The sequence below is a fragment of the Lytechinus pictus genome, chromosome 19 (assembly GCF_037042905.1).
Source record: "Lytechinus pictus isolate F3 Inbred chromosome 19, Lp3.0, whole genome shotgun sequence".
NCBI classification, from domain to species: domain Eukaryota; kingdom Metazoa; phylum Echinodermata; class Echinoidea; order Temnopleuroida; family Toxopneustidae; genus Lytechinus; species Lytechinus pictus.
In genome coordinates this window covers 4,687,328-4,789,232 of record NC_087263.1, presented here as the reverse complement: position 1 = coordinate 4,789,232, position 101,905 = coordinate 4,687,328, and the positions used below count along the sequence as shown (strand labels likewise).

At 37.4% G+C, this 101,905-nt stretch overlaps 5 protein-coding genes, 2 long non-coding RNA genes and 1 pseudogene across 7 annotated transcripts; 2 read left to right on the top strand and 6 right to left on the bottom strand.

Moving 5' to 3' along the window:
• The first annotated feature begins 4,875 nt into the window (after window positions 1-4,875).
• Window positions 4,876-10,945, top strand: LOC129283409 (uncharacterized; annotated as a pseudogene).
• Window positions 10,946-13,472: 2,527 nt separating this feature from the next.
• On the bottom strand, window positions 13,473-14,555 carry LOC129283056 (beta-1 adrenergic receptor-like). Its single transcript, XM_054918889.2, has one exon. It carries the CDS (start codon window positions 14,553-14,555, stop codon window positions 13,473-13,475), a length of 1,083 nt encoding a protein of 360 aa, XP_054774864.2.
• A 4,265-nt stretch (window positions 14,556-18,820) lies between these two features.
• LOC129282620 (beta-1 adrenergic receptor-like) lies at window positions 18,821-20,008 on the bottom strand. Its single transcript, XM_054918499.2, has one exon. It carries the CDS (start codon window positions 20,006-20,008, stop codon window positions 18,821-18,823), a length of 1,188 nt encoding a protein of 395 aa, XP_054774474.2.
• Window positions 20,009-29,565: 9,557 nt separating this feature from the next.
• LOC129282619 (uncharacterized) lies at window positions 29,566-30,642 on the bottom strand. Its single transcript, XM_054918498.2, has one exon. The coding sequence runs from the start codon at window positions 30,640-30,642 to the stop codon at window positions 29,566-29,568; it is 1,077 nt and encodes a 358-aa protein (XP_054774473.2).
• Window positions 30,643-36,681: 6,039 nt separating this feature from the next.
• LOC129282591 (trans-1,2-dihydrobenzene-1,2-diol dehydrogenase-like) lies at window positions 36,682-47,645 on the bottom strand. Its single transcript, XM_064113823.1, has 7 exons — window positions 47,412-47,645; window positions 46,586-46,749; window positions 43,635-43,770; window positions 42,069-42,182; window positions 41,381-41,505; window positions 40,029-40,209; window positions 36,682-37,657 (listed from the first exon to the last, which is right to left on the bottom strand). The coding sequence occupies exons 1-7, from the start codon at window positions 47,638-47,640 to the stop codon at window positions 37,530-37,532; spliced, it is 1,077 nt and encodes a 358-aa protein (XP_063969893.1). The 5' UTR covers window positions 47,641-47,645; the 3' UTR covers window positions 36,682-37,529.
• Window positions 47,646-49,633: 1,988 nt separating this feature from the next.
• Window positions 49,634-60,601, bottom strand: LOC135157656 (trans-1,2-dihydrobenzene-1,2-diol dehydrogenase-like). Its single transcript, XM_064114047.1, has 7 exons — window positions 60,583-60,601; window positions 58,787-58,950; window positions 57,578-57,713; window positions 56,543-56,656; window positions 53,758-53,882; window positions 53,185-53,365; window positions 49,634-52,213 (listed from the first exon to the last, which is right to left on the bottom strand). The coding sequence occupies exons 1-7, from the start codon at window positions 60,599-60,601 to the stop codon at window positions 52,089-52,091; spliced, it is 864 nt and encodes a 287-aa protein (XP_063970117.1). The 3' UTR covers window positions 49,634-52,088.
• Window positions 60,602-62,004: 1,403 nt separating this feature from the next.
• On the top strand, window positions 62,005-70,812 carry LOC135157619 (uncharacterized). Its single transcript, XR_010296614.1, has 3 exons — window positions 62,005-62,067; window positions 67,597-67,802; window positions 70,440-70,812. It is a non-coding gene; the product is annotated as an uncharacterized LOC135157619 (long non-coding RNA).
• A 4,465-nt stretch (window positions 70,813-75,277) lies between these two features.
• LOC135157643 (uncharacterized) lies at window positions 75,278-84,707 on the bottom strand. Its single transcript, XR_010296628.1, has 3 exons — window positions 84,579-84,707; window positions 78,184-78,393; window positions 75,278-76,157 (listed from the first exon to the last, which is right to left on the bottom strand). It is a non-coding gene; the product is annotated as an uncharacterized LOC135157643 (long non-coding RNA).
• Between the last annotated feature and the right edge of the window lie 17,198 nt (window positions 84,708-101,905).

The following is a 101,905-nucleotide window of genomic DNA, read 5'->3' as shown; positions in this document are numbered from 1 at the left end:
CCAAAAAAAAAAAAAAACGTCCCCAAAAAGAAAAAAAAAAGAAGGGAAAAAAGAGAGGAGCAAAGGAAAAGCGAAGGGAGGAAAGGGAAGAAAGGGGAAAAAAGGTAGCTTTGTGGGTTTTTCTCCTTATTCATTATTTTTTTCTCAAATTAAGAGAAACTCCTTCACTCTTGCTCTAAATTTATAGATATATATGAATTTTGCTTCTGCGCTGCGCGCGGTTAAATGACAATATTGCAGTTTTCCTTTGTTTCCCATCACCCTTCCTCTAACCCTGTTTTTCTCAGCTATATGTGTTTCTTGCCGGTTCAAGTTCAAATGTATACATTAGGGCATTAAATTGGAGTAAGGTTAGGCAGAAGTACACGAAGTTATTTTTTTTCTTCAAATTGTTCGCGCAACTTCTGTTCGGGTCGGCTCCGGGCGGGTAAAATATTTACATCCAGTTTCTGCCGTCCAGTGGCGTAGCTACGGGGGGGGGGGGGGGCCTGGGGGCACGTGCCCCCCCCCCCCTGAGATTTGGTGTGCCCCCCAGGTGCCCCCCTGAAAAAAATTGGCGGAGCAAAGAAAAGGAGAAAGAAGAAAAGAAAAAAGAGAAAGACAGAAGGAAAAAAGAAGAGGAAGACGAGTGAATAAAATAATGTTGGGGGAAGACTTGCAAAAAAAATCTTTCATGTTACTAAATAAAATTTTCGCTCGCGCTCGATGAGATTCATATCTTGCTCAATAGGCTAATATGGAGCTTAAAATATCAAGTTTTGAAGTCAATATACAAAACATATTTCAGCTCGGACATCGAGCTTTCATTTTTTTTTCATTTACAAATTTAATGCACTCTGTAAAATGTCCGTTAATATGGTCTACATATCAACATTTTAAGCTCACGCTGCGTGGTCGCATTATTCAAATTGCCAAGTTCCTATTGTCTTCGTGTAATCCATATAGGTGCCTGATAGTTCTCAAAATATCCATTTTCAGATGTGACTGTCAAAACGTAGGCCTATAAGTTAGCGCTGTACGCTCGCATTTTGATTGGTGAGTACTCTATATCAATTCTATATAGAGGCAAACAAAAAACCCAGGCCTTGTCAGTACATTTTATTTTAAAAATTCAGCTCGCGATTAATTGTTAAAAACGTATTTACCATTGTAATGCGTATTCATAATTACAAAATGCTTAAAATTTCTAGTTTTCAAGCCTTAAAAACAACAACTTCCACGCTGTCGTTACGCATATTAGATTAACAAATAAGAAAATAAAATTTTCATGAATTCCTAATAACTAAATTGGGTCTTTTCAGAATGGAACATCGACAAGCTTAGGAATAATAGGAAGATAGTCATCATTTTCATATGATGACAAAAATTTCCTTAGAATGTCCCGCTCGCATCATTCATTAAATGTGATCCACATCCACTTCACAATTTGCCTACACAGTACTTGAAATAGTGTTTAAATTAACCTTTTTCAGATCGTAATATCAATGTTTTCAGCTCGCTTGCATAATTTATCCTCATGATTAAAAAAATGTATTCAGAATACCCAAATTCTACGTCTAAACCTAAAACATGCGCACGCACATTTATTGAAATAGCCTGTATGTTCTTTATTTAAAATGTGCTTAAATTATCCAGTTTCAGATCAGAATATCAATAATTGTCTGCTCGCGCTTCACGCTCGCATTATCAATGATACCCAATTAACCATATATTCATGATTTACAAAATATGAATGAGTGTCCCGCTTCTAGGTCTAAAATCTTAATTTTTTCCGCTCACGCTTCGCGCTGGCGTCAATTACTTAGTTACATACCTATCCCATTTATGATTACAAAAAGTGCTTGGAATGTCATTTTTTAGGTCGGAATGTCAAAAAGTAAAGTTTTAGCTCGCGCTTCGCGCTCCCATTATTGAAATATGTACCGTATTCGTGGGTAGCTGTAAACAGTCCTTTACATGTCCCTTTCCGATCATGTTAGAACATTTATTAAAACATTTCTGCTCGCGCTTGGCGTTCACAGTAATTATCTAGTTACATACGCATCTTGTTCAGGATCACAAACATTGACCCAGATTTTCAAATTTTCAGGACAAAATACATGAAAGAAAAAAAAAATCGCTTGCGCTTCGCGCTCGCACTTTTTATATAGGGCTTATGAGATTATTTCATATTTATGTTGTTTTATAAGACTAAAGCTAGGAAGTGACTGATCGGGGAAAATATAGGTGAAGATAATTTCAGGACCCACCCCCTATTGGCGAAATTCGGATCCGCCCTTGTGACACATACACACACAGAAAAAAAATGTTGCCCCCTCTGAAAAAGCAAGGACCCCCCAGGAAAAAAATCCTAGCTACGCCACTGCTGCCGTCACCTCCATATTGGCAACTTCTCCCGCTTTTCAGCTCATTCCTAAACAACCATAATTTGGGGCAAACAGGTTCCTAATTTAAAAAGAGGAAGGTATAAAATTTGTGTCGTATTAAATAATAAAAGTACAATTTTTTAATCAAATTCTCTTAAACTTCATGTCATTTCCCTGCACATTCATCTCCTGTCCTATTTTGCGCCCTCAGTTTGAAATTTTGAATGACACTTAAGTTTCTTGATCATTCATAATGAAGCGCTTCAGGATAAGTCAAACTTTATACATCATCCCTTTTTATATAATTTCAATAAATCACATAAATTACAACTTTTTGCGCACTATTTTCCTTGTAATGAAGTTCAATAATCTTAGAATATCAATTGAATGAGAGCCGATGGGGTATTGGATATATCTGTATTTGATGAAATGTCCGCCCTTTGAAATTTCCGAGTTTCATTGCTCTGCGCGGGGAGGAATATCTTCCTCCCGGCATATACACTTCTTCTCCTCTGTTTTGCGAGTTAAAGATATGTACTGTCGCTAAATTGTTTGTGATCAAATTTGATTTTTTTTTTTCAAGGGAAGCATATTCAATATAACTAAGAGAATACCCTTTTCTCGGGACCCTTTTCTTTGCAAAAAAAATGATAAAACACTTTTGAAAACAAGGTTCAAAATCACAATATTGTCAACTGAATTGGAGCTGATATATAGGTACTAGATTAAGAGACGGCTCCTTTTCATTTTAATTTATGAAACACCGAAAGCTTCGCGCTTCGCGCGGGAGGCCTCCCTGTACCCCCCCCCCTAGGGAGCGCACTTCGCGCGCTCTGTAAGTGTTGGCACGCTTCGCGTGCATTTACCGCCCCCTCCAAAATGAAATCCTGACTACGTGGTTGGGATGTTCAGTGATACGGTACTTGAATACTCTTTCCAAGTCCAAGTTTTATGAATCAGATCTATAAACTTTCAAAGTTATGATGGTAATTAAACAAATACCCCGACTTGGCCAAAGTTCATTGACATTAAATGACCTTTGACCTTGATCATGTGACCTGAAAGTTGCATGTTCAGTGATACTTAATTACTCTAATGTCCAATTTTTATGGATAAGATCCATAAACTTTCAAAGTTATCATGGTAATTCAACAAATACTCCAAGCATTGCCAAGTTAATTCACCCTAAATGACATTTGACCTTGATCATGTGACTTTAAACTCAGGCAGGATATTTAGTGATATTTGATTACCCTTATGGCCAAGTTTCATGAACTAGGTCCATATATTTTTTACGTTATGATGACATTTCAAAAACTTAACCTTAAACTTAACAATCTTTCAGCTCGCGCTTCGCGCTTGCAATATTTGATTAGTGAGATACGTATGATGTTCATGATTTAAAACGAGTGAAAAAAGTGCTTCATGTGTTTGGATGCAATTCTAACAAAATCAGTAAGCGCTTGACGCACGCATTAGATGACTGGTGAGATATGTATGCTCTTCCTTAAAAATAGTCCTTAAAAATGTCCGTTTGGGGTCAATATATACAAAAAATTTAGCTTGCGCTTTGCGCTCGCATTGTTTGTTTAGTGACACGGGTATGTATCGTGATTAAAAAATTGCTTATAATGTCACTTTTTTAGGTCTGAATGTCAATTTTTTTTTGCTCGCGCTCGCATTATTTGATCAGTGAGATACATATCCCTTTCATGGCACAGTCCTTAAATGTATTATTATAGGTCAGTATACCTGGCAATTGAGCGTGCTTCGCGCAACCACTAAGTGACTCAAAATTTTGGCTGGTGCCCCCCATGCCATGACCCACAGCACGCCACTGGCTCCCACCCTGCCACTGTTGCACACCCCCCCCCCCCCCACGAACACCAGCCTGGAAATTCTAGTCAGTGCAATGAGCTTCTTCAGCATATCTGAAGGACAGAGGCCTAGACTAAACCAATATATTGACCTCTTATCGACATCACAATGCTATTGATCCTTCAACCATTTCCCTATTGAAGTAAGAGATATTACGTAAGGCATCGAACTAACTATAGATAACAATAGCAAACCAATATCCAAATATCGTGAAGAACCACGTATCTCTCTACCTGATACACTTCGCTTGAGTTGGTTAGTTGGGGGATATTGCCAGTGAGAGCAGAAGGCATCAAATTATGGCCTACTTTTAGCTGTGATCGAGCTGACTTTTTAAATCATACCTTCTGAAAAGTCATGCAGGCACGTATACAGATCGACCTACTTGTTTTATCGCAGAACGCGTACCAATGGAACAATTACATTAACAACATAATAATTATGTTCAAAGTCCAGATCAGGACTTTGAATAAAAGCAAGGCTTCTAATCAACGAAAACTTGATACCGGTGAAAAATAATGATATAAGGAACCACATATAACTGATACGTGCTCATCGAATCTTCCATGGTTCTCTGGCGAAAGAACCGGAGTTTTGAGTGCAGAGAAAAACTGTGAGAAGTTTATTTTCCTCAAGAAAATAGATGGACTGTACTGCTTGCCACTAGCAACAAGATTCCGATTAAAGAAGAAGTCGGGAGTTACTTCAGGAAGAAATATTGTATTTTAAATCTTCAAGCTTATTTGAGATCACAATTGTCCCAAATTATGGGTGACGTGAATGAAAATGATTTGGAAAAAGACAAGGAGCAGCTAAAGGTCTTCCTTTGGTGTAGCCCAAGAACTGTGTCAACTGCATTCACGAAATGTATCAGTTTCATCAAAGGAGTGGAGGTAATAAGTAGAAGAACTATAGGATATGGCAGTAGTATTAGTATAGTAGTAGAAGTAGTAAAAGTAGTAGGAGTAGTAGTATAGTAGTAGTAGTAGAAGAAGAACAAGAAGGAGAAGAGGAAGAGGAGGAGGAAGAAGTAGTAGTAGTAGTAGGGGAAGAAGAAGAAGAGGAGGAGGAGGAAGTAGTAGTAGTAGCAGGGGCGGCGGAACGAATTTTCAAAGTGGGGGTGGGGGCTGATCATGCAAAAAATCACAACCATATGGTCATTTTTCCGTTTTTGTACACGGTTTTGGAAAGAGTGGGAGGGGGGGGGGGGCTGAAGCCCCCCCCCCCCCGCGGTCCCTCCTGAATAGTAGAAGTAGTAGTGGTATACAAGTAGTAGTAGCAGCAGCAGCAGCAGCAGCAGAAGTAGTAGTAGTAGTAGTAGTAGTAGTACACTGTATTAGTATAGTAGTAGAAGTAGTAAAAGTAGTAGGAGTAGTAGTAGTAGGAGAAGAGAAAAAAAGGAGGATGAGGATTAGTAGTATAGTAGTAGTAGTAGTAGTAGAAGAAGAAGAGGAAGAGGAGGAGGAAGAAGAAGTAGTAGTAGTAGTAGTAGTAGTAGTAGTAGTAGTAGTACACTGTATTAGTATAGTGGTAGAAGTAGTAAAAGTAGTAGGAGTAGTAGTAGTAGGAGAAGAGAAAAAAAGGAGGATGAGAATTAGTAGTATAGTAGTAGTAGTAGTAGTAGTAGTAGTAGTAGTAGTAGTAGTAGTAGTAGTAGAAGAAGAAGAAGAAGAAGAAGAAGAAGAAGAAGAAGAAGAGGAAGAGGAAGAAGAAGAAGTAGTAGTAGTAGTAGTAGTAGTAGTAGTAGTAGTAGAAGCAGCAGCAGCAGCAGTAGTAGCAGCAGCAACAGCAGTAGTATTACCAATAACAGTAGTAGCAGCAGCAGCAGCAGTATTAGTAGTAGTAGTAGTAGTAGTACTCGATGTTGTAGTAGTAGTAGTAGTAGTAGTACAGTAGTAACAAAAGTTATAGGCATCATCCGACAAGTTGTCAGATCTGACATCTTTCCATGATTTTGATTGGCTGAGAGGCACTGTTCCTATGGTAACTGTCGGATAAAATGGGACTTGTCGGATAAAACGTCCGACAAGTCCTTTCATGAAACGCCCCCCAGGTAAGCCATTCGAATATCTCATCATATGGTTTGTTGGCTAAGATAAGCAGTAATTTAAGGGTACGTTTCTGGACTCTTTCGAGTTTATCAATGTCCACCAATAATCTAGGATGCCATGCAGGCACTATATTTACATACTCCAGATAAGGCATGGGTCTCAGGCTGTAGCAAATATGCAGAAGGAATATGCGCTTAGGGAGTAGAGAATGTGCATATACTGTGTGCCGGCAAGACAGTCAGAATGTCGACATCTAGGCGCGGGCGGCAGGTCTACTGTCAAGTGGATATCATGCGTGACCACCCCCCCCCCCCGGAAAAAGGTGAGAAGAGTATCTATTTCAAGATAAGGCACGTTACGTACGTAACGTCATAAGTGTGTTAAAAAACCCTGAGAAAAAAAGGTCTACAGGCCTAATCTTTTCTTACGTGATTGGGGTCTAATTGGGAGGTTACAGTCAGACCGCAGGTCCCTATGCTAATGAGCAAAAAGGCCAGATTCATCCAAATCATCTCGTGGCTGAATCCTCCTCCTTGCAAAATCTCGTGATTCGTGAGATTTTCTTTCTCTAAGAATTTACCTGTTTTAACCTCAAGTTAAATGAAATATTATTGCACCATCAGATAGAGTAAATGTTACTCTTTCCTATTGGACATTTATTTTGTATACAATATTTTGTTAAATAAGTAAATTTCTGGCCTGAAAATGTGCCTCAAAACTGAATTTTCTTCCTCTGTTTTCTTTTGCAAATTGTGCAAAACTTTTTATTTTGAGCCTCAATGATATTTATATCAACATAAAGCTGAACTTCTGTACTTTCTCACAATGCCACTCTTGATATGCGGCACCTTTTAATCGGGTCAAGATCACACTTTTCCCACCAAGGTACAAGACGAGATTTCTGAAATTTTGTACTTGCATGAAATCCAGAGTTCTGATTGGCTGGATAAGATTCACAGAACAACAGGCGCGGGGTATTTGAGGAGATTACCACATGGGAAGTGTGACCTTCCCACGAACCCAGGCACTGGAACCGTTGGAATTTGCCAGTGTGCGGTCTCTTTGACCAATCAGAGTGCAGTATTCTTGTTTTCAAGCTGCTTTATGTACTTGGCAAATGAAAAGTGTGATCTTGACCCGATTAAACCAATTCTTATTTTGAAACCTATATCATTTCAAAGCATACATATTCAGCTTTATCATGATATAAAAATCATTTGGGCTCAAACAAAAATAAAGTGTGAAAATAGCAGCTTTTGTCAGGTGAAAATATTTATTTTGTAGCATATTTTAGATCAAAATTTTAACCTATATTACAAAATCTTTGAATAAATCCAAACACATGACCTGAAAGAATTATTCTTCTTCTTTACAATGGTACCAAATTCATGAAATTCGATGCACAATTAGAGCAGCAATGACCGAATGAAAAGAGGTGTTTTGGTCCGCATCAAGCTCATTAAATATGCAAAACATCTCAAGTCATGAATATCACTTGGATGAAAGAAGCCACTTTCTTGGGACCTGCAGTCTGACTGGTTATGAAAACTAGTCTTCTAGAAAACTATGGCAACGTTTCAGACGAAAATGTCGATGAAACTCTCCCCTGGATACATCATCCATGGTTTGAGACAAAATATGACAGGTGAAACATTTTACTACCAATGTTCTCTTTTCTTATTCTTTACTATTAGGTATGGTCCGAACCATTTGTCTACTGTTTCTTGTCGACAAAGGAGGCCAAGTCGCATCTTGGCGTCGACCTCCCGATGGTGCTCGAGGGCAATGAGGAGGTCTTTGAGAAGACAACGGAGTTGATGAGAAGATGACTGCCAGTAACGTCGTCACTGAAAGAATCGTGTATGTAATTCTATAGATTTCAAGGGAGGATCTAGCATTTTTTTTTTCAAAAGAGGGGGCATGACCCAGAAAAAAAGGGGGATTACCCCCCCCCCCCCGTAGATCCACCACTGGAAGGGTTCAACATTTTTCCCAATCAGCTACGAAAAACCAATGAAGGCGTTCTTAACCATGTTAACGGATCGCATGGCAGTGGGAACGCAACATATGATAGGAAATCCCAAAATATTGCATATATGAGAACAATTACCTCACGCGATTAACACATTTCAGTCAGTATGACAATGGAGAGATTTTAGTCAATACGACTGATTTCCAATTATGTTTTGTTATGTTATGTCATTATGTTTTTACATTTAGGTTATTTGATGGAATGGAACTTCGGTGTTGATTTTCGTTTTTGCAACTCAACTTTCTTGCTATGACTGATCATGATTGGTTTTAGGAGATCCACTTGATTTGCAATTAGAAGTATAGTAAATTAAGAGGCTTTTATAGGAGGAAATTATAATTTGTTAACAAATTTTCGGCATTACTCCTATTTGTTTAAGATCAGTTTAAAAATTTGTTAACAAATTATAATTCCCTCCTTTAAAAGCCTCTTAATTTACTATCTATTGTCAACGGCGGACGGTATTTGAATATTAATGAGTCAGAAAGAAGAGGATCGAGGGTATTTGAATTCCCGTTCAACGTGGCTTAGCCGTGAACCAGAATAGCCTGGTGGTTGAGTCGCTGCCCGGAAAGCAGTAGATGGCAGGTTCGAATCCCACTGGTTCCAATTTTTTCTGACTTATGATCATATGATTTTCATTACAGATCGAGCATACTGATCTTATGATTTTCATTTACAGATCGAGCATACTGATCTTAAACAAATAGGAGTAATGCCGAAAATTTGTTAACAAATTAGAAGTATGTTTGTAACATCTCATGAGAGTGTGTTATTAACGTTTGTTGCCTTCATTATCAGGGAGAGGGGTTTGTAAAGAAATCAGTACAAGTATTGTCATCAGCAGTATTGTCATCAATATTATCACCACCATCATCATCATCATCACAATCATCATCATCGTTACCATCATCATCACCATCATCGTTACCATCATCACATCACGATATCATCATCATCATCATCATCACAATCACTACCGTCATCACCATCATCTCCATCATCATTACCATCATGCATCATCGTCGTCATCACCACCTGACCACCATCATCTCCAATATCACCATCATGCATCATCATCATCATCACCCACCATCAACATCATCGTCACTACCATCATCATCATTATCGCTACCACAATCATCATCATCGTCATCATACAGGTCTTCGCCGACAACTTCAGTACTGAATTTATCCTGATTTGCGGTCATTCCTGTTCCATTAACATACAACTATGATCAACTAGTACTATGGACATCGGAGTAAAATAGGTATTAACATGAATCTGAATCGTTTATATATTATGTTTTTTTTTTCCATCAGATACGCAAACGTAAAGCCGAGATTAGAAGCAGCAAAAGGTCGCTATGTGTTCGTCAAAGACATGTGTTTAGCCATGAACAAGAAGGTACATCAATACCTTCCCAGGGGATTCCGTCACACCTTCCTCATCAGAACACCCGAAAAAGCTCTCCAGTCCTTCCGGAATTCCTACTTCCACCACTTCAAAGCCCAGGGCCTTCTCCACGGCGAGGCAGCCGACGAGAGGACCTTCGATCTCCTGCGCGATTGTCCGCACATGGAAGAGAGCTACAACATCATCGACGTCTACGACTTCTGGAAGTACGTACGCGAGGAGATCGAGCCGAACCCCATCGTCATCGATGCCGACGATCTCCTGACGCATCCTAAAGAAATCATGACGAAGTACTGCGAGTTGGTCGGCCTCCCGTTTGACGAGTCTCTCCTGCACTGGGACTCGTCTCTCGACACCTTTAAGTCGTGGAAGCAATGCGGTGACGACCAGTTGCTTAACATGGTCGATTTCTATGGAAGGGCTATGAATAGCTCTTGCTTCATGCCACCAAACAAGCCTATGCCACGTGATAAAATGACACCTGACGTCATAAAAGGAATAGATAAGACAATGGCTTCTTTTCTTGAGATGTACGAGCATCGTATCAAGGTTTAAAATAAAAACACTTTAAAAGATGAATTTGAAAATTTGCGTAATTTTTTTTACACTCTAGTAAGACTGAAATACAGTAAATAAAATCATCATTCAAAAGGGCCCAGGACATGCAGGACGGGAGGAACTCGATTTTAAAAGTCATTTCCTGGCTTAACCCGACAATTGAATTAAGCAAGAAATATATTCTATTCCTGAACTATTTTCACAAATATTATCGGCTCTTTTAAATGGCAATTTTAATTTTTTTTAATTTTAACATTCAAATTTTGATATAAAATATATTTTGATTGAAAATTATTTTCATAAAAATAATCTTTATTGATTTAGAATCATTTTTATTGTAAGAAAACATAATGCCAATTTTAATATGTAATGTGTAGTACCATTCAATTAACCACTTAATTACGCATAACAATATTATTAAGCCACTATAGTTCCCATATATCTCGACTGGATTCGAGAAAAGTGATAATTTTATTCTCGTAAATTCACAACAGCCTATACACATTTAGTCTTTGTATACATAACTAATATAGAGTGAAATGTATAATTAATTATCAATTTAATGTACTCATAAACAAACTCAACGAAGCGCATACATGTATATGACAATGAATGAAATACAAATATATTTTAACAATTCAAACATATTGCACCAGTAATTTGTAGGTTGTAATTATATTCAAATACAGTGCATATATTGTGCCTGACATTATGTTCCACATTTTTTTGTTAGTACCTTGAATTGCAAATGTGTACGAAACAAAGGGTTTTGCTGTCAACAACGGAATACATTCATATGGTCATGATCCCGTATTTAAAAAATCCCGGACAAACAAAATTCCACAATTCTGCCATTTATGATCGCTTGATATGGAGCGTCGTGGCCCAGTGGATTAGTATCCGGACTTTGAAACAGAGGGTCGTGGGTTCAAATCCCAGCCGTGGCGTCATTTCCTTCAGCAAGGAATTCATCCACAGTGTGCTGCACTCGACCCAGATGAGGTAAATGGGTACCGGCAGGAAGTAATTCCTCAAAAAGCTGTGTGCACCGAACAGGTAGCCTAGCTTAGCCGGGTAATAATAGCAGGGCCCGCCGGGAGAACAGTTTTCGGAACTGAAGTGGCTACCCTGGGTAAATATACATTTATTATTATTATTATTACATGGGTAATGTGCGTTGGTTTACCAATGTTGTGGGTGTGGGTTTGACGTGCGAGCGTGCCTGTCATGTACGTGTTCACCATTCTTCAATGTCCAAAACGTTGACTTAAGTCATTTCCCCCTCCATCTTCGTTTGCTTCTGTCACGACAGCTTAGTACACTGTAAAACTCCGGTGTTGATTTAACACCAGCCCGGAATCTATATATGTCTACATCAGAGAAGTGTTAAACAACACCGGTATTGGTATCAGTCTAACACCAACACACCTTTTAGTATTAAAACAGCATCGGTTTGATTCCAAACTGGTGTTTTCAACACTTCTCTGGTGTGAACATATATAGATTCCGAGCTGGTGTTAAATCAACACCGGAGTTTTTGCAGTGTATGTGGTGAGTGGGTGTGGGTGGGTTAGTTTGCGTGTGCGTGTGTGGAGTTGCCGTGGCCGAGTGGTCTTAGGCGCCTGGCTACATGGAATGGAAAGCCCGGGGTTCGATCCCCGGCCACGGAACCTCTGCTCTTTTATCCTGCATTCAAATAAATGGAAATGCTTTACGCATTATTGGTTAGATAGGTTTGCACTTGTTTAAAAAAGTGCGTGTGGGCGGAAGGGGGGGGGGTGATGGGAGGCTGAGAATTGATAACAGAATATAGGCATGTGTAGAGGAGGGTAGGTTAGATATTGACAAGTGACTGAGGGGCCCCAGTGTGGCAGTGGTGTCCGTCGGTGGGGGAAAAGGGATGTTGAACTCGGGGTGGGGTGCGTGCGAGATTGTTAATCATTCGCACATCATCTTTGATTCATAAATACCAACCCACACGAACCTTACGTTCCTCAACTTCTAACCCATTACAAACTCCGGTTTCAAAGAAATCATGGGGGAACAGACCTTTTCTCCTACAGCAGGGCCAACCCTGTGGAATTATATTCCACAGGGTTTGAAATCCCGAACATCGGTGACCACCTTCGTGGACAACCTGAAGACGAACCTGTATATTGTATACATGTCAGATGGTATAACGGTGATTTATAACAGACACCCATTTATGTATTCATGGTTACAGCTTGAACCTGTGATATTTTTTGTCTTTGATCTGAAGCGCCTTGAGCATCTAACTAGGATGGAAAGTGCGCATATATATCACCATGTATTATTATTATTCATTATTATCTCTTCCTCCTAATCTTTGTCAAATCGAATGTAATGCACAGGAAATAAATTCTAGATCATCATTTGACATGCAAGAAGATCCCTTTTCACCTTCATGAATAACCAAAAGAGTGATTAATTACACTGGGCGTTTAAGGTTAAGAAAAGCATTAACATATACACAGTACTCTCATTAAAAACAATATATTTATCTCAGTCTAAAAAAAAATACTCAATCATGCTAGCAGATGAAGAAACTGTAACATTATTCAGTTTAAAGACGTTTGTATAAGCAAAGAAAAATAATCTTACATGAGATAAATTTTATATCAATGCAAACAAGATAAACTTAACAGTTTCCTCATAAGTGACAATCAATCTCAATGCGAAAGCCATCTCCCTCAATCTCCTTTTCAATCTTTTCGGAAATATGGCCTTACTACGTTTGAGAAATATCTTCACCGGATTAGTTTCTTGGGATCATTCTCTTCGTGAAATGCTGTTTGTAAAACATGTGAATTAGACAAGGCAAGGTGATGAATTCTCGGCCCCGCCTTTTTCTGGGACACCCGCTATATCAAAGGCAGTTTCGCAGTATAGGGAAAAAGAGCCGAAGATGCCGAATGTCCTATTTGAGCAGAGATGACTCACTTTCATTTGTTTTGTTACAAGAAGATCTAAAACTATGAAACATCCAATACCATGAATACCACGAACATGTCTAATACCTTTGAACGAGTCTACACGTACTGACGTACAGGTAAATTCTATAGACATTCTGAGTATTTCATCGTTTGCTTCGAGGGTAAATTTAAATGAGATATTATGTATCCGTCGTTTGTAGGATGTCACCGTGGAAGTTAAGTGGCTAAACTATGTTCCTTCGTAGATACTTCGGCCCGTTTCATCCCGGTCTTCTTAAATCCAAGGACTTCTAGAGACTTCTTCCTGAATGTCTTACTGGTAAAGAAATACACCGGACCATTCCACCAACAGTTGCAGAGCAACAGGGCGAGTGCCACGAAGTAAAGATAGTATGACTGTTCACCCTTCACCATCGTCAGGATTAGAGCGACAGCGTAGGGCAGACATGAGACGTAGAACAAGACAGAAATTGCGATCACTGTCTTCAGTCCTTTCAAACCTCGTCGACGTTGGACAGCATTCGCAACATTAGCTTCTGTGATCTTAAAGACGCTCTTTGAGCCTGAGCCACTCTTCTCTTGATCCCGATGGCTCCGACTTGAGACGATGTGAAGTCGATGTGAGGCACGGTACGCGATCGCCAGCAGACGCAAGTTGAGAACAGACAGCACAATTAGGGGGATGGCAATTGCTAGGACTATGATGCTCAGTCCTACTGTAGTTTCAACCCTTGAGATGATGTCTCCAACTCTATACTGGTCTCGGCACATCAATAAAAATATCGGCGTAAAGGGGAATCCCTCAATCGGTAATACAATAACGGTTAGACATATGACAAAGGCATTGGAAATGCAGACGACAACCTTAAACCGTTTGGTGGTGGCGATGCGCATGTACTTGAAGGGACGCGTCACGGCAACGTAACGCTGGACGTTGATCAGGCAGACGAGGTAAAGCGAATTCAGTGCGCAGAATGAGATGCAAAACGGCACATACCGGCAGACAGTATCGGAAATGTGATTTCGCATTGAGATGAAGTAGAGACCGTGGATCAGAGCTCCGACAGCACCTCCGCCGATGTCTGTATATGCCAGGATTTTGAACAGGAAACTTGTTATTTCATCAAAGCAGGATTTTCCTTTTTTGAGGACACAGACTATGAATGCGTTCGATATCAAGATTAAAATGGACATGGTCGAACAGAACATAACATGGACAAGGTCAAAGTCATAGTCCACCCTCGTGATAACCAAAACATCGGTTGACGTCTCTAGTTGACCAAAGCTTGTTTCTGCCATGCTGATGATGAATGCTTCAAAGCGTTGTAAAAATGACGAACTCTAACACAACGTTGCACGTTCCTATTATGAAGTATAATTCACTTCTTGTAATGGACAAAGCTTATAATGAGTTTTATCATTCAGAGGGAAAAGAATAGTTTTAAACAGCGACATGTGAGTGATACATGAGCATTCTGAATCATCATTCAGGTGTTATTTCGCTCTGAAATGTTAATGCTGAAAAACACTGAATGTAGACAATGGTCCGCATCAGGATTTGGATGACTATGTCTATCTCAAACAAAAAGCACTTAACAGTGCTGATGTAAGATCACAAAGCATTGAGTAGTCTAAGAGAGAAAGCCAGGGCTATCCGTATTCATGCATGGGAGCCAAAATCACAGGGTAACGCAAACGCAGGAAGTATTTGTATGACACTTCTATCTTCAAGAGAGGTACTCGGAAATGTAGTTGCTATAGCAACTAACTCCTCCTCTCATTAAGCATGTAATCAATGACGTCATTGGGGTGTTAAACTGTTTCATACTAGTTTATAGATCGACCAATGTCATTATGAGAGCGATGGAGAGATTCGCTCGAGATTTTTCGGGGGATCGCAAAGCATCTTTGTCATGTTGTACATTGGCGCATCAAGGTATAAATAATGAAATGCTAATTTTACAAAATCGTGACGGGTAACCTTTCTTTCAAAGGCACGTGTCACTCTAGTACCATCAGCGCCCACTTTTCAAAAGTGTTTTATCATGGAATGTTCTCACTGGCTTTCTTGGAATCTCAATTCGTATTATGGGGTCCGTTTAATAAGTAAAATCTCTATAAATTATTCCAATCAATCCCATTAATTGTGGTAATTTTGATTTATCCACCTTTGATGTCTTTTTTAATGTGCAATACGTGGCATGTGTGTGTGAGAGAGAGTGTGTGCTTGCGTGTGGGTGGGTGTGGGTGAAGAGGAGAGCCGCTGAGCATACTTCAATAAACCATCATTTGAATGAATGAAAGTAATATTGACAGTGGCGTAATAGAATGCAAGAGGATTGGCCACTAACCATGCTCGCAATTAAGCATTAATTTATTCTTGGAACAAGAACCCTCGAATTTCGCACCTGGTTGTATGATTTTTCTTTGTAAATCTATAGCAAAATAATGCCTCAACTTTAATGACCGAACAGAAATCAGATGTGCGACGTGCTATTTCGGTGTCTTTCAATATCAGCCATTAAACAGCGAAGCGAGATGTCCATGACACGACCATTAATCTTCGAAGAGTGGATAAACGAGTCGCAATAAATGTCCCTCTGCCGTGAATAATCTAATATATCTAAGACAGCCCATCAACGGATGAGAGCGGATGAAAATATACTTGTATACGAAACGAGCACATCCCATTATGCCATTAAAAGTTTCATAATCCCACTAGCTTTCCAATAAAGAGCCGTCATCTTCAATCACGACTATCATGCTTACCTTCCACTTTGCATCCTTGAAAGTTGTACAACTGAGGGCCGTTTCACACAAAGAATTAAATCTGACTATAAATCGTTCTTAGATTCCGAGTTGCGTGCAATGTAAAACTCATCACTGCATTGGTCAGATCTGGGGCCCGTTGCAGAAAGAGTTGCAATCAATCGCAACTCTAAAAATCATGCGCAACTTGATTTTCAACAGCGCGCATTTGGGACTTGCGATTGATTTTTTGACTTGCGTTTAAACGCAACTCTTTCTGCAACGGACCCAAGAGACACGATACGCGTTCGATACTATTCCCGCTCTCACTCAAAGGTTATACACGTTACAAGCAACATAACTGAAACACAAACTTATATTTCCTTTGTGAAACACCCATAGACGGATCATGAAAGAGAGGGGGAAATTAAGCGAAGATTTAATAAATCAAACTGATAAATGGCGTAATAAATGTGTAACAAAATATTACTGAAAAGGTTGTAGGATTATTTAGGACACAAAGGGGAGCAGCAATTGCGAGTTTTCGCAAAACTCTGGAACGCGACATTAGGGTCCAGTAACACAAAAGTTAACGATTAATCATAGACTCGATTTTTAAAATTGATTGTACATTATAGTCAACAGAATCAAACGTAGAAAACTACTCTACAATCATTACTTAGCTTTGTGTTACAGGCCCTACAGATCTGCTTTTCGATCGTGTGCAAAATTCTTTCGCGTGACACCCGCACCATGCTGCGAGATTAAATCCGGCTTTCATGCATGTACGACTGGTCATCAGCGTATGCCCCCTGAGCCGGCGGCGAGCCTCGACTATGACAGCTGGCTGGAGATATTCGAAATGCTTGGCCTACAATAGATTATGACATGGATAAGAAAGTGGTTTTTCAAACAAATCGAGTACATATTGAGTGAGGAAAAACTGACTGAATTAAGGCTTAGATATAGATCATTACAATCTGTCGAATCGATATTGCATCTAATGTGGATTATTAGTGGATCACTGGCAATTGATTCCATGGGTGAGATCACCTCTCCAGCCGAAACCATTTCGCATGCGTTGATATGTACACAGCATATGCAATAGGCCCATCCGCGTCTGAACACCATCCGAATTTGCGTTTTTTTTTTTCTTTTACCTGCTCCTTCTACACAAACAATATGCCTCTAGCACACAATGTTATGGGCATTATGTTTTACTTTCCCCCGAAATGGGTGATTAGGTTCAAATTTTCGGGGGGACCACTTCCATTGACGAGTGGATACCAGGCGCGACCATGGAGTTTCGACAAGCACCCTAAACAAGGGAAGCAAGTCTTTTCCAGATTATGAAAATGCATCCCTTAACAAGTATTTGGCTTGTGAAACCCTACAAGACTTGTATTGGAAATGTATCCCCATTTTCAGTATTTTAAACATCGTTTTTTACACCCTTATAACGTTACGTATAGGCCTATACGTAACGTACTTGCCCACTCTTTAGCCTTTTACGCGTGGTCGCGCCTGGTATCTACTCGTCAATGGAAGTGGGCTGTCGCTGTTACCATAATATTTTGCACACGAACCGCAGATTGATGTTTCCGTTGCAGATGCGAAAGCTAAACAAAATCCTCATGTCGCATTATTTGAATTGCGACGGCCCCAAAAGTCTCTTCCAAAATCAACCGTCGTAAATAAGCGTTCGCGTTCTCCAGCGAAAGGTCGGGAATATGTTAATGAGGACGAGGTACATACATGACACATCTGTCTTTTTGAAGTTCTGGTAAGAACAAAATCAAGGGGGAGAATAATTTTGGCTATTTCACGCTGAAGATGGCGATCGATTTTAACAATTCCAGAGTACCAACATGACCAAAGCCGATTGAAAACACAGTTGTGAGATCTATGGACAAAGTCCTTACATTTTCGTCATTCAAGTCTTTATATTTATGTTATATAACATAAACATTCTAGCATTAACTTTAAGCTGTGTCTATCGATTTAGGGTTTTGTTTTGTGCAATAACACCATCACAAAGCACAGAAAATAATTATGCAATGCTCATATAACCACAGTAAATTCAAGGAAATGATTGCTCCTATAAACACTTTCGTTAAATGTTTTGAATTTCACTTCGGATTTTGGACATGAAGATGGAAATTGGCATTAGGCCTACGGCAAACACTAAATACGGAGTCGATACCCATGATGCACGCATAAATGAATTAAGAAGTTTTAAGATTTCAAATCAAAATGTACATTGTTCCAAAAATGAATCCATACACGTTATTCATCCGTTATTTCTAAAGGAGGGGTAAATAAAAATGAGATTGACTACGAATTTAGATATAATCAATGTCGCCTACTTTTGTGAGTACATTGTGGATATATGTTACTAATTGATATAACAGGAGATATATTGCACTTTTGTCGGTTCATTAAAGTTTTGAAGCAAAAACACAACAAGACAAAAGGTGACATCTCTACATACCGGTGTTTACAATGCAAAGATGATAAACTCACATTAGCGAGTAAGCGAATGAAGTCAAATGATAAATATTTCGACATTCACAGTTAAAACAAAATAGGTATCAGATGAAATGAGGAAAAAAGAAGGCCACAATAGCAAGTTCGGATGTAGCCATATTAACGGTATTTATTAACAATAAATTCATGGTTCGTCTCTGATGGGCGAATGATGCAAACCAGTCACAAATGGAATTGGGGGTCACTATGCTATGCTTATAAATATAATTTTCCTTTCAACTCTCGGTGATCTTAGTCGATAGTCAAAGTGCAAACTGATGAATATGAATCTATCCAGTGGTTTCTATTTGATGAGAGGCTTGAGGCTGCAACTGAAATAAATGGGAAACGTGCGAGTGTCCGCTACCTTGGAAAGCTGTCATTGCCCTCGACTTCCTGCATGTCACGATCTCCAGTGCCTTCTTCCGGAAAGTCCGGCATGTTAAAAGGTAAATGGGTGCATTCCACCAAGCATTGCTAATCATGATCATGAGGGCCACCATCCACCCATACTCGCTCAGATATTGCCTAACATCCGGTGCCGTTGACGTTAGAACGGATATGACAACATAAGGTAGACAAGATACATAGAAGGACGCGGTCATTATAAATACCGTGAGGAATCCTCGAAGACCCTTCCGCTCATGTCGTCTCCCAATCCGGAGGTGATACTCCTGATGTGGGTATTTATTGTTCGAAGAACCACTGCCATCGGAGTGACTGCTCTTTGGGTTTCTTTGGACAGCCCGATGCTGGCTTTTCTCGCGGCGGCTGATACGACAGGCAGTGCAAAGGAGTCGATAATTCAGAAATGTTAGTAGACACAGAGGCAGTATGAAGGAAACTGATACGAATACCACAACAAGTACAAAGTTCCCAGATAAGATGGATTCGGATGGCCTGTGATGTAGGACATCCAACCTCTCAGTCTGTGCATTACACATCTCATCCAGGACATCCCAGAATGGAAAACCCTGTATTGGTAGAAAGACGCACGTGTTAAGCAAGACGTACGCCTTGACGGACAAGGCAGCGATGCGTACACGAGACACTGTCACGCTCCGAAGATAAAACAATGGACGCGTGACTGAAAGATAGCGACAGAAACTCACAAGGCAAACGACGTACAATGACTGCAAGAGCATGAAGTTGTTCACCAGAGGGGTCATTCTGCAGATAGCACGGGAGGTAGGGGTCACTTTTAGAAGGAGGACAGTAGCTGTGAGAAGCGATGCAACCGTACCTCCTAGGAGATCCGACAAAGCGAGTATCTGAAGCAGGAGAGCCATAACCTCATCAAAGAGACTTCGTCCTTTCTGAAGAACGAGTAAAACTAAGATGTTGCTCACAAAGACTAGAAACGCCATTGAGATTAAAATGGCGATGGCTGTAACATCCGTACCAGAATTAGCCACAATCCTGTCTTCAAAGGCGGTTCCGGCTGAAGCATTTGTTTTCTCCATCTTCTCCCTTTTCATACTAATTGCCACTGACAAGTATTATTTCCAAATGATTCACTTTTAACAAAAGGGGTACATTTTTGCTTTTTGTCTTGTCTTTTTAAAGAGAGCGACATTTTATGTCAAGTACTTCGTAATGGTTTACAGCAAAAACCTCTCAACATAATTAGGCAATCTAAGTACAGTGTAAAGCTAATACTACAGAATGAGCAATTAACGAATCAAACGCAAACGCAATGACGGGCATTTTTTTCTTCTTCCTAAAAGCTTCTCCATTAAGTCGCTTCGTGATACAAATCACAGCATCGCATATTAAAAAGGAAATTCAACTTAAGCTTTCAACACCACCAATAATTTGTGGGCTATATCAAGCGTGGTGATGTATATGACTCTTTTTGAAAAGAAATGAAGAAATATTATTCAGAATTCCCCTAAATAATTATTTACCAACTCATGCTGATCGTGGTATTGGTATTTATTTTCCATATCACAATAAAAAAAAAACATTAGAAGGTAAAATACATAATAAAATCAGTAGTATAGTGAAATGGTGTATAAACCCACTCAGCTTTGTTAATATAAAGCTATTCTTCCCTCATACAAGCATTCCACTCCTTGTAGTTAAACTCCACCATGCCCAGTTGTATTAACATTGAGAAACTCGAGAAAACAAGTTTGTAGACTTTCTAAGCCAATGAGCAATTTACAGATCATGTATTTTGATTATCATTTTGAATTTTCATGGTGGAGTTATCTCATGATATAGGTAATGAAGCGATAAACAATATTATTACTTTTATTGTATAACATAATAAATCACTTGACTGAGCCAAAATTACCAACTTTGGCAATAAGTCGAAAAATAAATAATATCACCTAGTTTGCGTGGAAACGGATTTCTGTAAAAGTCAACACAGTAAAATATAAAATGAGAAGTGGAGAATGAAACAAGTAAAATTTCAATCATGCAAAGATAATATTCCAGGCAACAGTGAGATTCAAAGCTAGTGTACACAGAGTATAAATTCCCGTGAAGTAAACATCGCAAAAAATAAAATAAATTGTCAAATCTTGCCTTGTCCCCATTTCAATTGATAAATGTGATACATAAATTTTGAACATTCAAGGACACTGCAATAAATTTACTCATAAGAATGGTTGACACGCGACCGATACCCGATTGTAAGTATAATGATTAACGATGATGGTAAAAGTCAAAGCTTTGTAAGCCCTAAATGAGGCAAAATTGAAACAGGAAAGATATAAAGATCAAACATGAACCGCTGAGCACAATATATATATATATATAATGAATGAAGACAACAATGGTAGGCGTGGCTTAAATCAAGGTTCCCCAGAGCTATCTGCCCTTTGGAAATATTGGCGATATATATATATATATATATATTTATATAAACTCCTCAAAAAAAGTTTGGAAATCTGACTTTAATCGATAATCCCTCCTCGGTTTTAGTAAATGTTAATGTCCGATTGATACCAATGAATAGATTTTGATTCTCTTAAAAATGATACCCTACATGATATGATTATTTTATTTTATTTTATTTATTTATTTCTGCGTGTCATGACAATGTACATATTGTGACCATCACAAAATTGATTACATTGAATTTTACATAATACTAATGTATAATTATGATGATTAACATAACATTAACATAACTGATTATAACAAGGTTGCAGACATGCAGTGGTATGACAAAATAAGCAGATGCTTGAGCTGTTGTCAGACCTTTGGATATATGAAATACATACATGATTATAAATCATAATATATTATGCTTTATAATATATACACAACAAAAAAAGTAAGTCCCCCCTTGAACAAACATCAATAATTTCCGAACCAATGCGAGTTTTTGATATATTTTTACATGAGCGTGTAGGAAATGTTATAAGCTACCATCTGAGTAAATGTTGTGGACATATTTTACGTCATGCTTCAGTGAGCACCGTCAGAAGGCAAAAATGTCACTTTTCGAAAGTCACAAGCCAAATATCATGACTTTGATTCCATTTTAATGGAACTGATTCCGCATTCTCATCATGAAAAATAGTCAGAAGGCTTGTAAAAAGTACTTTCTAAAAGACGATACAACTTGTTTGGCTAAATTTCACGGTTGAATGAACACAAGTCCAAATTTGCTGTAATTGAAGTTTTTACACATTTTTATCAACAAAAATGATAGAATATGATGACAATTATTTTTGGGAAGAGTATCTTCAACAATATTCATCATTTCACGATTCAATGAACATTTATTGAAAACAAAAAATACGATTTTCAAATATCATAGGCAAGTATTGTTTCATTTTGAGAACTGAAACTGATCTTTTATCAACTTTTTTGTTATGTTCATGACCAATTAACATGCTTCAATGATTCAAAGGCGCTTAATTAAACATTCACGCTTGAATGAACATGTGGAATGTGATTAGCTCTTTTTTACGTTATTGGAAAAAATGCAATTTGTAACTATGGATATCTGTCACAAACCTCCTTGCATGGTTCATTTGATTTGATTTTTATGAAAATCCCGATGTTTAATGCATCAGTGAGCACACGATATTCGAAAATTATGCAAATGAGGAGAAAGTTCAAGGCCTTGGCCCCACTCTGTGCCGTATCGAATTGTTATTTTGGTGTGCGCGCCTTTTGGATAGTGTTACTCTGAAGCCATGTGCGAAGTTTCATGAAATAACTGTCGGCAGAAGTAACAAAAACCGTCCATGAAACAAACCCTTATTTCATATTTGTTAAAATTTTGACTTCATCTCTCATAGACTTGTGTACATTATGGATGCATATGTTTAAGAATAAGTAACCCCTTATTCAATATGGTGGAACTTTTTTTCAAGGCTGTCTTTAGCAATGTCATTTGGCAGTAATGTTTATCAACCTATGGGCAGAATTCTGTGCAAAAATGAAATCGATTTGTTTATTTATGGATGAGTGAGCACGCATCAAAGTGGGAAAATTTGTATTTTCAATGTCACAGACTCATTTTAAAGGGTAACAAGGTGAATATTGGGGGCAAATTCGGTTTCAAATGTGACTTTAATTGCTGTTGTTTTTATCATCCATCATTTCTATCACCACACACTTTCCGAACTTCTAACATTTTCATGGTTGAGCGAGCACATTCAAAAACTTAGGAATGAATACTCTTTATACTGCATAAAAATGTATTCTTTTCCTAACAATTTCCCATGATGAGTTTAATTTATGGACAAATCAGGGGTGGATCCAGAAATGGGGGAGGGGCCTATCATCGAGGGAGCCACCAACATTTTCAAATGTTAATATGACCTAACAAGTTGTAGAGGATACTACCAAAACCCCCTATGATGATACGTCACAATACAGGGGCCGCGGAACGGTTTTCAAAGTATGGGGGAGGGACTTAGCCAAAAGTGGGGGGGGGGGGGCTGGCCATGCAAAAACACAATCGTGTGGCCATTTTTACATTTTTGTACATGCGTTTGGAAAAAAGTGGGGGGTCCCCAGCCCCCCCCCCCCCTACCCCGCTTCTGCGGCCCCTGCAATATTGTGCTCACTCAACCATGAACATACGATATCAAAATTGTGTGTGGAGTGGCTAAATGATGGATAGTAAAATGGCATTAACACCATAAAATTCACCTAACAATAACTTTTGCCCAACTTTGTATTTGCAAAATCTGAAAAACGACTCTTGTGACTTTAAAAAATGGTCATTTTTAATTCAATCTTTAATTACTCATGCATGACTCAACCGATCAATCTCATTTTTCCCTAGGAGTTTCTTAATGAGTGTAGAAAACCACCTACGAAATATCATATATCAAAATAATTCCGTTCAAAAGTTACAGCAATTTGATTTAGGGGGGACTTACTTTTTTTGTTGTGTATACATGAAGCATAATATATTATGCTTCACATGGATGTGCAGTGCCTTGAAATGTGGGGCAAGGTAAAAATTCAAAAGTTGCAAAATGACACAATATTGAAAGTCACTAGTTTCCCGTGGGGATGAGTGAGTTTCTCAGCGGTTTCTTTTGTTTTCGATTTTTTCATGCACCTTAACATCAACATTAACATGGAATCAACACGCCTCCGCACAAGCAAACACATAACAAACAAACATGCATGTGTATTTCAAACCACGACCCAAACCATGTTATCTCACAGGACCATTACTACATAAACCACAACAAAACATCAAAAATGAAGAAGCAGGGGCTTGATTTGATTGGATTTTCATCTCTATTGACACCACAGACAAAAAAAATCATGTGCGTTATTGACCCTTCATGACTATTTCTGCTGGTTTTGCAGCTTTTCAATTCAGACCTCATCCAATACTTTTGAATCCTGCTCTTGTCGTGATGGCATGGTCATAACAAGCATGGTATCATTTTAAAGATAATTACATGATCTTTTGAATGATATCAAATATGCATAGTGCAAAATTGCGAGTTGGGAAAAATTAATGGCTAAACTCAGATTTCCAAACTTTTTTGAGGGGTTTATATATGTGTATGAACAGGGGCGTCGATCCTGGGGGCAGGCAAGGGCGATCGCCCCCCCCCCCTCCCCCATTAAATATTGGGTAGGAGCAAATTTATCAATTATCGATTTACCCCCACTAATTTTGACAACTTGAACTTTTTAAAATATACACTGCAAATATATGTTTCAAAAACCATGAATAAACCATTAAACTTGGCATGAAAATATTAAAGATTCCAAATCATCAATTTTTCGGCGCGCTTTTCGGGCAAAATTCTAAATTTTGGACATATTTTTCATCCCCCCATAAGGATTACATGAACTTCGATGAGCTCAACATTACTAAGAATCTAGATACATGATATAGATTGTGCTATATGGATCGAGTACATACTTAATATCTTAAAATATTCACCAAGCGTGTTTTGATGTCAAGATACTGTAAGAAAATTATAGAACCACTTTCTCATCAAATTTGAGAAATATTTTACAGAAAAATGATATCGTACAGCCTTTGGATATACCTAGAGCATAGATACAAAATGATAATGCCTATTACCAATGGGGCAAGCCATGTCTGTTTACTTTAACATAAATGATTTGGGACAATGACATTTTCTTGTACTGCTCGTTATTGTCAATTGATTTACGAATTAGACCTTTTTCTTCCTGGTCACCCATAACAACATCTAGAGTGATGAAATCATACCTGTCAAGCTTTCTTTTTAGTCTTGACCTGACATCAAAACAAATATGCCTTCATTATGTATCTGTTTCATGCCATATGCACTCTATATTTCGTATATTTCGTATCATTCTTCGACAGCAGAAATCATGGCGAGTACGAGGTGCATGCGCCAAAAGTACGCGCGTGAACTCATTAAACTTTTCGTTTCCCCAAGGAATTGGTTACCATAATTATAGCAAGATTTGAAAGAATAGAAAATGATTAGGTACGACGCAGTAAGATACATTAAAACTCGGATTGCATGGGTAAAAGCCAAACTTGTATTAGTCACGAGATCCACTATCAACTTAAGTGTTGATTGACATAGGTTTTCTTACACGTTTACCAACTAGTGGCAAAATGAACACAACATAGGTATAAAAGGACCACATGAACGAGAAGACCCTTTCCCGGCCACTTTATTTTGAACACGGTTAATAAGTACTTTCCAGGTCAAACGTGAGTAATTACACTGCGTCAAACTTTAAGGTACAACGTAACAAGAACACTTCCTTCAACTTTACTGCCTGCTCTCTGAAGGTTTTGGAGAGGAACAGAAATATGAGGGCGTTCCACCAGGAGTTTCCTAAAAGCAACAAGGAAGATGCCATAAATAAGGGTGAGCTAATGGTGTCGTGGTGATCTGCTGATATTCCAATTAAGACGCAGGCGGGAACACAAGACGCATAGAACATTAATGTTATGGCGAGAAGGGTTCTAAGGCCCTTAAACCCAAGAATGGCTCGAACTTTCGCGTAAAGGTTACCCCTATTGCGCCTAGGATCGTTGTCAGAACTTCTGACGGAGAGGGCGTTGTGCTGTGCGTTGTGGGTGTTGCCTTGTCGATTGTCCTGCCCGAAGGATGACGAAGAAGACACTGCTCGATCCCTTACGTGTGTGTTTTTCTGTGCAACCTTGCAAGCAATAATCAATAGTTTGATATTTGTGATAGTAATAATGGCGAGTGGAATGGCCAATGACACAATAGCGAAGAAACCCCTTGTGTTGACCTCCCGGATGTCATATTCGGGATCGTGATCGTCTGGCTCTCTCGAAGATCTAAATTCGCACAAAATGTTCAATATTCCACTGGGTGATTCATTTCTAAACAACAGCAAAGGCACAACAAAAAAACACGAACAACAATATACTGTAAAGACGATTATGCGCATCCTCCTCATATTTATGTATCTTCGGTGAGCCAAAGGATACACTACAGATACGCATCTGTACAGGTTGATGATGCACATTAAATACAGGGACCTCAGAATCATGTAGAATGACATAAAAGGAATAACTTTGCAGATTATTATTGAGAATGGAAAGGTCTTGAGCGTGATACGAAGCACTTGGACAAGACAACACGCAAAGCCTCCGACCAGATCTGAGACCGCCAGAGTTTGGATAAGATATCGCATGATATCCTCAAAGCGTCGACAGTTTCGATGAAGCACTACTAGGACAAAAAGGTTGCAAACTAAAGCGAGTAGGGCTGTGAGGCTGAAGCATATACCAGCCACAATGTCCATGATCCTTGCTTCTCCATACACCCCAACATTTGGAAACGTGGCAGTCGTATTATTCATCTTGATGTAATGTAAATCACCATGTAAACGTTAAACTCGCCTGACATCATCCAAGCGTCGAAGTACTTGACACTAAACCAGTGAACAGAATTTTATTTTGAATCAAGAATACACTTTACTGTTCACTCCAGGACTGTTCAGTGTCTGTACCGTCACAATTTTGAATACATGCAAATCTAATTAAAAATGGATCTCCAGTTCTGTCTAAGCGATGCTCTCTGTACAACTTTAAAGAGAAATGCCAGTAGTTGCAGTAAACACTGATTTTATGAGAAAGTCCGTAAAACCAGGCTTAATTGTCAGTATATCATCGAGGATCTAGATCTGGTACAGTTACATAAACTGACCTTTGTGAAATCTTGAAATCTACGCTGAAAAATGTTCACACTGAAGATCACCAACACAGATAGGCACACGTGGGACAGTGTATTATTATTGCTGAAATAAAGACCCGACGGAAGTGACCGAATCCGCGCTTATTTTGCTTATTTCTCAGCAATTACACAATTTCTTCCAGAATCCTTTGGCACATATTTTTTATTCATACAAACAGACACTTGGGTGGTCATTATATTAGATTCTGTAAAAAGTCATTTTGAGATCGTTACCAAAACTGGAATTTATCTTTAAGCAATACATTTATGTTCTGTATAACGTGTATGTTTTACCAGCATATTGATTCAAGGAATTAAACCATTATATTGTATTTCCGAATAGGCAGTAACTCAAAGGGATAACCTAATGATCTTTGAATTATTTAATTGGCAATTAAAACAGTTGAATACAAACCTGCTGGTGGTTCGGACTTCTTCAGACGCACTTAATATTGACTCGTCATGGAACCCTTGAACCGCTTATGACGTCTTTAAATTTCTAGTAATACCACGATATTATATGGAGCCTTCTTTCTTTGAGTTTAGTTAAAACATTAACAAATATATCAAGGTTATGTACATTTATTGCAGAGAAGCTAATATTCATACTTTTGTTCACGTGAATGTAAAACACACACATAAAAATAAGATTGCAAATGATAAGTTTCCATTGCTGAAATCATTCTTTTCTGCGACGAAACGCATAAAAGCACCCCTTGTAAAATCAATTTTACAACTGAAAGGGCTATCCTGTGTAAATAAAACAGAAATAAATAAATAATAAACTAACTTCCAAAACTGTACATTGTATTGCAATATTGAATTCACAATAAAATAAGCCTATATACTTTGGAATTATTAGCATATCAATAACAGGTGCGTGAAATTTTTACATAAACTATTTTCGAAAGTCGATTGAAAGAACGTGTCCGTTTGTTGGAGTCATCCAAGTATTGAAGTTTAAAGTCATATATCACGATGTTAATGGGGAATTCCATCTTGCAAATATTATTGTAAATATAGCAGAAAATAATGAAAAAAAAATATTGGTAAAGGTTTGAGGAATCCGCCAAATATTTAAAAAAGTTATTAGAAGTTCATTTTTTTTTATTCAGGACTTCATATGCGAACAGATTTCCATGTATTGTGAAATAAAAAATAATCAATGGAATATCATTTTCTAAAAAAAATGGAAATGATTTTTATTGCACCTTCAGTATATCAACAGACAAATCATTTCACATCCGCTCCTGAGAGAAAAAAATATTTTAGTCATCATTGACCATTAATAAAAATCAAATCCATACATTTCATACATAACATATAGGGCTGCTCGTATATGATGTCGCAAATCAAAATCTTAAAATTGTAATAACTTTCTTAATCTTTGATTGATTTTCCTCAAACCTTCCCCAATATTTTTTTCTGGTAAATCAACGAATTCTTCGTCAGGGTGAACTTCCCCTTCAAGCTTAACTACACAATTTTGCCAGAAGTTTGATTTTTAACCAACCCGAACTGGCAACTAATTTATCCAAGCAGCTGTTCATTTTCAAAGAAGAACAAAAGAAGGTACGGCAGTAAGTAACTTTTTGTTTTCCGCCGTTCGAAGTCGCTAGTCTCATGGGGAAATCCAAGGAGTGATTTTTTGCAAATATCCATTTGTATCGATACTCCGTCTTTTACAACAACAAACTGGTATTTGAACGCATGACAAGACATCAATACCAAAGCAATATTACGCCGAGAACTTTGGCCAGATTGTATAAATTAACCTTTAATTAGTGACAAAAATAAGAATTTGACCTTTAATGAAACCAGATTTTGACACTTTTCCGATCGATTACGGCTAATGAAAATTTTAAATGCGGTCGAATATTGTTGTTCATTGTAGTAAATGTAAGAGTAAATTTGAGTCATATTTCAGGAAATATTGCATAATTTCTTTTCGCATGCCTCCGAATGATGAACTGCACATATAACCAGACCTAGATGCAGCGAAGAAGCAATTATCATAACGATAACATATTTCCCTTATATTTACGGAGTCATGCGGGAATCATTTTGTCTACACATTTGCAATGAATGTTGTGCATGCTTGACATACTTTCTGCTGGCGGCTTTGAACCTTGTTCAAATGAATTTTGTTTGTTCTTACTCCATCTCATTTCAAACCTCCTTGAACCAACGTACATCAGTCATGACCGACCCCAATAAATATTTACGGAGTCATGCGGGAATCATTTTGTCTACACATTTGCAATGAATGTTGTGCATGCCTGACATACTTTCTGCTGGCGGCTTTGAACCTCGTTCAAATGAATTTTGTTTGCTCTTACTCCATCTCATTTCAAACCTCCTTGAACCAACGTACATCAGTCATGACCGACCCCAATAAACTTCCCCTTCAACCAAAGTTTCATGTCTTTCCTTAGTTTGAACGCCTCTTTTCTAAAGGTCTTAGATGTGTATATAAAGACGGGTCCATTCCACCATGTATTACTCATGAGGAAAAAGATGGAGACAACATCATATTCCAAGTAGTCCTTGTTCTTTAAAGCACGGGTGACAATAAAGCAAAAAGGGATACAGGATATATAGAATAATCCCGTGACAACGATGACTGTCTTCAGTCCTTTGAAGCCAGATGAAGCAGGGTGGACAGTGCTCTTATACTTGATGCGATTATTCTGTTGATTTGACCGACTGTTCCCAGATTCCAGGTTAATGGTTTGGTTTTGGTCTGTGGATAGCGTTTGGGATCGTTTGACGTTTGCGTTCCTACGCACTACCCGACAAGCGATAAACAGCAACCTCGCATTGGTATAGGTGAGTATCAGAAGCGGTATTGCAAATGCAATGACAGTGACCGCGACTGATGCGGTTAAATTCGGGAGCATGTCCGGAGGTGGGTGCCAGACGTTCACGATTGGGTCGCAATACGTGTCTAAATGGCTATTCAGAGGCATGCCCTTCAAGGGAACAAGAGGAAGAACGAATCCGAACACAGCAAACTTCATGATTGTTGCACAGATGCGTACTGTTTTAGGAGTCAGGAAACGCAGATGCGTGAAGGGTCGCAAGACAGAAACTAGTCTGTAAATATTGATCAAGCACACGATGTAGAGCGACTGGAGCACCAGGTTTACTGTCACAAATGGAACCAGTTTGCAGATCACAGCCGAAGGTGCGAACTGCTTCAAAGAATGGTGAAGACTCTGTAACAGGCAACCAGGGATGCCACCCATTAGATCTGTTATCGCTAATATTTGGATCAGAATTCGCATGACTTCATCGAAATGGTTGCGACCCCGATGAAGTACCAACAGCACTAAAACGTTAGAAATTAGCGTAAGGAATGCCAGAAAACCGAAGGACAGGCTGATGGCAATGGCTCTTGTTTCTACTCTAATTGAGTCATTCTCCTGATCAAGATCCACGGATGAATTCATTTTTCTTATTGTTCTGATCAATCTCACGTTTTCCCTTTAGGTCCGAGGACTAGGTCCTGGAGCACACACAATTTGAAACAAAAGTGACGATGAAAACGCATCTGAAGTCATCGAATGTATCCGCGAAGACGTCATTTGGAGCCATCCTGTTCATTCCGCATGGGAACTGATAGAGCCATGACGTAGGCTCCTGGAATAAAGTTTAAGCATATATGCTTTGAAACGGCCGGTCAAACACCGCCGGTGTTAATCCTGTTGGAGCTTGTAACTGATTGCGGATGTCAAATGTCGACTCCGTGCATCATTAAGAGCAAAATGTTACAATGTCATATCTTAACAATTAAGTCACCTCAGTCATGTGCGTCATTTTTCTGTCATGGATACAGTTTCATAAAGCAGTATAAAGGATGTTACGCATGATTTTTACGACTGGTGACACTTTCTCGGGGATTCAACCAACACCAATGATAATTTAAGGTAAATCATATACCACAAAAAAAGGTCACCAGTCGTTCGTATATTCATGCCTAACTAGCAAACAGCTTTATGAAAGATCACCCTGTGCAGAAACAATTATCTATTCATTACAAGACACATATTGTCGTTTGTTAGACAGGAGGGTTTAATTACACCGCGATGCTGGAGAGTAAAAATGAAGAGTTATTATCAGGTTGATGGGAGGTAATGACTACAGGAAATTAGAAATGAGAATGATGGGGTGCGCGTCGGTGGGTGAAATATCAAAACAAGAATAGAGAAACATTCTGAAGAGAAGAACAAACAGTGGTTATGTGTTACAAAATTGGCAGAATTGATAGCCAACTAAATAGGCCTCAGTAGAGATGGCTTTTGCTCGCAAACATGCCCATTCAAGAATGGGCAAAAGGCAAGCATGTATTCCTAGACCTTATTAATATACGACTTAGATTTGAATATATGGTAAAATTATTAAATATAAATAATTCTCTCAACCTAATTCATTAAATTACTGACTATAATTCTCTCAGATTTCGGAACCATCCATTATAATAATCGAAGTTGATTCCTTTTCTATCAGATAAAAAAAAATATCAGTGGAAACATGGAAGGTCGGACTCCACACGTTCCAATATTCTTCCGTTACATAATTATTCAACTATTAAGATGACGGAAGGTTACATAAATTGCATACATACATTTTAAGTATCAAGTATATTCTATAGGGAATTTAGTGTGCTTGCAGATAAATCATATTCAACATTTTCCCGTAGTCTGGTGCAGCGGCAAAATGAGTTGCACCACAAGCTAGGGCATTAAATAAAATTTTCATTTTCTAATTATTTACTGTTAACGCTTCCGGATATTATTGTACATTTTGACTTTGGGGTTATGCATTTTAATTGACCAACAATAGCCTTGGATCGTGTGAAATCGGTTTGTATTTTGCGTTTAATTTCGTTTTCTTTCAATTCTATCATTGCCTTATTTAAAAGTTTGTTTTGAAGTTAATTGAAATAAATGTCTAATGTCACCTTTGTATTGTAGTTGTGTACGGGTGCATGCGTGCATGGGTGTGTGTGGGGGAGGTTGTATATGCACGAGGGATTGCGTGTGTGGTGTGTATCTGTGCATCAATTAAACACATCATGTAAAAAATGCGGACAAGGTTAGGATATAATATGGGCAGGCGTGTGGGAGTGGGTGTGAGGGTACGTGTAATGGTGGGTGTGGGTGTTTTACCGAGTGTGTGTGAATCTTATCATCATAGACAAAATGCGGACAGAGTGAGGATATATATATATATTGGCAAGTGTGAGGGAGTGTGTGAGTGTGAATCTAATATTAACGTCATGGAGAGAATGCGACCAGAGTGAGGATATAAAAATGTGGGCATGTGTGCGAATTATTTATTCACATTTCTTTAATAGCGAACTTTTTTCAAATAAATGGGACTGAACATGTTATTTTAAAAATCCTAGCAATAAAACACAATTATTATTGTTATGATTAAATTTTTGTGAGCTTAAGATAATTCATGTATTTTCAGAAAGAAAATAATAAATACTACACAAAAATAAACCATTGGAAATGCACCACAATTAATGATAATTAAAAAGATACATGAAGGCAATTTATTTTGAAATGTCATTATCGCTCATTTGAGGGACAGGATCATTTAACATTTTCCTGTGCAAAAAAAAATGAGCTTTTAGGAACACATAATTTAAAATCATAAAGTATAACAACATAGTATTTGCATCATAATTATTTCATCATAAATTTTCAAGTGATCTCAAAATAAGGCAGCATCATAACCAAGTTTTAGGCCTAAACATCCACTCATGCAAGGGACGAAGTGTGCTTGTTCTAGATTCTTAGGCTTGTATTCTGAACTCAGATTTTAACTTTAAGACACAATTCATCTTTATGTTTTTAATACGGGCAGTCATGCAAATGCAACAAAATTCTTAATTTCTCTAGATAAATGATTAATCATCACATTTAGCACAAAAATCATAAACTCTTTTAAAATATAAATTCAAAGTTATATAACAATTAAAGCTTTTGAAAAGTACCCAGAAAAGACAAGAACATGCAGTGTAATATCTTTTGGTACTTTCATACTTCCAAAACTTTCAGTGCAGACTTTACAATACCACAGTATAGTTAAACCAGACTTCAGAGTATAGGCCTTAATGACAATTGAGTATCTGAATATAAAAACGACCCAAGTCCAATTTTTTGCGAAATTGAGTTAGATATGGGAAATTGTTCCTTATACAATGACTCATCTTGTGCACAAAATGATAAATCTGAAATGATCTCAGAAATGCCTTGAAAAAAGGAGGAAAATCTTACATTCATAACATAGCGCCCTCTCTCATTACTTCTACTACATACTACAGAAGTCTAACATGTATATGAATGTAAGAATGACCCAAGTCCATATGATTCTAAAAACGACCCAAGTCCACCAGACAAAAGGCCCGACCACAAGTTACATGAATATTAATGTTCATAAATTTTTTTTTCAAAATGACCTCCTATGGACTTGGGCCTTGTTTATATTCATATACTCAATTCTTTAAGCATGGTATTGGGTTAGGGTTTTGAGCCCTTAGGATTTGTAGGATTTGGGCATGGAAAGCCAGTAAAAAAAGTAACTCCCTAAATTAAGTTAGAGTGCCAAAAAATTTGCCGGGACCTCAGGAGTTTTCTTATCCACACAGGACCCTAATTCAGGATTGTTTGGAAAAGTTTATTAAAAAAATCTCCAGTATCACATTGCACAAAACATACATGCAATTAAACAAAATTACATACAATAACATGATTAGTACAAGTTAGTCGATGGTAAACAAGTACAGGGTAATATTTTAATAATTTAGATTGTAAAATATCACAGCTACATGTATGACATAACAATCATTCAAGAATCAAAAGCAAAAGTTATAAAAGATGATCCACATATTTTTTTGATTTTCACAGCTATTTGTATACCATTTATAGACACTAATGTTTGAATAATACATATTCCTTATTTGGAATCAATACTACAACAAGTGGAACGCCTCTGGCAGTCTCGCCTGCATTACGCAATTTAAGAAAACTACTATAAAATAATCATTCACAAAAACACCATTCATATGGTCAAATACACCCATGTCCACATTTCATTCACTCTATCCATAAACTTTCAAAGTTGTGATGGCAATTCAACAATTACCCCAACATGGCCTAAGTTTATTGACCCTAACTGACCTTTGACCTTGGTTTTGTGACCTGAAACTCACAGGGGATGTTTAGTGATACTTGATTACTCTTATATCCCAAGTTTTATGAAATAGATCCATAAACTTCAGAGTTAGGATGGTAATTCAACAAATACCCCCAACACGGCCAAAGTTCATTGACCTTAAATGACCTTTGACCATGGTCATGTGACCTGAAACTCGTACAGGATGTTCAGTGATACTCGATTACTCTTATGTCCAAGTTTTATGAACTAGATCCATAAACCTTCAGAGTTAGGATGGTAATTTAACAAAGACTCCCAACACGGCTAAAGTTCATTGACCTTAAATGACCATTGACCATGGTCATGTGACCTGAAACTTGCACAGGATATTCAGTGGTACTTGATTAACCTAATGTCCAAGTTTCATGAACTAGATCCATAAATTTTCAAAGTTATGAAGGTAATTCAACAAATACCCCCAACTTGGCCAAAGTTCATTGACCCTAAATGACCTTTGACCTTGGCCATGTGACCTGAAACTCAGGCAGGATGTTCACTAATACTTGATTAACCTTATGTCCACGTTTCATGAACTACATCCATAAATTTTCAAAGTTATGATAGTACTTCAACAAATACCCCAAACTTGACCAAAGTTCATTGACCCTAAATGACCTTTGACCTTGGTCATGTGACCTGAAACTCGAGCAGGATGTTCACTAATACTTGATCAACCTTATGCCTAAGTTTCATGAACTAGGTCCATATACTTTCTAAGTTATGATGTCATTTCAAAAACTTAACCTTCGGTTAAGATTTTGAAAATAATTCTCCCAACATGGTCTAAGTTCATTGACCCTAAATGACCTTTGACCTTAGTCATGTGACCTGAAACTCAAGCAGGATGTTCAGTAATACTTGATTAACCTTATGTCTACGTTTCATGAACTAGGTCCATATACTTTCTAAGTTATAATGTCATTTTAAAAACTTAACCTTAGGTTAAGATTTGATGTTGACGCCGCCGCCGTCGCCGTCGGAAAAGCGGCGCCTATAGTCTCGCTCTGCTATGCAGGCGAGACAAAAATGATTCAAAATCGATTCAGTATTTTCACATAAATATTTGCCAAAACAATGGTCTTTTTTAGAGGTTTCAAAATCAAATTTTGAACAGGTATTCAATTTTCTGCAGCAAACACAGATTGCTGTCATGTAGACAAGTACAAAGCTGGAATGAATAGATATTTCAGAGAAGGCCTTTAAATTCAAACTTAATATTTGTTAGATATGAAATATATTAGAAATTATATTTTAGAAAATATATATATTTACCATTACAATAATAAAATATTTTTCTTTATATAATTAATTTCAGCTCACCACCCTTTCAATTCTCACATAATTTTCATGGTATTCAGTCTTTTTGTGAAAGCATCAAAGCTGCATATAAGTATAGAATCAAATTATGAAAAATAGAACATATCCTTTGTACACATGTATGTACACGAAAACAACTTAAGGCCACATAATAGTAGTGATGCCAAGGATATTTGATGCGGGGCATGGGGGAGGCAAGATGACCTTTAGAAGGTTAACATCATTCTTCTTGTCAACTGAACAACACGGTTAGGGTTACATGACAGACCTCTTTTTATTATACCCTACTCTCCTACATCTCATACCCCTTTCATAAACCCAATAAAACCTATCCTCCAATTAGCCGCCTAAGAGTAATGCGGATAATTCAATAAAAATTGCGTTCACAAACTCCGAAAATTATCCGCATTATTTTTACGAGCGCCCGTCCTGAAAAAGGCGGATAATCGTCATGACAACTGGACATGCCCCCTCTGATGCGGTTGTGTTGGAAAAGGGTGACCTTGTGACCGCACCATGGCAATTATTCGCATTATTTGGAAATACGTTCATAAACTCAAAATCTTGTCCCGATGCCGCTATTATGCGGATAATAGCAGCATCAGAATAATGCGGATAACTCTTGTCCTCCTCTGATTTTACGACCAAATTATGCTGCTATTAGCCGCATAATTGGGTTTTATTGGGTTTATGAAAGGGGTATCAATCAGTCAAAAATGACTAGTTAATAGGGTCAGCTGGGTGCAAGTATTACTCTAGTCATGTTTGACTATTTTCTAGTCATATTTTACTAGAACAGAGTTATCTCTGACTAGAATATAATTCAGAAGTGTGACTAGACATATCAGTTGCACCCAGCTGACTATACTAGTGGTCTAGTCAAGTTGATTGAGTTGTTTTAAGAGTGTACATCTTCCCTTTTCTTCCTCTCTTTATTTTCTTTTGTGTTAGCTCTACTTGAAAAATTATGATGGGGGGTGCTTCTTATTCTAGGACATGTGTCGTAGAATAAGGAGAACCCCCTATGTTTTTAGTAAAACAATATTCACAATAATAATGGTTAAGGGGAATCCAGCCTTGGCCATAAACTGTTGTGTTGTAAAGGAGAGAAATAAATGAATAGAATTGTGAAGGTGTGAAAGAAATCGGACAAGCAATAAGAAAGATATGGCTGCTTTAAAGTTGAGATCCCTAAGAAAATTGAGATTACAAATTGGCAACTGGCTAAGTAAATTATGAGAAGTGGCAAGGACAACTTTCCTAGGCCATGTACTTTATTATCAGGGATTTCTGGTTTTCTCCTAAGTACCCATTCCCCTGGGGCATTAATCTTAATATAACCCATGTAGCACTATGTTTAATGTCCTCATGAAAGAAAAATAAAATTTGAAGTAAAAATTTTGGAAAAAAAAAGAAATTTTAGCCATTTTATGTATTGGAGTACATGAAAGAGTAGTACTTGCCTGTAATATGTCACTGTAACATCACATATGCGGCCAATTTGAAATCCCCATGGGTATAGAGATCACCAATTTTTACACATTTTAAATATTCATAACCCTCCTATTGTCTGTCCGACATTGTTCAAACTTTCACCTATGTAGGCCTGTACTTAACTGAATTTTTCCCCTCTAAAACAAGTTTTTATTTGGGTCGGAATCACCTTTAATAAAAGTGCCAAGGCCAGCACCAAGACAATATTTATTAGTAGGACTGATTACACATTTTGTTGGTGCACTTACCGCTTTATAGATTACAGAGGAAATCAATCACAATCTGAGGAAGCCATAGTTTATACTGATCCCTCTTTTTCATTCTCCTCTTCTGGTCGGTAGTACCCAACGTCGTGTCTAAGTTTGTCCATGATCTTGTGGATGGCTAAGGTTTCTGACCAGGTCAGAAGGGGATGCTCTGTCCTTCCTAAAAACAATGGAAATTAAAAAATCAATATCATTTTTAACTGACCAAGATTGATTATTATAATAATAATAATAGGCATTTATAATATAGCGCCATCTATCTAGAAATATTCTATTCCGAGGCGCGATGTAATTATTATTATTACCCCGGCTTTAGCTCGAGCTGCCTTTCAGCGCTCATGCATTCAAGGAATTAATCCTGCCGGGTACCCATTCACCTCACCTGGGTTGAGTGCAGCACAATGTGGATAAATTCCTTGCTGAAGGAAATAACGCCATGGCTGGGATTCAAACCCACGACCAGCTGTTTCAAAGTCAGAAGACTAATCCACTGGGCCACAAAGTTTAAACCAACGTTTCAAATGGCACATTTTATTACCCTAGATCTAATATGGCTACCCTGTTCAAGTGCTTGAGCATTCAAGGAATTTGTTGCTTCTGGGTACCAGTTTACAACACCTGGGTAGATAGTGGCAAATGTTGAAAAATGCCTTGACAAGTACTGTTATTGATATTGTTTATATTCTCTAAAAGACCTCCAGATGGACCTAATATCAAACTTAAGAGCCCATACTCTAATACCACTTTCATAAACCCAATAAAACCTATCCTCCAATTAGCCACCTAAGAGTAATGCGGATAATTCAATAAAAATTGCGTTCACAAACTCCGAAAATTATCTGCATTATTTTTACGAGCGCCCATCCTGAAAAAGGCGGATAATCGTCATGACAACTGGACACGCCCCCTCCGATGCGGTTGTGTTGGAAAAGGGTGACCTTGTGACCGCACCATGGCAATTATCCGCATTATTTGGAAATACGTTCATAAACTCAAAATCTTGTCCCGATGCCGCTATTATGCGGATAATAGCAGCATCAGAATAATGCGGATAACTCTTGTCCTCCTCTGATTTTAGGACCAAATTATGCTGCTATTAGCCGCATAATTGGGTTTTATTGGGTTCATGAAAGGGGTATCATTTTGAGTTTAACTGGAAGCAAAGACAACCTAAAACTGAGTTTCATAAAGACATCAAATTTTCATACAGGTAGCAATGAAAGTTTCTCTGAAAACCATTTTATCATACATGTTTACACAATACTATTAGAAATCGTCATTCCTCATTTTAACCCCATTGATAGGGGTCACAGCGAAATAAACAATCACTTACAGGCATATTTCTGATTCATTAATGTGGGATAGCATCATTATTATTATTGTTATAAGTAAAATATTTAGATAAACTTTGAAAATACATAGAATACTGTCAAAGTCAAGTAGTCGATTCCATTAATGGATAAGAATTGATGAAAATATGGCAGACAAAAGAGTGAAAATGGAGAGAAGAGGGAAATTAAATGGAGGAACAAAAGAAGGAAAGTGTATCCTTCAAAGTTCATGCTTCTTCTACAGGGGAGCGTTTCATCAACATATTCATCCAACAAGTTATCAGATCTGACGTCTTTTCCTGATTCTGATTGGCTGAGAGGCACTGTTCCTAAGGTAACTGTTGGATAAAATGAGATTTGTCGGATAAAACGTCTGACAGGTGCTTTCATGAAATGCCACCCTGGTCTTCAAAGTAATGTAGTCAATGGCAGAGCTCCAGTGTATGTAAAAGCATGTCTCATTCTCATTCTAGGCACATTCGTCTTTCATCGTCAGTGACTTTTACTCTACCCCGTATCTACAAATTAGTTCATGATGCGGCTTTTGCCTCTACAGCTCCAAGGCTGTGGAATAAACTCCCTCCTCTTCTTAACTTGTCACCAACATTGGACCAATTCGAACGAGACTTGGAAGACCTACCTTTTCTAATATCCTGATCATGTACAATGTATCCACTTGACTTACAATACTGTCAATTTATTACATTTTATATCCTATGCTGACCAGGGATGACATCTCCAAGGCATTTGTATCTCATGGCAAAAAGGCGTTGTGGAAATATGATCATTTCCTTTCAAACTCACAAAATTCAACCAATTGACCTACCGCTTTTTTTCTAATTTGATAAATGATTAATTGCTGGTTTGACCCAAGTTAAATTCTTCCTTGTTTTAATTCGATAACCATTTATTTCGCTCTTCATACTACAATGAAGGTTCATTTATTTAGAAGTATGATTATAACTACATGTTTACATTTCTTTCTATTTCACGTTATTCTCTGTAGGCACCAGCCGATGTGCAGAATCTCTCGACAAATTTTCAATTGTTTTAGGTGATCTCCAGCCATTGGCTGGTGCTCAATTTTATATTTCTCTTGTAATGCTTCTATTGTATCAGTCATGTTTATTTTTTGCCTGGAGATAAAATAAATAAATCAATCAATCAGTCTTATAATCAAGAAAATTGTGCTAAAAGTACCTTCATCTATTGCTTCCTTGACTGCATTTGCTTGGTATTGAAACCCAACGGATCCAGGGTAATTGAAAGATCGTTCAGAGGTAGGGAGAGGGAACTCAAAGACTTCTTTCTCAAACATGCCTGGCGCAGGAAACCCTCGGACTAACTCCACTTTACTGAGGGCGTGGAAGCTGTCTGTTAACTGAAGAAAACAAAAATACAGCAAATATCCTGAACGATCTTCTTGATAGTTGCCCTTGTGACTACTGCTACTCTTAAAGAAAACCTGCAACAATTATAAAGCTAAACACTTAATGTATCTTGAAACTTTTCAGCACTTGGACCACGGGTGGATGACTGAAGCCAGTGCGTTGTGTGTAAACGTCTCTCCCATGTTTCATAGATGCAGTCTATGTAACAATGGAAAACACTCCGTCCCTTGGATAGGATGTTAAATGGAGGCCCCGTGTAGAGGAGAGTCACCACCTTTGCACGTTAAGAACCCACTGCACTATTCGTGTAAGAGTAGGGGGAAACCCCGGTGTAGTGGTCCACCTGCACTCCCCCCAATCAGTTATATCGGGAGGAGAGACCTGCGGTTCATAGTGATTCAGATCGCTTTTCGCCTCCCAGGCACAGGTGATGCCAAACAAATTGAATAAATAAATTTTGATTTTATAAAACCAAATACATGTTTAATAGGATGTGTGTGACACAGGTGACGCCAAACAAATTAAATAAATAAATTTACATTTTATAAAACCAAATACACGTTTAATAGGATGTGTGTGTCTGTGTGACATCATCAGCTCACTCGTCAGCACACCATTGCAGAACTTGTGAATTACCAACTTCCATATACTACATCTGATTCTAAAAGGGTTGTGCTGATTCTAAAAAATGTCTTTAAAGGACAAGTCCACCCCAACAAAACGTTCATTTGAATAATAAGAGAAAAATTCAACAAGCATAACACTGACATTTTCATCAAATTCGGATGTAAAAAAAGAAAGTTATGACATTTTAAAGTTTCGCTTATTTTCACAAAACAATGATATGCACAACTCATTGACATGCAAATGAGACATTTGATGATGTCCCCCACTCACTATTTCTTTTGTTTTTTATTGTTTGGATGATGTCATCTGTCTCCTCAATTGCATACCAACCAGGATGTGCATTACGTGAAATTATGCGAAACTTTAAAATGTCATAACTTTCTTATTTTACATCCGATTTTGATGAAATTTTTCAGTGTTATGCTTGTTAGATTTTTCTCTATTTATTCAAATCAACTTTTTGTTGGGGTGGACTTTACTTTAAATCAATTATATTGGGAGTCTTTGGGACGCACTTAATTAAGTACCACTTACATTTATTCTCCCTGTGGTCCCAACAATACTGGCAACATTGTTACTGTCAGCTGCAATACTGGTTACCATGGTAGCGATCTTGTGGTCCGGATACTTCAAGGTGATACTGCAAATCTCATCAACACCTACAATACAATACAATACAATATTAGAATTTATATAGCCCTCTTCACATATTGACTGTATCACATTGTTTTACAAAGGAGCAAATACTCATAGAATATTATGAAAGAAAATTCAGTATTGAACCCTTACTAAGACTCCGACTCTAGTCAGGTTTATAACTTTTCAGGTTAAAATAATAAATAATAGCTGTATTTATAAAGCGCTTTTTGCCTGAGGATACAAAGCGCTGCATTACCCCAGCTTTAGCTCGAGCTACCATCACCGGCGCTCAGTGCATGCAAGGAATGAATCCTGCCAGGTGCCCATTTACCTCACCTGGGTCGAGTGCAGCACAGTGTGGATGAATTTCTTGTTGAAGGAAACTACACCATGGCTAGGATTCGAACCCACGTCTCTCTGATTGAAAGGCGAGAGTCAGAACCACTTGACCACGACGCGCCCAAAAAAAGTCATTCAATTCAGTTGGCCGATAGTAAACTTGTTTATAGAAAATGTGCATTCGTCATTATAACAAGTCCTTCTGAAACAGGCCCCCAAACGTGTCAAGTCAGTATGTACTCACCTGTTTGTGTCATACCTCCAACCCCTTGAACCAAGGTGGGGTTTGGTCCTAACACCATGGTCGCCAGTTGGATTGGGTAGATCCCTATATTATATAGGGCTCCATCACCTACACCTACATGAAGTGCAAATCACAATAATGACCTTTTTAAAAAAAAAATGCACATATTGATAGACATAATGCTTATAGCATTTTCATTTATTTCATTATAAAAGAGCAGTGGATAGCACTGGCGTACATCCTTGCATCACACCTACTGTTCAGGGGGAGATGATTTATTGTTCCACCCCCCCCCCCCACTTGAATAGCATGACGTCAAGGATTTACGCCCGTGGTGGATAGTATAATTCTTCCCCAAGATGCCCTGGCCGGGAATCGAACCCTGGACTTTTGTGTTAACCTGTCGCCATAGACCACTCCTTATATGTATTTTTATAATATTATATACGGCTCCATCATTCACACCTGCATGAAAAACAAATCACAATAAGCTTTTTTCACAGTTGAAACTGCATATGGGCAGCAAACAGTCATTTGAGATAAACCATCAAAGTGGTTTTCAAATTCACTGATATGAGCATTTGTGATTTGATGAATATTCATGTATTTCCTTCTAAAATATTCTTTTTTCACATCAAAGCTGAAGAGTAAAAAAGGCCCGAATTCACAAAGTTGGTTTTTAAAACCATCAGTTGAACCTATGGGTTACCGGTAGTCAACATTGTCAATACAGCACCATCTGTCTTTTCAAACTTGCTAATGCTTCACACACATACAGATAATTCAATAAAAACTAGACTAAAACAACTCTAAAATGGTTAATTATACCTACAAAAAATGCCAATACCTTTCCTATTTCACCAAGATCTTTTTTTAATTTTACAATCCAATTTATTCCCTCTTTGTTACCTGGTTGTAAACATTTGCCACTGTGACACTATCACTCTGATGATGCATTGAGGAATGGGTTCGGGTTGTTAACCTGGGCTTGGGGTTAGGTCAGGGAGAAAAATTTATCTGGGGGATTGGAGCGATTTAGCCCCTGAAATGCTCAAATCCCCATTCATCTCAATGTTAAAGCTTATCCAATGTTGCAGTCATATAGACAGTAAGTTGAGAAAAGTAGCCCCAGTAAATATATATATATTTTTTTTTTGCTTGGATTAGGTAAAATGTTCTATGTATTGTTAGCTTTGCACTTGGTTTATTTTTAGATTGGGGTAATGGGGGTGTAGGTTATATTTAGTGCAACCGATATTTTGAAGGTCAATTTGGTTTTTAGTTTGTTTCAATCCACCCCCCCCCCCCTCCCTTTTAATTTGTTCCAGATATGCCACATGAATCACTTGTCACTAGGGGAAAACTTGTGCCTTGTCAAAGAATCTAAATGTAGAACCTTACTCTTATCATGACAGACTCCATTTTTTATCCCTCTTTACATTTAACGTCCCGAGCATTTGCTTCCAGGGGCGTATTGGGGGGCATGCCCCCAACCCCTCTCCCTGATACGCCCCTGGAAGCAAACGCCAACGCATTGCCAAAGAAACTATCAATATGGATGCTTACTTTTATCATGGCAGATTCCACTACTCGTCCCATTCAAACAGAAATCCGCTGTGATGAATTTCACATCTCCAATCTCTCCATCTAAAAGTAGTTTTCTGATCTTGTCATATGCCGGGAAGAACCTGCTCCATAAACCCTATATGCAGTCCGATAAAAGAGGGTAAAAATTTGTTAGAACAGCTTGGACCTATGTGCACTTGGTATCAGTGGCGTAGACAGGTTCGTACACCTGGGGGGGATGACTGGGCTGCCAACGCTAGTGAGGGCGCGAAGCGCCCGAGCGAGAGAGCGAAGCGACCGAGCGGGGGGAGGGTGTGGGAGGGGGGTGTCCCCCCTCCCACGGTAGGGAGCTTTTGCAATTTTGAACTTGAAATCGTGCAATCTGATGCATACTTAATGAGGTAAAATAACACACACAAGCGCGCACGCACACACACACATACTCTCACACACGGGTGCGCGCACCACACACATACTACGCCTTGAATGGACAGACATACATCGACAAGATCTACACACCGTGGCATACGAATACAGAATGGACTGACACATAGTATTGCATATTGAACCACACTACGTATTTATTTATCTCTGTGAATTTTGCTGTTACACCTCTTCAGAAAAAAAACCAATGTCAACTGTGTACACGCAGGTATAGTCTTTGTTGTCTTGATATGGGTATGTGGTTATGAATGAAAACAGCCTCTGTGGCCATTTGTGAATAGAACACATAAACAACAAACAAATAACAATACGTCTGTTCATTATAAAGCATAATGAATACGTACATACTATGCTTTTTTTTACCTCAAAGAAACAGGCATAGTATCCATAGATGGATATTGGCTGGCGGCTCATTAACATACAGATACAAAAAACATAAACAGTATCACTATGATCCATGGAGTAACAATACTGCTTTGTAAGTTTGTGAAGAAATCGGAACCATAACGGCATTGCATCGTTTCAAATTAGGGCATTATTTACTTCTATTTGATCTCAGTCTTATAATAGTAATAATAATAATAATAATAATAATAATAATAATAATAATAATAATAATAATAATAATAATAATAATAATAATAATAATAATAATACAAATAAAAAATAATACTAATACAAATAATAATGCTAATACTAATAGGTTCCTTTTATCTCGCATTTCAAGACAGGGTAAATTCACACTGCGCTTTACATGAAACAAACTTCTTTAAACATTTCAAACTTATGTCTTCATGCATCAATCAACATACTTTAAATGAATACAAAGCAAAGTGCATCTTAAATAAAACAAAAATAAATAAATAGTTAACAATACAGAAAAGATGTAGCTGCTGCAAGCTTAACAACAAACTAATGTATACCAGTCAGTCCTGATATCAGTATTAGTGTAACAATAGTCATATAGTGGGAGCATGAAGTTGAACAATTCATGATTATACATAATTATATATGTTATAAAGATAGTAGTATGGTACTCTCTGTCACGAATTATTATGTATACTGTTGTATCACATTCATTTTCTATTCTGTTTTAGATTGCGCTGATGCATTTTGCACACAATGTATAATGCCTATAACACGTGGTTTGCCCCATTTGAACACGCAAAACTCGTGGTTATCTTTTGGTTTCCACACCACGAGATTGCGCGCACTGCAAAATATGCGCGATTAATCTTGTGGTTATCTTGTGGTTTCCAAACCACAAGATAACCACAAAATACTTGTAAGATTTTCTTTTTTTTACCGTCTGAATTGGCTTTCACCGTGTGAATGCGGCTAATAACAATAAACACAATTACAATAATGATGAGGATTATTATTATCATCATCATAATTATTATTAATATTATAATTGTTATCATTATTATTATTACTATTATTATCATCATTATGACTTATTAAGTAACCAAATATCATTCCCCAAAACCTGGGGGGGATGATTGTACATGCCATCCCCCCCACCTTGTGAGGTGGGGGGGATGCATCCCCCTCATCCCCCCCGTTGTCTACGCCCCTGCTTGGTATGAAGCCATTTCATCTAATTAAAAAATGGGCTAATCTTCAAGCCTTGTATTCGTTGTTTTCAGACCCTTATCAACATTTTGATCAATTCTATCTCTAATCTATGCATAGAATTTGTCAAATTGTTTGATTCAGTATCTAAAGATTTAAACAATTTAGGTTTAGATTTCCAACACTGTTGATGTTGGAAATCATGAAGAAACATAATATTGTCATCATTTTACACAGAAAACCTTTACAGTTTACTTCCATAAACAATTAAAATTTGATATCCCGGGGGTACCCATCTCAACGTCCACATGTGATTTTTTAGTCATGAAATGAATTATTCATAATTTCATTTTCTCAGCAATTGAATGCTCCAGTCTTCATGGTCCAAGTATGTATCATGCACATTTTAGCTCTGCTATTATTTTTATTAGATATATTTCCCAATTCATCACAATAATTTCAGTTTTATCATAATTTCGCTTTATGAAAATTATGCTATTTTGTGACTAAGGCCACGTCTCGCCTGCTCTTTCTGCCGATGATATCGATATCAAGGGATTCTAGTTAGGAAGCCTTTGTGAAACAAGTTTAATAAGATTGGAGCTAACTCAGGAGTTGGTGGATATGACTAACTTGTCCAGGTGTTGAGATCTGTTTTAGTTGATAACATTAAGCAGGGATCGACATTAGCAGTGGCCCAAGGCAACCAAAAATGAGTCAGGCCACCAAGATTCTGTACAAGCCCACACTTGGTGGCCCAGATTGGCTACCAATGTTTTGATAAGTTGCAATATTTTCTTTTGTTTCAAGGCCATCAAATTTGCGTTGGGGGCCAGCAAAAATGTGAAATCAATGATTTTGGTGGACCGATCGGCAATCAGGCCACCAAGAAAAAAAGTTAGTGTGGTTGGTTGCATTGAGTAAATATTTACCTCCATGAAAAACACACCATTCTGTCTTGCAACTTCGATTGCTTCACCAACTTCTTTAGAATGTACACCAAGAGGCTTTTCACACAGGACATGTTTCTTGGCATTCAGGAACAGCTTGCACAGAGGAATATGGGCAATGTTAACACTCCCAATGTACACGATATCTGTAAAAGAGCATAAAAATATCAGTAATCAATATAAAAACAATATGCTCGTCTAATTGTACACTATATGCCCTGTTGATAAATAGAGCAGTTGAGCAAGGCACTGTCTCTGGTACTTTCCTAGACATCAATCCCAAGAAAAAATTATAATTGAGCTTTTAATTCAGTTATTTAATTAGAAGTCAAAGACTGTCTTAGATCATCCAGAGGTGCGGGTAAATAAAAATATATGTAAAAGGCTGAAGATAAGTGTTGAAAAAAGCTGAAATTGAAAGAGGAAAGCTAAAATAAGCTCAACTTTTAGCTCTAAATCAAAGAAAGACATAATAACAATTAAGATATCGCTGTATACTTGTTTAGGTGTTCAATTCAGAGAATACTTGCCAAGGGTATCGTTTTCTTTCCAAGGCAATACTTCAGTCTGTTCAGATCATTACTTGTTGAGGGTAGGGATTCACACGCCAATACTTGTTAAGGGGTGCATTTTCAGAATATGGAAAATACTTGTTTAGGGTGCTTTTCGAGACCCTGTGGTCGCGCATGGTATCCACTTGTCAATGGAAGTGGCCCCTCCGGGCTAATTACATGCATGCATATGATTACCACAAGAGCATGGGACGTGCTCTGTATTTGAACCCGGGAGTTCCCCCAACGAAGCTTACCAACATTCGGGTCAGCGGCGAGAGAGTCGTAACTTCCATAGCTCGATTTCGCTCCTACTTTTTCAGCTAATTCTTCTGCTCTTTCTAGAGACCGTGACGCGATCGCCTGGATTGCATGGTCCTTTAGGTCACAAATGGCGTTTGAAAAGTCTTGAGCAATTTTACCTGCTGTGCAGATACCCCATCTAAGTTTCCCCATTTTAGTAAAGAAGAACCGAACTGCTACCATGCCAAGCAGGGTGCGCGCGTAGAGTTCACATTTTGCAATTAATGGGCTTTTCCGAGCTCCGGGGAGCAAAATATTATTTTTTCCATAAATATAACGAATAATACAATTGGAAATTTTGCATAATTGGTTATCAACTTTAACAAAACGTGAATTCATATGGAATATATAATATATTCAACAATATGTTTTAATCTAATAATATCCAATACTGCGTAATCAAAAATTAAATCTAAAGTAGAGTCTGGATGAGAAACAACTCGATTGTTTACATTTTGAGTCACATGCACGTGTTAAGTTGTTCCCAGGTCAGGCGATATTTCCCCAGGTACGTTTCTCATTGACCGACTTGGTAGGCGTGGTCTGTGGGGCATATGGTTCAAACTTTTAAAAAAGTTTCAGTATTAATATAATGCGCTCGCTGAGTGTTCAAATTTCGAAGGAGTGAAGCTGGCGAGGCCAACACAGGAATATGAACATGATCAACGGGGTTTATATCAAGCATGACAAATCACTACAAACGTTTTTTTAAATAATTTTCCAGATATATTCGTAATCAAGTTTGTTATGAAATATAGTAATGTTGATATAAATGGTCTTTTACAGCTCTCCATTTCTGAAACTGAAAGAAAACAAGTTTGGCAGATATTAGGGGTAAGATCACTGTTTTTCATTTCTTTCCTATTGTCAATTGTAAAAAAAAAAAAAAAGACACCCCTCCCTCTTCTCTCTCCCTTTCTCTCTATAACTCACTCCCTTCTAATCCTCTCTTTATCTCTATCACACCCCACAGTGTTGTTCACCCCCTGCTTTTCCTACCCCCCCCCACTCAATTAGTCTTTAAATGGGAAGTTCACCCTGAAGAAAGTTTGTTGTAAAAATAGCAGAATAATAAAAACATTGGTGAAAAATTGAGGAAAATTAAGAAAAGTTGCTAGAATGTTCAATTCTGGAATTGTGACGTGATAAACAAGCAGCTGCTCTATATGTTATGTAATATAAAATGCATAAGCTTAAATTTCAAATTTCAATGGTTTATGATGACTTATTTTTGTTTTCTGTTTAGGAGCGGAGGTACAATAAAAACCATTTTCAATTTTCTGAGAAATTGACATTCCATTGATTTTTTTACCATACGATATGTAGGAAAGCTGCTCATACGACGCCACAAATCAAATAATAAAAATTCTAATAACTTTTTTATTCTTTGATGGATTTTCTCAAACCTTTGGCAATTTTTTTTAAATTTTTTTCAATTTGTACAATATACTTTTTGTCAGGGTGAACTTCCCCTTTAAGATAATGGACATAATTTTTTAACAATAAAACAGGTATAATGGAAATTCAAGTAAATCTTCTGTTTTCATTTTTCATAGGGCACACATGAGTATTACAGACCCCCATTCACTCACGTGTTATATCATAGCTCATCAAAAAATCATTAAAAATCAATCCCTCGATAGATTTTGCTTTAATTCACTGACATTAGTCACAATTTACAGTACATTAAGACTTGATATGTTAATCAGGTACTTGCCCAGCTCAATCAAAAGTTAAATGGCCTGAAATAAGATTAACATAATTTCGGCCAGTTCATTGCCAGAAAAAACAGAACTGCATTGTGGGTTATAATAATTAAAATGAAATACAAAAATGCAGTCTAGCCTCCCCAAACGCCTTAATTATGAAAGAGTATGAACATAGCATTATCTCTATCGTTTTTCTTTTGATATACAAACATTTGATCTATTTTTAATGAATTATTTTAATCAATAAAGTCATGTGATCTTTACTTACGCCTGTCCGACATGCTTTGCGCGCAGATGAATTACTCTCATGTGCCCCATAGTGTAATGGTAGTAACATGATTTCACAAATTTGTTTTTTCCTTGATTGAATGCTATTCAGATAAAAAAAAAATAAACCCTTCATCCCTAACTAGTAATACAATGGGGAAAATGAAATAACCACAAAAGTAAAAGACTGTACACGTGCATTTCAGAAAATATACTTGCTTATTTATTCCTTATACTTCTATTACCCAAAAAAAAAGTTAAACATGTAATTGAAAATACAACAGCAAGACTTTAAAGTTGACTAAACAATACTTAATTTTTCATTATAAAATTACATGTTGAATTAAAATAATTTCAGACTTTACTATTCCAACACCTTGCAATTACAGAAAACATACAATTTAACACCAATTTCCCTTAAAAGTTTCAATATCATTTGAGTAGATATAATTTCACCACTCTAAAACCTTGAAGTATCAAAATATATCACAATTGTCATGCCATAATTGATAACAGTTTTACCACTAGAGAACCTTTCCTCTTACAAATGAGGCAATATAATCCACTAATTATCCAACAATTCCCTATCCAAACCACCACCAGGGGCTCGTAACACAAAGCTTAGCAATGATCGCAGAACATTTTTCTATGATTGATTCTATTGACTACAATGTACAATCAATCGTAAAAATCGAGCGTACGATTAATTGCTAACCTTTGTGTTACGGTACCCAGTATATCATGGGGAGGGGGTGACCGTGGGGGACGTCATCATGCATATTGGGGGTCATAATAATTGATGAAGAAATAAAGAAATGAGGGCAAGTTGAACAAGAACAACAGGAAAAGTGATCAATAGGTCTCTGCCCAACTTCGTTCAGGAGAGACAAAAAGTCAGTCAAAAAATGTATGCGGCAGCATAGTAGCAAAATTTGTGGAGGGGATAATTGACCCCCCCCCCCATAAGCTGTGAGCACGGTGGTAGCCTGGCTTTACAGTTGGGGTATTACAGGAGGGCCTTGAGCACCTAACACGGTGGATATGTGCACTATACAAAATACCTTATTATTATAATTATAAATTATAAATATACCCAGAGAAAAAATAGAAACACCTTTAATTGCTTTGTACCTGTTTTCCATTAGCACACATGATGAAATACAAAAAAAAGGCAGTGATACAAAAATGAATTATTGTTGAATGAGTTTTTCAATAGGTAGTAGGAAATATACAAAATTCACCATAGGGGTGTGTAATTAGCTTTACCTGTAACAAAAGAAGAGAAAATCACAGAAAAAGAAAAGCTTTTAATTGTCCTAATTCAGAGTCTCTACCCCAACTTAAGCATGTCCGGGAAGTCAAATGCAAAAGTAATGTTCTTCATGAGCTATGGTCATCATGGAGCATGGTCATTATGAATAGCAAGCTTATACCTACCAAATACAAAACCATTCAATATACATATGGGACATATAAAAAAATAAAAACATATTTTTATCTTATGAGAATGAATTTTTCTGAGCAACTAGTAGCACAAGAAGCCAGTTAAAAAACCTGGTGGGTGTTTCATAAAGCTGTTCGTAAGATAAGAGCGACTTTAAGAACGACTGGTGATCCTTTCTTTTGGTAAATGGTATACATCATTGGCGATGGTTTAGCGCATGAGAAAGGTTCACCAGTCGTTCTTAAAGCTGCTCTTAACTTACGAACAGCTTTATGAAACGGCCCCGTTATACTCTCATACATCATACAATGTAAATAATATCAAAACATAATACCCTGTAATATATAAGGTGTATCTTAGATATGCTTAATACTGATGTATACTGTTTGTACAATGATTGCCATAGACTAACAGTTAGACTTTTAACTGAATTGATTATATGTTTTAGATTACAGGGAAATACATTAAAGGGGAATCCAGCCTTGGTCATAAATGTTATAAAAGGAGAAAAATAAGTAAAACAGAATGATGAAAGGTTGAACGAAATCGGACAAGCAATACGGGAGTTATGGCTGCTTTAAAATTGAAATCCCCAAGACTATGTAGATTTAAAATTGGCAACTGGGTAAGTAAATTATGACAAAGGGCAATGACAACTTTCCCATAGGCCATGAACTTAATTATCAGGGATTTGTGGTTTCATCCAAAGTACCCATTCCGCTGGGGTAATAATTTGAATATAGCCTTGGTAGTATACTGTTTTATGTCTTGATGAAAGAAAAATATAATTTGAAGTATAACTCCTGAAAAATGTGATTTTAACCATTTTATGCATTGAATTACATGGAAGAGTAGTCACTGCCTTACATCGCTATGACATCACAAATGCAGCCAACTTGAAGTCTCCATGAATATAGTGATTACCAATTTGATTGATTTTTATTTTACTGGTCAACCTCAACTGTATGGAAAGCCAGCAATGTCAGAATTTTCTTACAGAAAATTTGCACAATGTCCTTTGTAAAAAAAGAGAAGTACACTTAATTTTCAAGAAAACAATGAATGTATGAATATACAGCAATTCTAGAAAATATTTGAAAGAAACATGCATTTTAGATGTTGACATTACTGGCTTTCCATAGTTGTGGTTGATTTGATCAATCGCGACTCTCTATAGGACGGGACCCGGAGCATCTCTAAACATCTTTGAATCAAGAAGTTCCCTTATCCGTTTCCTCATCTTGATGGAAGTAGCCCACATCGTGCCTGAGTTTGTCCATGATCCTGTGGATGGCTAAACTCTCTGACCAACTTACTAGGGGATGCTCCGTCTTTCCTGTAAAACAATAAGAGTGAAGATTAGGGGAGCTTTCATGAAAGGACTTGTCGGACGTTTTATCCACCAGTTACCATAGCAACAGTGCCTCTCAGCCAATCAGCATCAAGGAAAGATGTCAGATCTGACTTGTCAGACAAAAATGTTGATGAAACGGTCACCAGAGCCCTGATTCATAAAACTTGCTTAAACACTCTATATAGATGATAATTCATATTACTGTCTGGGAATAATAACAGAATTATTTCTCTTCACCATTATATCATGATGTAAAAGCATAGTTGACAAAGAAAACATACAATGTTAACAAATTTTTGACATTTTCAGCTTTAATACTATAACATAACTTTGGTAAAGAGTGAGACCATGGCCTACGATAAAACAGACTTAACAATAACCAATATTATATGCGCTCATATTATATACATATTATTTGTTTTATTTGTTTTATTCTTAAAATTGCAATTAGCCAAAGTAGCTGCTCCTGCTGCCCGCCTACTTTCTTCTTTCTTTCTACTTAGTGTACACTGCACTCCTCTGTCCCTTCTGTCTTCTCCCCCTCACCCCTCTCTCTCTCTCTAACATTGTAAAACAAAATATTTTCTCACACGATCCATCAGTTACGTTCTTGTAAATTGTACAAAAAATGTTTGTATTCATTTTTTAAACAAAAATTCTATATATTATCAAGACCCAATATTTCTTTGTTGTAATTTTGTAATGAAATTAAGTTAGGGGCTTGCCTTTTGTACAAGCTTTGCTTTTTTTGGCTAGACCCTCCGTTTTACTTTTAAATACAAATGTCATCTGAGGAAACTTGTTTTATTGAATTGTGTTCCTTAAATCAATGAATATGTTATATCGTGTAGTATTTTCGACCTTGTTATGTTATTTTTATTATCTTATGTACAATTGTGAAACAGAAATCAATAAATCAAATAAAAAGCACATTTGAATTATTCGCAACTCACCCTCCTCGACAGCTATTCTGATGGCCTCTGCTTGGTATCCAAGTCCACCGGAATTGATAAAATTTGTGGGGTGACTACTTTTAGGTAAAGGGAATTCAATTACTTCTCTCTTGAAAAGCCCAGGAGCTGGGTAGCCTCGTACAATCTCAATGACTGAGGGAGCGTGGAAGGTGTCTCGTAGCTGAAATGGTTACAAAAGAAAAGGACGGCAGCATGCACGATCACACATAAGTAATGGGAGCTTGAAAACTTTTCTCTTAAAAATTCAGCACCATAAAAAATTGATATTTCATATTAAATTCAATTCAAATTATTTCACTCTTGTTAAATCTATGAATGACTAAATGTGCATTTTTGTCACTGTGGACCGTCACATGATTCATTATAAAAATGCCTATGTTGACATAAGACAAATAACAGTACATATGTACAATTAGAAATAATTACATTCAAAATTGAATAAAAACAAAATATTGACACAATATAAACATCTTTGCAACTCACTGGAGTGGACATGACAATTCCCAATAAACTATAAGACAGTTTTTACAAAGTACACGATATATGACTTACGTTTATCCTTCCTTTGGTGCCAATGATTGATGCCTCGTTGTTGCCGTTAATAGTAAGCGAGGTCAACAAGCTTGCAACTTTGCTGTCTGGATACTGCAACGTGATACTGCAAGTCTCGTCAACACCTGCAACATATTAATGGAAACAAATCATTGATAATTGAATATCTGGTAGAATTTTTTTACAATTGTTTCATCAAAGGAGAATTTTAGGATGGGAACAAGTTAGCTTGTGTGAAAACAGAGAAAATCAATGAAAGTTTGAGAATTGAATGAATATTTAAGTTAAGAGCAATTGAATGTCAAAAATCAAAATCACTATGAAAGTCATACAAAGGTAAATAAAACAAGTGGAACGCCTCTGGCAGTCTCGCCTGCATTACGCGATTTAATATAGCAGCAGTGCTAACTTTGAAAATTACTATAAAATAATCATTCACAAAAACACCATTCATATAATGACATAATACCACGTTCATTGACCATAAATGACATTTGAACGGTGACTTAAGACTTGTCAACTACACCCATGTCCACATTTCATTCACTCTATAAACTTTCAAAGAAATGATGGCAATTCAACAATTACCCCAACATGGCCTAAGTTTATTGACCTTAACTGACCTTTGACCTTGGTTTTGTGACCTGAAACTCACAGGGGATGTTCAGTGATACTTGATTACTCTTATATCCCAAGTTTTATGAACTAGATCCATAAACTTTCAGAGTTAGGATGGTAATTCAACAAATACCCCCAACACGGCCAAAGTTCATTGACCTTTAATGACCTTTGACCATGGTCATGTGACCTGAAACTCGTACAGGATGTTCAGTGATACTTGATTACTCTTATGTCCAAGTTTTATGAACTAGATCTGTAAACTTTCAGAGTTAGGATGGTAATTTAACAAATACCCCCAACACGGCCAAAGTTCATTGACCTTAAATGACCATTGACCATGATCATGTGACCTGAAACTCGCACAGGATATTCAGTGGTACTTGATTAATCTAATGTCCAAGTTTCATGAACTAGATCCATAAATTTTTAAAGTTATGATGGTAATTCAACAAATACCCCCAACTTGGCCAAAGTTCATTGACCCTAAATGACCTTTGACCTTGGTCATGTGACCTGAAACTCAGGAAGGATGTTCACTAATACTTGATTAACCTTATGTCCAAGTTTCATGAACTAGATCCATAAATTTTCAAAGTTATGATAGTAATTCAACAAATACCCCTAACTTGACTAAAGTTCATTGACCCTAAATGACCTTTGACCTTGGTCACGTGACCTGAAACTCGAGCAGGATGTTCACTAATACTTGATTAACCTTATGCCCAAGTTTCATGAACTAGGTCCATATACTTTCTAAGTTATGATGTCATTTCAAAAACTTAACCTTCGGTTAAGATTTTGAAAATAATTCTCCCAACATGGTCAAAGTTCATTGACCCTAAATGACCTTTGACCTTGGTCATGTGACCTGAAACTCAGGCAGGATGTACAGTAATACTTGATTAACCTTATGTCCAAGTTTCATGAACTAGGTCCATATACTTTCTAAGTTATGATGTCATTTCAAAAACTTAACCTTAGGTTAAGATTTGATGTTGACGCCGTCGCCGTCGGAAAAGCGGCGCCTATAGTCTCGCTCTGCTATGCAGGCGAGACAAAAATCACTATGAATGCTTTGTGGATCCTCCTGATAACATTGCAACCAAGATTTGTGATGTCACAGAAATAAAACTCTCCCCTTTGTACATGTACACTGAAAATACACCCCAAAACATCTAATTTTTGTTGACTCTAATCATACTTCAAGCCCTTTGTCAATACTGTATAAAACCTCTACTACATGTCCTCCCATAAAAAAAAACACAACCCAACCATCTATACTATAGAATTGATTAAAGTAACAATTTAAGTAAAAATATGTAGAAAAGTAATTGGGGATTTGTACAAATGTGACCAAATGAAAATATAACAATTTCGATTCTTATTTTATAACAATTTAAATATTTATTTTATAACAATTACATCAAGATGACAACAGACTAAGTTTAGTGTAGACTGTAGACCAAACAGCAATTAGAGCAAGACCAAATGGGTTTAGCCCAGGTGGTATCTAGTCTATCTAACAAATATACCACCTGCTTGTAGACAAAGTGAATCACATACATTCGTAATTCCGGAGCTTCTTTATTCCGAAGGTTCGGATATTCCGAAGGTTCGTTATTCCGAAGGTTTGTATTTCCGAAGGTTCGTAATTCCGAAGGTTTGTTAATCCGAGGACGAAATGAGGTTCGTAATTCCGAAGGTTCGCTAGTCCGAAAACGAAATGATTAACAAATGTTATTTCGTTTTCGGACTAACGAACGTTATTTCATTTTCGGACTAACGAACGTTATTTCGTTTTCGGATTAACGAAACTTCGGTACAACAAACTTTATTTTGTTTTCGGATTAACGAACCTTCGGAACAACGAACCTTATTTCGTTTTCGGATTAACGAACTTTCGGTACATAGAACTTTATTTTGTTTTCGAATTAACGAACCTTCGAAACATCGAACCTTATTTCGTTTTCGGATTGTCGAACCTTCGGAATAACGCAACAAATGTTCGGATTAACGAACCCTTTTACGTTTTCAGATTAACGACACCGAGGTATAGGCAATTTACGTGTTTCGGAATTACGAACCTTCGGAATAAAGAACCTTTGGAAATACGAAGTGTAACCAAGTGAATAACCCTTCAGGGTGGGCTAGACTTAATTCTTACCAGTCTCAGTGAGACCTCCAACCCCTTGGACTAGGATAGGGTCTGGACCAAACACCATGGTAGCCAACTGGACCAAGTAGATCCCAATATCAATTAAGGCCCCACCAGCTAAACCTGTATAAACATGAAAATCAAAAATATCAATTTAAGGGGAGGTTCACCCCAAAAAATTTGTTGTAAGAAATAGTAGAAAAAAAATACAGTAAATATTGGTGAAGGTTTGAGGGAAATCAAGATCAAGAAAGTTATTAGAATTTTAAGTATTGTGACGTCATAAACGAGCAGGTGCCCCATGTTATGTAATATAAATGCATGAATTTAATTTTGTAATAGTTCCTGATGACTTAACTTCGTTTTCTTTTCATGATCAGGTGTGAAATGATTTGTTTATTGATATACAAAAGGTACAGTAAAACAATTTTCAAATTGCAGAGAAAATGACATTTCATTGATTTTTTACCATTCGCTATGAAGGAAAGCTGCTCGCATATGACGTCACAAATCAAATAATTGAAATTGTAATAACTTTTTATTCTTTGATGGGTTTATCTCAAACCTTCACCGATATTTTTTATTATATTTTCTGCTATTTTTACATTAAACTTTTTGTCAGGGTGAACTAGCTAGTGATGTGTTTTGTAAATTGAACATTATCAGCATGCATATGCTTTTTTATAATGTTTTTAATCTATCTATTTTTTAATAAACCAATTCTAAAGTTAAGGATTATTAAAAAAAAAAACGCTCTGTGATTAAATGGCATTTTAGAAATCACTTCACAGACACTTTCAAAATAAAGCAGTCTTTGTCGATTATTGGTGAATCGAAACAGCAGTGTCGTCCTGGACTCTGGACAATTTTTTGTCCAGTTCGAATCTAAAGACGATGTGCTCTCCTGGTCCACCAGCTTTTGGCAATGACCTCTAATCTGTCCAATGTGATTTGAAAGGGCATTTCAATAGATTCTCAATGTTGCAGAAAGCATCTGTGATGTGGACACTAAAATATGCTAATGTAGAAACCAAGAGACCTTACTTTTATTCATCAATCTTTCTATATGGCTTGCCGCTATGCAGAAATCCCCAGTGATGCATTTGACCTCTCCGAGCTCCCCACTGGATACAAGGGACCTGATCTTTTCATAGGCTGGGAAAAATCGACTCCATATTGCCTAGGAGTGAATTAAAACATCTATTAACAATTGACCTATTCAGGACAATTGGTCAAATTCTGTGGTTCAGTTGGGTCACCTGTTACAATACCGGTAATATCTAAAGAGGGTGTACAATACAACAAAGCATGATACAGGTACAAAATAACAAATGATTACGGAGTCCATAGGGAGCCGTGAACAATTTCTAAATAGTTTGTAATATGTAATAGGGCTCCCAATAAGAAACTCATATAGAATGATCAATATAATAACATGAAAGGTAATATATGTTTAGTATAATTATGGAGTAAGGGGTCTTCCCGTAGACTAGGTTATTTCATTTCACATCACAATGAAGAACATAACAGATCATGAGTGGTTAAAGGCACCTGACTACACAAGATTATACTAGAAAAATGTAACAATAAATAAAAAATTATAATTTTGCAATTTTGAAGAATAAAAGGTGGTTTAATAAGACTACAAATAATTAAAACTGTCCATGATATAAGTGGCAAAAATATGATGAGTAACTTGAAATTGGAATGACAATAATGAACCCTTTCCCAAAATGAAAGAAAAATGAACAGATGTAGTATATAATACAGGAAAAATTCTGCAGCAAATTTTTCAGAATGGTGTACTATCCAGCACTCAAATTTTACAAAAATAACATTACTTATCCAGCACTCCCGTCCCCTCCCCATGAGAGAAAAGATAATGAAATACAATTTAAAGAAATCATTAAAAAACAATCCTAAAATCATATCATTATCATAATGGATGAATAAATAAAACATAAAGATAAAAAGTTTGGTCTTGATACAGCAATTGACATATCTTGAATAAACAGACAGGCCTTAATGACTTGACTTTGTAACGTTGGCATAGACCAGGGGCCTGTTGCATAAAACTTTTTACCTGAGAAAACTCTGGTAAAAAATGAAAAGGAAGGTTAGTCTGATTTCTGCCATTGACTTTAACACAGGGCAAAAACTCCAGTAAAAACAACCTGAGTAAAAAGTTTTATGCAACCGGCCCCTGAACTTTTGGTTCTATTAAGTTTTAAAATGTGGATTATCAATATTTACCTCCATGAAAAACACACCGTTCTTCTTGGCAAGATCTATCATTTGGCCTACTTCTTTAGCATTCACCCCAAGGGGCTTTTCACACAGGACATGTTTCTTTGCTTCCAAGAACAGCTTGCATAAGGGAAAGTGTGCAGTGTTAATGGACCCAATGTACACAATATCTGGAATGAATAAAAAAGAGTGAAAGGCAGATACAAAGAAAGAGGACATAAAAAAGGGTACTTTCATTCAAACTATAATGAAAATTGAGGCAACAATGTAAATGAGAGTGCGAATAGAATCCAATAAAATTACCACTTAGTGTAACAAGTGGGCATAACTGTGCACATATGATTGGTAAATTGCCAACTCGTCTATCGCCAACTCATCCACTCATCCCATGCATGAAGTCTTCCTTCATATTCTAATGTCATTCCGTCCATCAACATTTCATCTAGAAACCATGTGGTCCAATAATCATTTGGTCCAATCATCACTTTGTCTAATCACCAGTTCATCTATGACCATTTTGTGTGATAACCAGTTGGTCTAATATCCTTTTTATTTTTAGTCATTTTGTCGATATAACACTTAGTCCAATGGTAAATGGACTATATTGGACCAACTGGTTATTATGAAATGATGAATGGATGAAATGGTATTCAGACCATGTGGATAGCGGACGAACTGATGATAGACCTGATGGTAGACCAAATGATAGTAGGCAAATTGGTAATTGAACGAATTAGCATTAGACCAACTGAATAAAAGGCAAATGATTCTGGTGGTAAATGTGTATGTAACATTACTTTGCTGAGAAAATAGATGTTGATCGCAGGATTTGGGGGGATGACTGACAGAATATTGTTCTCTGTGAATGTTTTCTTGTAGTTTAAGGGGGGGGGGGTTAGTGGCTTTATATCTAAAATTTTTAGTGGGCAGACATGGTGAAAAGAACAAAATTTATTTTTAAAACTGCAAGCGAGCAAAGTGAGTGAGCCAAAAAAATTTCCTTTTTAATACAAAATCTAATTATGTGATAGATTTTGACGCAATATGATATTTCAGCCTTTTCTTTCTTGGTCATGAAACTTTTTTTTTTTTTTGGGGGGGGGGGGTCCCCCGTGTCTGTATGCATGATCAAAAGGAAACTCCAGTAGCCACCCTATATTAGTAAGCACAACCTTTACCCTTCTTGTGCTAGCTGGATCTGAGGACCTAACTGAATCTGAACAAAAGTTTATATCAGACATCTCCAGCATTTTTCACTAAGTTTTTATCATTTAAAGTGGGTTTACATTTCATTTTTCATTTAATACTTGTTTCTCCACACTTTCCCCAAGCTTGACAATGATTAACAAAATGAAAATCAAGCCCAAGCCATTTCATGTAAATCACAGCTCAGTGTAAAGCAAATATCGTCACAATGGCCTCAGTGTGTGGGGGAGTGGGGTGGGGCACAATGCACTCTTCGAAGTGTTTTGGGCAAGGAAACACGTTTAAAAGGGTAAATTTGCCATGTACCTGTAGTACCATATATGTATTAGTCTGTGTATTAGTATATATGTATTGATCTATGTTCATGTATATTAAGTCTGTGTATGTGCTGTGTGTATGCGAGGAGCGCTCCTGATTGGAGGAGCCTTTATATGCTCCTACGCCTGCTACGTGTGTGCGTTGCACAGCACGTACACAAGCTGGTGCTGAGAGATTGGATCCAGAGACCAGAGAGAGAAGACCCAGAGACGCCATCGAGTGAGGACATCCCAGTAGCTCCCCACTCGGCGCCATGGTCTCCCGGGGGGGCCACTTACATTGACGAGTGGATACCATGCGCGACCAAAAAAACACGTAAAAAGGATGTCTTTTTCACGATAGGGCACGTTACGTACGTAACGTGATAAGGGTGTCAAAAACACAAAAATAATGAAAAAAGGGTATCTATTTCGCTAGGACAATTACGTATTTAGGGTCGAATTTGCGGGAATGATAAAACAAAATTAAAATGTTTTATAAAGGATGTCCTTTTTGCCCCAACACTTCGTGTTTAGAGTCCAATTTGCGCGAGGTGCAGAAGGTGGGGTCGTACTAAACCAAACAAGGTAAATCCGACGACCGAAGGACCTGTAACAATAAAACATTCCTGTACTTGTTTAGGGGTTCATTTCAGGGAATATTTGCCAACAGTATCGTTTTGTTTCCAATACTTGTTAAGGGTAGGGTTTCACACGCCAATACTTGTTAAGGGGTGCATTTTCAGAATATGGAAATTACGTGTTTAGGGTGCTTTTCGAGACCCCATGGTCGCGCATGGTATCCACTCGTGAATGGAAGTGGCCCCCCCGGGCATGGTCTGCAACCCAGCTGTATAGAAGTCTGATCATAGTATACCTGTTAGTGTTTATCTACCGTGTTATGGGGCGCCAAGTGTCCGCCAGTGAATTCCGTCCAAATCACGGCATTCCGTACACAAAATGTGTTTTTATTCAGACGAAAATCATTTCGTCATGACGCTTTTTTATTTCGTACACAAAATTTATTTTTTGTCACCCAAAATCAATTTCGTCTCGACGAAATGCACAAAATCAATTTCGTCTAGACGAAATGTAATTGCGTCCACAAAGTTTATTTGGCGTGCCATACGAAATGAATTTTTATCAAACGAAATGGCGCACCAAATGTCCGATGGTAAATTCCGTCCAATTCACGCCATTCCGTACACAAAATGTGTTTTTGTTCATATGAAAATCATTTCGTCATGACGCAGTTTTATTTCGTATACGAAATTATTTTTTGTCACACAAAATCAATTTTCGTCGAGACTAAATGTAATTGCGTCCACAAAATTTATTTCGTTGCGATGCGAAAATCTATTCCGTCGACGAAATCATTTTGTGTCAAAACCACAAAAAAATTTCGTTGACGAAATGATTTTGTGTCAAAACACAAAAAAATTTCGTCGACGAAATGATTTTGTGTCAAAACACAAAAAAATTTCGTCAACGAAATGATTTTGTGTCAAAAGACAAAAAAATTTCGTCGACGAAACGATTTTGTGTTTTGAGTCTTTTTGACATAAAATCATTTCGTCTCCTCTGTCTCGAAGGGGACATAAGAAGGTCGCTGATTGGCTGCACCTTGCTCAAGCTGTTTTCGCTCCGGGTAATCGATCACACTTTTTCACAGCTCAGATTGGCATGTTGGTGAACTTATTAGCTTAGATTTCACGTTAAATATCATGCCTACATGAGCTGCATACAACTGCTCTAATCGGTAGGATGTGGACGGACATTGCATTCGTAAGTTCAGCTATGTTTTCGACTTCAAAATTACGTTGAAAAAAAAAAAGGGAATTCGTTAGTCGTTACCAATCTTGCATTTGCAAAAAGCTGTGTAACAATACTAGTCCCGTGTATTTAAGTTTATGTACTGTAGTCAGCAGACCATTGGGGGGGGGGGGGTTGGTCTTTTCTGCACACCTAAAAAGTAAAATGGTTATGAATTAGGCCCTATACAGGTTGAAGATATTTAGGCCTTGATCTTAATAAATAATGTAAAATTCATTTCGAGCAAAATGCTGAAAATTTCATTGAAATTGGATGACAACAAAAGTTATTGATGCCTGGCCGTACGTTAGTATACTAATACTAACCTCGCAATACGTGTGAGTGGGCCGTACATGCCGTATGAAACTCTAACTTAACGTTAGGCTACTCCACTCAGTGACTCACGCGTATTGCGAGGTTAGTATTAGTATACTAACCTCGCACCATTAACCACGTTTGGCAATGGATTTCTAACTAGTACTAGTGGCCGGGTCACGCGTGCTGTGATCCCACTTCTGGTGTCCACAACACACAACTTCTAATTCTATTGCTTGATTTTTCTGTGCGCGGCGGCATGTAATGAACCCTTGAGTGACTAGGCCTAAAAAAATCAGGCGATGGTTCGTATAGCCAGCCATTAAACACTCCACTATAGCCTATAGGTGAAGCGGAGGTTAGCAGTAGTGAAGTGTAGTGGAGCTTACACAAACCATCGCTTGCTGTACTAGTATAGTTGTGGTACTGGCCCTGGCCCCACTCATTACTAGTTCGAGGTTAGTTGCTACATATAGTTGCGACAGTACATGTATAGATCGACTATAGTACTAACCTCGTACACCGAACTGCATTTGGCCCTGGATTTCTGTGAAGTTGGCAAACATCGCTTCATTACAATACAGAATTAATATTTGCCGAAACTCCTCGCTACTCACCGGGGCGCTTTGCGGTGAGTAGCCATAATACAAAAAGTCAATAGTATATTTTTAATTAAATCAAAATCATATTTAAAAAAAAAGCAAATTTGATTACTTTGGAGTTTGGACTAGAAAGTGACTTCGCGTGTCTCTTCTTTTTACGCAAATAAAAGGAAGCCAGATGGTGGCGCTAATAAATTTCACAGCCTTGATTCAGGCTCGCTTCAAATGCAGCTCCTCGGTAATTATGCCCCCGCAGACAAAGTCCGGAGGGGGCATTAAGCGTTGCCCCTGTCCGTTGATTCGCCTGCGCCCCCCCACTTGGTTTCCGCGCAATAAATCGAAATATATTTCGATTTATATATATTGATTAAAATTTTTTTTGGTGTGTAGGTATGTGACACCATAGTACAGGCTAACTTTGAATTCGGAGTCTGCAGGTCCAAGGTCACAGCTCATGAAATATCCGAGTTGGTTTCCACATGATGACTTATGAAATATTCTACATATTTAAACGAATTTGAGTGTGTAGGTAGATGACACCAAAATACAGGTTAAGTTCGAATTCGTAGTCGGCAGGTCAAAGGTCACGGCTCATTAAGTATGCAATTTAGTTTCCACATGATTACTTTAAAAATATTCTACATATTTAAACAAATTTGAGTGTGTAGGTAGATGATACCAATACAGGCTAAGTTCGAATTCGGAGTATGCAGGTCAAAGATCACAGCTCCTTAAAGATATCTTATGAAATATGCAACAGATTTTTAAAAAATGTGGGTGTGTAGGTAGATGATGATGATGCACAGCATTTTTACAGCGGCGTAACAGGGTTCGGTGGCCAGGGGGGGGGGGGGGGCAAGAGCCAAAAATTTCCCGGTCATATCATGGTATGAATAGGCGTAATGGTGTAATAAGGCGACTTTTTTGAGAAATGCAGCTCCTTGGTAATTATGCCCCCGCAGACAAAGTCCGGAGGGGGCATTAAGCGTTGCCCCTGTCCGTTGATTCGCCCGCCCCCCCACTTGGTTTCCGCGCAATAAATCAAAATATATTTCGATTTATATATATTGATTAAAATTTTTTTTGGTGTGTAGGTATGTGACACCATAGTACAGGCTAACTTTGAATTCAGAGTCTGCAGGTCCAAGGTCACAGCTCATGAAATATCCGAGTTGGTTTCCACATGATGACTTATGAAATATTCTACATATTTAAACGAATTTGAGTGTGTAGGTAGATGACACCAAAATACAGGTTAATTTCGAATTCGTAGTCGGCAGGTCAAAGGTCACGGCTCATTAAATATGCAATTTAGTTTCCGCATGATTACTTTAAAAATATTCTACATATTTAAACAAATTTGAGTGTGTAGGTAGATGATACCAATACAGGCTAAGTTCGAATTCGGAGTATGCAGGTCAAAGATCACAGCTCCTTAAAGATATCTTATGAAATATTCAACAGATTTTTAAAAAATTTGGGTGTGTAGGTAGATGATGATGATGATGCACAGCATTTTTACAGCGGCGTAACAGGGTTCGGTGGCCAGGGGGGGGGGGGGGCAAGAGCCAAAAATTTCCCGGTCATATCATGGTATGAATAGGCGTAATGGTGTAATAAGGCGACTATTTTGAGAAATGCAGCTCCTTGGTAATTATGCCCCCGCAGACAAAGTCCGGAGGGGGCATTAAGCGTTGCCCCTGTCCGTTGATTTGCCCGCCCCCCCACTTGGTTTCCGCGCATTAAATCGAAATATATTTCGATTTATATATATTGATTAAAAAAAATTTTGGTGTGTAGGTACATGACACCATAGTACAGGCTAACTTTGAATTTGGAGTCTACAGGTCCAAGGTCACAGCTCATGAAATATCCGAGTTGGTTTTCGCATGATGACTTATGAAATATTCAACAGATTTATAAAAATTATGGTGTGTAGGTAGATGACACCAAATACAGGCTAAGTTTGGAGTCGGCAGGTCAAAGGTCACGGCTCATTAAATATGCAATTTAGTTTCCGCATGATTACTTATGAAATATTCTAAATATTTAAACGAATTTGAGTGTGTAGGTAGATGACACCAAAATACAGGTTAAGTTCGAATTCGTAGTCGGTAGGTCAAAGGTCACGGCTCATTAAATATGCAATTTAGTTTCCGCATGATTACTTTAAAAATATTCTACATATTTAAACAAATTTTAGTGTGTAGGTAGATGATACCAATACAGGCTAAGTTCGAATTCGGAGTATGCAGGTCAAAGATCACAGCTCCTTAAAGATATCTTATGAAATATTCAACAGATTTTAAAAAAATTTGGGTGTGTAGGTAGATGATGATGATGATGATGCACAGCATTTTTACAGCGGCGTAACAGGGTTCGGTGGCCAGGGGGGGGGGGGGCAAGAGCCAAAAATTTCCCGGTCATATCATGGTATGAATAGGCGTAATGGTGTAGTAAGGCGACTATTTTGAGAAGGCCAGAACTTATCTTTAAAAAAAGTTGCGAGCGAGCGAAGCGAGCGAGCAATTTCTTTTTTACCTTTTTAATACAAAAATCCAATTTTGTGATAGATTTTGACATGATATCCAGATAATAAATTTATTTAATTCTTCTCTCTTTAGATTCCTTTTTTGTCACGGTGGTCTGTACGCGCCACTGTGAAGAGGATTATTTGCGGCAGTAGCGTGAAGAGTAAAAAACAAAACAAAAAAACAACGAGGGGCGCAGTATAGAACATGTGCCAAAAGGCTGCTTTATATATATATATATATAAGTCCTGAGCGAGCGAAGCGAGCGAGAAAAAAAATCAACTTTTCATGAGAATATAACTTTGAGCTATTTTTTAACATATTCAGTAATTAAAATCATATCCTACAATACTTTTCCAACAAAAAAGGAGGTAATTCCTCCTTTTTTTTTAAATATTCCATTTTCAGTAGCCAAATAGAGATGAAAATTATCCTATTTGGGAGGGTAACCATGGACCTGGGCCTTTACTGTGTATTTACAGTAAACTCTTACTAAATGAACAAATATATAAAAAATTTGGTTTACCCTACATAATAATCCTGGGCTACTTTTAGATTGCATAGCCCGGGGGGGGGGGGAGGCTTTTTGGTCCCCCTCTTCAGATCTCCGTCGATCGCAACGAAAACCAATACACACGTCACCATCAATGTAATCTGCAAGCATGGAGCTAAGGGTGTATCGCTGATTTTACAGAATTTAAATTTACTTTTAATAAATTAATAATGCTAATTTATGCCTAAATATAGAATTCTCTGCTTTAAAGGTAAATCTCTAAATAATTCCCCAAATTCTATGATTTCTAATCAAATGTGCTCCTGAAAAAAATGGTAAATCAAATTTCTAATCTTATGTATTTTATTGGTTTTATAATTCCATACGTATTTCTTAGTTTTGGGGCCTTATGTATTTTATTGGTTTTTTTCAATGGGATCACTTCGTGGTACTATTCCAATTATAAAGAGCAAAGATTTGATTATTTTCAACCAATCAGTGCAAGAATAATGATGCATTTGTCAATTATGACTGAAAACAGAATTTCCATTGGATTAAATATGTATACAAAATAATATTTTTTAGCAATTTTTGGTCCAACATAAACTCATAAAATGTTGGGTAACTGCGTATCCGGGCGTCTCGAATTTGGTCTCAAAAGCTCTGCGAGAATTGAACGAAAAAAAAATTGTGGTACCTCGTTTCTCATTGTGGACTTATCGTGAAAAATGTGGATAGGGGGGCTTATTAAGCCCCCCCCCCCCAGGGGCTAGATAGGGTTAATATATCATCATGAATATAAAATAAAAAAAACATTTATTTTGTTGCAAGTCACTGGAAAAGGTTTGATTCCTAAATAAATATTATTCTTCATGTATTATCAAATATTTAATTGAAAAATTTTAAGCTATCTTTTCATTTGATGTATTAAGCGCTATATAAAAGCGGATTATTATTATTATTAGGTTTTATCATAATTTTACTTTTTGAAAATTATGCTATTTTGTGACTAAGGCTACGTTTCATGTACTTTCCACCAATAGTATACGATATCAATGGATTCTAGTTAATCCTTTTGGGTAAGATTGGAACTAACTCTGTGTTTGGTAGATAAAGTTATATGACTAACTTGTCCAAGTGTTGAGAAACGGGCCCCTGCTGAGTACATGTAGGCCTAGAGTTTTTATGCCCCCACAGACGAAGCCCAGAGGGGGCATTAAGCGTTGCCCCTGTCCGTCCCCCCCCCCCCACTTGGGTTTCCGCGCAATAACTCGAAAAATATTTAATGGATTAAAAAAAAATTTTGGTGTGTAGGTAGATGACCACAAAATACAGGCTAAGTTCGAATTCGGAGTCCGCAGGTCAAAGGTCACATCTCATTATATATGCAAGTCGGTTCAAAGGTCTGAATTTGTTAATTATATATATATGCATATTGGTTTCTGTATATGATATTAAGTTCAATCATATTGAATGGATTTCTGATCGCGTTAAGCAGGGGCGTCAAATTTTCTTAATTATGTGTAATTGATTTTATGACATGTGTTTACATTTGCTGCAGATTCCCATTCAGCCGTTGGACTGAACCGGTACTGTAACACAGTATGGATGGTCAATATGAAGCGAGCTTCATTGAATTCCTCCAAGAGCTTTGTACTCCGTTTTGCTCATTTTGAAGATGGTAGCTTTGACAGGACTGGGCAAGTGACTCGTCTTAGACAGGATGCTGTCCCAACCATATTTGATTTCCTGCCTCGTCTTCAGAAGGTAGAGTAGATCTATATCATACATGTGTTCTAAAGAAATATTTTCTCTGTATTATCTACCTTTGGTTTGATAGAACATTGCTTTAAATATTCCATTTTCAGTAGCCAAATAGAGATGAAAATTATCCTATTTGGGAGGCTAACCATGGACCTGGGCCTTTACTGTGTATTTACAGTAAACTCTTACTAAATGAACAAATATATTAAAAATTTGGTTTACCCTACATAATAATCCTGGGCTACTTTTAGATTGCATAGCCCGGGGGGGGGGGGGGAGGCTTTTTGGTCCCCCTCTTCAGATCTCCGTCGATCGCAACGAAAACCAATACACACGTCACCATCAATGTAATCTACAAGCATGGAGCTAAGGGTGTATCGCTGATTTTACAGAATTTAAATTTATTTTTAATAAATTAATAATGCTAATTTATGCCTAAATATAGAATTCTCTGCTTTAAAGGTAAATCTCTAAATAATTCCCCAAATTCTATGATTTCTAAACAAATGTGCTCCTGAAAAAAATGGTAAATCAAATTTCTAATCTTATGTATTGGTTCTATAATTCCATACGTATTTCTTAGTTTTGGGGCCTTATGTATTTTATTGGTTTTTGTCTCGCCTGCATAGCAGAGCGAGACTATAGGCGCCGCTTTTCCGACGGCGGCGGCGGCGTCAACATCAAATCTTAACCTAAGGTTAAGTTTTTGAAATGACATCATAACTTAGAAAGCATATGGACCTAGTTCATGAAACTTGGGAATAAGGTTAATCAAGTATTAGTAAACATCCTGCTCGAGTTTCAGGTCACGTGACCAAGGTCAAAGGTCATTTAGGGTCAATGAACTTTGGTCAAGTTGGGGGTATTTGTTGAATTACTATCATAACTTTGAAAATTTATGGATCTAGTCCATGAAACTTGGACATAAGGTTAATCAAGTATTAGTGAACATCCTGCCTGAGTTTCAGGTCACATGACCAAGGTCAAAGGTCATTTAGGGTCAATGAACTTTTGCCAAGTTGGGGGTATTTGTTGAATTACCATCATAACTTTGAAAATTTATGGATTTAGTTCATGAAACTTGGACATTAGGTTAATCAAGTACCACTGAATATCCTGTGCGAGTTTCAGGTCACATGACCATGGTGAATGGTCATTTAAGGTCAATGAACTTTGGCCGTGTTGGGGGTATATGTTAAATTACCATCCTAGCTCTGAAAGTTTATGGATCTAGTTCATAACACTTGGGATATAAGAGTAATCAAGCATCACTGAACATCCTCTGTGAGTTTCAGGTCACAAAACCAAGTCAAAGGTCAGTTAAGGTCAATAAACTTAGGCCATGTTGGGGTAATTGTTGAAGTGCCATCATAACTTTGAAAGTTTATGGATAGAGTGAATGAAATGTGGACATGGGTGTAGTTGACAGTCTTAAGTCTCCGTTCAAATGTCATTTATGGTCAATGAACGTGGTATTATGTCATTATATGAATGATGTTTTTGTGAATGATTATTTTATAGTAGTTTTCAAAGTTAGCACTGCTGCTATATTAAATTGCGTAATGCAGGCGAGACTGCCAGAGGCGTTCCACTTGTTTTTCAATGAGATCACTTCGTGGTACTATTCCAATTATAAAAAGCAAAGATTTGATTATTTTCAACCAATCAGTGCAAGAATAATGATGCCTTTGTCAATTATGACTGGAAATAGAATTTCCATTGGATTAAATATGTATACAAAATAATATTTTTGAGCAGATTTTGATATTATGGTATTGTAGATAATGCCATGGGTAACGCGCGTGCCAATTTTCGTCGCGATTGCGAGATCAACGGCCGAGATCATAAGGGGGGCTGAATCAGCCCCCCCCCCCGTCTTCTTAGGCGTCGAAATAGCCCAGTCTATTTAGGGTTAAAGATAAATCCCTAAATAATTCCCCAAATTCTATGATTTCTAAACAAATGTGCTCCTGAAGAAATGGTAAATCAAATTTCTACTTTTATGTATTTTATTGGTTCTATAATTCCATACGTATTTCTTTGTTTTGGGGTCTTATGTATTTTATAGTTTTTTTTTCAATGGGATCACTTCGTGGCACTATTCCAATTATAAAAAGCAAGATTTGATTATTTCCAACCAATTAGTGCAAGAATAATGATGCATTTGTCAATTATGACTGAAAATAGAATTTCCATTGGATTAAATATGTATACAAAATGATATTTTTGAGCAATTTTCGGTCCAACATGAACTCATAAAATGTTGCGTAACTGCGTATCTGGGCGTCTCGAATTTTGTCTAAAAGCTCTGCGAGAATTGAACGAAAAAAAAAATTGTGGTACCTCGTTTCTCATTGTGGACTTATCGTGAAAAATGTGGATGGGGGGGCTTATTAAGCTTATTAAGCCCCCCCCCCCCAGGGGCTAGATAGGGTTAATATATCATCATGAATATTAAAAAAAAAAACATTTATTTTGTTGCAAGTCACTGGAAAAGGTTTGATTCCTAAATAAATATTATTCTTCATGTATTATTGAATATTTAATTGAAAAATTTAAAGCTATCTTTTCATTCTTCTATCTGTTTTTGTTCAATATTTCTTATATGTTTCTTTTTTTTAATTCATTCATCTCGTACAGAGTTCATCCAAGCCAAGGAATTCCCCAAAAGAAAGACGTTTTGATTCAGCAAACAACCTCCCAGATACTGCAAAGTCTTCAGCACCTTCATTTCTCGAGGACCACTCCTACTCAATATCAGAAAGTCCAAGAGGGGTAAAGTGGAAGATAACAGCAATAATGGACTGTATTAAGAACTTGGAGAAGAGGCTGAAAACCACACACGAGAAGTCCCGCCGTGTACATTACTTGCTCTTAAGTTTGGACAAACATGACTTGCAAAACTTTACAACAAATAATTACCCCAATGTGCATTCTGATTATTTAAAATAGCTCAATGAAAAAGTTTACCACTGGGCATGTAACAAAAGTGCATTCATTAAATTTGAACGTGTTGCAAAAATGACGTCTTACAGTATATTCATTCTGACTTAGAATGTCAGAAGAGAAAAAAGTTTGTGAAAAGTAGGAATGACAGCAAGCTGACAGAAGAATAGAACAGGATAGAACAACACGATAGTTATGAATGAGCTGTTGGATAGAGACAAAAAGATGAATTAAGAATGGGGGTGATAGAGAAAGAGAGACGGGTGTTGGGGGAGCCTGTGATCAATGCCTGAGAAAGCGAAGATTACCATAATTTTTTTAAGGATTTGAACAGTCAGGAAGAATCTGGGTTTTTTTTTCTGTTGGTATTTCTCAAAATACTTGTATGTTTTATGTAACGAAACGGGTATAATCCTTCGGAAGTTTCACTCACACAGAAAATACATGTATTAACTAAACAAAAGAAAAAAAAGCCAAATAATTCACTGATTTTCAATTGTTCAGTAACTCTCATATCCAAAGTGCCCCCCCCCCCATCATTTCAATGTATTGGAGAGAGAGTATGAACGGGACATGGCTGTCTGCAGAAAAAAAAATACGGGGGGGGGCAAAACATTTTTGGGATATGTGCAAGGGAGCGAAGCGACAGCAGAAAATTATTTTGCAATATATGCGAGAGAGCGAAATGACAGAGAAGAAAAATGCAAGGGACAAGAGATTTGGGGAATATGTGAGAGGGAGCGAAGTGACCAAGCAGAAGAAATGTAGAGGACATAAAATTGTTGGGGTATGTGAGGGAGCAAAGCAACCGATAAAAAAAGCAGGTCAAAATATTTTCGAATATGTGTGAGGAAGCGACTCGTTCACTCTTGAGCAGTAGGGACTTGTTTAAAAATAGCTTAAGAAATATGCGTTTTCTAAGCATGGTAAACACATATTGTAGGCCTACGGTAGAATTTAGGTGCTCTAAGAGTTAGATTCTGAATGAGCTGCATTTGCTGGTAAGACATGCGCAGAGGATCTTTGTCTTTCATCCATTTTCCACACTTTTCTTTTGATTTCAGTTTCCAGGCAGAAAGGCCCACCCTCCTGTGGATGCCAATGGGGCAGGGGATTATATGCTTAAAATGCCAATTTTTCTGGTTGGAATATCAAACATTATCCTGAGCTTCGCGCTCATTTTAAAAATTATGTATAAACTATTAATGCTGATAAATACATTTAGATGTGCAGTGCTCTCTTGTAAAGCAGTTTTGTACTGAAGAGGCTACCCTGGGTAAATAAAACAGAATAAATGAATAAAGAAATAAATAAAAATGATGTTTCTAATCTCAGACTTTCTTATGCCCCTCGAAAGCTCACCCATTTTTACAATTCTTTGTTTCTCTTTTGATATCTAAAGTTCCGGTTTTTCACTTTCTATCGTGCACTATTCTAAGCCCCAGCCCCACTGGCTTCCACAGGAGGGGGGGGGGGGGGGGGGCTTCCCCTGAAAACTGAAATCAAACAAAAGAAATGTGAAAAATAAAAATGGATAAGAGACACAGATCCTTGCCGCATGTCTTACCAGCCAATACAGTTCATTCAGAATTTGACTCGTAAAACACCTAAATTCTACCGTAGGCCTATAATAGGTTTATTGCCATTTCGTCTACTGCCATTTTGTCCACTCACCAAATGGTATGTCATTTCATCTACCATCAGTTGTTCCTTTTCCACATCTTCCAATTACCATTTTGTCCAATAGCTAGTTCGTCTAATAACCAATTTGTCTACTTTCATTTGGTCTAATTGCATTTTTGGCCAATTTGTCCAATAGCCACTTTGTCCATTTTCATTATGTCTATTACCATTTAGTCCAATAGCCAATTGGTCTAAGGGCAAATGGCCACTGACCACTTAGTCTACTTACATTTTGTCTATGTTCCATTTTGTCCAACTGCAGTTGATCCACTGTCACTTAGTCTAAACCCATTTCATCTAACAATCATTTGGTCTAATCATCAATGGGTCCAATTGCCATCCCGGTCAATATTCGTTTCGTCTACAATCAAATAGGAATAGTCTACTACTAGCAGTCCTTCTAGTTTGGTGCCTGTGTATTGCTACCTCGACTCCTGTTGCTCTTGTGATTTGTTATTAATTTACACCTGTCGTTTGATTAATCTTTTATTAGTGTTTTTTTAAGCTCCATTGTAATACATTTTATGTTTTTATGTAATGTTCTCCCCATCCTTTCCCACTTTTCTCTCTTTTTAATTTTTTTTGTACCGTCCAAGGCTGTTATCGTTATTATTATAGTACATTTCTTGTTTATTAGTACTATCATTAATTACTATTATTACAATTATTATCATTGTTATATGATGAGTGATGATTATCCTTTTTAGGTGTGCATTTGTTAAAAAAAAGAAATGAGGGTAAATTCCAAATCAAAGGACCCTATTTCAATTTTATCATTTTTAACCACTCCAATTCCCCCTTTTGTGTGCGTGATGTGGTAGAGAGAGCGGGGGGGGGGGGGGGGGGTAGGAGGCTGCATGCTGTACCGCATCATTCCATTCCTGATAGCAGGCCTAGTTATATATTTTTTTATCTTCAGGAATTTCAAGTTATATTTAAGAAGTCATTTTGTCCCCCCCCCCCGGATGATGCATTATATTTGTATTAGACAACATGGCTATTGGACCAATTGGCTATTAGACTAAATGACTATTGGACGATTTGAGAATTGGACGAACTGGGCGATTTGGTTGTTAGACAAACTGATTATTGGACCTAATGGGTGGTGGACGAAATGATAGACGAAATGACAATTATCCGGTAGATAATTTGGATATTGGACCAACTGATATTAGCCAACATGGCTTGGACTAAATGAACATTGGACGAACTGATTAATGGAGATGGCATTAGCCTTAATAGAATTAGACTAAATGGGTGGTAAACGAAATTGCTATTGGACGAAATGGCATTTATAGACAAAATGAAGGTAGACCATGTGGTGAGTGGACTGTATGGCAGTAGACGAATTGGCAATTTACCTTAAAATATGGGTTTACCATTCTTAGAAAACGCATGTTTCCTAAAACAAGTCCCTACCGCTCGGGAGTGAATGTGTCGCTCCCTCGCACATATTCCAAAATATTTTGACTGACCCTGGGTAAATAAAATAAACAATTACAAAAACAAAATGTTGTTTTTAATCTGAGACTTTTTAATGCCCCTCGAAAGTTCACCTGCTTTCTCACTCTCCCCCTCTCTATCTTTGTTTTTATTCATTTTCATTTTACAATTCTTTCTTTCTCTTTTGATATCTATAAAGTTCAGATTCACCCTCTCTAACTTGCACTATTCCAAGCCCCCGCCCCATTGGTATCCACAGGAATGGGGGAGGGGGGGCTTACCCCCCTGGAAAATAAATTCAAACAAAAAAAAATGTGAAAATAAAAATGGATAAAGACAAATAATCCTCTGCGCATGTCTAACCAGCCAATACAGTTCATTCATAATTTAACTCTTACAACACCTAAATTCTACCATATTATCAGTTTACCATGATTATAGAAAACGCATATTTCCTATGCCATTTTTAAACAAGTCCCTATTGCTCGGGAGTGAACGTGTCGCGCACCAGCACAAATTCGAAAAATATTTTGATTGACCTGCTTTCTGGTTTTTTTTATCGGATGCTTTGCTCCCTCACACATACCACAATTTTTGTCCCTCTTTCCTTTTACTTCTGCTTGGTCACTTTGCTCCCTCTCACATATTCTCGAAATATTTTGGCCCCTGCATTTGTTCTTCTCGTCACTTTGCTCTCTCACATATATCCCCAGAATAATTTTTCTGCTCGGTCGCTTCGCTCCCTTGAACATATCCTAAAAATGTTTTGCTCCCCCTGCATTTTTTTCTGCAGACAGCCAATCCATTTCTCATCCAACCTATCTCTCTCTCCAATACCTTGAAATGAGGGGGGGGGGGTACTTTTGATATGAGAGTGTCTGAACAGTTGAAAATAAGTAAAATATAATTTGGCTTTTTTTTTTGTTTAGTTAATATTTTCTGAATGAGTGTATCTTACAAAAGGATTATACCCATTTCATTACATACAACATACACATATTTTGAGAAATACCAACAGAAAAAACATGTACTATTCATTACTGTCCAAATCCTCAAAAAAAAATTATGGTAATGTTCGCTTTCTCAGGCATTCATCAAAGGCTCCCCCACACCTGTCTCTCTTTCTCTATCACCCTCAATCTCAATTCATCTTTTTGTCTCTATCCAACAGCTCATTAGTAAAGGTCAAGTCTACCCAAGAAAATTGTTGGTTCAGTTAAATTGAGAAAAATCAAACTAGCATAACGCTGAAAATGTCATCAAAATGGGATGTAAACTAAGAAAGTTATGGCATTTTAAATGTTCACTTATTTTTCACAAAACAAAAATATTCACAACTCAGTGACATGCAAATGAGACAGTCGATAATGTCCCTCACTCACTGTTTATTTTGTTTTTTATTGTTTGAATTATACAATATTTCATTTTTTACAGATTTTACCATAAGGACAAACTTTACTGAACCAAAAAAGTATTGAATAATGCTAATTCCACATGATCAGGGAGGAATAAAATTTTGTTTAACATGACAAGGAGAAAATTAGAATATACCTTATTCTATATATCAAATGAAATAGTGAGTGGATGACGTCATCAGTCTCCTCATTTGCATACTGACTGTGTACAGAATGTGCATATAACTCTTTTGTAAAATTTAGCAAAATTTTTAAATGTCATAACTTTCTTATTTTACATCCGATTTTTTATCAAATTTTCAGTGTTATGCTTGTTGGATTTTTATCTTTTTATTCATATCAACAATTTTTGGGGTGGACTTGTCCTTTATCTGTCCCCCTTGCTCTATCCTGTTCTATTCTTCTGTCATCTTGCCGTCATTCCTACTTTTCAAAAGCTTTTTTCTCTTCTGACATTCTAAGTCAAAATGAATATACTGTAAGACATCATTTTTGCAACACGTTCAAATTTAATGAATTCACTTTTGTTACATGCCCACTGATAAACTATTTCATTGAGCTATTTTAAATAATCAGAATGCACATTGGGGTAATTATTTGTTGTAAAGTTTTGCAAGTTATGTTTGTCCAAACTTAAGAGCAAGTAATGTACACGGCGGGACTTCTCGTGTGTGGTTTTCAGCCTCTTCTCCAAGTTCTTAATACAGTCCATTATTGCTGTTATCTTCCACTTTACCCCTCTTGGACTTTCTGATATTGAGTAGGAGTGGTCCTCGAGAAATGAAGGTGCTGAAGACTTTGCAGTATCTGGGAGGTTGTTTGCTGAATCAAAACGTCTTTCTTTCGGGGAATTCCTTGGCTTGGGTGAATTCTGTACGAGATGAATGAATTAAAAAAAAGAAACATATAAGAAATATTGAACAAAAACAGATAGAAGAATGAAAAGATAGCTTTAAATTTTTCAATTAAATATTCGATAATACATGAAGAATAATATTTATTTAGGAATCAAACCTTTTCCAGTGACTTGCAACAAAATAAATGTTTTTTTTTAAATATTCATGATGATATATTAACCCTATCTAGCCCCTGGGGGGGGGGGCTTAATAAGCCCCCCCATCCACATTTTTCACGATAAGTCCACAATGAGAAACGAGGTACCACAATTTTTTTTTTCGTTCAATTCTCGCAGAGCTTTTAGACAAAATTCGAGACGCCCAGATACGCAGTTACGCAACATTTTATGAGTTCATGTTGGACCGAAAATTGCTCAAAAATATTATTTTGTATACATATTTAATCCAATGGAAATTCTATTTTCAGTCATAATTGACAAATGCATCATTATTCTTGCACTAATTGGTTGGAAATAATCAAATCTTGCTTTTTATAGTTGGAATAGTGCCACGAAGTGATCCCATTGAAAAAAAACTATAAAATACATAAGGCCCCAAAACAAAGAAATACGTATGGAATTATAGAACCAATAAAATACATAAAAGTAGAAATTTGATTTACCATTTCTTCAGGAGCACATTTGTTTAGAAATCATAGAATTTGGGGAATTATTTAGGGATTTATCCTTAACCCTAAATAGACTGGGCTATTTCGACGCCTAAGAAGACGGGGGGGGGGGGCTGATTCAGCCCCCCTTATGATCTCGGCTGTTGATCTCGCAATCGCGACGAAAATTGGCACGCGCGTTACCCATGGCATTATCTACAATACCATAATATCAAAATCTGCTCAAAAATATTATTTTGTATACATATTTAATCCAATGGAAATTCTATTTTCAGTCATAATTGACAAAGGCATCATTATTCTTGCACTGATTGGTTGAAAATAATCAAATCTTTGCTTTTTATAATTGGAATAGTACCACGAAGTGATCTCATTGAAAAACAAGTGGAACGCCTCTGGCAGTCTCGCCTGCATTACGCAATTTAATATAGCAGCAGTTACCCATGGCATTATCTACAATACCATGATATCAAAATCTGCGAAAAATCTCATTGCTCATTATGTTAATTAATGCGTAAAATCATAAGTTTGCTCTAATTAACAAAATAATGCCCCTAAAATGCTCATTTTTGTTTCACTTACTCTTTATAGGCATCTGATTAAATTAATTTTTAAAAAAGTTGTCAACATCACATTCATTTTTTATGTATTTTATTGTTTTCTAAATTTCTTATGTATTTCTGTGTTTTTCGACTTTTTGTTTTTTATTGTTTTTTCAATGGAAATTGTCGGAGACGTTTTTTTTTTACCATAAACAAGATAAAATTAATTGATTTTGAGCAGTAAAAGGAAATATATGATACATTTCATAAATTTTGGCTAAAAACACTACTTGCATTGGATTTGTACACAAATACACGTTTTTGAGCAATTTTGGTTCTGCATGCAGTTACGAAATGTTGCGTAATTTCGGAACCCTGTACCTGGGGGTCACAATTTTGGTCTCAAAAGTTGCGCAAGACTAAGTAAAAGTAAAAAGTCAACGAGTGACGCGGTCAAAAAAATGTCGAGCTCCATGCTTGCAGATTACATTGATGGTGACGTGTGCATCGGTTTTCGTTGCGATCGACAGTGCATGGAGATCTGAAGAGGGGGACCAAAAAGGCCCCCCCCGGGCTATGCAATCTCAAAGTAGCCCAGGATTATTATGTAGGGTAAACCAAATTTTTAATATATTTGTTCATTTAGTAAGAGTTTACTGTAAATACACAGTATAGGCCCAGGTCCATGGTTACCCTCCCAAATAGGATAATTTTCATCTCTATTTGGCTACTGAAAATGGAATATTTAAAGCAATGTTCTATCAAACCAAAGGTAGATAATACAGAGAAAATATTTCTTTAGAACACATGTATGATATAGATCTACTGTACCTTCTGAAGACGAGGCAGGAAATCAAACATGGTTGGGACAGCATCCTGTCTAAGACGAGTCACTTGCCCAGTCCTGTCAAAGCAACCATCTTCAAAATGGTCAGAACGGAGTACAGAGCTCTTGGAGGAATTCAATGAAGCTCGCTTCATATTGACCATCCATACTGTGTTACAGACAGTACAGGTTCAGTCCAACGGCTGAATGGGAATCTGCAGCAAATGTAAACACATGTCATAAAATCAATTACACATAATTAAGAAAATTTGACTTGTCCAAAGGACACAGATGCCCACGCTTAAAGGGGAATCCAACCCAAATAAAAAATTGTTTTTATAAGGAAAAGAAAAATCAGACAAGTAGATATGTGAAAGTTTGAACAATATTGGACAAACAACAAGAAAGTTATGAATTTTTAAAAGTTGTAAATATTGGTAATCACTGTACCCATGGAGACTTCAAATTGGCTGCATATGGGATGTCATAGTGATGTAAGGCAAGGACTACTCTTCCATGTACTCCAATTCATATTATGGCGAAAATGTGATTTTTTTTCCCAAAAGTTTTATTTCAAATTAATATTTTTCTTTCATGAGGACATAAAACAATATACTACCTGGGTTATATTTAGATTACTGCCCCAGGGGAATGGGTACTTAGGAGAAAACCACTAATCCCTGATAATAAAGTACATGGCCTATGGGAAAGTTGTCCTTGCCCCTTGTCATAATTTACTTATCCAGTTGCCAATTTGAAATCTACATAGTATTAGTGATCTCAATTTTAAAGCAGCTATAACTTTCTTATTGCTTGTCTGATTTCTTTCAAACTTTCACCATTCTGTTTAATTTATTTTTCTCCTTCCCAACACAACATTTAATGGCCAAGGCTGGACTCCCCTTTAACGCGATCAGAAATCCATTCAATATGATTGAACTTAATATCATGCAGAAACCAATATGCATATATATAATTAATTAACAAATTTAGACCTTTGAACCGACTTGCATATATAATGAGATGTGACCTTTGACCTGCGTACACCGAATTCAAACTTAGCCTGTATTTTGTGGTCATCTACCTACACACCAAAATTTTTTAAAATCCATTAAATATTTTTCGAGTTATTGCGCAGAAACCAAGTGGGGGGACGGACAGGGGCAACGCTTACTGCCCCTTCCGGGCTTCGTCTGCTGGGGCATAAAAACTCTAGGCCTACTCAGCAGGGGCCCATTTCTCATTACCTGGACAAGTTATAGTCATATATCTTTATCTATTAAACACAGAGTTAGTTCCAATCTTACCCAAAAGGATTAACTAGAATCCATTGATATCGTCATATTGATACTATTGGTGGAACAAAAATAGCATAATTTTCAAAAAGTAAAATTATGATAAAACTTACAATTATTGTGATGAATTTGGAAATACATCCTATCAAAATAATAGCAGAGGCGAAATATGCATAAAACATACTCAAACATGCAGACATGGGCATTAAATTGCTGAGGAAATGAAATTATCAGTAATTCATTTCATGACAAAAAAAAATCACATGTATGTGGACATTGAGATGGGTATCCCCAGATATAAAATTTGAATAGTTTAAGTAAACCATACAGGCTTTCTTCCTAAAATGATGATAATTATACAGGTTTTTAGGATTCCAAACACCATCAAAATATTATCATGAATAAACTCTTTAGATACCGAAACACACGATTTTATAAATTCTATGCGTATATTAGAGAGAGAATTGATCAAAATCTTGATAAGGGTCTGAAAGCGACGAGTACGAGTCCAATTATGGATGGCCTGAAGTGGTAGAATCTTTGTCAATTCAATTATTTTACTACTTTAAAATGAATGGTTTTGTGATGTTTTACCAACACTTGTTATAATTCTGTGCATTACAATTACTATTGAATGATTTATCCCACTTGTGTACAATATAATTCATTTTCTATGAATTATTATGTAATATTATAATTTTCGAATTTCGAGGCTCATTTGCATGTATTATGGTGTCATCTATCTAAACACCCAATTTTTAAAAAATCTGTTGAAATTTTATAAGTTATTATGAGGATACCAACTCGCATATTTAATGACCCTGTGTAGTGGTCCACCTGCATTCCCCCAACCAGTTATCGGGAGGAGAGACCTGCGGGTCACAGTTCTGTGTGCGCGCTCTTGTAGGCGACCCAGATTGGCTGGCTCCTCCAATCTGCCTTTGAATCTCTTTGACAGATATATGGTGCTATAAAATGCAGTGGCGTAACAGGCGGGGGGGCAAGTTGCCCCCCCTGGCGGATTTCACCGGGAAAATAAAAAAAAAACGGGAAAAAGAAAAAAGGAGGGAGAAAGAAAGGGAAAGGGGAAGGAAAGGGGAAAGAAAAGGAGGAAAGGGAAATGGAAAGAGAAAAGGAAAAAGACAACGAAGAAAAAACTGTTTTTAGTAAAAAAAGGGAGGAAAGCGGGAAAATGTACGATAGAATTAACATTTGAAAAAGAACAAATCATTGAGAAAAGGGACTATGTAATGCAATAGCACGGTGGGAAATAAATTAAAAGATGACAAAATGACAAACAATAGCGGGAAATGAAGGTAGAATGTAATTAGTCAAGAGCTAAATTAGAAAACAAAGAAAAGGAACAAGAAAAAAAATAACACGACCGGGCTGCTGATGATTGAAATTAAAGAGCGGGAAGAAAGATGGACTGCATACAACATTGTGCTTTAAGTTTTCTAAATTTTATGCAAATAAGCTACCGGGGCTTTGCCCCAGACCCCACAAAGTAGGGGCTCTTCATTTATAATCTTCAAATGGCTCTATAACGCCCCCGTTCAATCACGTTCAATCACTGCCATACAGGCGGGGGGGGGGGGGGGGGTCGTGGCAGAAGCGGATCTAGAGGGGGGGTTGGGGGGGTTGCAACCCCCCCCCCAAAAAAAAAAATCCGGGGACCATTTTTTTAAATCTTATCTTTTTTTTTAAACTTGTAATTTTATTTTATTCTATTTCTATGTATTTATTTCAGGCTGCCTTATTTCATTTATTATTATTATTATTATTATTATTATTAATATTTCTTTTTGGGGGAGGGGGGGGGGGGGTTGGGCGAACAAATGTCACAGAGTCCCTTGCCCCCCTTAATTTTACAAATTTTCATGGGGGTTAATTTGGCAACGACCTCTATACCAAAAAGAGTGGTGTTTTAGATGCAAGAAAACGCCATTTTCACACACAGATTTTCAAAAATGTTCCTTACTGTGGGAGGGGGGACACCCCCCTCCCACACCCTCCCCCCTCGCTCGCTCCGCTCGCTTGGACTCGGTCGCTACGCTCCCTCGCATACCACCCCAACCCCCCCTTTATAAAAAGCTGGATCCGCCCCTGCGTGGTTCCACACCCAAGAGGATATAAAAGAAATTTTATAGGAGACAACGTACATGACGTATAATGAAATGAATAAAAACAAGGAAATGTGTTATTTGCTGATAATAATGGAAAAATCTATCACATAATTAGATTTTAATTTCAATAGGCAATTTTTTCCAGCTCGCTTTGCACACTGGCGACTTTTTACAAATTTTCCCCACATTTCTATGTTTTGCCCCCTCAAAATATTTGGTTCATTACGCAACTGGGTTGAATAAATGTGTTGTGTAAAAGCTATATTATGCCCGCGATTTGATTAAAATTGGGGAAATCTGCAAGGTTTAAATGGCTTTGATATCAAGAAGTTCCTGGGGCTCTGCCCTGGACCCCAAACGCACAGCACTGCGTATGGAAGGGTTGGGCCATGGCCCCAAAAAGTTCTACAGCCAAGAACAAAAAAAGGAGGAATTACCTCCTTTTTTGTTGGAAAAGTATTGTAGGATATGATTTTAATTACTGAATATGTTAAAAAAATAGCTCAAAGTTAGATTCTCATGAAAAGTTGATTTTTTTTCTCGCTTGCTTCGCTCGCTCAGGACTTATATATATAAAGCAGCCTTTTGGCACATGTTCTATACTGCGCTCCTCGTTGTTTTTTTGTTTTGTTTTTTACTCTTCACGCTACTGCCGCAAAGAATCCTCTTCACAGTGGCGTACAGACCACCGTGACAAAAAAGGAATCTAAAGAGAGAAGAATTAAATAAATTTATTATCTGGATATCATGTCAAAATCTATCACAAAATTGGATTTTTGTATTAAAAAGGTATAAAAAAAATTGCTCGCTCGCAACTTTTTTTAAAGGTAAGTTCTGGCCTTCTCAAAATAGTCGCCTTACTACACCATTACGCCTATTCATACCATGATATGACCGGGAAATTTTTGGCTCTTGCCCCCCCCCCCCTGGCCACCGAACCCTGTTACGCCGCTGTAAAAATGCTGTGCATCATCATCTACCTACACACCCAAATTTTTTAAAAATCTGTTGAATATTTCATAAGATATCTTTAAGGAGCTGTGATCTTTGACCTGCATACTCCGAATTCGAACTTAGCCTGTATTGGTATCATCTACCTACACACTCAAATTTGTTTAAATATGTAGAATATTTTATAAGTAATCATGCGGAAACTAAATTGCATATTTAATGAGCCGTGACCTTTGACCTGCCGACTACGAATTCGAACTTGACCTGTATTTTGGTGTCGTCTACCTACACACTCAAATTCGTTTAAATATGTAGAATATTTCATAAGTAATCATGCGGAAACTAAATTGCATATTTAATGAGCCGTGACCTTTGACCTGCCGACTCCGAACTTAGCCTGTATATGGTGTCATCTACCTACACACCCTAATTTTTATAAATCTATTGAATATTTCATAAGTCATCATGCGGAAACCAACTCGGATATTTCATGAGCTGTGACCTTGGACCTGCAGACTCCGAATTCAAAGTTAGCCTGTACTATGGTGTCATGTACCTACACACCAATTTTTTTAAAAATCAATATATATAAATCGAAATATATTTCGATTTATTGCGCGGAAACCAATTGGGGGGGCGGGCGAATCAACGGACAGGGGCAACGCTTAATGCCCCCTCCGGACTTTGTCTGCGGGGGCATAATTACCGAGGAGCTGCATTTGAAGCGAGCCTGAATCAAGGCTGTGAAATTTATTAGTGCCACCATCAGGCTTCCTTTTATTTGCGTAAAAAGAAGAGACACGCAAAGTCACTTTCTAGTCCAAACTCCAAAGTAATCAAATTTGCTTTTTTTTAAATATGATTTTGATTTAGGCCTAGGCCTAATTAAAAATATACTATTGACTTTTTGTATTATGGCTACTCACCGCAAAGCGCCCCGGTGAGTAGCGAGGAGTTTCGGCAAATATTAATTCTGTATTGTAATGAAGTTTGCCAACTTCACAGAAATCCAGGGCCAACGCAGTTCGGTGTACGAGGTTAGTACTATAGATCTATGCATGTACTGTAGCAACTATATGTAGCCACTAACCTCGAACTAGTAATGAGTGGGGCCAGGGCTAAGGCTACCACAACTATACTAGTACAGCAGGCGATGGTTCGTGTAAGCTCCACTACACTTCACTACTGCTAACCTCTGCTTCACCTATAGGCTATAGTGGAGTGTTTAATGGCTGGCTATACGAACCATTGCCTGAGTTTTTTAGGCCTAGTCACTCAAGGGTTCATTACATGCCGCCGCGCACAGAAAAATCAAGCAATAGAATTAGAAGTTGTGTGTTGTGGACACCAGAAGTGGGATCACAGCACGCGTGACCCACTAGTTAGAAATCCATTGCCAAACGTGGTTAATGGTGCGAGGTTAGTATACTAATACTAACCTCGCAATACGCGTGAGTCACTGAGTGGAGTAGCCTAACGTTAAGTTAGAGTTTCATACGGCATGTACGGCCCACTCACACGTATTGCGAGGTTAGTATTAGTATACTAACCTTGCACCACGAACCGCGTTTGGCAGTGGATTTCTAACTAGTGGGTCGCGCGTGCTGGGATCTCACTTCTTGGGTCCACAACACACGACTTCTATGGCTTGATTTTTCTGTGCGCGGCGGCATGTACCGGTAATGAACCCTTGGGTGTGTACGGCCAGGCATCAATAACTTTTGTTGTCATCCAATTTCAATGAAATTTTCAGCATTTTGCTCGGAATGAATTTTACATTATTTATTAAGATCAAGGCCTAAATATCTTCAACCTGTATAATTCATAACCATTTTACTTTTTAGGTGTGCAGAAAAGACCAACCCCCCCCCCCCCCCCATGGTCTGCTGACTACAGTACATAAACTTAAATACACGGGACTAGTATTGTTACACAGCTTTTTGCAAATGCAAGTTTGGTAACGACTAACGAATTCCCATTTTTTTTTCAACGTAATTTTGAAGTCGAAAACATAGCTGATCAACTTACGAATGCAATGTCCGTCCACATCCTACCGATTAGAGCAGTTGTATGCAGCTCATGTAGGCATGAATAACGTGAAATCTAAGCTAATAAGTTCACCAACATGCCAATCTGAGCTGTGAAAAAAGTGTGATCGATCGTCCCGTAGCGAAAACAGCTTGAGCAAGGTGCAGCCAATCAGCGACCTTCTTATGTCCCCTTCGAGACAGAGGAGACGAAATGATTTTATGTCAAAAAGACTCAAAACACAAAATCATTTCGTCGACGAAATTTTTTTGTCTTTTGACACAAAATCATTTCGTCGACGAAATTTTTTTGTGTTTTGACACAAAATCATTTCGTCGACGAAATTTTTTTGTGTTTTGACACAAAATCATTTCGTCAACGAAATTTTTTTGTGGTCTTGACACAAAATGATTTCGTCGACGGAATAGATTTTCGCATCGCAACGAAATAAATTTTGTGAACGCAATTACATTTAGTCTCGACGAAAATTGATTTTGTGTGACAAAAAATAATTTCGTATACGAAATAAAACTGCGTCATGACGAAATGATTTTCATATGAACAAAAACACATTTTGTGTACGGAATTGCGTGAATTGGACGGAATTTACCATCGGACATTTGGTGCGCCATTTCGTTTGATAAAAATTCATTTCGTATGGCACGCCAAATAAACTTTGTTGTCGCAATTACATTTCGTCTAGACGAAATTGATTTTGTGCATTTCGTCGAGACGAAATTGATTTTGGGTGACAAAAAATAAATTTTGTGTACGAAATAAAAAAGCGTCATGACGAAATGATTTTCGTCTGAATAAAAACACATTTTGTGTACGGAATGCCGTGATTTGGACGGAATTCACTGGCGGACACTTGGCGCCCCATACCGTGTGGCATCGTTTGTACAAGTGTCAGGTGAGTATAAGTTGTTGTCACCGTCTTGTACCGTCGAAGTAACCCATATGTGTATTAGTGAGTCGTAACCCTGTCAGTGTTGTACTTGTCATTAATAACCACTCGCCATCGTAACGTATCGTATCTCGTGCCATCACATCATCTGTAACCCATTCGTGAGTTTCGTGAGTCGTAACCCTTGTCAGTGTTGTACTTGTAAGTTTAACCACTCGCCATCGTTTATCGCATCGTGTCTGTGCCATCATTAACACACCCTAACACCACAATCCCATTTTTTACAACATTGGCGATTGCGAGTTTTCGGATCGTCCTGTGCGCCTGTCATATTCATCATTTCATGTCCGTTCATACTTCATATTTGCTCATGAAAGTCATTTGTGAGTGATTTTGAAGTGTATAACGAACGGAGAGTGAGTGGGAAGTTTTCCGCTCTCTACCGAGAATTGTAAATTTGCGTGCCGTGATTGCGTGGATTCGCATGCATCTCGCACACATCTTGTTTTAGTTTTATCATTTTTCCGTACATGATATCATTTCTTGTTTGATACAAGTGGATTTTGATATATATTTGCCATATCTAGGGAATTATTTCATGTCCACTACGTTGCATTTTCATTGCAAAACACGTGGTATTCTCTGTGCACACGGTGCACACGCCCTACATTGTTTAGTTGCACTTGCATTTCTTATATCGCATTCTTCGCGAGTCTCTTCTATTGTTTGGCTCGCTGTCAAGAATTTCGTTCCTTGCATATTTTTGCGTCGCTTACCATCTCGTTGCTTTTGTTTGTAAATTCTTTGAAGTCTGCATCTAGGCGAGGATATTTTTAGTCCGCCATTGTCTTTAAATAAGCTTTCTTTCAAATTCGGAACATTCACACCACACCACTTCCCCCCCAAAAAAAAGTCGGGTGTGAGTATTTGGTGTATTTATTGGATTGAAAAAGTTTGAACTTGAAATTTGAGTTCTCTCTCGATCCTCAGTAATTATTCCGGATGGTATAAGTTTCCTAGAATTTCATACTCTTGCATATCGAGCAGTGCACAAATATTTTGAGGGCGTAGAGTTGCTGTTCATACATTTCTATACATTTTCCAGTATATATTTTCTATCGACATTCAGCAAGTGTTTTTACAATCAGTTCTGTACACATTGGGTGGCAGAAAGAGTGTTTGAATAAGTTCTTGACTCCTGGTTGCCGAGTTTAGTAATAATCTGAATTTACTTCAAATTTTTACCCAGCTCGAAATTACACTTGTGTCGGTGGTACGTTAGAGGTGGGTTTTTCTGAACTTCAGATCTTACCTGTTACTAGAAAATAGGTGGGTTTTCTGAGCTTCGGATCTTACCTGTAACTTGAAAAATATAGATTATTGTTTTAATTAATACACATCTTGTGAATTTTCTTTAAAGCATTTCATTAATCACACCTGATACTGTGATTGTTTCTTCACTTTCTTGTAATAATAAATTGTGATTGTCATTGTCTAAAATTCAATAAAAGTTATTCCTTGTGCTTAATTGTTCACCCACTCGTTAGAATTAATTGTGTGAATAGACTTCTATAAATATTCCAGTGTCAGACCCGTTGGGACTGGAAAAAATAGACGTCTGAATTATTTGTGTGAATAGACTTCTGTATAATAATTCCAGTGTCAGACCCGTTGGGACTGGAAAAAATATAAACGTCTGAAATATTTATGTGAATAGACTTCTGTCAATACCAGTGTCAGACCCGTTGGGACTGGGAAAGAGAAGTCTGAATACTTTTATCTTCCCTATCAAATAATTAGTAGTTTGGGCTGGTTGGGTGTAGGCTCCATAATTTTTTGAAATTGTGTAGTTTTGCAGAGAAACCGGTAGGCTATTTATTTCTTGATAACTTAGATAAATTATTCTCTATGTTCTTCATGACATGTTACATGTTTTTATGTCGTTTTGATTCTAAATTAATTGAGTCATCACTATTGGTAACTCTATGTGCTGATTTTGATTTCCATTGAATTGCAAGTCAAAAAGTAACAAGATTGTTTTTGACTAGTCCAATCTCCCCTCGATCGCCTAGCTCGCTCGGCGAAAGACTGCCGAGCCGAATCACGTGACTTTTATATTTTTCACTTGATCGAGATCGACTCTCGTTGAAGCAAACACGACAGTCGATCAGAGTTAGAATTTGCTAAACTCTGATTTTATACGATTATCGCGATTGACCGATGATTTATTCTAAAGATTAGTTCCAAGCAGGAACTCGTAGAAGTTGATTTTGTAATTTGATAATTCTTTATTACTTAATTTTAGGTCTAACGTCGCGCGGTTTTCAACCAACACCAGCGCAACGCACTTCTCTGTCTATCCCGTAGCTCCAGGCAGGGGTAACGTTCACGAGCCGTCTATCGTCGCCGTGAAGGCAAATTTTGAACGAGTTTTCCTTTCGTCAGTTTTTACTGACAATTTGCTGGATTTAGCTGCCAATTGTCTCTTGACTCAATATTTACGCTAATTGAGCTAAGTTCCTTGTTCCCATATTGCCATATTCTCGTTTGTACCTTTTTCAGCTTCGTCTGGTGACGGTGTCGATCAAGTAGATCTCCACCAGCCAACGCAACGGCAATAGCGTCTGCCTATCTCACGTACGTGTGGGTGTTGTGCCGTAGGCAGCACTACCTTGTCTTTGCGTTGTCTTTGAGATCATTTCGACTCTTACTTGAACTTAAAATAATTTATTTAAATTCATTTAGCTCTCTAAGTTGAGCTTATCAGCTGAGATAGAGCTGTGAATTGGTTTCTTACCATAAAAATATTTTATTTAATCAGAAGAATCCCTTAGTAAGAGATTGAATTCAGAATAGTACCTTCGTATAGTTTAGGGAAATTTTCTTTTGCAGATAATCTTGTTAATCTCAGGTGTTTGTAATTTCCTGACCGTGTATACCTGGAGCCAACAAGTGCAATTGTTTTTGCTTTGCCTTTTGACTCGGTGTACACTTGTTTGAACGAGGACTTGGAATTTAATTTCAGGCCCTTAGTTCTTTAATTGTAGGAAATTTTTCTTGGAGGTTATCCTGGATTGTCTTTCTGTCTGTTTGAAATTCAGGTTTTCTTAGTTGATTAATTTTAACAAGCATTGTTAGATCAGGAATTTTTCTTTGGAATAATTCTTGCTTGTAAATTTAATTAAATCTCAACTGAAGGTACAACAAGAACTGAATTAAATTTTAATCAAATCAACTCTTGATTCTGATTTTAAGTGAAAAGTACAGATACTATTGATCTTTGATATCAGAATAATTGATATCAACATTCTTTGAAATTTTTTTTTTCATGTGGTTGCTCTGTTAATGTACTTTGGTCTTTGGAGCACTGTTCTTGCATTGACAAATTGCAAATTTTTATTCAGACTCGTGAATTCAAGTTGCGCAAGTTGATTTCTAAATAGTCATTTTTAGGCTCATTGCCATTCACTTTCATTTTTTGGGTTGGTGGCTTATCCACATTCTAAAAAAAAAAAAAAAAAGACAAAAAAAAAAATAAAGAAAATCGGATGTAGGATAAATGCGTGTTTGACATTTATATATTGCATTCATCCGGAATAGACGATTGTCATTGAATGCTATTCCTGTAATCGTTGAGGCTTCGATAAGTTGAATCCTTGTTAGCTTACCGTATGTTAATAGTCGTAGATTAAGTAAAACTTATTGACACTTCTGCGATTACTCAGAGTAGTAGCAGTTTGATATTCTATTCTACAAGTGTAGTTTCTGAAACTTGAAGCTGCACTGTAATTTGTAAATATACTTTCACCGAATACATCCATTGCTACAGGAGTGGAGTGTGTACATTTATTATTAATATTCAGACGCTTGTTCTTAGCAGTACAAGTATTGCAATACTTTACTCTTTTCTTGGCAGTAAGTGTATTCAGTGACACAAGATTAAAGAAGTATAAACAAACCTAGTTAAGTTCTTTCACTGATCTGCAAGCTACATATATTCTGCTATAACTTATACTGTAGATCATTGAATTTGAATTTATGAAAGTATCATTTTAAATATGTTTAAGAATATGCCTTTGAATTACCAGGGTGATCATCAATAATACTTTCCTGAGTTTATCTGGAATTCATAATGATGCAAAGTGACATCGCCAGAGTAAAACAAAGATTAGTTGAAGACATTATAGACAGTCGTAATATTAGTAAAGGATACTTATATGAGCATTCACTGGCAAATAATCTGTACAAACTTGGTTATCCCAGAAATTTTGTAGATGAATTTGTTTATGAGAGGTTTGATTGTTCAATGATACATTATTTATCTGATCTCGATTTAACAGATCTTGTATATAAATGTGCTGATAAATGCCAATATAAATATGCTGAACCCAATACTGGTAGAAAGCCTCAGGCTGATAATTTGAGTACTGATGCATCTTATCATTCTAGGACTGATCATCATGAAGATTGTTCAAGGAATTTTGGTCATATTTCATATGGTTCTTCCAAGGTTGATCAGGATAGATATCATTCACAATATACTGATCACTCTAGATATGCTCCTGGTACTCCCTATAGTAGTGAGGATTCCAAACATTTACATTCATCTTATACTCAATGTCAACCCAGATCAAGCAGCAGGGTTCAGAGTACAAATAAACATGATTCTTATCCACAATCTTCCTGTCATACTTCTAATGATCATTCCAAAGATGATGCTTATATAGCAATGATGATGCACTGTATGGCTGTTCAAATGAAATCATTGTCAGAAGAACTGAAATCATCTCGGCATTCATCTACTCTAGATTCAAGGCTTCCGTCCTTAGATCGAGGTTGCGATGCCCTGAGATCTTATTCTCGTGGGTGTACTGGTCCGCGAGTGTCCTCGTTGCCCAAGTACGTGACCTTCGATGGTAGAGGATGTTGGCACACTTTTATACGTAATTTCCAGCTTTATTCGGAAGATCGAGGTTGGGGTCAAGCCCAACAGCTCAATGAACTTTGCTTTTGTCTTGAGGGAAGCGCAATCAAATATTTTGCATCAATTATTGTTTCTTCCAAGCTAAACATTCCCTATACAGATGTTATCAAGAAGCTTGAGCAAAGATTTGCTTCCAAAGAATTTCCTGTCGCACAATTGCAATTTGATTTTGCGCAGCAGGCAACAACCGAAACAAAGGGGGAATGGGCCGACCGTGTCCTATCCTACGCTTCACGCGTCTTTGACGGATTGCCTGAGGAGATTTTTGAGAGGCAAATAGTGCAAAAGTTTTGTCAGGGTTTATTAGACCATGAAGCGGGAAAATACGCTATCAAATCACGTCCTCGGAATCTCGATGATGCCATTTACTTAGTTCGGTGGTTTCAGCATCGGCTAACGTATGCAAGACAAAGGTCTTACGATACTGTCGAGGAGGATCCCAGAGTTAACCGTATGGGTGTTTCCGGGCATGCCTCTAATGCTCAGCAGTCCTCCGGTCAGAACAGTCTGGAGGACCGAGTGCCCAATCTGGAGAAGAAGGTTGATATTCAATCTGCTCCAGGGGCACAGATGAAGTCCTTCCAGTCCTCAGTCCAGCGATCGGTAACTGCTGTCCCAGAGCTGAATAGGCATACAGATTCTCCTTCGACAGAAGACACTGAATCCAAGTTGTCTTGTCGTGATGTTTGTTTTGCATGTAACAAATCTGGACACTTCAAGAGGAACTGTCCAGAACGTTTAACAATAGATGTAGATACTTGTGTTTCTGATAATGTCATTAGTGTAGATGCTGTAACTGTAAATACCACATGTATAGATGATGTAACTGTAGATACTTCATGTGTAAGTGATGTTACAGTTAATACCTTAGATGTAGATAATGTAAGTTTTGTAACTGTGTCAGAGGACAGTCGAGCCTCTACTGAGGATGCCAAGCATGGGCAGAGTTATCTTGTGCAAATGCTTTGGGGAAGTACCCCTCCTAAGCTGTCCATCCTTGAATTCCTCAGTTCTCTTCTCTGGTGGAACCAGAGATATGTTTGTAGTTTAAGTAATGGCCCATTTCTTATATCTTGTCCTTGGCTCCTTCCTCCCTGGCCACCACCCCAAGAATGGAGTAGTATCTCCTTGATCAGTTGCTGAAAGTCCTGCAATTGAAATTTCTGTTTTACATTGTATTTCCTTTTAATAGTCACTGAAGGTGAAGGCACACTTCTTATTTTTCAATAGTTTTTACCTCTTCAGGTGACATATGAAGTAATTGGTGCAAACACTGGTTATGCAATAGATAATTCTTTTATCATATTTGTATATATTTTATACTTCATAAAAGATATAGATATTTCAACCATAGATCCTTTACCTTGTTTGCAAAGGCTAATATAAACAACCCTGGAAATATTGTCATACAGGATGTTGAAATAGTAGTAGTTTTTCTCAAGAGAAAATACTATGTATGTATGTCAGGTCCAGGTTGTTATATTTATTTGCATCAGATCTGGTTGAAGTATCATTACTTTACATGCTTTTAAGAGCTCAAACATATTACCAATCATATATCATATTTGTAAAGGTCACATTGTACAGGCCTATATATTGGTAACAGAGCTCCAGCCAAATAGGCTTTATTGCATTGTCATTATTCTAATAGTACAATATACAACTTAATATAAAGAACAGACTAAGAATCAACTTTAAGAATTTATATTGTAAACTAGTGCACTTTGAAGGATTAACATACCTTCTTTCAGTCTTTTAGACTTGCATTTAATAAGAAGATATTCTTTTATCATTACATAGACAAGACTGGGCCAGACTGGCCGGATTACTTACCATATTAACTTGTTTCTCCAAGTGTATTTTTGCTGGCCTCAAGTGATAAGGGATTTAAATATGTTGGACCAGCAACCTTTTTAAATGAACAAGTTGTGAAGAATAATTATATGTCCTCAGGTCACAATTTTAATGTATTTGAGGTATTTTATTGATGTCATGTATTTAATCAGTTTTAATCATATAGGCATATATTAAATTCTTCTGTCAGAGTTCTTCATATCTGTTTTATCTATTGAGATTGCACAATATAGCCAATTCATGGATTTGTCAATATATGTCGCAATCTGATGGAACCGGGAGGAATGTAGTAAATTTGCCATGTACCTGTAGTACCCTATATGTATTAGTTTGTGTATTAGTCTATGTATTGATCTATGTTCATGTATATTAAGTCTGTGTGTGTGCTGTGTGCATGCGAGGAGCGCTCCTGATTGGAGGAGCCTTTATATGCTCCTACGCCTGCTACGTGTGTGCGTTGCACAGCACGTACACAAGCTGGTGCTGGAGATTGGATCCAGACACCACGGAGAGAAGACCCCGAGACGCCATCGAGTGAGGACATCCCAGTAGCTCCCCACTCGGCGCCATGGTCTGCAACCTAGCTGTGTTAGAAGTCTGATATAGTATACCTGTATTTGTTATCTACCGTGTGGAATCCTTAGTACAAGTGTCAGGTGAGTATTAGTTGTTGTCACTGTCTTGTACCGTCGGTAACCCATTTGTGTATTAGTGAGTCGTAACCCTTGTCAGTGTCGTACTTGTAAGTTTAACCACTCGCCATCGTTTATCGCATCGTGTCTGTGCCATCACATCACTGTAACCCTCATCACATTTCATTTTTACAACATATCGTCACAATGGCCTCAGTGTGTGGGGGAGTGGGGTGGGGCACAATGCACTCTTCGAAGTGTTTTGGGCAAGGAAACACGTTTAAAAGGGTAAAAGACATCTTCAAATCAATTTTACTAGCTAAATTCCACGTGTTCTTCATGATTAAGGTCTACTTTTATTCGCATAACTATTTCAAAGTTCTGGGCAAATCATTTTTCACTAACTTTTCAAAAGTGGTGCTCTCTCAAGCGTAAATATTTTTCGACACTTCCGGTACTTATATTTGCTTAATGGATCTAGCTGTATCAATGTAGAAAAATCTTCAGGATATTACAAATGTATAGTATTACAGGATTTTTTCTAAGTGTAAACTGTTTTTTGATACGCACTGTATATGTAGGGGCCTGAGCTTGAGTGAGAGGTATACACCAAACCAATTCCTAGACAAAGGACGGCTAGCGAATGCTGCTGGACGTCCAGGCGGCCGGCGCCGGGGTTTGCAAGATTGGAAGTTCGTTAACTTACCAACATTTGGGTCATCAGCCAGCGGTGCGTAACCTTCGTATATCGTTTCAGCTCCCACTTTGCTTCCTAAATTCTGGGCATCCTCCCGAGACCTGGCTGCGATCGCCTGGATTCTGTGGTTTTCGAGGTTGTGGACGGCATAGCAGAAATCTTGAGAGATTTTCCCTGCAGAGCATATTCCCCAACGAAAGACACCCATCTTGCTATCTTGAGCGCTGGTTAATTCAGGAAAGTGGGTGTACCCCTCGCCGCGCTGCGCTAGCTAGCTCGCCATCCGTACTATCGATTGCGTTCGTAAGATGACAAAGCTTTCTATAGACCCCTCCCCTCTGCCTCTCACAAACAGGTAATGATTTCCGTGCTTCAAAATGTATGTAGAAAGAAGTGTTTAAAAGAAGGGACATATTAATTGCACTCTTTATATTTAATTTGAGTTTCCGATAATCATGGCAACAAAGATGAAGATGAAAATGATGATCATTGATGATGATGGTGATGATGATGATGATGGTTGTGATTGATGATGATGATGATGATGATGATGATGATGATGGTGGTGGTGGTGGTGGTGGTGATGGTGGTGGTGGTGCATGGTGGTGGTGGTGGTGTGGTGGTGATGGTGGTGGTGGTGGTGGTGATGATGGTGGTGGTGGTGCATGGTGGTGGTGGTGGTGTGGTGGTGGTGATGGTGGTGGTGGTGGTGGTGATGATGGTGGTGGTGGTGCATGGTGGTGGTGGTGGTGTGGTGGTGGTGATGGTGGTGGTGGTGGTGGTGATGATGGTGGTGGTGGTGCATGGTGGTGGTGGTGTGGTGGTGGTGATGATTAACTGTTTGCATCATCAGTCTCCTCATTTGAATACCGAACAGGATGTGCATGTAAATGTTTGTGAAATTAAGTGCAACTTTAAAATGTCATAACTTTCTTATTTTACTGTACATCCGATTTTGATGAAATTTTCAGTGCTTCGCGCTTGCTGGATTTTTCTTTTATTCAAATCAACTTTGGATGGAAACTTTTCGATCAGGCAAACTTTGATGTAATCGATATATGAAGAGTTCACTTGCAAAAGGGGTTAGGTCCAAATTTGATTTTTTTTTTTTTTTGGTCTCAATGTAGATTTCTAATAGCACTATAAGATGATACCAAAGAAAAGTTGTAATTTTCATTAAAAATTGAACTAAAATGGCGAAGAAAAATCTTTTTTTTTCAAAAGGGTTGAGGTCCATTTCAGTTTGGTTGCAAAAGGGGTTAGGTCCACACATAATTTTTTTTTTGGAAAAGAATGTTTTTAAAAATATGAAGACGGGTAGATTTCTTTCATACCCAATTTTATGTTCACATGGTAGGGTATCATGAAAATTTAGTTTCACATAGGAATATTGCAATATGGAAGAATTTTTAAAATGATTTTCTTGGAGTGGACCTAACGCCTTTTGCAACCAAACTCTTCTGAAGAGCTCATTTGTCAAAGGGGGTTAGGTCTATTTTTTTATACATTTTATTGTTTTCTGTCTCAAAACCTCTTAATTTTAGTCGCTCTGATGATACCAAAGAAAATTTGAAATTCAAATTAAAACTTGAATAAAAGTGGCAAAGAAAATCACATTTTAATCAAAACATATTGGATTCATTTCAGTTTGCTTGCAAAAGGGGTTAGGTCCACATTGAAAAGTGATTTTAAATAATATAAAACAAAAATTGAAGACAGGTAGATTTCTTTTATACCCAATTTTATGTTCACATGATAGGGTAGTGCGTCATGTCAATTTAGTTTCTCATAAGAATATTGCAATAAGTGAGAATAAAAAACATGGTTTTTCTCAGAATGGTCCAAAGTGGACTTTTTGGTACCTAAATCAATCATATGTCATGTAATTAACTGCTAATTAATGATTGATTGCTAATCTGCTTCTCAAAACATGGAGTGTAATCTCATTTGCTATAGTTAAATCATAGCATAATCATTGTCTAGGTGGTTTCGGGAGTTGGGTTTCTCAAATAGAGAGAATAAGCATGCTTGTAGGGCTGCTTCTGAGGCAGCAGAGAAGGGTTCTGCTTGGATTTGGACCAAGTATGTCCAAAGGAAGAGGGTGACCAGCAATTAAGCAACTTCTTTTTGTCGTTTATTTCTTTCTTTCTTCCCCCTGTTTTTTCCTTTTCTTTCCCTTTTTTTCCTGTTACCAGCGGGGAAGGTGGTGCTTTGCACTGCTGGCCCACCACCAAGAGGGAGTATTGTTTCTAACGGGCCGAAACTCCCAGTGACTGGTGGAAAACACCCGGGGGGGGGGGGGCACTCAGTATATAATGCATAGTGGGTATGTGCCGCGGAGGGGATCGACCCCCATTTTTACACTCAAATTTCCGTTCCAAGGCATAGCATTTTTGTCTTATTGAGAAAAAGAACAAAGAAAGCCGCTCCAAGGCATAGCATTTTCTTCTTATCGAGAAAAAAGAAGAAAGATACCCGCTCCAAAGCGTCGCATATTTTCCGCTACGCCGTTCCGGTCGCATTGATCTGCTACGATGAGCCGCAATTTTGGTGAAAAGCGGCCGGAGAGCGCTGTCCGACCATCGTCTCTGCGCTGGCGCAGCCGGCGCCTGTGCGCCGTGCTAGCTGCATGCACGTATGCTCGTTCCATTGGGATGCACACGCAGGCGACCCGTTCCAAGGACCCCCGTTTTCACAAACATTTGTAGTTCCGAAGCCCGTTCCGAGGACCCTCCTTTTTACAATAAGCCCGCTCCAAGGCCCCCGTTTTTTGTCTCGCCCGCGGCACACCCCTACCACTTTTTTGGTCGAGTGCCCCCCCCCCGGGGGGAAACAACTGAGGATTCCCCCTGGTAATGCATGAGGCAGCGTTCTCATGTTTGTTTAACTTGCAACACCCCCTATGTCGTGGCGGTTCTAACTACTAGTAAATTGGGGATAAAACTAGTTCAGTACCACCCCCGACAGAAATTCTACCCACCGTTCAGGGGTTTGAACCCCACTAGAACGATAGCAAGATTAGCTACACGAGTTGCTGCACGGCACCTTGGAGAGACACACGACAAATTTTATGACTTTCGTACCTTTTTTTTTCAAATTACACGTACAAGATGGTTAATTTTAAAGATGTTATAAGATCTCCAAAAAATGAGATCTTACAATAACTTAATTCCTTTTTAAACTTTTATGACTAATTTGAAAAATGTAATTAATTATTTTAGCAAATATTTGTATAAAGTTCTTATAATCATCGTAATAAAATCAGTGGTTTTGTTAATGATGCTCTTATTAACGATGCTTTACGGCGCTGACCGTTAAAGTCTTTGCCCCCCCCCCCCCCCCCCCATTCTTCAAAACACACACACGACCTTATTCAACACAAAACACAAAACTGGCGGCATCACAGGTCGGTCGCCAACAGTTTAGTCTTTAAGCACACATTCGTATATGTCACTTAAAGGTCAAGTCCACCCAGAAAAAAAATGTTGATATAAATAAATAGAGTAAACAGTTATATGCACAACTCAGTGACATGCAAATGAGACAGTCGATGAAGTCCCTCACTCACCTTTTCTTTTGTTTAATATTGTTTGAATTATAAATAATTCGTTCTTTTTTTTATACAGATTTGACAATAAGGACCAACTTCACTGAACCATATAGAATCAAACAATACTAATTCCACATGTTCAAAGAGGAATCGATCGTTGTGTCACTCTAAAATGATGAGAAAATAAGAATATTTCATATTTCATATAATAAAATACAAAAGAAACAGTGAGTGGATGACGTCATCAGTCTCATCATTTGCATACCGACCAGGATGTGCATATCACTATTTTGTGAAAAATAAGTGAAACTTTAAAAAGTCATAACTTTCTTATTTTACATCCGATATTGATAAAAATTTTCAGTGTTATTCGTTTTGGATTTTTCTCTTTATATTCAAATCAACTTTTTGTTGGGAGTGAACTTGTCTTTTAAAGGGGAAGTTCACTCTGAAAAAAAGTTTGTTGTAAAAATAGCAGAAAAAAATAATAATAATAACTATTGGTGAAGGGTTGAGGAAAATCCGTTAAAGGTTAAGAAAGTTATTAGAATTTTAAATTTGTGATTTGTTACGTCATAAACGAGCAGCTGCCCCATATTATGTTCCGTAATATAAAATGCATGAATTTCATTTTTTTAATCGTTCATGATGACTTATTTTGGTTTCATTTTCATGATTTGATGTAACATGATTTGTCTATTGATATACAAAAGATGCAGTAAAAAACATTTTCGATTTTCTGAGAAAATGACATTTGATTTTACCATTCACTATGAAGCAATGCTGCTCGCATATGACGTCACAAATCAAATAATTTAAATTCTAATAAGTTTTTCATCGTTTGATAGATTTTTTCTCAAACCTTCGAAAACAGTTTTAAAAAATTCTGCTATTTTTACAATAAACTTTTTGTCGGGGTGAACTTCCCCCTTTAACCCAACAAGATAGAGTGAAGACTAGACTCCAATGACTCTGTGTAACAAGACTCGAGTGAAGAATCTAGTCTTACTACCTCAGACTCTGCATTGCACACTATGCGAAATTGCGAAATACAAGAGTTGGTGCCTGCAGACTAGCTACAGTGCACATTGTGTTTTCTTTAGAAATTGCAAACTACCTAAATCAATTTTCAGTCGGTTGTCACTCCATCCGTCTTACCTCCACGGTCGAACCTTCGCGAAGACCAATGTTGGTACTTTTAATAGAAGTTTAGAACAAATATACCATGAAGGTGCCCATAAGGAAGCACGTTTAGATCATGGAAATCTAATCATACACCTCGTTGCTATTTTTCTCATTAATAGGGGTTACATTTATTCAGCACCGCTCCCGCCAAAATTTAATTATTTACTATAAAAGTGTCATGTAAACATGATACTCCGGCTTTACATAAATATTTAAGCTTCATATACAAACTAGTTAATTTAATAATTATGAAAATATCTAATTAAATTTAGCTAAAATAATTATATATCATGCATTCAAACGAAATTTTACTATAACATATAATGAATAATTTTATCAAATCATTCTACTTAGTTCTTGTAATTATGAGATAATCTTCTATCCTCAGTTGCGTTGGTAAGATGCGCTTGTAATCGATGTTTACTTCTGGTGTTCTGTTCCTCTCTGTTTTGGGTGCGGCTTTACCACGCTTACCGGTTTGGAATGTTCGACCAACCCAGCCCCCCCCCCCGGGTAATTTTTCAGATTATTATTTTTGTTATTTCATAAATTGAAATAGTACATCGTAGGCTATCCAACGATGCATTGTTTCGCAATTTCAAGTAAATAAATAAATAAATAATTAAAAAGGGCATGAAATAAAAAATGATAAGAATGATAAAAATGACCTCTAAGTCCCTTCTTGCGTTGAAGCAGAAGATATTCAGGGGAGAGGCCACAAGAGGCTTGATGTTGTCCGTATTTTGAACTTTTCAGATGCGAGGCGACGGATACACCGAGTTTTCTATTTCGAGTCGAGGAAAGATAGAAGTGGAACCGCATTAGGGATTACGCTTGTTCAGCGCATTGATCCCGACAAAAATTCTTCATCGCGTTCGGGTGGGACCTCCCGCTGAACAGACGAAGGGTTTGTTTATGTTAGGGGGCCTGTAGCAACCAAATATTGAACGTGAATTTCAAAATATTTTTAATTATCTAAATAAAAATTAGTTTATTCATAAAAAATGAAATTACATATTTGTTCGTATTTTGATTTAATTTGGTTTTTTTTTCAATTAAAACACCATTATTTACGATAATACTTTTGGTAAAATGAATTCGCGCATAGATTTTATTTCATAACTATCGCTGGAAATCCTCCGTCGGTCGCTAATGTACACTCCCCTCATTTGTAATCAATTATATATTTCTGACATAACGAACGGCTTGTTCGTGTTGACTGAAGACGATGACGAGACGGAATTTGGGATTACGCTTGTTCAGCGCGTTGATCCCTACAGAAATTCTTCATCGCGTTCGGGGTGGGACCTCCCGCTGAACAGATGAAGGGTTAGTATAGTGTTAGGGGGACTATAGTAGCACTTTAGGAGGTATGTGAATATATAAGTACTGTTAATATCTCAAATACAAACCAGTTTATGAATCAAAGATAATTTTTTTTGTAAAAGTACTTCATTTCTTATTTTTTAATTTAAATAATATCAAAATTATTCAAACAGAAATGTGAAATGAATAAGTACACAGATTTTATTTGATCAAATTAATGGCTTAAAATTCTCCATAACAAAACAAAAGTCACACTTGGTGATCGTGCATTTGCACTTGCTGCCCCCAAACTATGGAATAGCCTGCCAATTGATATAAGAAGCTCTCCATCCTTGGCTCTCTTCAAATCAAAATTAAGAACATATCTCTTTAGTTAAGAAAATATGCTGTGTAGACATAAGTAAAAAGAGCTCTGAACAAGCGCAGCTGAATATATCCATATAAAAGCTGCGCTATATAAATTAATGCTTATTATTATTATTATTATTATAATTCGCAAAGTTTTAAGCCAAGCTTTTATAATCGACTACATATTTCTGAGAGCCTTAATAGAAAAATACAATCTTTAATTCTTAGCAAGTGTGTCCCCCTTTTTTTTGTAAAACAAGTTCACACCTAGTTACCTATATTGCATGTAGCATTTTCATTTATTCTAAAGCAGGATAAAAGAGCATTGTAGATTAAATACCTTGCTCACGGGCATAGCTGCCGCGGCCGGGGATCGAACCCTGGACTTTTTCATGCATAGCCAGGCGCCTTAGACCTCTCGGCCACGGCACCTCCTTTGAAAGCGAGAATCGGTTTTGTTTTTCTTGTCTTTTTTTCATTTTTTGTGGGACAATATTACCTTTAATTTTTAGGTGAGAATCTATCTTTTTCTTCTTTTGCTTATCATTGTCAATTTTTTCGGGAAAATGTGCCCCCCCCCCCCTCCTTTAATCAAACCTAGATCCGGCCCTCCTTGGGTCGACTGAAGACAATGTCCAGACGATATCATTTGGGACTACGCTTGTTCAGCGCATTGATCCCGACAGAAATTCTTCATCGCGTTCGGGGTGGGACCTCCCGCTGAACGGATGAAGGAAGGTTTTTTACGGTTGGGGGGTTAGTTTTGATAATGGTGCGAATTATTTGTAAGTTTAATAAATTAAATAAAGAAAACAGTTTATGCATCAAAGATTGAAATAAATTCTTGGTCAAAGTATTTTATTTTCATTCTTTTAATTCAAATAAAATTAAGATAATAAGAAAAAGTGTAAAATAAATTAGCACACAAATTTTATTTTATCAAATCAATGGCTAGAAATTTTCTATAATTCGCGAATTTTTAAACCACGGTGTATAATCGATTATATATTTCTGACTTGCACATAGTGACGTAACGAACAACTGGTACATGTTAGTATAATTTATGGATATGCAGTGTAGCACAGGAAAGGGTCATCACTCGTCCATAAAGTCAGTGTGCAAATTAGGGGACGCGTTCATGACGTATTATGTAATCAAAACAATAAGAAAAACAAAAGAAATAGTGAGTGAGGGACATCATTGACTCTGTCATTTATATCAGTTTTCCATAAAACTGAACTGTTTAAACTGAAACGTTAAAATGTTATAATTTTCTTATTTCACATCTAAATACACATTATTAATTCAATTAACCGACATTTGGGTCCCTGAAGCACAAGTATTAACTGTCAAATGTAACAACCGATGATTATTAAATAAAATAGTAAAGCCTTTTAATACTGTACTACGCCTTTCCTGGGTACTATATCCCCGTGCATGGTCTATATTTCAAACACAGAGCAATTTTTTTTTTTTTTTTACAAGTTCACACCTAGTTACCAATAATGCATATAGCATTTCCATTTATATGAAAGCAGGATAAAAGAGCATTGTAGATTAAATGCCTTGCTCACGGGCATAGCTGCCGCGGCCGGGGATCGAACCCGGACTTTTTCATATATAGCCAGGCACCTTAGACCACTCGGCCACGGCACCTCCACAATTAAGTGGCAGAATCGAATGAAGGTGGAATCCCTCTCGCGTAAACCATCGGATATATCAAGGAAATAGCGCCATTATCTCTAAAACCAACCAACAAATTGGGTGGAATCATGGACCTATGGTGGAATTGACCTTCGAGGGCGAGGCGGGTATTGTTCGTCGACATGGATTTAGGGATTACG

Bases quoted from the DNA above. Each gene is read 5' to 3' on its own strand.
- LOC129282591 (XM_064113823.1), bottom strand. From the start codon at position 47,640: ATGGTAGCAGTTCGGTTCTTCTTTACTAAAATGGGGAAACTTAGATGG. The intron at 40,210-41,380 runs GTAAGTGGTACT...TGTTTTCTTCAG, and splicing joins GGACCACAGGGAGAATAAAT to TTAACAGACAGCTTCCACGC. The intron at 37,658-40,028 runs GTACTTTTAGCA...CATTGTTTTTAG, and splicing joins CAAGGAAGCAATAGATGAAG to GAAGGACAGAGCATCCCCTT.
- LOC129283056 (XM_054918889.2), bottom strand. From the start codon at position 14,555: ATGGCAGAAACAAGCTTTGGTCAACTAGAGACGTCAACCGATGTTTTG.
- LOC135157656 (XM_064114047.1), bottom strand. The intron at 53,883-56,542 runs GTAAGAATTAAG...AATATGTTGCAG, and splicing joins TGGAGGTCTCACTGAGACTG to GTGTTGACGAGACTTGCAGT. The intron at 53,366-53,757 runs GTAAGTCATATA...TAACCATTTCAG, and splicing joins GCACCAAAGGAAGGATAAAC to CTACGAGACACCTTCCACGC.
- LOC129282620 (XM_054918499.2), bottom strand. From the start codon at position 20,008: ATGAAAAGGGAGAAGATGGAGAAAACAAATGCTTCAGCCGGAACCGCC.
- LOC129282619 (XM_054918498.2), bottom strand. From the start codon at position 30,642: ATGAATTCATCCGTGGATCTTGATCAGGAGAATGACTCAATTAGAGTA.